The 131,468-nt window shown below is 41.4% G+C and overlaps 10 protein-coding genes across 13 annotated transcripts in view; 5 read left to right on the forward strand and 5 right to left on the reverse strand.

Annotated features, from left to right (window-relative positions):
* Positions 1–1,351: 1,351 nt before the first annotated feature.
* LOC308286706 (lysozyme C II-like) lies at positions 1,352–5,068 on the forward strand. The gene is made up of 5 exons (XM_080727803.1): positions 1,352–1,458; positions 1,845–1,947; positions 3,127–3,282; positions 3,972–4,050; positions 4,613–5,068. Exons 1-5 carry the CDS (start codon positions 1,429–1,431, stop codon positions 4,755–4,757), a joined length of 513 nt encoding a protein of 170 aa, XP_080583929.1. The 5' UTR covers positions 1,352–1,428; the 3' UTR covers positions 4,758–5,068.
* A 3,463-nt stretch (positions 5,069–8,531) lies between these two features.
* Positions 8,532–24,801, forward strand: p4htmb (prolyl 4-hydroxylase, transmembrane b; the record flags this gene model as incomplete). The annotated part of the gene is made up of 9 exons (XM_080728127.1): positions 8,532–9,017; positions 15,381–15,462; positions 17,269–17,459; positions 17,555–17,651; positions 19,128–19,290; positions 20,200–20,385; positions 21,700–21,790; positions 22,869–22,992; positions 24,566–24,801. 9 exons carry the CDS (start codon positions 8,532–8,534, stop codon positions 24,799–24,801), a joined length of 1,656 nt encoding a protein of 551 aa, XP_080584253.1.
* A 1,088-nt stretch (positions 24,802–25,889) lies between these two features.
* Positions 25,890–38,920, reverse strand: slc26a6l1 (solute carrier family 26 member 6, like 1; the record flags this gene model as incomplete). The annotated part of the gene is made up of 20 exons (XM_080728128.1): positions 25,890–25,898; positions 27,251–27,393; positions 27,499–27,553; positions 28,667–28,988; positions 29,534–29,649; positions 30,155–30,265; positions 30,490–30,582; positions 30,909–30,978; positions 31,121–31,227; positions 31,646–31,741; positions 31,909–31,986; positions 32,534–32,647; positions 33,515–33,662; positions 34,048–34,130; positions 34,629–34,781; positions 35,545–35,709; positions 37,482–37,660; positions 37,735–37,845; positions 38,131–38,270; positions 38,781–38,920. 20 exons carry the CDS (start codon positions 38,918–38,920, stop codon positions 25,890–25,892), a joined length of 2,433 nt encoding a protein of 810 aa, XP_080584254.1.
* Positions 38,921–40,684: 1,764 nt separating this feature from the next.
* Positions 40,685–44,543, forward strand: kbtbd12 (kelch repeat and BTB (POZ) domain containing 12; the record flags this gene model as incomplete). The annotated part of the gene is made up of 5 exons (XM_080728425.1): positions 40,685–41,766; positions 42,318–42,588; positions 43,024–43,174; positions 43,647–43,844; positions 44,374–44,543. The coding sequence occupies 5 exons, from the start codon at positions 40,685–40,687 to the stop codon at positions 44,541–44,543; spliced, it is 1,872 nt and encodes a 623-aa protein (XP_080584551.1).
* An 11,916-nt stretch (positions 44,544–56,459) lies between these two features.
* On the forward strand, positions 56,460–67,043 carry cUnh1orf159 (chromosome Un C1orf159 homolog). Its single transcript, XM_080727729.1, has 6 exons — positions 56,460–56,552; positions 56,674–56,730; positions 62,129–62,263; positions 63,488–63,513; positions 63,672–63,696; positions 65,653–67,043. The coding sequence occupies exons 1-6, from the start codon at positions 56,525–56,527 to the stop codon at positions 65,748–65,750; spliced, it is 369 nt and encodes a 122-aa protein (XP_080583855.1). The 5' UTR covers positions 56,460–56,524; the 3' UTR covers positions 65,751–67,043.
* A 10,656-nt stretch (positions 67,044–77,699) lies between these two features.
* Positions 77,700–101,112, reverse strand: rereb (arginine-glutamic acid dipeptide (RE) repeats b). 4 transcript variants are annotated; one of them, XM_080727500.1, is made up of 19 exons: positions 100,887–101,112; positions 97,620–97,668; positions 96,666–96,790; positions 96,042–96,141; positions 95,252–95,350; positions 94,718–94,798; positions 94,139–94,289; positions 93,650–93,742; positions 92,817–93,013; positions 91,837–91,998; positions 89,380–89,496; positions 87,825–89,050; positions 86,413–86,629; positions 85,136–85,492; positions 83,735–84,131; positions 81,889–82,023; positions 81,301–81,484; positions 79,492–79,540; positions 77,700–78,774 (listed from the first exon to the last, which is right to left on the reverse strand). In XM_080727500.1, the coding sequence occupies exons 1-19, from the start codon at positions 100,910–100,912 to the stop codon at positions 78,754–78,756; spliced, it is 3,786 nt and encodes a 1,261-aa protein (XP_080583626.1). In that variant the 5' UTR covers positions 100,913–101,112; the 3' UTR covers positions 77,700–78,753. The 4 variants fall into 4 exon arrangements, with proteins under 4 accessions (XP_080583626.1, XP_080583625.1, XP_080583628.1 ...); XM_080727499.1 differs by having other exon boundaries at positions 81,889–82,026; XM_080727502.1 differs by lacking the exon at positions 79,492–79,540.
* A 2,118-nt stretch (positions 101,113–103,230) lies between these two features.
* eno1b (enolase 1b, (alpha)) lies at positions 103,231–112,337 on the reverse strand. Its single transcript, XM_080727811.1, has 12 exons — positions 112,240–112,337; positions 109,548–109,643; positions 109,210–109,305; positions 108,249–108,307; positions 108,050–108,119; positions 107,539–107,672; positions 106,699–106,921; positions 105,860–106,057; positions 104,896–105,097; positions 104,368–104,476; positions 103,909–103,967; positions 103,231–103,590 (listed from the first exon to the last, which is right to left on the reverse strand). Exons 2-12 carry the CDS (start codon positions 109,630–109,632, stop codon positions 103,524–103,526), a joined length of 1,302 nt encoding a protein of 433 aa, XP_080583937.1. The 5' UTR covers positions 109,633–109,643; positions 112,240–112,337; the 3' UTR covers positions 103,231–103,523.
* A 2,500-nt stretch (positions 112,338–114,837) lies between these two features.
* On the forward strand, positions 114,838–117,383 carry ppil1 (peptidylprolyl isomerase (cyclophilin)-like 1). Its single transcript, XM_080727471.1, has 4 exons — positions 114,838–114,945; positions 115,364–115,518; positions 116,725–116,793; positions 116,965–117,383. The coding sequence occupies exons 1-4, from the start codon at positions 114,890–114,892 to the stop codon at positions 117,183–117,185; spliced, it is 501 nt and encodes a 166-aa protein (XP_080583597.1). The 5' UTR covers positions 114,838–114,889; the 3' UTR covers positions 117,186–117,383.
* Positions 117,384–120,739: 3,356 nt separating this feature from the next.
* Positions 120,740–121,570, reverse strand: LOC308287008 (potassium channel subfamily K member 3-like; the record flags this gene model as incomplete). Its single annotated transcript, XM_080728129.1, has 1 exon — positions 120,740–121,570. One exon carries the CDS (start codon positions 121,568–121,570, stop codon positions 120,740–120,742), a length of 831 nt encoding a protein of 276 aa, XP_080584255.1.
* A 3,859-nt stretch (positions 121,571–125,429) lies between these two features.
* Positions 125,430–131,468, reverse strand: part of slc6a11a (solute carrier family 6 member 11a) — a 27,365-nt gene continuing 21,326 nt past the window's right edge. The window contains exons 11-15 of the mRNA XM_080728666.1: positions 131,384–131,468; positions 131,186–131,288; positions 127,435–127,535; positions 126,951–127,121; positions 125,430–125,839 (exon numbers count right to left, since the gene is read on the reverse strand). The exon at positions 131,384–131,468 is cut by the window's right edge and continues 53 nt beyond it. Coding sequence (XP_080584792.1) covers positions 125,687–125,839; positions 126,951–127,121; positions 127,435–127,535; positions 131,186–131,288; positions 131,384–131,468 — 613 coding nt within the window. The 3' untranslated portion in view covers positions 125,430–125,686. The remainder of the gene's footprint in view (positions 125,840–126,950; positions 127,122–127,434; positions 127,536–131,185; positions 131,289–131,383) is intronic.

The following is a 131,468-nucleotide window of genomic DNA, read 5'->3' on the forward strand; positions in this document are numbered from 1 at the left end:
CGCACCATTGGAATGTTGCTTGCTGGAGTGTATGATGCTGATATGCACAAATATACAAGCAATACAAATGTCCATTCCTCAACCAAAGAAGGTAAAATCTCTCTTATAAACATTATGTTATTTTGTATACTATAGCCTACCGGTATGTCAGGTCTTTCTGCAACCATTCTTGTTCTTCTGTATCCTGAGAGATGAAGTGCACTTTTATTCTACCTACAGTATGAGGGCGGATTCTGTGAATGCATTTCAATGGGAATGGAACTTTTGTTTGTTTTTTGCAGAAATCTGCAAATGGCAGCAAACTCCATTCCCATTGAAATGCATTGGCAGAATCCTCCCTCATAGATAGAATAAAAGTGCAGTGTGACCGTGCCCTTAGGTTGGTTGATTTTATTCTTCCCTAAAATACAATTGCTGTCACAAAAAAAAGTTTCTGTTCTGGCTTCCCCCTCCGCTCGCCTCTTTGTTACATCTTGTATGGGTGTAGGAAGTATTTAATTCCATGGTTCTGGTGGGAATTCTATGTTTTTATTTGGGTTTCTGTTATTTGTTTTACAGTACAAGCATGCGGTGCAGATGTTTTCAGATAACAGTTGTTACTTTTCTATGGAACAGGAGTTACAAGGTCCTATAAAGTCATTGATATAAAGATTAAGACATTTACTTCTACTTTTACTTGTACTTTAAGTATTTTTCAAAGCATGTACTTTGAATACTTCAGTATATTTAAAAGCAATAACTTTTTTACTCTTACTTGAGTAACATTTTGACTGAGCTACTTTTACTTGTAGTGGGGTAAATTTGACCAGGAGTATCTGTATGCTACTTACTCAAGTACTGGGGTCAAGTACTTTGTCCACCTCTGCAAATAGCCAACGTTTAAATAGGGCTGAAATGGTTAATGTGTGTTTTTAACAATAATTAAAATGTACAAAAAGTAACTAGTAACTAAAGTTTTTCAAATACTTGTAGACAGTAGAGTAAAAAGTACAATTCATATTTGCCTCTGAGATGTAGTGGAGCAGTTGGAAGTACAAATTGGAAATACTCCAGTAACAAAATAAATAAAACAAAAAACAAAACAAAACAAAACAAAACAAAAAACTCAAAATGTATTAAGTACAGTACTTCAGTAAATGTACTTAGTTACTCTACACCACTGGTGGCAGCACTGACAGCAAGAGGAAGTACAATGCATCATGTGAGCTTACTGTAAGAAGACCGTCAGCTGCTCTTCACGTCACATACACAATAACAGAAACAGAAACTGCACATGTGTGTCAACCTCTGGAGTAGATCTGCCTCAACTAGTCTTGCTGGGCAGGCTACGCAGCATTTCAGCATCGCACAGCACACAGAGACAGAGTACAGTACAGTACTGTATATAAACGGACAGATTTTGCTGTGGAAGTTCAGAAGCTCGCCAGAATGAAGGTGTTGCTGTTCTTTTTGCTAGTGGTGAGTTCATTCAATTCAATTCAATTCAATTCAATTCAATTCAATTCAATTAATTTAAATTCAATTCAATTCAATTCACGTTTGTTTGTCAACTAGAATGAATAAAGATCAAATTTATTTCATTGTAATGTATTATTCTTTGTTATGCTAAAGAACACAACAAGGGCGACCTGATATATAATGCTGGTGTAATTTCTAGTTTTAGTATTTTAAGATGGAGGTCCGCAGTCAAATGCATATAATTATGGGGATCCTTGTATGAAAAAGTTTGAGAGCCACTGATATAGAAACATAAGTTGTTCAGAAAAATGTTAATTGCAATTATTTGTAATGACAATTACAGTAATCATCAACTAATATTTCATGATGTTGACACAATCCCATAGCTGGTGGGGGCATCCAGCGCCAAGGTGTTCACACGATGTGAGTGGGCCAGGGTCCTCAAGAGCTATGGGATGGATGGTTACCACGGTTACAGCCTGCCTAACTGTAAGTACAAGAAGCTATAGTTTATTGTTTAGTCCACCGGTTCTCAAGGTGTTGTCCGGGGACCCCCGAGGGGTCCCTTGAGGGTAAACAGGGGGTCTCCAGTTAAATAGTTATAGGAACCAAATTGACCCTTACAGTTCTGTAACTCTGAGAGTGTACAAATGGAACCAAAAGGACCTATCAGGTCTGTAGCTCTGAGAGTGTACAAAGGGAACCAAATGGACCCTTGTCCCTTACAGGTCAAATACATATTAATCTGGAGGTCCTTGGCATTAAAATGTTTGTGAGCCACTGGCTTAAACTCTGGGCTGTGTTCTGAGTCCACTGCTGTTCACCCTCATGACCCCCTGACTGCTGTGCCAGCTGTGCCAGCTTCAGTACCAACCACACATGGTGAAATATGACTGCTGTGCCAACTTCAGAACCAACCACATGGTGAAATACGCGAACAACATATACACTAATACACGACAGTTGTGGGCATCATGGAGGACGACAAGGAGTACGCCTACAGGGAGGAAGTGAGACAGTTGTTGGGCTGGTGCAACACACACAACCTGGTCCTGAATGTCAACAAGACAAAGGACATCATTGTTGACTTCAGACCAGTGTTGTATTGGTCCGCAGTGTCACACGTCGGCCTCTCACGCGCATGGCATTGGCCATGCACCGATGTAAAACAACCTTTAAGTTCACACCTCGACAACGTTTACAAACGCTGTAGTATCGTGCAGGGTGATTTAACAAAGATCGAATGAGCCTGTTTGCTGACCCTACCCTCCCACATCATGGACTGTTCAATGTGCTGCCTTCTGAGGTACCGCAGCATCGGGAGCAGAACGGAGAGATTTTGCAAGAGATTTTGTCCCCGAAGCCATTAGACTTGTGAATTATAAAAAGGGGAAATAGTCCAGTACAAGTGCAATATCCCTTAACCTTTCTCCTATATGCTGCTGAAGAATCTTGTTGTGCAATATTGTTGTCTCTCATGAACTGACTGTTTTTATGGTGTTTTTAGGTTTTCATTTTTAGTATTGTAGTACTGTATATGATTTTGTAGTAGGAAGGAAGAGGGAAATATGTCCAAATAATCAACTACACTTTACATTAACAACGCGCAACTACCAAAGTAATAATCAGACGTTGCAACCCTGATGATTGTAGTTTTTTCATCTTTAGGGGTGTGTCTGTCTAAGTGGGAGTCGGATTACAACACGCAGGAGACCAATCACAACACAGACGGCTCCACGGACTATGGGATCTTCCAGCTCAACAGTCGCTTCTGGTGTGAGGACACCCCCGGAGCGATCAACGCGTGTGGGCTGCAATGCAGCGGTCAGTGCATGTGTGTGTGTGTGTGTGTGTGTGTGTGTGTGTGTGTGTGTGTGTGCAGCGATATCAAACACCGTAAAACTGCAGATCAACAAGCTCATAAAGCGCAGCAGCGCAGAGCAAATAATTAGTCTAAGAATCCATGTTGTATACTCCACATCTTTAGTAGCTAAAGAGTGTGTGTTCGTGGCCACGAAAATAGCAGATCTACAAGCTCACAGAGAGCTTGTAGAACTGCTAATTTTGTATTCTTTTTTTGCCAAAAGTGCCCTTTTAGCTAATTTCAGACCTTGCCTTTCTAACGTTCTCTGCACGTCCCTGGTCTAACAGGTGTACGTTGGACAGCACAAACGTAACATCGGATCATTGGAGGCAATGTCGCTCGATCCGACACCAAACATACAGATCAGGGATTCAGGGATCTGCCATGGCAGAAAAATAAATGAATAAATTGCACAAAATGTAAATGTACTGTTACTGTCAGTAGTGCTGCAGAATGAAGTGTTATTTCATGGTTTGCATTTGTAGTCCTAAACGGCCATGTTGAGGACCAACACAGGTGTTTCAATGTGTCTGATTGGCATAGAACTAATGTCCTACGCCAATCAGAACACCTGTGTTGGTCCTCAACGTGGCTGGTGTAGGACTTGAATAGAGTACAGATGCAACATGTCTTTTTTTTTTTATCTTAGAGCTACTGACAGATGACGTCAGCGTAGCGATCCGCTGTGCTAAACGTGTTGTCCAGGATCCCCACGGCATCGCAGCATGGTGATTATCATCCTTATTAGTATTATTATTATACTTTTAATCACAATGGCTATACAATCCACAGATACTTTTTACACACTTGTTTTGCAAAAGTAGCAAAGAGCGCAAGTCTACAAGATCTCAACATTTTGCTTTGCAACGCGTTGTAACCTTGTAGATCTGCTATCAGCTGTGACTGTGACGCAGTATAGACGGGTTTCTGGTCCACGTCACGTTTGATTCGGTACCAAAATTTGCCAATGAAACCAGGCTTAACCAGCGCTCCCCAAAACAACAGGTTTGGGGATTGGACGGACTGATTACATGATACAGTCACCTGTGCATTTAGTCTCAATGTTTGTAAACAAGAAACCCGTCTATAGGCCCGGGGCATTGATTTACACTCCAACTTTGTGGTTCAGCAACAAGTAAAACTGAAATTAAAACGTTTGAGAACCGCTGGCGTTGTAATCTTATAGCTGTTTATGGTTGTTTGTTTATGGTAATTTGTTTATGGTTGTTTGTTTATGGTATATTTTTTTATGGTTATTTGTTAATGGTTGTTTGTTTATGGTGGTTTCAGGGTGGCCTGGCGTCGTCATTGTCAGTACCAGGATCTGAGCTCCTACGTGGCTGGATGTGGACTAGCCTGGAATCAGACCAAACCGGTGCAAAGAAAAATGGCCTTCGGCGGATTTGGGTCTGACCCCCACCCTGCCCAATTGTGAACCCATTTCCTCATCACAAAGAGTTGGGTGACCAATCAGGGCCCAGTATTCAAATATGGGCTTGTCATTATATATGTTGCTGTATTGGTCTGGTCTAACCAATTGCGTCCAGAGACGTTTTTAAAACCCCCACCCTTGGAAAAAGATAACTTCCATCCCTCCCTCCCTCCCTCGTTCCCTCCCTCCTTCCCTCCATCCATCTATCGTCCATCTCTCTCCCTCCCTCCATTCATCCATCCATCCATCCATTAATAATCTATTCTAGGGCAAGGATGCAGAAGGAAAAGCAAATCCATATGATTGATATTGCAACAAGGATCATACAATATGAATGTCTTGTTACATGTTAATGTGAAAACTGAGGTCAATAAAAGTAGATTCACTGCATCTCGTGTCTGTGTCATGTACATCAGTGGTTTTCAAACCCTTTCACATAAAGGTCCATTATTTATTTGGCAGTTGAGACCTCCATTCGATGAGATTTAGCCTCTCACTCAGACCCAAAACGTAGAATATTTTGTTGTCCTCATTTACGATTTTGTTCACAATTCCATGCTGTATATTGATGTGGTACCATAGGAGATATCAGGCAGGTTGATAAAAAACAAAAAACAAAACAAAAAAACAATTCTTCTAATTCTCTAATTTGTGTAGACTTCTGGTAAATGAAGTAGGCCTAATGCAGATGTATAACAATGATTTAACTCTTGAGAGCGTAAAATGAAACCAAATGGGTTCACACCAAAACAAATGGCATGATTAGGCTATAATGTCCCTGTGGAAAGATAGCTTTTTTGGAAAAAATGGCTGACACACAAAATGCCCAGAAGTAAATGAAACAGCTGGCACTGGCAGACGTTACCTCGCTTTAGCCTCAGGCTCAGTCACAGGGGAAAGGAGCCAGCTCAGATTGTTCGGGGCGGGCGTCTAGTGCGGATGGCCGAGTGTCTTCCTAGGGAGGTCCTCACTGCACGTCCCACTGGGAGGAGGGAGCAGGGGCGTCACACCAAATTCTGGGCCCTGGGTACAAGGATTCACTGTGGGCCCCCCATGAATGTTAACTATTGAAAAATAGCAGATATACAAGCTCACAGCGCGGCACCGAGTGCCGCGCTGCAAGCTTGTAGATCTGCTATTTTTGAAAAATCGTGAAAATGTGTGCCAAGAAACCTTTGTTTCCATGTCAGTGATGCTCAAACTCTTTCATGTGAAGGACCCCCCCCATCTCAAAATATTTAGTTCCAGGGACCCCCCAGAAGCAAAATTTGAGTTACAAATGTTCACTTAAAAAATACATTCAAAGATTTGCGCACATTTTCACGACTTTTCAAAAATAGCAGGTCTACAAGCTCGCAGCGCGGCACTCGGTGCCGCGCTGTGAGCTTGTATATCTGCTATTTTTCAATAGCTAAAGTTACTAGGGCCCCTCCACCTTGGGCCCTGGTAACTCAGTCCCACTTTCCTACCCCTTGTGACGCCCCTGGGAGGGAGACCCCCTGGAAGACCAAGGACCAGATGGGGGATTACATCTCCACACTGGCCTGGGAACGCCTGGGGATCCCCAGGAGGAAGTTTCTAAATATTGCTCAGGAAAGAGAAGTCTGAAGCTCTCTGCTGAAACTGTTCCCCCCATAGAGTTAATATACAGATCGGACGGCCCCGCCGCCCCCAGCTATTCATAGGCCAATTTTGCGGCCTGCGAGGCCCCGAGCAGGCACACATAGGGCAGGGGTTTTCAAAGTGGGTGACGGGGCACCCTGGGGTGCCGTGACGGCAGTCCAGGGGTGCCGCAAGATCATTTGATAATATTTGGAATTTATTTGGACAATTGAAAAAAATATTTAGTATCATTTTAAACTTGAAGTAGGCTACAAAGTTATTTTCAGTTCAATAACCAAAATGGCTATTATCTCAACGTTTTCCTCGCAACATAATCACTAAAATATCTTCATCACTGAAATATCTTCACTGTCGGGCAGAAACCTCGTATCTCCAAGTTTCAAATGTGTACATCTTTTGGTAAAGCAAAGCCCTGCTTCATCATACAAGACTGTCACACAAAACTAGTGAAAACAGCAGATCTACAAGCACACAACTACAGGCGTACATTTTATAGATGATAAATACAAAACGAACGGTTTTGGACATACAAGGTTTCCACCCGACAACGACGATATGCTATAAAATTTATAGCATATCGTCGTTGCACCTTATATTTATGTGCTGGGAGTGAAAATTGTAATGTAGGGGTGCCTCGGATTAAAACAAATATTTATGGGGTGCCCTGAGACAAAAAAGTTTGGGAACCCCTGCACTATAGGGTACGCTGTAGTATTAACGTTTAACTGCACTCCCAGGTTTGACCACCATGCTATGGCTGCTTCAATGCTCTACCGTGGTTCTGGGGGTTTTGGTTGCACCCCCGACCCGACTCCGGATAAGCGGTTGAAGATGGATGGATGGAGACACAAGAGAATCACTTGAACTTGATGTATAGGCCCACATCTGAAAGCATGATTACAACAACTGCAGGAAAGCTCTGTCTAGCATACCAGTGGTTCTCAAAGTGAGATCTACATACAAGCTCACAAACTGTAAGAAAGCTATGTCTATAGCCTACCAGTTGTTCTCAAAGTGAGATCTACAAGCTCACAATGCAATCCTGCGATTTTCAAATGGCCGAATAGGGCTGAAGTGGTTAATTAATGTATGTTAATGTATGTATTAATGTATGTATTAATGTATGTAATCAAAATCTACAAAGTAACTAGCAACTCAAGTTTTCAAATAATTGTAGTGGAGTAAAAGTACAATATTTGCCTCTGAGATGTAGTGGAGTAGAAGTAAAAGTAGTAGCCTACTGAAAATTGGAAATACTCCAATAAAGTAAAAGTACCAAAACATTGTACTTTAAAGTACAGTAGTACTTGGTAGAGTCTATAAATATAGTTACTTTACAACACGGCCGGGTTCCTTGGGTGGATTATAGGCCTATAGGGTCCATTTTGGTTCCATATTGTACAGTAGGACTACTGTCAGAGTTCATTTAAAAGTTTGAGAAACACTGGTCTTTAGTGTTTCACGCCACTAGAGGTCAGCGTTTCTCTGTCCGCGTAGCCTACTGTAAGTTACGTCGTGGTGCTGATGGGGCAGAGAGAGCAGACTGAGGGGGCAATGGCGTGTAAACAGTGGAACACTGCAGATGATGATGTCGGATGAGGATTTCTTCACATTCTTCTTGCTGTGTGCAATTCAACCTGGTTTCTTTCAAGGGATGACTATTATTGCACACATTCTACACTAAACTACCGGATCATTCAAGGTTCTGAAATGGGTTCGGATAGAGTTTATAATCTGGCTACGCAGTGCGCATCATTACTGCTGGATGGAAGAACTGCTGCATTGTAAACAAGGCTACAACAACGCTACTGGAAGAAGTGGGAGATGAAGAAGTTCTCAATAATATGCGTGACCAGTGACCACTAAATCTTTATAACTATTTTGTATTTGTTGATTCTATTTGCTTCTGCTATGGAGACAGACCGCTAGCCTTTCTTTAAAATACGGTAGAGATTATTAAATAAATTGTCGTCCTGGGGCAGCTGTCAGTCAACTTATTAACGTTACCCCACGTTTTTTTACGGAATTATTATTAATGTTTAAATGCACCTGTCCGGCCGACATTTTTGTGTGACCTGGGCTGAAATGTGAAGGCTAATATTCGTTGGAATTATTTTGTAGGCTAAAAAATATCGACTGCTTTCCGTGGTGAAAATGATTGACCCCCATGATGATGATGATGATGACTCTGAGCACGCAGAGGACACGACTGGTGCGACCCCCTCATCATCGAGGTCGCACCAGTCAACGGTCGCACCCGTTGATGATGATGATGATGATGATGATGGAGGAGGTGGGGCATCATCATCATCATCAACATCATCCTCATCCTGGCCAAAGAGGAATAATATCTGCTCGCGGTCCTACTTCATGTTGGCGGTGGCCGTGTTTTTCCCAGTGTACGTGGTCAATGTCATAGCGCTGCTGCTGTACGTGCACTACAGCAACAGCACTCTGAGCGGAGGAGAGCTAGTTAATGTCGTGGTACCGCCGAGCAGCGGTGATGATGAGGCTGCAGCGACCAGAAGTAAACATCAGCAGCACGTTGTCGCCAAGTCTGAGTCCCACCACGGACTGACGTCATCCTCCAAGTCGGAGTTTGTGCGCGACGTGTTCCTTCCACGAATAGATGGTGTCAGAGTGAGTATGGCCTATATTTCTTTATCGCTCAATGTTTTTGAGCGGTGGTTACAGTTACACCGTCTCCTATACGTGGCCGTGTGTGTATGCGTGCGTGTGTGCGTGTCTGTATGTAGCCTGAAGTACCTTTTTTGACCACACATGTTAAGGGAGGGGCGCTGTTGTTCAGGCCAGGCCAGACACACACACACACACACACACACACACACACACACACACACACACACACACACACCCCACACACACATACACCCCCCCCCCCCCCCCCCCCACACACAGGTGTGATTTTTTATTATATTTTTCAAAAAAGACAAATAGTAAAGTAGCTACACTCTGTCGAGGTGCCAAATTGTTTCTTTTGCACTCGTGGCCATGCCTACTTGTGCGCCAGCAGAGCGAGCAAGTACTGCAATCGGTGCTGTTCGATGCTGTCTGTATGTGGGTGGGTGGGCAATTTGGCACTCTGCCGAGGTGCCAACTTGCGCCTTGTTATTTATATCAGGTGCACTTGTTGATGGTAACATCACCAAGAATGCTGGTCCCTCATTGGCTATGGCTTGGGAGATCATGTCATCCTCTTTGGAGGAAACAATGAAGATGACACACCTGCGGTTGACCTGTTCATCTTAACTAGTTCACAGCCAAATCGCCTTCCATCGCCATTTTGAGGAGGGTGAGGCAGCCAGATCGCCAAACGTCGCCTTGGGGATAATTTTCTGATCATTTTGGTATTTTTTTAACATTTTTTGAGCTATAAATGACCTTTCTAGCTTAATTTTAGTCTAAAGTTACATATTCGAAGGAAGTGACATCATCGATGACGTAACCCGGAAGTCGTTCGGCCATAACATAGAATGGGCCTTTTTACAGCATTGAATGTTGACGTTTTTCTTATCAAACTTTACCATATGTAGACCGATTTTCATTCGGAAAAAAATGGCTGGACTGACAGATTGGTCACTCAAGAGCAAAAACGAGTGTAAATGGCGTGCGCACGACGTTCGGATCGTGTTTTATAGCTCCCGTTCGGCGGACCGGGAGACATAATGGCCGCCAATGGGCGCCGCCATTATGGGTCTACTGCTGTCCACTCGCTAGTCCAGACTCTAGGAGATTATCGTTGGGCACACTCTAGTGGATAGTACTAGTACTACATTCTACAACAATAGGCCCCTTTCTGGGCCCGCCCCTTCCGCTTCCGCCACGTGACCGGCAGACATGATGGAGTCACTCAGAATGTAAACAAACGGGCCACCCACCCTGCTAACAATGGACGCGCTGAGCCATCTCACGCTCCCCGAGAGGCAACGATATGACGATAAAATCAAATTAATCGGCGTCGATCCATACAAAATTAGCAAGAGCGAGTCTAGTGCGAACAAGGGAGGGGCGGGCGCGCAGAGGCGTTCTGTGTACTTCTATTCCGGTTCGTCCACAGAGTCAGACACAGTGTTGTGTTGACATTTTCTCCGTTAGATAACAATGCTTTCTTTTCACTTTTTTCTACTTTTATCACTTGTCAAAAGACGTTTTATTTGGATGCTTCATCTTTTTACTGTTCATTTTTTTTGTTAGTGTTGTCATCGGTTTTTATTTATAAAGGGAAACAAGATATGTATGCTACAGTCTTCACACAGCAGAGCAGACAGGGAGAGGTAAGATAACGCTATTATTATCATAAAATACAGCAATCTATCTAATAAAACGTTTGTTAAATGTGCTTAGCAGTAGTGTCTTTTAGGGTTTGGGCCGGGGTCTTTGTTTAATATTAACGCTAGCCTCATTAGCATCTTAGCTCCGTCTATAATAGGTTACATCATTAAGTGGGGTCCGGGGACCCCCAGGGAGTTCCAGGGGGTCCCCAGCTGAATTATAGTTAGGAACCAAATGGACCCTAATGCCTCGTGCACACTACAGATATATAGTTGAACGTTTAGCTTGGTAATTCAATGTTATCTCTATGGAGCATCTGAGCATCTCCTGCATCTTAAAGCTGGTTTCCATTGAGATTACATTGAATTACCAAGCAAAACGTTCAACTATGCACGAGGCATTAGGGGTATGTAACTGTACAACTATATATCTGTAGTGTGCACGAGGCATTAGGGGTATAACTGTACAACTATATATCTGTAGAGTGCACGAGGCATTGGGGGTATGTAACTGTACAAAGCATTTGGTTCCATATGTGTACACTCTACTAACGTATGATTTTACAATATAAATTGGGGTCTCAGAGATACAAATGCTATTAAATGGGGGTCAGTAATGGATGTCAAACTGGGGGTCCTTGAAATTAATTTGTCATCATCATGTTTGTTCCCCCCTATAGACTCGTTTATAGAACTTTAATTTTGAACTAAAATATGAACAACCTCGTTTCCTGACAACCATAGGCTGCTAAAGACCCATTTAAGTCATATTTCACAACAAAGTATAAAGTTAAATAACTAAATTGTTCACAGTGGAAAAAAATAACACTTTCTTTCTTACCCTTTCAGGTCATCACAGTCTGCAATCAAGGTCTGCAATAATGTCCATCAATAAGAAGAATTGTAATTCATTATGCTGCTATATATGTTTTCAGCTTTAATGTATTCCCATAGAAGTATAATATTCTGTACTACTAACCATGTTCATCATTTTCGATTAAAACACATGAATCATGACATGTTTACGTCTTGTGAATTATATCAGCTTTATTCAAATGCATTCAGACAATACAGGCAATATCATTTCACAGGCAATTAGCCTTTTATTTAGGAAAACAATAGAATGTAGTCTTGTATCAGCTTTATTCAAATGTATTCAGACAATACAAGCAATATCATTTCACATGCAATTGGCCTTTTATTTAGGAAAACAATAGAATGTAGAGTATTGTATTTTGGGGGGATTTTGTTTGCATATTGTAAATCAAATTGAATAAGGTTCTGAATAATGTAGGCATAGCTATAGAATAGGCAAAGACAAATGTGTGTTGTGAATAGAATCAATAGTTTCCTTCCCAATAAAGTACAGGGGTGTGAGTTTTCCTGAACCAAACAGTCGTCAACCTCCCTCACCACGAAGGACCACAGAAAGTTTGTTGTTCCTTCTTGGAGCTCTTTCAAGAGGTTGAATTCTCAAATCTGATTGCTGCTACATCCTGCCATCGGAAACCCTGATCGGCTGATGTGGTCCATGTCATCGCAGTTCCTGAAAGAAAAATAATTGTACCCAAGACTATGTATATTATTAAATGTATTTTTATGTATGGTAAGAACAGATATTTACTGTTATTATAGCTATCATTTTACAATGTTAATGAAACTGGACTTAGTCAAAAGTAAAGTTGTTTATAACATGTACTGTAGACTATTTTTACTTAGTAAAATCTTCCATTTTAATTTAATTAAAGAATACATTTAACCAAATGGACCTGTACAGGTCTACACTCAGATTGAAATTAACATTGAGGATTTTTACTCTACTTGTACAGATTGTTTGGTCCCCATATACTCGTTTGATAATCACCAAATTAATAAGAGTTAATAAGAATTGACTTGTATTATCCCACATTCCCACTGGACCCCATTTAGGCCAGTGACCCCATAAGAGAAATGTTATACGGCTCTAGCAGTGATTCCCAACCATTTTAATTTCAAGGACCCCCAGTTTGACATCCATTAGGCTACTGACCCCCATTTAATAGCATTTGTATCTCTGAGACCCCAATTTATATTGTAAAATCATACGTTAGCATAACTCAGAGTGTACACATGGAACCAAATGATTTGTACAGTTACATACCCCCAATGCCTCGTGCACACTACAGATATATAGTTGTACAGTTACATACCCCTAATGCCTCGTGCACACTACAGATATATAGTTGTACAGTTACATACCCCTAATGCCTCGTGCACACTGACACTACAGATATATAGTTGAACGTTTTGCTTGGTAATTCAATGTAATCTCAATGGAAACCAGCTTTAAGATGCAGGAGATGCTCAGATGCTCCATAGAGATAACATTGAATTACCAAGCTAAACGTTCAACTATATATCTGTAGTGTGCACGAGGCATTAGGGTCCATTTGGTTCCTAACTATAATTCAGCTGGGGACCCCCTGGAACTCCCTGGGGGTCCCCGGACCCCACTTAGAGAACCAGCAGTCTGATGATGTAACCTATTATAGACGGAGCTAAGATGCTAATGAGGCTAGCGTTAATATTAAACAAAGACCCCGGCCCAAACCCTAAAAGACACTACTGCTAAGCACATTTAACAAACGTTTTATTAGATAGATTGCTGTATTTTATGATAATAATAGCGTTATCTTACCTCTCTCTGTCTGTCTGCTCTGCTGTGTGAAGACTGTAGCATACATATCTTGTTTCCCTTTATAAATAAAAACCGATGACAACACTAACAAAAAAAATGAACAGTAAAAAGATGAAGCATCCAAATAAAACGTCTTTTGACAAGTGATAAAAGTAGAAAAAAGTGAAAAGAAAGCATTGTTATCTAACGGAGAAAATGTCAACACAACACTGTGTCTGACTCTGTGGACGAACCGGAATAGAAGTACACAGAACGCCTCTGCGCGCCCGCCCCTCCCTTGTTCGCACTAGACTCGCTCTTGCTAATTTTGTATGGATCGACGCCGATTAATTTGATTTTATCGTCATATCGTTGCCTCTCGGGGAGCGTGAGATGGCTCAGCGCGTCCATTGTTAGCAGGGTGGGTGGCCCGTTTGTTTACATTCTGAGTGACTCCATCATGTCTGCCGGTCACGTGGCGGAAGCGGAAGGGGCGGGCCCAGAAAGGGGCCTATATGATCCCTGTTGGGTTAGATTAAAGCTAACTTGGAAATTAATAAAATTCCTGGCAGTATAGGCGCACAAGCCTATTGTAAATGGCTGGGAGAGAGTTAAGGAGAACTGAACACACACCGGACGCGGAGGTGTCAAAACATACGGCCCCATTATTTTCAATGAACTAACCCACAACTGCCGCCTCACCTGCCGCACCGATACGCCGCTGTTCTATTTTTCCAGCATTGCTGCACGGTGAACATGTTCTCCCATGGTTCTCCCCACCGGGGGAAATGGATGTGCTGTGTGGCAGCGCGCCGCATCCAGTTGGGGTTACCACGCGGCACTTTACGTGCGTCGGTATCGCGACTCGACGCTGCGCATCCGCCCGCGTCCAGTGTGTACTCCCCTTTAGACACCAGTAAAGCCGACATCATAGTCGCCTGGGCGGTGGAAGGCTTTACACCGCGGTGTAGTCTTTTTGAGTCATGAAACTACAACGTTACGTCATTCTTCGCGGTGGAGAGCTTTACACCGCAAGTCCCAACACATCTCTCTGTTTTTACTATCAGACAGACAGGCTCTACACCCCGTTCACTGATTGGTCAATCTAGACTAGTCAGTCACGGTGAATAGGTCTCCACCGTGGCGTACTATGATGTCCTGCACTTATTTTCTGACTTGAGGTGGAAAGCTTTCCACCTCAGATTTGGGCTTAAGACTCCCTAATCGGGAGATAAGCGACCGTCAGGTCACATTATACACAAAGAGGCCTGTAAGTGGCATTGGTTCCAGCCACAAGTTTGCATGACAAACGGTTGATGAGTAAAGCCAAATAAAGTTTCGGCCAATCAGAGGAGGGGGCGGGGCAAAGTTAAACCAATTAAGGTGAAGGACTCTTAATTAAGTTTTTGACACCACACACGATGAGCTATTTTATATACTCTATGCATGAGTCCTAGTCTTAAAGAGTAGTTCACCCCAAAATGATTTTTTTCCTATTGATTACTCACGCCATGGAGACTTGAGTTCAATAATGTTTTTATTTTTTTGTCGCTTTCCTAAGACAAAAAATATATTACAATAATTGTAGCCCCATTGATTCCAGATGGGGACCAAATTGCATGTGGGTAAATGTACTAATATCAATTTTTTGTCTTAGGAATGCGATAAAAAAAAATATATATTATTGAACTGAAGTCTCCATGGCATGAGTAATCAAAAGACAAAAAGTAATTTTGGGGGTGAACTACTCCTTTAAGACGCTGTGTAAGCTAGCAGTTATTCAGTATGATCTGGAGCAGTCTCAACTCCCGCACAACATCAGGTGGGAACTGGCAGCCATACTTACACACTCTGCTGGCGCAAGTAATGAAGACAGACACGCAAATTAAAAACAAAAACAAAGAAAACAAGTAATAAGACAAAACTGGAAAGATGCAGTTTAAATTGCAAGTGTGGTTGGCGTGTTTCTACATTGCGTACAAAACATACATTAACCACTAAAAATGTGAGTACTTTTCAGTACAGAGCTAACTTCAACCTTCCATTTCCTTTCAGGTGGGTCATGTACAGAAGGTCTCTCTAGTGCCAGGCAAACTTCATGAGATGAGGACACTAAGTCTGAGACCTCTGCTCTTTGGTAGGAGCACACGCACGCACGCACGCACACACGTGTGTGTGACCAAACCAATCCACTGAACATATCGTAGCAGGCTGGTACCCAGGCTAGATATGTCGGTCATTAGTTTACTTTTTTGGTCGGTATCGCTATTGGTCGGTATCAACGTTTCTGTCCATATATTTTGGGCATGTAACTTGTGAAAATGTTCAAAATATTCAAAAATAAATCAGGGGCGCCCGCTGGCCTAGCGTCAAGGCGCATACCACATAGGCTCTAATCTCTAATATCTGACAGCGTGTTGTGGGTTCGAATCCCGATCCCGACGACCTTTGCTGCATGTCACTCCCCGTCTCTCTCCCTGTTTCCTGTCTACCTACTGTACTATCAATACATAAATCAAATATATCAGATCTACAAGCTCACAATGTGCCGCATTGCAATGCATTATGAGCTCGGTAAATCGAGATTGATATCGGAGTAATCATTATCAGACGTTCGGGCTCTACTCATAGCAGTTTACTATGAAAACCTCCACCGTCCGTCCGTCCGTCCGTCCGTCCGTCCGTCACACCTTTGTGACCATCAACAAACGTCACACCTTTGTTGATGTTTAAATCGAAGAGTCTTGGTCAAATACTTCTGTTGGTTTCTGCACTGATCATTTATACAATTCAGCTGTGTTTGCTCGTGTCATCATGATGAGGTCATAAATCAGCCATGCCCAAATATAGATTTTACGGGTTTACATGCTTACTCAGTTATTCGTTATGTGAAAGTCCTATGACGTCTATGATATCTGACATCATCATACATACATTCCCTTTTATGCCCATAAATGGAGATCCCCTCTGTAGAACCAGCCACTGACATCACTGTAATGTCAGGGGAACCAAATCCCTTTTATGCCCATATGGAGATCCCTGTGATGCCAGGGGAACCAAATCCCTTTTATGCCCATATATGGAGATATGGAGATCCCCGTGTTGCCAGGGTAACCAAATCCATTTTATGCCCATATATGGAGATCCCTGTGATGCCAGGGGAACCAAATCCCTTTTACGCCCATATATGGAGATCCCTTATGTCATCAATATTAAGCCCATATCTGTGAATATCTTTGGGTACCAGATGTCTCCATATATGGTTAAATGGTCCGATATACATCACTGGCCAGAAGACCAAGAAATGGTGCAACCTCGCCCTTTGCTTTTCTCCCTATAGGCATCTTACTGGTAGGTAGTTTAATGAGGAATGCAGTATGGTGGTAGGTAGGTAGTTATGGCCTTTGATGTAAGATTTTCACTTTCTAGGATAACTATATTTGCTATTCCCAGATGATGCCCTTTTAGGGTACCCCTCATGCCCATATATGGAGATCCCCAGGCTTTACTAATTAACATAAGTTTTATGCCCATATATGGAGATCAGTGTCCCAATGTCATCAGATATATGGGCATAAATGGACACAGGCAAACTAGATGGGCTGTATGGATATCCAGATGTGTGATGTAAGTGTTTTATTCCAAATGTGGCACCCCACAGACATATTTCCAGAAACAAAATCCCTTTCATGCCCATATATGGAGATTTCTGATGTCATCAATCCCAGGCCCTGTAAAAAACATGGTTGCTATGGTATGAGCAACTTATGTCTCCATATATGGAGATTCAACTTCAATGAGTAACCATGGCAAACTGTCAACTGCCCGTATGTCTTGATAATTGGTAAAACAAACTTTTGGCCTATTTGTGGAGATAAGCGACCAACGGTCGCTTATCTCCCGATTAGGGAGTCTTACTGGTATATATTATATATGTACACAGAGATTCCTGGATTCTTGTCAGAGGAGGAGTGTCGGGTGGTTATGCAGCTCGCACAACTAAAGGGTCTGATGGAAAGCCAGCTCATGGTGCAGGAGGGGCAGGAGGACCTGGCAGAAGAGTTGAACCTCAGTCCAGAGGAGATCTTCAACCTGCTGGACATCAACCATGATGGCCAGTTGCAGCTCCACGAGGTACACAGTACATGTCAGTCTGTGAATTGTGAGCACATCTTTTAAATTGTATGTAACCAAATTTCATATGGTGGGCCTCTGGGCCTTTTTCACAGATACTCACTCATTCTCGGGTGAGAGATGGCATCTGGCTCACGCCAGAGAATCTGCGAGAGATCTATGCAGGGCTCAAAGCTGACGACGACGGAAATGGTGAGAAATCATCATTCGCTTTCTGTTTCTGTAAAGATTCACAGATTCCGAAGGGAATAGTTTACACACAATAAATAAAGTATACAAGACAGAGGATCAGTACAAATAGTAAATGTGGGGAAATCTCGCTTTTGCGAACGCCCATCATTTCAACCGGAGGGTTAGCGACTCACTTCACGGACGTTAAGTTTAGGGTGAGGGTTAGAGTCGGGTGTCGAAAAGATGACATGTAGTAACAGCGACACGCTCCCGTAAATGTATGCTCTGTTGCTCTCTAACCCTCGTGTCACCAGACTTCCCACCTTAGAGGAAAGCCTGGAATTCGTTCTAAAACTAGCTGTGTGATCCGGTTTAGAAAAAAACTAAAACAAACCGGTGATTCCGGTGGTTGGTTCTGGCTGCCTGTTGACTACAACTAACTACAACATGGCATAACGTTATTTCCGTAATAATGTGAATCAATTTGTTTATTCTCGCTAGTCGTGCTTCGAGTTAAAATAAAAGATGAACATAGCAACGATAGGTTGCAGTTTATTATCAGAACCGTCACATCTTGACCGTATCTGTCTGTCTGTATGGGTAATGCTTGTCTTTTTTGTTGGTTGACTCTCACGCTCTGACATCACCCTCTGACATCACTGTGATGTCATGGGAACCCTTTTATTTCCATATATGGAGATCCCTGTGATGCCAGGGGAACCAAATCCCTTTTATGCCCATATATGGAGATCCCTGATGTTATCAATATCAGGGATATATATATATATATATATATCACTGTGATGTCAGGGGAACCAAATCCCTTTTATTGCCATATATGGAGATCCCTGTGATGCCAGGGGAACCAAATCCCTTGGGCCAAATGGCCAAGAGCGATGTCCCTTTTCGCCCTTAGGAATCGTACTGGTTTTGGAGGTGCACTGCACGGCACCGGTGGTTCTGGCCGCCTGTAGTCCGCTTGATGACTACAACATGACGCAGTTATTTCCTGCGTCATCAGAAACAAAAAAAATGGTATTGATCCCAGGCTAGTTGCTCTCACTTCTCACTGCTGTTGCTGCTACTGTATAAAGCCCTTTGCACACAGGACAGTTGCGTTTCTTTCGTTTGCTGCATGAATAAAACGCATTGGATTTGGTGTGCAAGGCTGTGCGGAATCGGCGCTGCGGATCCAAAAAGGAGTCATAAAAGGAGTGATGAGTTTTTTACCGCATGCGACAAGACGCACGAATCGAACTGGATTCGATTGAAAAAAAAAACGCACGGCCGCAGCCACTCGTCGCACGGCTAATTCGGAGCCGGTGTGCATGAGGTCGTAGAGAATCATTGTTTTCTTTAAAAAAAATGAAATTGTCCGTTTTATCCGTGCGGTTAAACGCGCCTGTGTGCAAAGGGCTTAACACATGACTTTTCAATTAACGTTTATCTAATCTTATTTTATTTTATTTTATTTTTATTTTATGTTGTTTGGGGCAGACCTGCTGAGTCTGGAGGAGTTCAGGCGTCTCAGCAGCGATGCATTCCAGCGCTTTCTGCTGCAGCGCGGCGTGAAGAGGAGCCAGCTGGTACGGAACAGCAGACACACCTGGCTGTACCAGGGTCAAGGGTCACACCAGGTCCTGCAAGACATCCAAGAGAGGTGGGCTTTCATTTTACTGTGATAGAAGTAGTCCTCTTGCTATACGTTGTCTATCCATAAAAAAACATATTTGAACTGGGGACCCCTCCCCACCCTGACAAGCACTTGGAATTGTTGAGGCATTACAGTACATGATGACTCAGTTCCACAGATGAATATTGTGAAAATAGAAGATCTACAAGCTCACAACGCCTCGCTTTGCGAGTTGGGCCGGCGTGCATTACCAACTTGCATTGTTCCAGAGTAAGATAAAATAAAATAAATAATTACGTACTGTATATATATACAAATAATATGTAACATATACTGTAGTGTACACATACATAATTTTTAAATATAGTAAGTATACAATGGATAGTAAACCGATTAATATGTAATTCAGCATTAGTAATGCAAATTAAATTAGAGCGAACATTGGCTTAAAGGTGATACACCATGCATTTAAAAAGTATTTATGTCATATTATTTATGTCCCAAAAACGTTTTTCAAAAGGTTTGAGGCTAAATTACCACTCCTGAATAGAGAGCCTCTCTCATTTTTGAATGGCTCTCAGAGCAATTCAGCTGCAGTACCACCTTTGGCCTGAACTGCGCCACCCCCCCCAAAATCTTTTTGAAAAAAAAATTTTTTTGAAAAAGATTTTTTTTTAATTTCTTTTTCTTTATGATGACGTCACAATCGGCAGCAAATCTGGATAGCCTGTTTTGAGAACCCGTGGGATACTTTTAACCTTCGCCTTCTCAAAACCAGAGAAAGACACAACGGTCAGAAATGGGACTTTGTGAGGATAGAAGGTGCTAGTGGGACCCCAAAAAAAGGTTTTAAAATAGGAAAAGTGAAATTTCATGGTGTATCACCTTTAACCATATGATTTATTTCGTTTTTTTCTTTTAATCTGCTCTCCAAAGGGTGACTCATCTGACTCAGCTGCCCTCTATGCTGGTGGATCTCAGTGAGCCCCTGCAGGTGGTCCGCTATGAGGAGGGGGGCCACTACCACGCCCACCACGACAGCGGCCCTTTCTACCCCGAGACCGGCTGCACGCACACCCGCCTCGCTGCAAACACCTCCACTGCTTTCGAGACGTCCTGCAGGTGAGATGAGCCAGGTCCACGCTGTCGTTGACTGGGTTGAGCTAGCTCTGGTCCATCGCGTCACCTCCAGTGACGCTCTGACAGACCCGTCGGCAAATGAATAGACCGCGTTTTCTTAGCCCCTACCAGTGCTCAACTTGAGTCAAAATAAACAAAACTACTTCACTACTCACCCAAACCCAAGGTAGTTTTGCGTTGTTGAAAGTCTATTCTCCACGGTGGTGAGCCCCTCAGCACCCCACCTACTCTGTAAAATACATTATTTTTGTCATGAAATAAAACACACCCACCTCCAGCCACCCAGCGGCCACCGCAGATACAATGGTTCACAACCCGGAAATAAGCGGCGGTCGAGTTGGATGCACTTTATTTCATGCCAAAAATAGTGCATTTTGCAGATTGGGTGGGGTGCTGAGGGGCTCACTACCGTGGAGAATAGACTTTCAACAACCAAAACTACCTTTGGTTTGGTGAGTAGTGAAGTAGTTTTGTTTATTTTGACTGAAGTTGAGCGCTCGTAGGGGCTGAGAAAATGCGGTCTATTCATTTGCCGACGGGTCTGTCAGAGCGTCACTGGAGGTGACGCGATGGACCAGAGCTAGGGTTGAGCCAGTCTCAGATCTGTGAATGTGCTACAGAGAGATTTGTATTCATTTGTCCAACATGATTGACCGATTGTTTGTGTGTTTGTGTTGTTTCATTGACATGCATTGAAGTTCTACTGTGATTAATTTGGGGCATGTTACTGTATGTGTTTCTGTGTTGAACTTCGTTGCCATTTAAGTACTGTATGTGTTAGTGTGTGTGCCGACTGCGGAGATATGTGTAGGGCTGTCACCATCATGCCACAAATTATTGAGATTAATGATTCATTTATTTTTTGGGCGTGTAAACAAAAATTGTACAGGACAGATATGACTTACAGTAAATATAGAAAGGAATGACTGGCAATGTCCGCTTGCCCGCTTCTAATTATCAAAATGAACATTCTACTATGGCAAAAATAGTCCATATTTAATCGTTTTACCCGTTTTTTATACAAAAAGAAAGAAAGTAGAAATAGACAATCTACAGTATAAGCTTCACAGCTCGTAGATCTGCTATTTCAGCTATTTTTGGAAATGCATGACAGAACATTTCCCAACAGATTAATTTATACAGATGAACGGACATGATTATGCAATTACCGCAAATAACTGCAGTGCTATTACTAGGCGATTATGTAATAATGTCTGTGACAGGCCTGGATATGTGCAGGCACGCATGTGCACCCACGGGTGTCAATTTAAATATGTTACGGTATTGCACATCCAGGTACATCACGGTTCTCTTCTACCTGAACTCTGTTGAGGGAGGCGGGGAGACCGCGTTCCCTGTGGCAGACAACATGACCTATGATGAAGTGGTGCGTAGTTGTGTGTGGGTCTCTGTTTATGTGGCCTCTTGTGGCCCGTGTAATATTGTGTAAATAACTCTACCGTATCTGTGTTATATCACTTGTTGTGTATCATCAGTGCATGTTTGCACATGTCTTTAGGTTAATAATGTGTGGCTTAGGTTTGATGATGTGTTTAGTCTCCAGTGGTGGAAAGCAACTAATTACATGATTTACACAATTACTGTACAGCAGGGGTCTTCAACGTTTTCAGGCCAAGGACCCCTTAGTTGAGAGAGAGATGAAGCAGGGACCCCCACAACCTGTTCACAGATTCCATATAGTTTCATCGTTTGACAGCACAATCATCAGTGTATTTTGGATTCATGTCAATTTGTGTTTTCAGATATTTAACCACTTGAACCGTCAATACTTAATAAACTTGACCTTTCACTCTGTACTTAGTCTGCTCTTTTTCCCCTCTACACCAAACCTCTTTGCCAAAAATAGCCGATCTACAAGCTCACAACGCCTCGCAGTTCTCTGAAATATGGACACTAGGTTTCAAGTGGTTAATATAAAAAAGTTTCTAACACAGATTTGGAGGACCCCCTGTAGTAACTCTGAGGACCCCCTGTTGAAGACCCCTGCTGTACAGTACTTACAATAAGCACAATTTTTAGGTACTTTTGCTTTACTGGAGTATTTTAAATTTGCAATACCTTTACAACTACTCCACTACATCTCAGAGTCAAATATTGTACTTTTACTCCACTAAAAAAACTAAAAGAAACTTTACTAGTTAATTTGTAGATTGTTATTACAAAACATACATTAACCACCTATTTAAACTTGGGCTATTTTCAAAAGATTTTAATACATTTTATACATGTGATACCTTGTGAAACGGGACATTCCGCATAATGAGAACTTTTACTTTTGGCACTTTAAGTATACTTTGATGCCAATACCTGTATTTTTACCCAAGTAAAAGTACACTACTTACAATACATACAATAAGTATGAAAACACTTACTTGTAACATTATTTCTGCATTGCAGTATTGATATACTTTTACTTAAGTCAACTTTTTCCACCTCTGCTATAGTCTCTCATACAGAATGACGTGGATCTTTTGGACACCAGAAAGAATTGTGACAAGGGTAACCTGAGGGTGAAGCCGACCAAAGGGACGGCCGTGTTCTGGTACAACTACCTGTCAGATGGGAGAGGTACGAATCACAGCACAGTACACAACATTCAATAAAAGCTCAAAACTACAATTAAAAAGACATGGCATTAACATATGGCGTTAAAGATTATATGGCTATGGATAACAAATATATGGTAGTGACATTTGAAACTGAATGATTTTCATACGGATGCAGCAATTTATTTTAGATCCCGAATTCAGATTTCTTTATAAGCAAAGTAGGAGAACAACCACTAAGGATGTCTTTCCAGGACAGACTTGACCTAGACGTTGCTTGTTTGCTGTAATCACTCTGATCACATGCCCAATGCTGTCAGTGAAATTTTACAGAGAGATTAAGCATAGTTACAGTACAGCCCCGCATCAAGTCACATTAACAAGATGTTAATGTGACTTGATGTTTATGGGTTGCAGACTTGCAGCAAGTCAACGTGCTGGCTTGAATCCCCTATGTATGTAAAGGCCTACATCTCAAAAATGTCTTTAGTCTTGCTGTAGAGGGAGAATTGCTTTCATTCATCCTTATCATTGAATCACCAATGATGTGCTAATGAGTTATCATGAGCTTTGTGTTATAATGTTGATGATGATGCTTACGGAGCTTGGCCTTGTGTTTGGCTGTATTAAGGCCATGGCTACACGGAGCTGGATATTTCATATATCCATGTTTTTCAGATATCCACATAGAAAAATATCTAGGTCCACGCGGAGCTGGATATTTCATATATCCCGGTTTTTCAGATATCCACATAGAAAAATATCTAGGTCCACACAACAAAGATATCTAGGTCTAACAAGCACGCACACAGTATAGTCTTCAGAGATATCCGGGTTCCCGGTCTACACGGATCCAGTGAATCGGATATTTTTCAATCTCTCCACTTATTTATCCGGTTTCAAAAATATCCAGCTTCGCAGCCGAAATATCCAGCTTCATGTGGCTGCAAGCCCCAACAGCACAAAAAAATGTCTAGCTTCAGAAATATCCAGCTCTGTGTAGCCATGGCCTAGGCCCTAAAGCAAGTAGCAGCTTGAGGTAAGCTGTGATTTGACTGCTTTTGAGAGGACAGAGATAGATACAGAGACACAAACAGACCCTTTTTGAGACAGTTACTGTAGTCCCCTTTGGCACCACACCATAAAAGGCAGTGGTTTAAAGTTGAGTTATTTGTACTAAACTGTATACAAGTTCATAGCATGGCAAAGAGTGGCGCTATGAACTTGTAGATTTGCTATTTTTGAAAGATTGTGAAAATTCATGCAAGTCTTTGCATATAGAATTTTACATGTAGATATTTTTATAATATAAGCACATTTTTGTAACTCAAATTATTGCTTCTGGCGGTCCCTGGAACAACATATTTTGGGGGTCCTTTGACACAAACATTTTGGAAAACTTTTTTTTTGAAAAAAATATATATATATTTTTTTCTTCAAAAACGGCCCAAACTCGGGAAACTCGGGGTTGGCACAGGAAGTGTTAAGAATCGGCCTCAGGTCGGGAACGCATCTGTGTCACATAACCACTTTAACCATTATGTTTTATACTTTGGCTGGGTTAATAATTAATATAAATGTTTCTCCCCTTACAGGATGGGTAGGAGAGCAGGATGAATACTCTCTGCATGGAGGCTGTGTTGTCACCCATGGCACCAAGTGGGTGGCCAACAAATGGATCAACATCGACCCGGACTACCAGCGCCAGGCTCGTTACCAGCAGCTGGTGGCGTCTCAGCAGCAGCAGCAGGAGGAAGATGAGGAGGGAGACGAAGAAAGGCTGAAGCCAAGACTTGAACTGCACAATTCTGACATCCATCGAGACTTGTAGCTCAGAACCAACACTGATTCTCAACGACAAGGGATCCAGGGACCACCAGGGAGGGTCCAAATGCACACTTACGGACGGGTCTGTAACTCTGAGAGTGTTTCAAATCTTTTTTTCAAGATTTTGACAGGACGTTTTGATTAAGCTTTAGTCATATTCTAGTTGACTAAATCTACAGTTGATTTAGCCGACTAAAATGTATTTTGTCGGGCCTTGATGGCGTCGCAAGGGCTGATTTTACACTTGGTTGCATGCTGAAAATAGCCGATTGACAAGCTCACATCGGCTGTTTTCAGAGCGCAACACCCGAGCGCAACCAAACATAACATGACTTGTCTTTCAGTTCTACTGGATCTCTTCTCCACTAGTCCCTCCGTAGCATTTTAATCTAGTTTTTATTTGTTGACAAAATTGTCAATATATTTAGTCTTAGTTTTAGTCATCAGCTTATTTTGATTTAGTTCTTGTTTAGATTTTGCCTGTGAAAAAAGGTAGTCGACGAACATTTGTATTCATAGTTTTAGTCAACGAAATCAACACTGTTTCAAATGGAACCACAATGGACCCAAAATGGTCCATTTTGGTTCCATTTGTACACTCTCATAAATTAAATAAGTTAAATTAGCAGTGAGGAGTTTACGGTGTAGATTGGGGGTCCTTGAGATGGAAAAAAGGTTGAGAATCAAAGGCTTAGAAACCAAAAAGAAAAATAACTAAATCTACTACCTAACCTTGCTTTGTCCTGTGCACAAATTCCTTTCATTACATCCCACTGTAGCCAGTATAGAGAGATATTATATTCAGGGACAGTGGCCACAGTGGGTTTATGCAACTATGAAGTGAGATGTTTATATTAAGAATTGCTTGTTGTTTAAGCCCATGCTATTTTTATTAAATCACTTGTCTTGTCGCACACTCAATCTGAGGAATGTTGCATTGTAATGCGACTCATAAACGTAACTCGTGGAGTGAGTTGAGGCGAGAGAGAGACTTTTGCATGTATAGTTGCACATTGCTGTAGGTTTTTGTCATGAACCAAATTAATTGCACTTGAAAATGAAATGGCATACTACTGTAAACATTCCGATGTTCTACCCTGTCTGTATTGTGGAATTACAAGAGAAAAAACAAGCACCCACACTTCCAGGGTGATGCATGTTTATTTATGTATTGAATACAGGTATATTTTCTTTTTTAAGTGTTACTTTCTCCTTCAGATATGGTCAGTATCTCCAGCATCAGATATTCCATCGGTTTGTTTGTTCCTGTTTTCTTTTTTTTATATTTCCAAATGCACTGAATCACTTTCCCACATTAAGTATATAGAGACAATTAAAGTGTCTGTTACTTCTCATCAGAGTTGAAATTGTCTTCATCCTTTTTATGACTTTAGCAAGACATTTTGTGCTCTGTTGTAGACAATTTATACTTCATCATACAATGTGTCGCATGCTGAATATTCTAGCATATCTTACATACATTACAGTATACCAGCTCACATTGCATCCGCAATAACGCACCGTGAGCTTGTAGATCTGCTAATTTTGGCATGTAACACCATTGTCCGATGAAAGTATAAATTGGCTACAATGAGTCTCAACAGTCAAATGAAAGAGACAGCCACAAACACTTAACAATATTAGCCTAATCACAATCTATGCAGAGAGAGAACCACGATACAGTTTATTATCAATACGTCACGTGACAAGCTTTTCCATTTCCAGCCATACTGTGCTCTCCAGTAATCTTGAAGAAGAATCCTTATGATGGCAAAATCCTTACAGTTTTGTCTCATACTGCATGCCCTGCAATGAGATTGTAATTATTATTTATTATGATTATTTTATACATTTGGTATCTTTTCATGTATTCATTGCAAAAAAATAAAATAAATCCATGTGTAGTTGAACAGTGGTGGAAAGTAACTAAATACATTTACATAAGTACTGTAATAACTTATATATATATATATTTTCTTTATTATCATTTTGAGGTATTTGTACTTTACTTGAGTAGTTCCAATTTTTACTTCTGCTCCACTACATCTCAGATCTAAATATTGTACTTTTACTTCCACTACGTTTATTTCAAACTTTAGTTACTTGGTTAATTTGTAGATTGATTATTATTAGCCTACAAAACATAGCCACTTCAGCCCTACAGTACAGCACTGTATATACATTCTGGCCGATGCGACGCATTGTGAGCTTGTAGATCTGCTATTTTCAAAATATTTGAATACATTTGAAAACTTTAAACAGGACATAATGAGTACGTTTACTTTTGGTACTTAACGTACAAGATCCCAATACCTTGGTGCTTTTGCTCAGGTACATTTTGAATTCCGGACTTTTACTTGTAACAAAGTATTTCTGTTTTGCATTATTGATACTTTTGAGTAGTTACTTTTCCCACCACTGTAGTTGAATATGGATGTCAAGTGCAGACGCACCACTGAATTCTCATATCTGGGAAACGATGACGCCTGATGGTCCAAACAGTGCAGCACTGCATCGTGGACAGTGGCAAAGAGACGTCCCTTTGTAATGGACTCTGTGAAGAAGTCTCCGCGCTCTAGCTGCTCCACCACAGAGGCTGAATGGAGCACATAACATAAGTTAGTGGCTACCAAGGTCAGAGCTATCATGAAATGCTTCTTTATACTCAGAAGCTATTATAGGGAGGGTATTATTCACCTACCCTGACATCCAGCCATGTAGACACTAACATCAATCTCACTGAAGTCCTGGAATATCTGTTAGGATAGTATCACACACACACACACACGCACACGCGCACACACACACACACACACACACACACACACACACACACACACACACACACACACACACACACACACCAACACACAGGTTATTGAATGTAGGAGCCTCAGAAGTACAGGTGGATGCTGGGGTGGTGCTTGGTGGCACACAACTTGGTGTGCCACACAACTTGGTGCACACCAAGTTGCGTTGCAAGGCGTTGTGAGCATGTAGCTATTTTCACAATTTCTGCATCTGATATTTGACAATTTGGCCAATGTCTAATTTGTCATTAGACTAAGTTAAAAAGTCCTTAAATTGTCACTTGAAATGTGCAGATACTCTCTATACACTTAAACTTCATGTTGGTTTGTTTACTGTTGAGCGAGAAAACAATGTTGCACATTAAGTTAATCATGTGGGCTGGGGACCCCCAAAAAATAATTTAAACAGGTTGAGAACCACTGGTCTAACTCATATATGGGCAACTGGCGGCCCGGGGGCCACATGCGGCCCCCACCTTCACTTAATGCAGCACGCAGGTTACTACCGGAATACTGATATATTATTGATTTCAGCTGTTACAATTCCAAACATGCTTTAATTCCGTCAGTCTATATTAGTAGCTTAATGACTAGTATAGTAGTATTCACATTTTTTTTTTTATGTCCAATGTAGGTATTCGTATTTAGGTTCATAGAGTCAACATGAATATATAACTAAATGTGTTTGAAATTAAATCAAAATGTTACATTTCAGGATTCCAATTAAAAAATAACAAAAAATAATTCAGGATTCCAATTCAAAAGAAGCAAAAATAGTCGATCTACAAGCTCAAAACGCATCGCAGCGCGATGCGTTTTGAGCTTGCAGATCTGTATGAGATACTAGAATGAGATACTAGCGAGATACTAGCGTTTTGAGCTTGCAGATCTGTATGAGATACTAGAATGAGATACAGATCTGTATGAGATACTAGAATGACAAAGTAGGAAGTAGCAATATGCAATGTGGCCCTCTGGAGTGAAAGTGTGGCCCTCACCATCATCAAAGTTGCCCACCTCTGGTCTAACTGATGACTCCTCCAAGATGGAGTGACTTACATTTTTCACCATCTTGATAGCCACAGTGTCAATGAAGTTGGCCGTGTTGAGGTCCAGGATGATGGAGTGGATGTCCCAGGTCCACTTCCCCAGGGAGCCCAGAGAGACTCGCTCCAGGTCTCTGCTCAGGGTGTCCTCGTTGCTGGAGCCCAGGGTGGTGGTGTCCCCGTCCCCCAGGGTGGTGGTGTCCCCGTCCCCAAGCTCAGACATGGACCCCAAGCTGCCGCTGTCGTCTGGGGCTCCTCCTCCTTTCAGGTACTCCCATCTATGACCCTCCGGCGTCCGAGGCGTGTCCGGCATGACAAAGACCGTTCCGTTCTCCCTGCCACAACCAGTGTTGATTTTGACAAGCAAAATTTGGATTTAAGTTTTAGTCATAGTCTTTTGAATACATTACAGATTTGTTTTTTGTTTTTTTGGGTCACATTTTTGTCATCTGAAATGTTTTAGTGTTAGTCTAGTTTTAGTCAACTAAATATTGTATGGTTTCATTCACCTAAATCTACAGTTCATTTTAGATACTAAAATGTATCTAGCAGGCCGTGATGGCGTCATAATGCCTGATTTAGCTTAGCTGCATGCCGAAAATAGCAGATCTACAAGCTCACAATGCGTCACAGCTTGTAGATCTGCAATTTTCTTAGCCTACGACTTGTCTTCGTTATACTGCATCACTTCAACAAGTAGTCCCTCTTTAACATTTTACGTCTAGTTTTTATTTCTTGACGAAATTGTCAATATGTTTAGTCATAGTTTTAGTCATCATAGCTTAGTTTTCATTTGGATTTTATTTATTTTTCGTCAGTGAAAAAAGGTAGTCGACTAACATATTATTGTCATAGTTTTAGGCGACGAAATCAACGCTACCTGCCACTCCAGTCATGGTTGTCTTCTTCCTGTGTAAAGTCGTTCCCATCCCTCCAGCGCTCAGCCTCGTCTTCTACAGAGAACACAGGCTGGCCGGCTGCCCTCTGCGCTCGTCTCTGTGTGGCGTTGGATAGAGAATTGATTGATTGATTGAATACTTCATTAGCCGTTTGCAGAGAAAAGCACAGGAAAGTACAGTTCAATAGCGATTCAGGATAGAATGAAAAATCTGAAAAACCCGTTTCATTTAATGACTATGTTTGGACAAAATCAGTAAATCGGCCTCCTGGTGGCGCTATAATAGGCCCGATCTGAAAAATGTGGGGCAGAGGTTCTGCTCTGGCATCCAGGGAGTGTGCTAGCACAGTCTCGCTGCGAAAGGCACAAGGTTGCCGGAGATTAGTTGTTCACAGACGGACACGTGGATGGACGGACGGGCGGACAGGGTGCAAAACATTAGCCTGATTTCAGACTCTGCGCTGGAGCTTGTCCAGTCAGAGAGTGGGCGGGTCTATTGGCTGGAGCCAGGCAAGCAAAACATAGTCTCAGCCCTGCCTTTTGGCCTGGTGGAGACAATAATGGTTAGAGTGGTTCGGTTTTAATGAGTTACCACAACATTACCTCTCTCCTAGCTTGCCTCCTTGCTCTTCTCTCTGCTCGTCTCTCCCTGCGTCTTTGTTTCGCCTCCTGCCTCCTCTTATAGATAATCATTTTGCTGATGTCAAGCCCACTCTAAAAGAAATCAATGTTTTAAAACTTAATCAACAAATTATGATTATAATAATTCACACACCATAGAGAATAATGGCCACTATTAGAGAGGAGAATGGCCAACCACTTCAAATATGTACTACTGCCACAAATAGCTAAAATAGCTGGTCTTAGTTAATTAGTTAAAACTAAAAATGGACAGTATTAATGATTATTAATTATTATTAGCCAAAATAACAATAAACCTTTTCTTTTAGGGCCTCAAGGTAGAGATCAGCATTGGCGAAGTACACTGTGGCGGAAGAACGGAATATAGTAATGCCTGGTACCTCTCTCACCTGTCAAATGAAATGAGAGTAGCATCATTGGCCATTAGAGGTATTTATTTGTCATCAATAAGCAGTTTTCTGCTGACATAAGCAGATTTTTTGGCGATTGCCTATTTTTATTTTACATTTTGACAGACACCCATGAACAGAGCTTCTCACAGATAAAGGAATAGTGTCACATAGACTAGTTTTATTTAGGGAGCATTGTTAGCCGTCTGAATATAATAAAATACATTTTAAAAATACAAATAAGCAATTGCCAAAGAATCTGCTTAGGCCTATGTCAGAAGAAAACTACTTAGAATATATCAGCTTTAACTGTTCATATATTTTACCTCTTTGTGATTCTCTACATCCAAATAGAGTTCTGTACCTGGAAGATGTCCCAAAACAGAATATGTTGGCCTAAAAGAGGAAAATAACAAATACATAAAAGCTTTATGAGCATTGGAACAAGACATGGTTTGGTTTGTTGAATTGTTGGGCCATCAGTAAGGTAAAGTAGTAGTAAGTAAGTATAGCAGAGCTGCATTGATACTGAGCTTACAACTGAGTCCTAAAGATGACAGTTAGTAGAGCAAAGAGCATGGATGCTGCCAGGCCCATGTCTAGATTAAACAGTAGAGTTGACACCCAGGTGACCAACCACACCACCTAGGGACAGGATAAGAGTATGACATGAATGTGTTCAGCAGTCAGCATGATTACGAATAATGTTTACACATACAGTACTACAGTATATACATATATATCGTATCTCCAAAACCGTTAATTTTGTATTTATCATTTTGAAAACGATTTAAACTAGTGAAAACAGCCGATCTGCAAGCACACAACGCCTCGCATCGCGAGGCGTTGTGTGCTTGTAGATCTGCTGTTTTCACTACTTTTGTGCGACAGCCTTGTATGATGAAGCAGGGCTTTACTTTGAGAAAGAACGTACAAATTTGAAACTTGGAGATACGAGGTTTCCACCCGACAGTGACGATATGCTATATTCATGTTATATATTCATATTTGACATGAATACATGTTCAGTCATTCATCCATACACATTATGTTATTCCCTCACCAAATCAACCTTGCTGCTCCTCCACAGTCTAACAATGTCAGCATACTGCTTGAACATTCCCTTCAGATTTACAAAGACAATAACCGCGAGCACTGCCTGAAAGAAGAGCACACTATTGTGATTATCGCCAATATCGGCCATGTATGACATGTCCAAAAACTATAGCTTAAAGAAGCCATCTCATAACAAAACACAGTCATTGCTTAAGCTAATTTAAAATGTAAACGTGTACAATCTATTGGTTCAGTGTGGTATAGCAATACCTTAGGCAGCTCCTGGAACAGGGGCCCGAGCTTCAGTATAGTTACCAACACTATTACAGCTGAGGCCATTCCAGCCATCTGCAACAAAAAGATGCTAACGTTACCTAAAACACAAAGGTATTGGACTGATGTAAACATTTTGTTGAAAAAACTATTTGTGTCTGCAATTTTACAATAAAGCCATGCCTGCTGTGTGAAGTACATTTTCAAAGTAGGCTTTTCAATACCGATGCTTAGTCCTAGAAATAAAAGTTAATTCATGTGGAATCACGTTAAGAGCATGGCTACATTAAAGCAGCACTATGTACCTTTTTTTAGATTAGTTTTTGGGCTTTTATGCCTTTATTGATAGGACAGTAGACTGATAGGAAATGGGGGGAGAGATGGGGAGTGACATGTGGCAAAGATAGTCCAGATCGGGAGTCGAACCCGCGACGCCGCCAGGCATCCATGCCTATGTGGTAATGTATGCGCCTGGACCAGTAGGCCAACCAAAAGTCCAAACAAAGTGGGCACTGATACCCCCCCCCCAAACCACACAGTGTTGCCTTAACTCCATTAAAGCAGCATCTTTTAAATGGACATTTTGCAGTGTCGTATATGTGTTGGTACCATCCTGTGTCACCTGTGTTTTCCCTCCGGTGCTCTCCTGGATGAGACTGCGAGACATGGAGGCACAGACAGAGTAGCACTGGAAGAAGCCTCCTGCTGCATTGCTGAGACCCAGCGCTATGAGCTCCTGCAACCGCATCATCACAGAGAAGGAATGCATTAGATCAGTGGTTTTCAACCACTGATATTATCAAGGTCCATTATTTATTCTGCATTTGAGCCACACGGACCACCATTTGATCAGATTTAGCCTCTCGGACCCAAGACTTTTTTTTAAATATATTTGTTATCGTTGGATACAATTCCATGCTGTATTGATGTGGTACCATAGGAGAGATAAGAGGCAAACATTGATCAAACAACACTCCTTTAAGTAATGTAGATGTTTAACAATAATTTAACTCTTGAAAGCGCAAAATTAAACCAAATGGACCCATTTGTTTAAGTTTTACGCTCTCAAGAGTTAAAGATCTATAATAAGGGTCCATTTGGTTACCAACGCTCCATCATTTACCTGGGGACCACCTGGAACCCCCTCAAGGACCACTGTTGGTTCCCGGACCACTGGTTGAGAACCACTGACTGCATTAATGCATTTTCTTTTCTTTTTTTTTAATTGGGCGGGGGTTTCTTGTTAGCAGTAGCCTACAGATCCATCTAAAAGAAATATATTGTGTAAAAAAGCATTGCAGATGCCATAGCAGCCCAACTCATAACTGACGAGGAAACTTCTCACTGGACTTCAAGCAACTCTGACTTCAGAAGGTTGACATTTCTCTATTATAAATCCTTGTTTTGAGTGGTCTCGTGTAATATTGTAATATATTGAATTATGGACTTTTGATATTCATGAGCTGTATAAAATATGAAAGTTTCAAGAAATATATGAAAGTTTCAAGATTATTTACTTTTACACAATATTCAAATGTATTTTATATGGATCTGTATATACTGTAACAATGAGATATTGTGATGAATAAGTGTTCTGGTTTACCTGGTTACTGTCCACCTTGTAGCCGTGCTTTAGTGCAAAGGTTTTTCCCAGTGAAATGGATATTGCATATCCCACAATGGCCAAGGCAAAAGCATCGCTGATAACTTCTCCAAAAAGGCTCACGTCCGGTGTGCTAGGTGGACGTAGACTGGAAGACAGGTAGAAGAGGGAACGTATTCAGCAATAAGAAACACTTAATAAACAATGCTTTATTGTTATATGCGTGATGACAGAAATATTGTAGGTAGAAGAATTTGAGAACTCCATCATAGAGTAAAAGTAATAAAATAATATATATATATTTTTTTCCATTGCCTAATTAGCATAGATTTTAGGCCCAGCCCGGACTGAAAACGTCAGGTCGGTTACTGTTGGGTTCGGGAAGAATTTGAGGACTCTAATTGTAGGCAATGTACTCCAAGTGTACCTCAACATGGTGGAAAAGAATGTGTATATGCAGGCAAATAAGTAAATGGCATAGAATTAAAGTGAATTAAATATAAATAGTTACCGGTAAGTCATATAATGCTTACCCACTAGGAATCTGTCCTACTACTGAGATAGAGTAGTTGCTGTTCAAGTGAGTGTAGGATGATATCAACGTGGCTGTCACAATCTAATCACAAAAAGAGACAATAAGACAACAATAATGTATGCACCGGCACGCACGCACGCACGCACACACACATCAGCACTTTACAACACTAATCATTAAGCAAGTAAAACGTGGTCAATCATTTGCCACTTGTGGTTCAAATTATTAGTCTGTTCTTGCTGAATCAAGCTACCGACACTGAGTCAGCTATTTTGATTCCACAAGTCTGTTTTCCAGTGGTGTAAAGTAACACATTTACTAGGATATTTTTACTTTACTGGGGTATTTCCAATTTTATGTACTTTTACTTCTACTCCACTACATCTCAGAGGCAAACATTGTACTTTTACTCCACTACAATGCTTAGAAAACATTAGTTACTAATTACTTTGTATATATTTGGATTATTATTACAATATCTTAACCATTTCAGCTCTATATACATTTCAGCCATTTGAAAATAGCCGATCTACAAGCTCACAATGCGTTGCAACTCAGAGAGACAGACAGATAACTGACTGTGATGAGTTCCACTGGGATGGGCACTGGTAGCTTTGGGCTGAGAAAAGAGTTGAGCTCCTTGGCTGCGATGAGAACAACCATGGACACAGCACTGACCACCAGCGTGGGAAGATGTGTCTTGGGTAGCAAGGAGCAAACGTCCACTAAGGTCTATAAGAGCAAATAAATGTAGTTGTGACATCATGCAACATGTTGTTAATTGTAAGTACAATGACTGCCACACACACACACACACACACACACACACACACACACACACACACACACACACACACACACACACACACACACACACACACACACACACACGTATACATGTATGCAAACACACTCACTCACTCACTCACTCACACACACACACACACACACACACACACACACACACACACACACACACACACACACACACACACACACACACACACACACAGGCCTAGGACATCGATCCATGCACACAAACAATCATGCTAAACCACCAGTGGTCCTTGAGGGGGTTCCAGGTGGTCCCTAGCTAAATGATGGAGAGTTACCAAATGGGCCCTTATAGATCTTTAACTCTTGAGAGTAAAATAATTTGGTTTCATTTTACACTCTCAAGACGAGAGTGACATTATTGCTAAACATATGCAATACTTAGTTACAATTAGAGAATGTAGAAGAATTGTTATTTTGTTCAACATTTGCCTGTTAACTCTCCTACTGGTATCACATCAATTCAATACAGCATGGAATTCTGTAAAAATCCAATCCTACGAGCAAAATATTTGTTTTGGTCTATGAGGCTAAATCTCATCAAATGGTGGTCTGTGGCTCAAATTCAGAATCAATAATGCTGAATAAATAATTGATATGAAAAAGTTTGAAACCCACTGATTTAAACCATTGCAGGTAGAATAGTATGGACCATACTCACATATACCAGTGACAGAGGCCCAGCGAACCGAGTGGGTGACACTCCAAAGACGTATTTGAGCTGTGCCACAACAGCATGGGCAGCAGCAGCCGTGGTGTAGGCACGTACCAGAGGCTCAGACAAATAGGTTCCCACAAATCCAAACTTCACCAGACCCAGTACCACCTGTATGCACAAGGATGATCCATGAACACATCACCACCACCTTGGGTGAGACGTAACCATGATTTTAGAGCAATGTCTGTCGTTTGTACAAGGATATGTATGTCAAAAGTTGGGCCACCTTAGAAAGAATGGAAGTCCCACCGCAATGCCCTCCTCCTGAAATCACTACCACTCCACACCATGCTTAAACTTAACTATAATAATTAATAACTGTGTTCAAAACATTGAATAAAAATGTATCAATTAAAGCTGAAATGTGTAACTCTCTTAATACTACCAGGCAGGGCCGGACTGGGACATAAATGCGGCCCTGGCATCTTGGCCCAGACCGGCCCACCAGAACCGGCGCGAAACAAACATAGAAGATCTACAAACTCACAACGCGTCGAGGCAGTGATGCGTTGTGGGCTTGTATCAGCTGTTAAATGTTTGGGTGGGACTCCTGGGCCACAGTATAGCCTGTGATTGGGCTACTAGGCCAGTATTCAGATGATAGACAAGCCAGTGGGCCAATCATGTGATGTCTGTGGCCCGGTGCTGCTGAGGGATTGGCCCTCTCCACTTAGTGGCCGCCCAGCCCAAAGATTACTGTAACTATCCTAAAATGGTAGGGCCCACTTGTATAGTCGGCCCACCAGGCATATTCCCAGTGTGCCAGATGCCCAGTCCACCCCTGCTACCATAACAAACCCAGCCAGGTCCCCCGAGGCATGTGAGTGCTGGATTTTCTACTGTTGAACAATAACTGTCGGGAAGGCCAGGTATTCCCCTTTGAATTTTCATGCAATACCTCTATAGAGACTGGGAGACCACTGCAATTGCTTTATTATGTTATTAACTTACCTAAAGGACCAGTTCACCTCTGGGACAACCAGATCTTATTTTATTGTTGTTTGGGGCACGATCAACAAAATCCTGAGTAATTTTTTGTGTTCAATCTGTGTTTTTAGATATTTTAGTATTTCAGCATGCTACAACTGTTCATATGATGCATTAGATGATACAATATCATGCTACAAAGCATCATATGACCAGTTGTAGCATGCTGAAATACTAAAATATCTAAAAACACAGATTGAACCCAAAAATAACTCAGGATTGTGTTGATCGTGTCAAAAAACAACAATAAAATAAGATCTGGTTGTCCCAGAGGTGAACCGGACCTTTAAGGATTGCAGTAAACTTGATTGAACCGCATCCCTAAACTTAACTACACAGTGCCTCAGCTTAACTAATTCTACTTATTAACTACATTTGACTAATTCAACCCATGTCCTTACAGCAGGACTTCCTTTCTAGCAGGGACGTGCTGGGCGCCTGATTCAGCCTGGGAAAAAGAGTTGTAGAGGCCCTCATTGCGCGCTATAGAGAGAGATATCTCTCTATAGCACTGCTGCTACTCAAAGATTTGCCATTTCAGATCATGACAAGTGACAAGCCAGTGGGCCAATTACTGTACATGAGTTATATTTCGTCGTTGTCGGGTGGAAACCTTGTATGTCCAAACCTGTTTGTTTTGTATTTAAAAATGATTTAAACTAGTGAAAACAGCCGATCTACAAGCACACAACGTCTCGCACCACTACTTTTGTGCAACGGCCTTGTATGATAAAAAAAATTATACATTTGAAATGTGAAACTTTTTTTCCCTAATGGCCGGCCTGGAGCGGCCAGGAATGAACCGGCCGTTCGGGAGTTGTCCCGCTTTTCCCAATGGCCAGCACGTCCCTGCTTTCTAGGGTGGCCACCATGGTGACAGCCTTTTTGCAGACCTGGATGAGCCCTCCCAGGAGCGTGGTGGCAGCAGCCACCTGAACCCTGTAGGAGTCCCTGGCAGCGATGTCCACCTCTGAGGTCAGGTTGGTCCCGTTGTTCACTCTGAGGAAAGCCATGTCAGGAGCCAGTCTCTCTGTCACGCTGCCCACCATGATACTGAGCACAGCAAATGTACCTGAACCAACATATTGATTAACACAAGAAGTTGTTTGGAACTTTCCAGCAATTTTCTTTTTTCTATGCCCTTACCTATGGAATTATGACGGGATGTCCCAAAAAAGAAGTAGATTAATGCTGGATAGAAGGATGTGTAAAGCCCAAATACAGGAGGTAAGGAGGCCAGCAACGCATATGCCATGCCTGTAAATAGCAAAAAAGATGGTGTATTTTAGTAACTTCCTCCATTCAAGGGCGGAAAAACTAAATTCTTCAAGAGAATTAAGTATGTTGACTGTTTCATATAATATGTTAAAAACAAAAGCTAATCTACAAGAACACAATGCAATGTGACGTGTTGTGAGCTTGCCTTGTAGATCCACTATTTTTGATAGTTTTTATAGGACTTAGTTCGGATCCATGCTTGCAGCAGTATTGATCTTTTACAAATCATTCTAGACTTTGTCATACTCTGTCATAACACAGTACCTTGTGGCAGATGCATAATGCCCACACTGATGCCAGCGATGAGGTCGGGCATGCCATAGTCCCAGATAGAGTACTTGGGCAGCCAGTATAACACAGGGAAGCTGCCCACCACAGTTTGCTTCAGTTTGGGTATTGTACATCTGGGAGAGAATACATGAAAGGCACAAAAAAGAAGTGAAGTAGAAAGAGGACACACAATTATTTATTTTGAGTGGTGTTTTCAAAGTATTCATATAATAATTATATTGGTCCCTATTCGCTCTTTCTGCCCTGATCATTGATGATTGAATCAGACTGAAATCATTTTATACTTAATAGATTCATCAGCCTAGCTCTAGAGATTGTCAATTCAGGGGTGTAATTTCAGAGAGAAAGGGGGTGGCAAAATATGTGGTTCCTAAATAAAAGGCTTATCTAAATTAGAACCTGTGTCACATGTAGATGGACGATTGCGATGAAATCAGATTAATCTGCAAAATCTATTGGGGTAAATTATCCTATATGCATAAAATAACTGAATTTTAGATTAAATGTGAACACTAGGTCGTGGCCATTGCCATCCCCTAATGCCCCAAATGACACCCCTGTGTCAATTACATAGAAACTCTAATTGATCTCAAACAATTCAATACCATATGCTTTTGCCTTACCTGAGGGAATCTTTTAGACGTTCAGTCAGAGAAGGGCGAGCGTCAGAGTAGCTGATCCTCTGTGCTACCTCTTCCAGCCTCTTCTCATCCAGCACATCCCTTTCCACTCGGTATCTTCCAGACCGGCCAGAAGATCCCATGATGGCACTGAATCCGTCTACAAAGTGTAATTTCTGCTTTCTCTAAAAATGGAGATTGTAGATGCTCTTACTCCATTTAAGTTTGATGAAACATTCATATAGCTATAGGCCTACAACTTTCACCAAAGACACGTATGTATTGTGTCGCCTAATGTTTAACTGTGCATAAGGGATGTAGAAATAACGATTAGGCATTTTCTGCAATGGTGATTGGCGAAACCTCGCATTAATACGCATAACTTTGTGTTAATGATAGTCTTTTTAATGGAAAAACATTAACCTTCTGGTCCACAGAGGAAATGTGTCTCCACATTAGCGCTTATGCTGGCAGAAAAAAAGATTCCAATGAGTCATGAAGTTCAAACTACAGGGGTTGTCTTCTATTTCCAAAAAAAAAAAACTAATCCTTGTCTACTGTGTACTCATAAAGATATTTATAGGCACAGGTCAATTAATGTACAGTAGCATGTTTAAAATAAATAATCAAAAAAGAAATCTGAATATAGAAAAAAGAAAATCGGATCAACTTTATCAAACATACTGTAGGGGTCAAATATATAGAATGTATCAGCAAATGTATCACTTCGATTTTGATATTATTTGTTTAATCAGTGTTCATATTGCTTACTGGGCCTTTAAGAGGGAAATCTGAATCCACCCTCGGTGCAATGTTTCGTTTCAATCATTCCAGAGCTGCTTGCACGTGACATGTGAGGTAGTCAAACCCGAAACTATCAATGTCAGGATAGAGACTTGGACAGACATATTTGTCTCAAAGTGAACTAGACAAGAGACACAAGACAAGAAAGCATAATGTGTTCGTTACTGTTATTCTTTCTCATGTTCTCATGTTCTCATGTTCACCCGTTTCTCTGACCCACTTCATTGGTGTGTGTGTGTGTGTGTGTGTGTGTGTGTGTGGTCTATTTTTGGGTCACTTGCTCAGAGGGGCTGGGCTGTTAGGGGAGGGCAAACAGCTCTCTATGTTCGTCTGACCCCTCTCTTCTCAACCTCCCTCACCAGTAGCCTACTTTGACCAACATAAACAACATGTACCGTGTGGTGAAAGAGCACGAGAGTATAGGCCTACTCGTCTTTTTAACCTAAAAATATTAGTAGGATTACTTAAACACCACTGGGAGTTGATGAGTTTGGTAAGATTAGTGTGTTACTGCATGGCCCAACTAACAATACATGATTAGGACTGCATGCTAAACTTAACTGTGCAACCCTCTTTGACAATGGTCATATTTTCCTGTCTGGTGTTGTTGTATTCTCCCTTGAATACAATAAAAATAGTTACTGTAGAGAGATATGCATCCTTTATAGGCTGTTAGCCCTGTGGATACATTATGGTTATGGTGGCTTTCATTTAAGGATTAGGATGTCAAATTCTTTTGTAGTATAATTTTGGAATGACACAGCAATTATTGAATTATTTTTGTGGGAATTAAAATAATAGCCAAAGTAGTGAAGAGTAACAGCACTGCATCAAAGTTTGTCATCTTGATTTGAGTTCTCAGTAATACAATTGCCATTGCTGTTTGATAAGATATTTATATATGATTGAACAGATTATGACATAGATTATAACAGATTATAAGCAACCTTGTGTTTCTGTTTCCTTATTATAGAAAATCCTTTCAGAAAGAAACAACCCCTTCAAGTAGTTGACCGTGTGACTGTGAACATCATCTTTTAAAGATAAATATACAGTTTATTGACATTTCTATATTATTGCTGCTGACAACAGAATCACTTAGTATGGATCCCAGGGCCAAACATGGGCTAACGTTGCTGGACCAGCTGAGGAAGATGAGGGAGACTGAGAACATGACGGACGTGGTGCTGGTCGCAGAGGACATCAGTTTCCCCTGCCACCGCGTGGTACTGTCCGCCTTCAGTCCCTACTTCCGCGTGATGTTCACCTGTGGCCTGCGCGAGAGCAACAACAGGGACATATTCCTCCGGGACACCCCGGCAGACAGCCTGGCCCTGCTCTTAAACTACATGTACACCTCGGACCTCCCGCTCACCAACGACAACGTGCAGGGCATCTCCATCGCGGCCTTCCTCCTGCAGATGGACGACGTCTTCTACCGCTGCAAGGTGCACATGACGGAGAACATGGACGCCTCCAACTGCCTCGGGGTCTATTACTACGCGCGTGAGCTGGGCGCCGAGGAGCTGGCCGACAAGGCCAAGCGTTTCCTGCGGCAGCACTTCGTCCAGGTGTGCCAGTGTGACGAGGTGCTGGAGCTGGAGGCCCACCAGCTGGGGAAGTGGCTGAGCTCCGATGACCTCAACGTCTCACGAGAGGAGACCATCCTGGACGTGGTCCTGCGCTGGGTCAAGCACGACAACACCCTGGGGTGCGGAGGAGAGGGGCGCTGCCAACATCTCCCGGAGCTCCTCAGGAAGGTCCGCCTGCCTCTGGTGAACCCTGACTACTTGAGGGAGACCATGAAGAGGAACACGGACGTGCTGGCCGACGCCGATTGCCTCGAGATACTGAACGAAGGCCTGCAGGCCACAGCGATGCATCCGGCGGCCGCACCGCGCAAGCTGAAGCTGCGGTACGGCATGGAGACCACGGATCTGCTGCTTTGCATCGGTAACGACGGCGGGGGAATCCGCTCACGATATGGCAGCTATGTTGAGAGCAGCTTTTGCTATGCCCCGTCCACAGGGCGGACTTACTATATCACGTCACCTCGCTATGGAATGGCCGGGCTGGGCTATGTGGGCGCGGGAGTTGTGACCGAAGGAAATGACATTATAGTGTCAGGAGAAGCAAGTGTGCGCAGGATAGGCCGACAGAAGGACGTAAAGGTGGACATTTTCAGGTAAGAAGAATTTAGGCACATATAGCCTTTAACTGATTAGACAAATCATATGCATTCAGGGGTTGACACTAAGCCTTAGTGAGTGAGCTTTTATGCCGGCAACTGGTGGCGGCCCAGCTCAAGTCACCTTTTGACCAATGTGGCCCACAACCCAAAATGACTTTGACACCCCTGCACTAAGGTCTCAGAGGTCATGTTCTACTTGCCCTAAGGCCATTTCTACTTGCCTGAAAAGTTAGAAGGTAGAATTTGAATTACAAACAATCTGGGGATGTGTGATATGGACCTACCTCAATATTCATGCCAAATCTCAAGAGCTATACAACTTACTCATTTTAAATACAACAGACATCTTGTGTTGTGTTTAGCTAACTAAAGGCACTAAGCTAAGGCAATTGCATCCCAACTCAAACTCCACTTGCCCGAACGTTTAAATTTACTTGCCACAGGCAGTCGGGCAATCGTTAGTGTCAACCCCTGAATATTATGAACTACACATTTGTTTTACCTGCACATATTTTTGGATGAATCTCATGGTTATCTGGTACCAGATGCAAAGTGGATGCCCAGGGCTGCTGGGAGCACCTGAGCTCAGCAGAGTACCGCGACTCCTACGCTCTGGGATCACTGGGCGACACTCTGTACCTGCTGGGCGGGCTGATGAGGCTGAAGAAGGAGTGCCTCATCACCAACAGCGTGGAGCGCTGGTCTCTGCAGGGAGGGCCGTGGCGCAGCGCCGCCCCACTGCCCATGCCTCTGGCCTACCACAGCGCGGTCAGGTTGAATGACCGCCTCTACGTCATCGGTGGTCGAACTCCACAGGTAATGTGATGTCAATGTATGGTTGCTAATTCAGTGGTTCTCAAACCTTTTCATGTCAAGGACCCCCAAATTGACACTTATTAGCCTGCGGACCCCCATTTGAAAAGATATGCCAGGGACCCCCATAAGAGAAGATTTTTACAGCTCTGGCAGTGATTCCCAAGCATTTTAATGTCAAGGTTTGACATTTGGCATTTGGCTACGGACCCCCATTTAATGGTATTTCTATCTCGGAGACCCCAATTCATATTGTAAAATCCTTGTTAATTTAACTCTGAGGGATCTCATTCTCATTCACTTTGAGAATCAATGTTGTAATTGACTCAAATGATCTGTTATCAAAACCACCCTGTTTGTTAGTAATTGTGTGTAAATAATGTGGACACTGTATTTAGCCATCATTGTGTCAATGGGTGAATGCTTTGACACCCCCAGACCTCCCGCTTGGATGATGAGCCTGATCGCCTTAGTAACCGCCTTCTAGAGTATGATCCAGACAAAAACAAATGGACGGAGCTGGGTCCCATGAAGTTCTCCAAATACCGCTGCGGTGCTGTAGCGCTCAATGGTGAAATCTATGTCATAGGTAAGTCTAGTTTAATCAGTAACATCATTCATTGAATTGAATTTGATAAATTTCCAATGTGTTTTTCATGCAGAATCTCTGTAAAGCGCCTTGGATGAAGGCGCTACGGTATATAAATGCACCATTTACCAAAAGCACAAACAGTATACTGTAGTACTGTTCAGATACAAGGTCTACTAATAGGATTTAAACCCAGAAAGCACAATGGCTTGTTTACATTGGGGTGTGACTGAATGGTAACTAGAAAGGTGCAATTCTGGGAAATTGCAAGTGTGGCTGCACTGACGCGAGTCACGAGGAATCCACTGGGAACTGAATTCCGTCTTACCATTTATATATTGTGAAGTCATGCGAAGCATGAAAACAGTGTGTGAAGCAAGACCAAAAGCGTAACTTTCTTGTTGTACAATATAATTAGTTACCGAGAATTGAGGTCTTCTTTGACGTTAATTAACTTAATTTCAATTCACAGGAGGCATTGGCTGTGAGGGTGTAGACTGTGGGCAGTCACGTCGATGCCTGAACGTTGTGGAGATCTACAACCCTGATGGAGATTACTGGAGAGAAGGACCCTCTCTCCCATCTCCACAGCTGGCTCTGCGCACCAACGCCTCAAACGCAGGCGTGGTGGGTGGCAAGATTTACGTGTGTGGATACTACAAAGGAGCAGGTATGGTAGTAATGCATGGGTATCGGTGTTGATACTCATTTGCATCAACATGTTGCAAAGGCCCGCAATGTGCCTGATTTTACACTTGTTTGCATGCTGAAAATAGCAGATCTACAAGCTCACAACGCCTCACACTGCGACTCGTTGTGAGCTTGTAGATTTTCAGAGTGAGATCTGCAATTTTCAGAGTGCAACCAACCATTTTTTAGTTCTACTGGATCTCATTTCCACTAGTCGCCCTCGCTGCATAACATTTTAGTCTAGTTTTTATTTGCTGACGAAATTGTCAGTATATTTTTTGTATTAGTATATTAGTATATTTAGTATTAGTTTTGGTCACCATAGTTTTTATTCAGTTATTATTTAGTTTTCATCAGTGAAAAAAGGTAAAAAAAATGTATGGTGACAAACATTTTTCATCATAGTTTTAGTCAACGAAATCAACACTGATGAGTAGGCCTACATATCTTTACGTGTACTTGTTACTTTGACTTTATACATACCATTTCTGTTCCTCAATAACTCTTAGACCGTCATGATGACATGACAAAGGACCTTTTGGAACTGGACCCGTGGGAGAACCGATGGACCGTGGTCGCCCGGCAGGCTCTGATGCACGATAATTACGATGTTTGCCTGGTGGCCAGTGTCAACCCCCGAGGACTCAAGGCCCCACCTGCGGACTTAGTGAGACAGTGACACCTTTGTCAAAGAAGATAAAAGTAGCCTATAATAGAATTAAGTTATATATATCATGTAAATTAGGTGAAGCATTTAGTAAAACTTAATTCATACTTTGTCATATGAATAGGCATCATAAGTCTGTACTGTGTGTACAGTACAACCAATTTGATTCAGTGCATTCATTTTGTTGTTTTTCGGTGAGTGATACAGTCACAGTCGTACAAGCCACATTTTGCCATAGTAGTTTGTCACACACTAAAAGGCAATTATTTTTCAAACACAAAGGTGACTGAGGCTGCTGCACAATATAGGCCTATATATATATATCTGCATTTCAGCACTTTTTAAATAGATGCAATACTGTAGGACTTTGTAAATATGTGTTGCTTTTTTATCTTCTTATTTAATGCCCATAGAAACGTTTGATTGCTTAAAAATATACTGCTTTGTTGAGTGGAAATGAATGTTGACTTGGATACAGAATGTTCAGATCAAGAGTGATCTGTTTTCAGAACATATTTTTAGAACTTAAAAACAAACACGTGGTTTGTTCCAACTATCTATCATGAAATAAAAAGGTGTAAGTGGTGCTAACCGCTTCTACATCTGGCTTTGTCTGTATGTCGGTATGTCCGTAAAAGAAACACAAGGTAAAGCCTGCTCTGCTATTCAGACATTTAAGCCCTTTGCACACAGGACAGTTGCGTTTTTTTCGTTAGCTGCATGAATAAAACGCATTGGATTTGGTGTGCAATGCTGTGCGGAATCGGCGCTGCGGATCCCAAAAGGAGTCATAAAAGGAGTGATGAGTTTTTTACCGCATGCGTCAAGACGCACGAATCGAACTGGGTTCGATCGAGAAAAAGACGCACGGCCGCAGCCACTCGTCGCACGGCCAATTCGGATCCGGTGTGCATGAGGTCGTAGAGAATCATTGTTTTCTTTTTAAAAAGAGAAATTGTCCGTTTTATCCGTACGGATAAACGCGCCTGTGTGCAAAGGGCTTTAGATTGTGATGTCAAAGGTCATGTCTCACCTATACACAAGATTTGACACAAATTTTTACCTGATGGTCAAGATTCAATGTATCTTGAGCAAGCAGCCAGGCTCTATCCACAAGTTTCCTGTGTTCCATCAAGGAACGTCTACCAGGAAAAGACATCAAGTGACCACGGCAATACGCCATGGCGCTTTCTGTGACAAAACTCGCACCGGAAGTTGGATGAAATACATGGCAGTGAATGGAGCCAGCTCATGAACAAACACTATTTATGAACAACCTTTGCCATATAATCGGTTCAGGAATATAAAAGAAGACATATCACAAATAGTTTTACAATCACTTGCTTTTTGATGTGCACAGTACATCATTTTATTGAGTGATCTAAACAGCGGCAGGGATCGTTTTTGTCTCAGAGGTATCGCGAGATTTTGTTTCCAGACAGGAAATGGTGGACAGTCTCGCTATACTAGCTAGTTCACATACGTACATTGTGCTCTTTAGATACCTCTATAACATTATACATTGTACACACCGAAAAGCAACACAGCAGAAAACCAGTAAGACTCACTCCCTAATCGGGAGATAAGCGACGAGCCGAATATTTTATAAAGGTCTCTATCGTTCAGAAATACACGTGTTTGTTCATTAAGTAATGATTATCTTCTAACCCAATAATCAATCCACAAGATTTACCAAGTATTCATAACCCTCTGTGAATGGAAGCGATTTGCTTTATTATCAATCAATATCACAACATATCACACAATTAACAATAAATGTTGTAAATAAATCACTTTTCATCCATGGATATACAATGTCATCCCATTCATTAAATTACATCAACTGAACCATTTTACTTTTTTTGTAAAGAATATAGGTAACGCCCAGTTCAGCACAGGGTCCCAGAACATCACTGGCCGTTTGTACACAGTGGATTGATGGATATGCTTGTTTCAACAATGGAGACTGTCAGCTAAGACATTGACTATTCTAGGCCAGCACCAGAGTCCAATAAAGAAAAAGAAAACAATCCAATATTGCAAAAAGGCAATTTTTAAACAGATGACATGGGAATGGTCACACATACAGTGCACTATTTCTTTGAACGGTCAGAACAGCGCTGCAGCTCTCTGCTTTCTTTCTTTCACATTCAGACTTTTTGTCTGCAAGGTCTTAAGACTTGACTGGGATTGATCCAATCAGTCCAATCCATTGGGGTCAATTAACCTTTTAAAGGTTGAAAGGTGAAAGTTATTAACAATTAGACTAAACATATTGCAGATCAGGTTAGCAGTCTAAATATGGAGTAAATTTAATTAAGATAAATGTATCAGCACACCGCTTATGTTACAAGTTTTGGGAAAAAGAAAAAGTTGAAAGTCAGATTATGGTATTGATATATGTCAATTCAATGTTGCACATCTCCGCAGTTTTTTCCATTTTAACCATACCACTAAACATAGCAGTATTACAATCAGCCAAAGATAATCTGTACAAAATCAGACATAAAAGTATACATCTGAAGTTTTTTTTTAACAATTTACTCCTCATCTACACTGAATGGGTCAGAGTGACATAAGTCAAACAACTGCCACAACCCTTTGGGTTTCTCTGAGATCCCTGCCTTGGCCTCGGCTGGCCTCGGCTGGTAACGATCGATGTATAAGACATCAACCGCTGCTGGACTGCTGGTACTCTCCTGAGACCAAAAGTTGAACTGTGTCACGAAACCTCCTTTGCCTATGTTGGATCTGGTTTCGTCGCTCTGCTGGTGTGACTTTAGCTGAGGGGCTGGTTTGACTAAACTGTTCAACTGACCGCCTGGCGCGACGTTAACTAAACTCTTTGGGTGAGGTCCTGCCTTGAGACCCACTACACTCTTTGACTGAGGGTCTGGTTTGACACTGACTAAAGTCTTTGGATCGTGAGGCGATCCAAAGACGTCAATCGCCAATCCACCTCTTGGATTTTCGTCGACGGCAGTCTGGCTGTTTTCGTACCAGATGGTCCCCTTCTTCCTTTGCGGTGGCAGCAGCGGCCTTCTCTTGTTTGCCTTACGGCGCCCAGCAGTGGGTCTGCTGCTCTTTACTTTGATGCTGCTGCCCCGACTCTGGGATGGAACTTCACTTCCTGGGCTGTTTTCAATCTGGCAGAGTGGAAGCCGCTTGTTGTTCTCGGGTTGGCGGCGCTTCTGCTCTTGATTGAAGAGAGTTTGTGACAGCCCTGATGCTGTCTGGTTGATGCTGTCTGTCAGCCCTGGTGCTGTCTGGTTGATGCTGTCTGACAGCCCTGGTGCTGTGTTTAAGGTGTCTGTCACTGTCAGCCCGGGTGATGTCTGGGTAGTGCTGACCTTCAGCCCTGGGGACAGTGTTGATTTTGACAGGAAGTTTTAATTTAGTTTTAGTCATAGTCTTTTGAATACAACTTTATTTAGCTTTAGTAACATTTTAGTCATCTGAAATGTTTTAGTCGACTAAATATCATACTATTTTAGTTGAGGCCTACAGATGATTTTGTCGACTAAAAAATATTTTGGCAGGCCTTGATTTTACACTTGGTTGCATGCTGAAAATAGCAGATCTACAAGCTTGCAACATGCCGCAACTTATCCACTAGTCCCTCCCTAACATTTTAACATTTTTAGTCTAGTTTTTATTTGTTGACATCATAGTTTTAGTTGATGAAATCAACACTACCTGGTGATGTCTGGATTGTGCAGCCTATCAGCCCTGGAGATGTCTGTATGGCGCTGTCTGTCAGCGCTGGAGATGTCTGTATGGCGTGGTCAGTCACTCTCACAGGGACAGGCTTTGTGGAATGCTTTGAGACCAAGGTGTTGAGGAGGGTCACTGCCTCTTCAAGCATTTTCTGTTCTCTTCTGTGCTCGTCTGTCAGGACTTCCATGTTCTTCTCCAAGCCTTTCACACAGGAGCCAAGTTCTGTGGAGGCCACTCCAGTCTAAAGCAAAGCATAAGAAATAATCATTAGTCATTAATCAGAAAGGTTTTTTTTTTTGGGGCCACCAAACCACAAATCAGTGTTGACATCCTTTCATAAGCTACATACTAATTACCTTGAGCACCTTTTCCTCTATTTCTGTCAGGAGCTGTTTTTGTGAACTCAGTTGACTCAGCATTTTCTCAAACTGCTGCGTAATGCCATTGTGAAGGCTGGAGAGATTCTTCTGCACTGTGATAAAATGAATGAAAGAATCAATAGAAAAACAGATACATTTATTTACACACAATGCAGGATCCCTGTGGCATTTCTTTCAACCCGCATCTCCGAAGTCAACAGTTAAAGTGTTAAAATAAATAGCCCATAATAAGAAAGTATATGACAACATAACAACATAGTTTACAAAGTTAAATAATGTTTACATTGCATAACAGGTAGATAGCTCCATCTACTGGTCCTGGGAAGCCAAATGTATTTAGTCATTGTATACAAGTATTGCAATCAAACATGATAGGACTCAGATGAAAACGTACATGCTGTTGCAAAGCTGTCAAATCCCTCTAAGATTGTTTTGCATGCGGCAGTGTTCTTCTCTGTGTCATTGACTGAATGTTGCATCTGAAAATAAACAAGCAACTTCCCTTTACATCTGAATTATAAAAACAAATATTATGAGCTGTGTAAAATGCATTATTTTCATGACTCACGTGATAGAGTGTTTCACGTAAATGAAGACGTTCCTGGGCTATAAGGTCACTGATAAAACAAGAATAAAATCAGACTTTCTACAAACAGAATTTCAAACCAAACTGAAAGAAATCAATAAAATAAATAAATAAATAAATAAAACTATTATGAAATGGTAAAAAAAACAAAACAAAAAACAAGTACCTTTCTCTTTTTTCTTTTGCCCTTCTCTTGTCTTCTTCAAACTTGTCCAGGGCACCAATAGCCCTTTTCACGTCTTTACCATCAACTCCGAACAGGAGTGGTTTAGTGTGGTAATTATTATAGAATTTAGGGTCACTTCCCTAAACAACAACACATGTGCAATTGACACAAGTTTATTTGGGGAGCACAGGTACAACTTTGTACCATGACAATGATACTACTAAAAGGTATGTGATGATGGCTATTGTATGTGTGTTGTTACTTATCCTTGTTTTAAAAATAAGGATACATATTGTTTTATCATTTATTCAGTGTTTGTCACCAATTGTTAATTGAACACTGTATTTATATGAAAATGTTTGATTGAAACATTTGGTCTCTGTAAATGGACCAAAGGCCACCTGAATGAATTTGTATACTTTTGGCTGTTCTCACAGTTCTGTCCCCATAGTCTGGTAGCCTAGTCCCTACAATTTACATGATAACAAAAAACATATTTTATGTATATATTAGGTCCTCTTTCACAAGTAATCGCATCAATCCAAGGGGCTAACAGCTCCAAATACTGTATAGGTACACCATATAGCTAATGATCAGGGGTCATCAATATATCCATACACGGACATGTGACCGTGGCAAAGACTTGGTCTTGTCCATGGCAAATATTCTGTTTTTTATTTTGATCATAAGATCCAATAACTGAATGTCAAGTCTTCAGGTTTCCAGACCATCAGAATATGTATGAGTATGACACTTATTTACTACGACACTATGGCATATTACGTAATAGTCCACTGTGTTATTTTCAAGGACCCCCATAACTCTGAGACTGTACAAATGGACAGAATTACAGACCTATTATGGTCATTCGGGGCTATCTCTTTATGTGTTTCTGGTAATATTATTGTCTGCTCATTTTGTTTGTCCATGGCAAAAATTGAATTTTGACAGAAATGTCCACCACAAGCTAGCATGGCGATGACCCCTGCTAATGATTAATAGTGTTTGAGCTATAACTCCTGACAGTAGTACCTCTGAGCTTTGCTGGGAGAGATTGGAGTTCCTTGCTGAAAAGATCTCCTGAGATTGAGAGTTCAACTGGGACCCCGACATGCGCTGTGAGTCTGTTGAACTGGAATAGCCACTGGTGGATGCATTCCTGTTGATGGGGTTTAGTCCCAGTATATTTGGTAAATACAGTGTTGGGAAACACTGTAGTACTCAAATTCTTTACTTGAGTAAAAGTGTCAATACTGCAATGTAGAAATACTCTGTTACAAGTAAAAGTACCAAAAGTAGAAAGTAGTCTACTCATTATGCACAATGTCCCATTTCACAAAACTTTTAAATGTATAAAATGTACAAAAAGAAAATAGCAGATCTACAAGCTCACAATGCATCGCATCGTGGTGCATTGTGAGCTTGTAGATCTGCTATTTTCAAAAGGTCAAAATGTATAGATCTGAAGTGGTTAATGTATGTTTTGTTATAATCAAATAATCAAAAACTACAAAGTAACTAGTAACTAAGGTTATCAAATAATTGTAGTGGAGTAGATGGTCCGATCAGGTTTTTTGGAACCGATCACCGAGCACCGATGACAAAAGTTTGATCACCCGATACCGATCAATCACCGATCCGATCAAGTTATTATTTATATATTATTTATATTTTCTAAATGTTAATGTTTTAACTTTAATTAATTAATTCTCTCATGAATTCATTTATATATTTGCCTTACAGTTATTTACCAGCATTACTATGTATTTATTATCATAGCAGTAACTAATTATTCCTTCAGCACTGTGGAAATCAATACCCCAAAATGGCCTCAAGTGGGCATACTGAACGGCTGGTTGATCGGATGCACCGATCGGATTGGATCGGTGAATTTACCTTTTGATCTAAACCACCGATTATCGCCGATCACGCTTTGATCGGCCCGATCCGATCCATTGCCGATTGATCGGTAACATCTCTAAAAAGTACCATATTTGCCTCAGAGATGTAGAGGTAAAAGTACTGAAAATTGGAAATATGCCTACTCCAGTAAAGTAAAAAAAAAAAAAAAGCCTCAAAATTGTAATTTTTTTCCATTGATTATGCCATGGAGACTTGAGTTCAATAATATTTTTTTGTATTTGCCACGATCCCCATGACCCCATCCGGAATCAATGCGGGTACATTTATTGTATAAATCAAATTATTGTCTTAGGAATGCGACAAAAAAAAATATATATATATTATTGAACTCAAAACTCTCCATGGCATGAGTAATCAATGGAAAAAAAGTCATTTTGGGGGTGAACTACTCCTTTAGGTACAGTACTTGAGTACTTTGTTACTCTACACCACTGTAAATACAGTTAATAACAACAACAACAACAATAACAATAAAAACACTCAAATGATAAGGTTATAAGAACACCTACCACCATGTATGTAACATTTATTGCTATTCTAAGACTGCTCATATATTATTGCAGTGGTTCTCAAACTTTTTCATGTCAAGGACCCCCAAATAGACACTTACTAGCCCGTGGACTAGCCCCATTTGAAAAGATATGCCAGGGACCCCCATAAGAAAAGATTTGTATGGCTCTATAGCAGTGATTCCCAACCATTTTAATGTCAAGCATTAGGGTTATGGACCCCCATTTAATGTCATTTCTATCTCTGGGACCCCAATTTATAAACTCTGAGAGTGTACAAATAGCAAGGTTCCATTTGGTTCCTAAAGTATCATTTAGCTGGGGACCCCCTGGAACTCCCTCAAGGACCCCTGGGGGTCCCCGGACCCCACTTTGAGAACCAATGCAATTAGTGAAACACACATGAAACAATGTTAACAAATATAACATGAATAATAATGTTGATAAACTGTTACCTGGCAGGGATGCTCAAGATCTCTTTGATGTTCCACACGTTGGGATTCATCATTGGCAACCAATTAATATTAATTACCTGTTCATTAAAAAGCACAAACAAAACGTAAAGTTAGCTCAATTTTAATATAGCTTTGGCTAATTTGGTTGTGTATTATTTACCCAGTTGAGTTTATCATAAACTTCGCAGCACTTTAGGTTTAGCAAGCTAGCTGTATTTCTAGCTCTGTGCTTTAAAACGACGGACAGACGACGAGAGAAAATGCTGTGTTATTAACAGAGAGAAAAATACATTAATGTCAGGCTTGAAGGATTTCAAATATCCCGCTCTAGAGCGAGACTGGTTACGTCATCGTCATCATTGGCTCGTGCTTGTAGTTCTAGAACAGATCTAGAACTACAATGAAGCTATCGCGATGCTACGTTTTCTTTTTAATTGTTATTTTTTTTCTAAGCAAAAAAAAAAACTAAACTAAACTAAACAAAAAACAATCTTAATGAATTAAAAACCAACTCAATGATTTTTCTAAATAATTAAATGTTGTTTAAAAAAAATCCAAGAAATTCCAGCGATTGGAAAACAAACGTTTAAGAAGAAGTAGTGAAAATAGCCGATCTACAAGCTCACAACGCGTCGCTTCTCCAAGCGTTGTGAGCTTGTAGATCGGCTATTTTCACTAGTTTGGATGCTACCTACTATGTACAGTAGGTGGCAGTGTGCACATAACTAACCGACGCAACCCATACAAATGGTAAAAGAAGCTGAGAGGAAACGCAACAACAAGCAGCATCATACGTCGTAGTACGACAGTGTCGCGCGCCCGGAAATGGCAGACATGCAAGCCCACAACGCGTCGATCCTCGACGCGTTGTGGGCTTGCATGTCTGCTATTTCGACACCGTTGTGCCACGAAGCATAAAGCAGGCTTCTCAAGCAAGCAGTGCTCACTGCTCAAGCATTCAGTCAAGTCAGTGCTGCAGTGTTGACACACAGACAGATAGAAAGATTACAGTCTGACATCACACACAACCACACCTCTCAGGTATTGTTTGAGCTGTCGAGACAAAGTTTGGTGAATTACTGCTGGTAAGTAAGTTACATTTATGTGTTTTACGCCTTGCATATATTATCACTTATCAAGAAGATTGATAGCCAGTTCTTGTGAATGACAACGTGAATGCTATGTTGTTGTTACTTAACACATGTGCATTCCAGCTTTTTTGATAGAGCTATGAAGTTATGTCCTCATTACAGTATCTTTGCAACATAATATCCTACCCACATTATTAGACCCACTGAGAATTGTAGAAAATCTAAAACAGAACTATTACCATTAAACACTTTTGAATAATAATTTGTAAAAACATAATACAAAATGACTTTAAACACTGTAAACTGTAGGAACACTGTACATACAAACAGAGCAATTACCTTTAAACAACCCCTATTTATGCTCAGCCTTTCCTATGTGGATGTATAGGTCAACTTTCATGACTGCAAATGCACAATTCTTATGGTTTTGTTAGTTGGATTCAAGATTTGCCTCTGAGAACACATTTCTATTCCATTCAGCAGTTGTGCATGCATATATTATTTTGTTTTGATATTGTTCCACTTTAGCTTTGGCAATGTTAACATATGTTTTCTCATACCAATAAAGCCCACTGAATTGAACTGAATTAAATTGTATCAACTGAGATAGTAAATGCAGCCTCTCTTATGTATAGTAGTAGGTAACTTGTTGTGAGAGTATACAGTCATTCTGATGTCTTTGATTTCCTAAGGTTCCATTATGGCTCTGTCATTCCTCATGATCTTGGCAGCAACTGTGATTCTTATCAGACCTGAGACACCTGTAACTAAGGTATGGATGGAATTAATGTCACCCTCTGTAAAGAACCATTAGAACTAGATGTTTTTTAATATTGTTCACTGTTCTGCACATTATTTAAAATGGCAAAATAAGGCAAAAACAAGAAGCATACAGAGCAACGGTATAGGGAAGTAAAAACAATTAAAGTGTCCATGACTTGACTGACTGCCAACAGTCAAGTTTAGGCAGTCAACTAATACTTGACTGCCAAAGGTGTCTAACCGGAAGTTCTGGGCTACAGGAAGTTCCAGCTGGGCAACATTTCGCCTTATTACTTCTAGTTAGACACTTTTGGCAGTTATTTTTCGGGCTTACGAATGGAGATCAAACTGGCACACATCCCAGACTCTTCTCCCTTCTGGCTCCCAAACTGTGGAACAAACAAACTCCCCATTGCCTTGAAAAATCTGGGAACTCGGATCACTGCAGACTCACTTCCAATCTTCTGCCTCTTCATTTCAGACTCCACTTTAGCCCATAGCACTTAACGTAGCACTTGCCCTAGCCTCGACGACCTTGCAGGCTAATGGAAAACCGCAAAGGCTAAAATGGAATTTAGATTCAATCTACAGATTATAGATTGTTTTGTTATTCTACTGTTAAACTGACAGATTGATTGACTGAATACTTTATTAGAAGTTTGCATAGGAAAATGTATAGGACAGGACAGTACAGGTCACTGATAGAAGGTCAACTAAAAGGATAAAGACCACAAGAAAGCTTTTGGGCTTGTTGTACTCCATTCATACAAATGATGATAGGTTCTTGGTTTACCTACAATCCTAGATGACCATGCATTTGTTGTATTACTTTGTGATGTCCTCCTAGCTCTGGTCCATCGCGTCTCCTCCCGGAGACGCTCTGACAGACCCGTCGGGAAATGGCTAGACTCGAGATTGTCGGCCCCTCCGAGCGCTCAACATCATTCAAAATAAACAAAACTGTTTCACTACTCACCAAACCAAAGGTAGTTTTGCGCTGTTGAAAGTCTATTCTCCGCGGTGGTGAACCCCTCAGCACCCCACCTACTCTGTAAAATACATTATTTTTGTCATGAAATAAAACGCACCCACCTCGAGCCACCTAGCGGCCACCGCAGATACAATGGTTCACAACCCGGAAATATGCGGCGGTCGAGTTGGATGCACTTTATTTCATGCCAAAAATAGTGTATTTTGCAGAGTGGGTGGGGTGCTGAGAGGTTCACCACCGCGGAGAATAGACTTTCAACAGCGCAAAACTACCTTTGGTTTGGTGAGTAGTGAAACAGTTTTGTTTATTTTGACTGATGTTGAGCGCTCGGAGGGGCCGACAATCTCGAGTCTAGCCATTTGCAGACGGGTCTGTCAGAGCGTCTCCGGGAGGAGACGCGATGGACCAGAGCTAGTGATGTCCTTGCTTATTGTAAATCACGCTGGATTAAGAGCGTCTGCTAAATGCCTAAATTGTAATTGTAAATTGTGGATCATCTTCTGTCCATAGGCTCTTCATCAAAACTCTATAGAATGCTGTGGCGAGAGACAGAGGGTGAACAGTTCATGTTCAAATGTCACTCACTGTGAACCAGGTAATTTGCCCTCAGTTAAATTAAAAGGTTGGACAGGCATGGATCCAGGGGTCATCAATATGTCTGTACATGGACTAATGTGTCTGTGGTAAAGAGTTGGGCTTTTCTGTGCCAAATTTCAGATGTTCTAACAGTATCTAACAGTATAAGGATCATTTTTGATCATCATAAGCCCCAATTACTGAATGTCAAGTCTCCAGGCATTCCTCAGAATATGTATGACACTGATTTACTAAGACAATATGGCACATTAGGAGTCCACTAGTACTAGTGGTTCTCAAATGTTTTGTTTGCAAGGACCCCCTAGTTGTGAGAGTGTACAAATGGTAATTCAGGCCTTGCTCTTTATGTGTTTTTGGTATTATTATTGTCTGCCCATTTTGTATGTCTGTGGTAAAAAATGTCCAACACAAGCCAGCATGGAGATAACCCCCTTTATGGATCACTAAACTGTTGATGATAACTGATACATACGAACTTGAACATATAAGTTAAAGTTCTGAGTCGTGTGAACAAGTTAGTTGAGTTATATGCACCCTGGCCACAATAAGACTTCTGGTTGGTTCTAGCGGAAGTGGCGGAAGTGCTGTGTTAAACAGAAGTTACGTCATGCGTTGTAGTCTGCCGGTGAAATTCTCGCGGCGGAAGTTGAACAGTCTCTGCCTGATATTGTCACCAGGCTTTTCTCTTCGCAGATGAGTAAGCCTGGCTACGCAAGGCTAAGTTATATGCTTGTTTTCATTTATTCAGGTTGCTATTGGCGTGTCCTAGAGAACAGCAACACCATATGCATACATTGTGATTCAGCTGTTCTGGACATGGAGAATTTAACGGCCTGCAGCTACAGTAAGCATTTGGGGTTGATTTTGGTAACCCGTAATTTGTCATTGGTTGATTCATACGATGCTTGCATATTACATTACGGTACTTACAGGTTTTTGATTTGTCACCTTTGTCTGTTCACTAGATTACACTGTGGAGAGAAAGAATCATACAACTGTAACAACTGTCCTTCCTAAAATTGGTAAGTAACCACATTTTTATAACTGAATTATATTCATTTACCTTTTTAATGTCATACAGCAGTGGTTCTCAAAGTGGGGTCCGGGGACCCCCAAGGGTCCTTGAGGTAGTTCCAGGAGGTCCCCAGCTAAATGATAGATAGTTAGGAACCAAATTGACCCTATGGGTCTGTTGATTCCATTTGGTTCCATTTGTAATTTCAGAGTTAAAGCAACGTTGATTTTACAAAATAAACTGGGGTCCCAGAGATAGAAATACCATTAAATGTGGGTCCGTGGCCTAATGTAAGTCAAACTGAGGGTCCTTGAAATTAAAATGGTTGAAAATCCCTGCTAGAGCCGTAAAAATCTTCTCTTATATAGGGTCCCACTGCCTGGCATATCTTTTCACATGGGGGGTCTGCAGGCTAATAAGTGTCAATATTCTTTTTGCGACTTATGTCCTTCCCCGCCACGCTTTCAGATTTTTCACTAACCTATGAAAAATCATACGATGATCCACTCAAAAAGATATACGCTTCCGCGTCAAGCTTGCGCTTAGCCCCTTTCCTCATACACATTCATTATGGCTTTTGTTTCCTAAAAAAGGGGTGTCCCTCCAGTTTACCCGGAAATAATGGTGATCCATAAGCTAGCGAACAGCACCATCCAGCGTCAAAATAAGAAACTCGTCACATGGCGGCCTGGACCATCTAACTATTAATTTAGTGAATGTCTGTCCGTCCGGCGCCTTTATCCACGGTGCTTTACAGAGATTGTGTATTACATTCACCCATTCACACATATGTGTCCCAATCTCCCCAGGAGCCAGTCATTGCAATTTTTTTCATTTTCATTTTTTCATTTCATTTGAAAGCTGGGGATCATAGCTACAAAATGATATATTGGTTGTGGAGATTGACCCAACAGTTTTGAAGATATGGCTTATAGAATGATGCCATGCTGAAATAGTACTTTTGAGATATTCAAGTTTTAAATAAATTTCTAACCTGCAATGACCTGACTCCGCCACATGGGGAGCAATCTTCAATTCAATCTTCAATTCAAAGAAGCTTTATTGGCATGAGAACACAAACGTTTACACAGTGGTGGAAAAAGTACCAACATTTTATAATAAAGTAAAGTATCAATTCTGCAATGTAGAATCACTCTGTTACAAGTAAAAGTCCAGAATAAAAAATGTACTTGAGTAAAAGTACAAAAGTATTGGTATCCAAATGTACTTAAAGTACCAAAAGTAAAAGTACAAAATGTTTGAAAATAGCAGATCTACAAGCTCACAACGCGTCGCACCGCAATGCGTTGTGAGCTTGTAGATCGTCTATTTTCAAATAGCCTTGGTATAACATAGGGCTAAAGTGGTTTATGTATGTTTTAAACTTTAGTTATTGCTCTCTAAAAAGATAATGCCACAACAGCATCTCACTCAAGCATTATTGGGCTAAATGTAAAGACGCTACAGTGCGCCAACCGTGAAGCAGTTTAACCAATTTGCTACATACGTCTACACAAACGGTCAGATTACAAAGATAAATTGCTTAGTGAAGGCTCACAGATGTCACCATAGGGTACGCTCCAGCAGAATGTCCCGTAATGATCGTATTATTTAATGAGGAGCATTTTAATCCGATCGGTCGTCGTTTCCTTAAAAAGGTATTAATGTATCTAAGTGCAGTACACCTCGCAACCGATGGGGTCGCATGGCTGAAAAACAACAGAAAATGGCATCTGATCGGATTAAAATGCAGTTTATTAAACAATACGAAAGATACGGGTAATTCTGCTTGAGCGTACCATACTGTGACATCTGTGAGACTTCAGTAAGCACGTTATCTTTGAAATATGAAGGTTTTTGTAGACGTACGTAGCAAATAGGATTAACTGCTCAACACGAGGTTGAAGTGAACCTATTACGTGTGCAACAGGGCTAACTGTGCTAAATGTAGCATAATCAGTGATTGTGTAACTTCAGCCAGAAGGATTATTTGACCTGATAATAAAACACAATCTACAGGCTTAACCGCCTCGCGTTGTGAGCTTGTAGAAGAGAGCAACAATAGAGTTGGGTCACGTTTTATTTGTTTATAGCCTGCAGCTAGCGCTGCAGCTAGCGCTAGCTAACGCTAGCTAGCGTTAGCCGTTAGCCACTCATAGCCAGTCAACCAGAATAGTCTACTCTAAAGTCAACTTTCCGACGGCGAGTGAACGATTGCATTCCATCCATGTTTTCTTGGCTGTCAATTTATTGTCCAAAAAAACAAACACCCTGAACGTTAGAATTAGATAGTTTAGGACGACACTGATCTATTCAATGCTAAGCTAACTCAGTGACAAAGGAAGCTTCCGCACCGGAGCATACGTCACAGACGTCTCCAGGCCGCTCCAGGATCATTTCACCAGCGTAGAAGAAGAAACAGCGGAAGTCAAGAACGGCGGAAGAATAATAAATAATAATACACAAAATCATACATTACGTGGTTAATAATTGTTCATTTGGAACACACGTGGCATTAAATTAATGGGATAAATACTGTGGGTTGCTTCGCTAAGTAATGGAGTCCCGATATTACCGCATTTGGCTACAAACGGCTAACAAAGGCTGGCTAGTTAGCATTTTAGCTAATATAAACTGGGAGGACTAACAGAATTATGTACCGATCTCTCACATTAATTAAAAAAAGTCTTATTTACATGCAGAGTTAAGCTCTGGCGTTTAAGTGAAATGTAGCCTAGATATTATGAGATGCTGTTGTGGCATAAAAAAAAAAAGAGCAAAAAAAAAAAAAAAATCATTTTGGCTACAGGGAATAATGACAGTCCCCGAGATGACTAGCTGCTGGGGGTGCTGGGACACATATATTATACACCGATGGCGGAGGAAACCATGCAAGGCACCAACCTGCACATCGGGAGCAATCAGGTTAGGGGTTCGGCGTCTTGCTCAGGGACACTTCGACACTAACTCTGGTGGAGCCTCGGGGTCTCAAACAGCCTAATCTCTCAAAATTCCCAGATTTCAAACAGCTTAACATCTTAACTTTAAGATGAGGGCAAACTAAAGCCAGGAGCCAGTTTACTTAACTATCACATTTGTTGGAAATGGGGGAAAACAATTAGCCTGACTCTGTACAAACCAAGCTAACAAAAGGTCATGAAATGAACACATCTCCGTTTTGTAGCTAATCCGCACAAAACCTGAAGTGTAAAAAGATTTATTAACCCATTTAGAACAGGTACACATTATTGCGTATCATTATTTTATGCTTTAACGAGCTTGTAGATCTGCTATTTTAGAAAAATCGTGAAAATTAGAATTTTGACCCGATTCTATAAGTGTCTTTTGAATCTTTTTGAAGACTTTTTGAAAAACCTATGTTTCTATGTCAGAAATCTGGCTAGCCATTGTCAAAGAAAAGGTCCTTTTCACTTAAATGGAGCTCAGTTAGTCTGTTCTTGAGAGACTAATGTGTCAGTGGTTCTCAAACCTTTTCATGTGAAGGACCCCCAAAATGATATGTATTTGGCCACGGACCCCTATCTCAAAATATTTAGTTCCAGGGTTTGATTTGGGGGTTTGAGTTACAAACGTTCGCGTTGAAAATACATATAGTCAAAGATCTGCACACATTTTCACAACTTTTTCAAAAATAGCAGATCTACAAGCTCGCAGCGCGGCACTCGGTGCCGCGCTGTGAGCTTGTATATCTGCTATTTTCCACTGGCATTCAATAACCCTAGGCCTAAATGGGTATGGGGAGCGAACTTTTACAATGCTTGCTGAGTGTCTGTCTCAAGTTGTTTGCAATGCAGTCTGCAAGATTAATGAGGTGGGAGGGCACTTGACTGCATTAGGTGAAAAGTGAAACTAAAACTGACTGATAGCAGCCAGCTCATTTTGATTATAATATAATCATGAATAATAATTATGATGAAATTAAAGGCCAACTTTAGTTTTTTACAACAAGGGTTCATACTCCCATCAAAATCGTTAAAATCACTAAAACGATAGAAAGAAAAACATTTTAACACTAATTTTTTTATTTTCTCTAATGATCTAAAATATAAACCCTTGTTGTAAAAAAACAAAGTTGTCATTTAAGTGAAATTATTATTTGTCAAATGTTCTTCTTGACAAGGGTCATGGCCACGAGTGTTGGGCAGGCCATTAGAAAGAAATCTTAGGCAGGTGCTTAAGCACCCAAAGAATGTGCCTGTACTAGTTGTTGAAACCCTTGTGGTTGAGACCTTTTACACGGTATAACTTGGAAACGTCATATCAGTGAATGCGCATATTGTGTTATTCCATTTGGCTGTTTAAACAACTTTTTCCTCACCAGGCCCATGGACTCAGGAAGGATCCGGCCGTGTGTGTGTGTGTGTGTGTGTGTGTGTGTGTGTGTGTGTGTGTGTGTGTGTGTGTGTGTGTGTGTGTGTGTGTGTGTGTGTGTGTGTGTGTGTGTGTGTGTGTGTGTGTGTGTGTGTGTGTGTGTGTGTGTGTGTGTGTGTGTGTGTGTGTGTGTGTGTGTGTGTCTCAGCCATATTCTGCTCACAATGTGCAGTTGACCAATGATGGCCATCTCGAACTACATTCCTCTTCTTCCCCTTTATTTGGTGGACTCAAGTGGATAGTGTATATACACTAGGCCAAAAATATATTGTTAATATAAAATGCAACAAAAGAGAGTTGTAGTTTGTTCCCTTTCATGAGGCTCATGTTTTTGAGTGGTGCTACTGCTCCTACGTCTGGCTTTGTGTGTATGTGCATGCATATGTGTGTGTGTATGTATGTATGAGTGTCAGTATAAGTATAAGCACAAGATAACATCATAGAAAATTGACCCTTTTTTGGTTTCATTTGTACACTCAAGGTGTACAAATGACACATGTGTACAACTTGTGGTGGTCATTGAAATGTAAAAGTTTGAGAACCACCGTTATTGTAATTGTATAGCGAACGTGAAGTCCACATAACCAGCTCTGATGGTGCTGTAGAAAATTCGGGAAGTGGTTCCATGTGATGGAATCGATTCCGATTCAGGATCCCAACCCTTATCTGGGGGCAGTGGTGGAAAAAGTACTCAAATGTTTTACTTAAGTAGAAGTATCAATACTGCAATATAAAATACTCTGTTACAAGTAAAAGTCAGTAAAATTCAAAGTGTACTTGAGGAAAAGTATGAAAGTGTTGGCATCAAAATGTACTTAAAAGTACCAAAAGTAAAAGTACAAAATGTTTGAAAATACCCAAGGTATAAAATAGCCCAAATAGGGCTAAATGGTTTATGTATGTTTTATAATATTCTAATTTATATCTGCAAAGTAACTACACACCCTACTCACTGTCTGGGAGATACCCGCCACCGTTGTCTCATGTTCTATCATGATTGTGTCTTGGAGCAGGAGGACCAGGTGTGGCGGCTTCTCTCCTCCTCGGTACTCTGATGATTAGCCTCTTCCTGATTCTGTCCGTCGCCTCCTTTTTCTACCTCAAACGCTCAAACCGACTCCCGGGCATCTTCTACCGCCGTAACAAGGGTGAGTGATACACTTTTTTAAATGGAAGGAACCTCTTCCTCCCACTTACTCGCATTGGGTTAGAGAGGTTATGCATTATATTAATCAGAACGGGTACACATTATTGTGTATTATTATTTTATGCTTATTAAAAAATAGCAGATATACAAGCTCACAGCGCGGCACCGAGTGCCACGATGCGAGCTTGTAGATCTGCTATTTTTGAAAAATCGTGAAAATTAGAATTTTGACCCGATTCTATAAGTGTCTTTTGAATCCTTCTAAGATTTTTTGAAAAACCTATGTTTCTATGTCAGCAATCTGGCCAGCCATCGTCAAAGAAAAGGTCCTTTTCACTTAACTGGAGCTCAGTTTGTCTGTTCTTAAGAGACTACAATGTCAGTGGTTCTCAAACCTTTTCATGTGAAGGACCCCCATAATGATATTTATTTGGCCACGGACCCCCATCTCAAAATATTTACTTCCAGGGACCACCCAGAAGCAAATTTTTTTTTTTACAAACGTTCGCTTTGAAAATACATATATCCAAAGATTTGCACACATTTTCACGACTTTTTCAAAAATAGCAGATCTATATATCTGTATATCTGCTATTTTTCACTGGTTAAAGCATTCAATAATTCTAGGCCTAAATGGGTTAAGTTGGAGAGAATTAGGTATTCCCTTCGGGGTTCCATTTCTAAATTTGACACAGCCTGGCAACCTTCCCTGTCATTTATAGAGAGCATGGAGGCAGAAACTGTACTGCAACATAGTGCGATTTTATTTATTCTGTGTTATTTTTATTTCCCTTTTTTATTTTTTTTACTGTGTGCATGTTTTGTCTTTGTCCTGTTTTTTTACGGCTCTGAGGGTGGGTGGGCGGGCATTTGTATGTTCTTTGTATGTTAATTGTATCCACAACTTTCCAACATCCCATCGTGCATTGCGCAGAATGTGCAGGCAGCTTCCGGCGCCGCAGCCGAGAGTGATCTACAAGCTCACAACGGTTGCATCTGCGACGCGACGCGAGCTTGTATGTCTGCTGTTAACCGGAAGTTTCCCGCAAATAATGCTATAGTAAATTCTCACAGAAACAGGTGGATAAAGCAAAATAATAAAAAGAGAGAATTGCTTGAAGTAAATGGCCTATTCTCCAAGCTATGATGATCCATCTTGTTAACATTGTCTTGTTTAATGAAGTATGCCAACACTGGTTAAAACATTTTCCATGTACTTTCACAGCCTTCATATTCCAGCCAAGTGAAACGGTAAGTCATTTTTCATTTGATTTATTAATTTACTGTAATTTACTTTACTATCTTCGAGTACGTACGCATGTTATGATTTACTTCTGAAGGTTCTGTATAATGATAGAAGTGATGATTCTTGGCCTGTCTCAAGAACTATTATTTTTCTCTCTTTACAGGCTGTTATGATACCCTCATCCTCAGGTAATAACACTACACTTTTGTGTTTGGTTCAATAACAGATGCCTCCCCATCTCTCAGGCTGTTTAGCAAACAGGTGGGATGATAATTTCATCCAATCAGGAGAGAGTACCCAATTTATCAGCTTCAATATTGTAGTCAGGGTTCCCAAGGTCATGAAATTCCTGGAAATATTTTGAAATTAGAAAAATATTTTTCCAGTACTGGAAAAGTTTTGGAATTGATCAAGGGTCCTGGAAGGTCCTGGAAAAATAGCTATGCATTATCTTTGGTTATTGATTTTGTTAATACCTCTGAAATGACAAATTAAACATGGGCCAAATTGTCAAATATATAGAGGCAGAAATTGTGAAAATAGCCGATCTACATGCTCACAATGCCTCGCAACAGTGAGCATGTAGATCTGCTATTTTCACAATAGAACCGTGTTATACAAAATTCCTCAACTCTTAGTGCTCGTCAGGGGGCCGGGTCCCCAGTTAAAACATGATTATTTCGGGTGTCACGGCCTGAAAAGGTTGAGAACCACTGGCATACACTACCTGTCTTTGGGAATTGTGCATAGGAGTAAGCGACTCGTTATTGAGCTGAATTATTGTTACTGTATATAGTCCTGGAAATCGGGTTAAATATTCTGGAAAAGTTTTGGAAAAGTTTTGGAAATTAATTGGTAAAGATTGATGCCTCCCCATCTCTCCAGCTGTTTAGCAAACACAAAGTGCATTTTCAGATGGGATGATAATTTCATCCAATCAGGAGAGAGTACCCAATGTATCAGCTTCAATATTCTAGTGTTCCAGTTCCAAATGTGTCTGCTCATTTCTTTGTGTCATCACTTCCAATGTAACTTGTTTATCCTGACAGTGTATCCTGTATGAGGTCTCACTCCTGATTGGATAAAATTGGTATCCTGGCCTGAAAATATATTTAAAGGATGACATCACCCATTTCTCTAAATATAATCACTAATGATGAAATGGTAAAAAGGTTTCCCCCTACTCAGTCTGTCTCTCAAAGGAGGACTCTCGACACTTCAGAAACCCGCCTACCAGTGACATCGTTGTTAGGCAGGTTTCTTTTTTCAAACAAGATACTTCTTTTTTATTTATTTACGATTTTAATGAACGCAAGAACAATGGCTTCTATTATAACATGCTAACTTTCCAAGGTTAGAAAGCCTGCAGTTTCTATTAGCTTGGATTCCCCATCGATGATGTAAATGGTAGGCGGATTTCTGAACTGTCCAAACAGCCCTCCTCTGAGACATACTGTAGGCCAAGCAGACAAGTATGGTGCCATATTATAATGAGCATTGAGTACCAATTATATGACGATGGGTCCTTTAATGTTTACTAAAGAGCTATTGGACAAACACTATATAGAGATATTTAAAACTTATTTTAAGATCCATCAAAACATATACATATATAATTGTGTAAAAGTTCATTTTCTCCTATATTATAATTCAAACATTGAAACTTTCATGTATTCTAGATAGATTGTGCATGCAGAAATATTCAAAGATATTTAGAATCTTTATGGCATACAGCTCATGAATATAAAAAAATCCATATCTCAAATATTACATTACACAAGACCACTCAAAACAAGGATTTATAATACAGAAATGTTTACCTTCTGAAGTCAGAGTTGCTTGAAGTCCAGTGTGAAGTTTCTGCAGTCTGTGTTATGGCATCTGCATGCATTTTCTTCAGATGGATCTGTACACATGCACACACGAATATATCCAAAGACATGCTTCTTAATAACTTAAATTTGAAATGTACTGTAATTGTCTTTACATTGTCTGCAGACAAATATCAGTAAAAGTAAAGAGAAGAAGATAAATGTGATCCCTGGTGTGTTTAGAAAATCAACACTGGTTTCACAAACTGGTTTCATCATGATCCTTTCTCTCAGTTATGCCGTTTTTTGTTTTGTTTTTTTGTTACTCTTAAGTGAGGAAGCCAAGATATGTCAGAAGGGAGAGGCCTTCTACAGCCAGAACTGCCACAATACCCACCACGGCAACCACCAAAGTCTACGACAACGTGTAGTGGTGTATCGGCTCGTTGGCGCTACGAGGGAAGAAATGCCTCAGGAAAGATGTAAATTTTTTTCTTAACATGTGAAGGAACTGCCAGTGGTGCAAAGATGTGGCATTTTATTTAAATGGTGGTGGAATGTAACTGACTCAGTCATTAAGTATCTGCTCCATTGTGTGGCTGTCGCTCTTTCTGTACATTCTGTCATTTTCAATGTCCTGCTAAAAAATACCCAAGAGAAAATATTGCACTGGCCGCCTTAGATCCACCTGTATGATTAAACAGTTGGTCTGTTTGTTGCTGTAGAATGACAGATGTGTGATGATCAATTTGGCTTAAGGGCGCGATCACACCGAAGTTTAATTCTACCTATGAGGGCGGATTCTGCCTTAGTTGCCATTTGGGGATTTCTGCAAAAAAGAACGCTCTGTTCAGCATTTGCAGAATCTGCCCTCGTAGGTAGAATTAAACCTTGGAGAGACCGTGCCTTAAGTGCATTGCTCAGTGGACTGCTTTTGTCATTTAGGTTAAATCTGAAGCTTGTGGAGAACCTGCACTAGTGTAATTTTAATGTACAGTATTATGTTGAATGTTGTTTGTAATGCTAAGATGCCAGGTTAACCTCCTCGTGTGAGCTATGGTGAACGATGCCAGTGTCATCCATTTTTGAGTTTCTTTTTGAGGTTTGTGTGTAATCCACTGTGTTGCATTTGTTTGCACATTTTTTGGTATTTATTCCCATACTTGCATTTTGATCTGTGAGCTTGAGAATCGGAAACAACGGAAATGTTATTTCGAGAGCAATAGTGTGTTTCACGGTGGTGGACTTGGGGAAATGGTAGTGAGAGGAATTGTATTGGACATCACTGAGGTTGCTTTCCAGACTATTTGAAATGTGCCTCTTTAATTACCAATACATTACAGTGATATTGTTAAAGTTATCTTCCAGTTATCTTATTTTTTCCTAGCTGAATGCATAGTGACTCATTCTTTACTTGACAAAATGAACAAACACTACCATGCCATCCATCCCATTCCTCCTAAACATGTTCTTGTTTTACAGTAGCATTAACAACAAGAAAGGTTTGCTTTTTTTTCTCCTTCCTTTATCCCTCCCTTAAAAGGGCAGGCATGTTAAAATCCAATTATTTTGGGTCAATTTAGAATATCTAGATAACCAGTTGATTGTTCTGAAACATGTAATTGCCAAATGAAAATGCACTTTATTTGACTGCACTTGTCAGCTGTTGAATCGTAACCTCTAGAAACACTGAATACACTACGTTACCAAACCATTCTTTGATTTGTTTTTACAATGTGTTATTGTTTTTTCTGTTTGTTATGTAGCTGTCATTCATCACTCATATCTTTGCCAAATGTTTCTAATGTGTCTGTTCTCATGTCATTACTGGGCTTTACTGTAGCTGCAGCTAGGAAGTGTTACTATGGTGACCATTTAATGACATGTTAACTGTGATTAATTACATGTTGATTTAATTACATTATGGGGCCTTTACCAACAATCTTTAAACAAAGTTGGTTACCTGTATTTGTCTTGTTGGCTGTTGCACTTTCTTTTGTTCCTGATTGAGTTTTATATTGTCACTACATTGAGCTTTGGTAAAGGTGATTTCCACCTTCAGTTTATTACCAGAATCGGATGTTAAGAGAGTTAAGAGAGATTCCGGTTATTCCAAGCAGTAGAGTCATGTTTTTTGTTTGTTTGTTTTTACATTAGCTGTTGTACAGCCATCCATAAAACTAAACGTGTAGATATACTGTAGTTTTATACAAATAATGTATTGTATATATGTTTTAATTCTAAGATGTTATGTATTGTTTACAGAAATAAAGCACCTTTCCCTAGTCCCTGATTACCTACTTTATATACTATTTGCTTTGTTCTAACACTGCTGTACAGTGTACAATGGTTCCAAAGTATTATTTCTACCACTTTTTGTGGTCACATGTTCAGATACTGGATTTTGATTGGCTTAAAACAGTGGTAAATCAGTCAACAACCTTGAGTTGGCTCATGGTCCCCGCCCACTGTTGTGTTGCAGTTGATTGTAACTAAATAACCTTGCAAGTTACAACTGTGTTTTCTTTCATTTATATGGTAGAAGTGGTAGAAAAGCAATTTACCATTCGAGGGTCGTGGGTTGTTGGCTGCTTTACCACTGTTTCAGGGTTGTGGCACGAGGCGACACTCCCTCTCATGGTAAATGGCTTACGTTTTTGTCAGCTGCCTGTGGTTCCAGATAGAATTGCAGTGTGTGAACATTAAACACCCATGATATAAAATCACTTTTGTCACCAGGCAGGCTATTGCCACTAATCGTAAGCCCGCTCGTAACACATAACTTCAACGTATTTAATTATTCACTTCACAGGTATATCTAGAAATATGGGTAAATCATTTTGTTTTTTGTACAAACTCCCATAGTTTTCGTAGTAACTTATTGTTTACTAACTTTTTTTTTTTCTTTTTCAGTTAACTATTAAAAACGCCACATCTGTTATCAATATTAAGCCTATAGCTTGTAATACCCATATATGGACATATTGTGTGAGTCTCATGTGGTCTATAACATAGAGGTCAGTCATCCATATTTGGAAAAATATTTGTCCAACTTAAACAACCAACCGCAACTGGAATCACACTTGCAAATGAATTCCGTCCTGTGCGAATTCCGTCCTGTGCTTTTCGCCCTTAGGTGTCTTACTGGTTAAAGTATATTTCTGTAGGTGTGCATGATAACCCTTTATTCCCTCTAGTCTAGACTATACAGAATTTCACAACAATTTCTGACATGAGCAAAACACTTAGTGGCGGTGGCAGGTGGGAAAAAAAAATCACAAACAGAACCTGGCTCCCGGTGGGCGACCATCTGCCTTGACTGGTTGGGTTTAGAGGAGGAGAGAGAGGGGCACAGATAACACAGGCAACGCAAGTTACAATAACCAATAACGCCTGATTATGTCCCACAGCCGTAGTCCAAGGAAACCCTCAATCCACAGGAGAGGAGCCGGATAGTTGAAGGCTCTGCCTCCCATTCTAAATTTGGAGATTCTAGGAACCACAACTATTATGTTGCCCTATTCAGTATACTGATCTAAAATGCCTTCTGTACTAATGTAAATATTTTTGATGACATGTAATAATAATCCTATGTACAGTGAGTCATTTGTGTGTAGGCTAATGATGAACATGGTTGGCATTACTGGGCTTTATAAAATATATCTAAATATTACACAATGTCACTGCCTTTGTTTTGATGTAATAGTATAATACACTAAGCCATACCTACAGAACAACAAACGTGATAGGGCCTCTATTTTGGGAGGGAAGGAAATATTACACCTCTGGATGGGAGGCAAGGACATTTGGGCCAGCAGCGACTACATGTGACTAGACATGCTACTCTATTTATAAACTGTTGAATGGCTGGGTCCCAGTCTGACACATGCAAGGACAGCAGGGACATCGCAGCAGTATATGTACGCCCCTGTGGGAAGAATGCACTGAAAGCTTTAATCATCAGGAGGAGGCTTTGTCCTTGTGCAACAGGTAGGTCCTATTTGTAAGAATGAACAGAAAAGAGCAATACAATCCTCTTGCCCTTAATGATGTCTAGTAATGGATTTATGGTAGATTTAATAGTGTGTGGCATTTTAACAACAGCTTCCACTATCTTCAAGGTTAAAAAATAACCCTAACTACAATATCTCTCTCTCTCTCTCTCTCTCTCTCTGAAAATATATAACATAACAACAACAATAATAGTCTAATTATACAATTCATTAATCATATATAATTGTAACAAATGTAACTGTTTACTGTATCTTACATCAATAATAGTTGATGACAAATTATATAGTGGCATTGTTTGTTAAACTGATATGTCATGTGCAGTGACATAGACCGCAGAACATTTCGTATCGGCTCATATCTGTTTTCTGAGTGTGGGTCTCTATGGTGGTGTATTTTAGGGACTTAAGGAAGTTGCTGCCGCTTCCCTCTGAATTTGTTTTCCCGTGGTTTGGTTAACATTTCTAAAGCTTTGTTGAAAGGTTTATTTATTTCTGTAACAACCTTTTTGCCAAACCCAAAGAGATGCATTTCTGTAGTTGCACAGTGCCCTGAAAAGCTTTGAAAAGTTGGCAACTTAAGATATATGGACTTTGCATATTACCACGCAACTCATTTTTTAATCAGTCGACAGTTGCCGTTGGTTCACAGTGGTTCTCAAATCTTTTCATGTCAAACCCCCAAATGAATATGTATTTGTCAAAAAAAAAAAAATACATATATTCCAAGATTTAAAAGAAATGTAAAGAATGTACAAGCTCACAGCGTGGCATAAAGTAACGTGCTGTGAGCGTGTACATCTGCTATCTTTTAATACAACCTATAAAATTTGATTAAAGTGCGCAGTGGTCCAGGCACCTACAGTAGGCTCAGTGTAGCCTGACAGCCTGTCGCAGGTTCGAGTCCCGATCCCGACAACCTTTGCTGCATGTCACTCCCCATCTCTCTCCCCCAGTCAGCCAGTTGTCTATCCCTAGCAATAAAGGCATAAAAGCCAAACAATATATCTTGAGTTTTGGTTAGATGATTTATGCTGTATTAACACATTTAGCTGGGGACCCTGAAGTCTCTGATGATTTTCCCGCTTAGAAAATAAATAAATAGTGATCTTCTTTATGTTTACCTGTTTTCAGATAAAAGAGCATGTGAGGTGTCACCATGGACGACTTAGATCACAGCATATACATTGCAGAGTATGATTGGATAAGCTTCTGCGAGGAGAGTGAGGACTGCAGTGTGCTGCTGCAGCCCACGGTTGCAGACGCTGACAACTCAAGCCTAAGTGATTCAGAAGAGGAAGCGGAACAGCATGATGAGGAATGGCAGAGCACTGTTGCAACAACCGCTGCACTTGAACCCGGCGCTGTCCGGCCCACGGCGGCACAAGGGCACTGCACCGACGACAACACAGAGAAATCAGTAGAGGTCAATCAGCGTTGCACGGAAACAATACAGCGAGGTGACCTTACAGTCGACATAGAACAGGACAACGTTCCCACAAGGGGCAGCGTGGTGGTGGCCCTTGGAAAGTCACATGGTGACTCACCCATATTTGTCCACTCCCCTGGAGAAAACACCCTCACCACAGACACTAATGTAAGCGAGGCTGCTGCAGACCAGATCACAGAAGAAGTGCAAGGCTGCAGCAGCATAACGAGTGATCCTTTTCTTGCAGACCAGAGTGAGTCTACAAGCGTTCTGTGGCCAGTCACTGATACATGCCATGATGTTTCAGTGTCCTCATCAGCATCAACGGAGGTGAAGGAGGCAGATGACGAAGTGCAGAATGACATTAGGACATTCGGCCCAACATCCAACATCCAGGAACCTGAACAGCTCACCCTCCAACAAGCAGAGCTCAGCAAAGAGAAGCTGGACGGCACAGAGGGACTAGAGTGTGAGGCAGACAGAAGTGCAGGCGTTAGAGAAGAGAAAGAGCGTTGGTTTGTGACTGTGAATGTCACTCCCACGCAACAACAAAGATTTGCATTAAAAAATAAATGCAGGAAAAAAAAACTTCTTAAGTCCACTAATCCCTCTTGCCATGATGGACAGGGGCCTGCGTTTGAAGGCGACCTTGAGTTAGAGACAAACCAACCCGATGAATCTGAAGGCGTGCCGGCCATGGGAGGCTTCACACAATCATGTCAAAGCTTAGAGTCACCTGTGAACAATCACAGTGGACCCGGTTCAGAACCACCCCACATGCACGCTACCTCTTCGAGTTTGGGTGACGAAAAGGATGTCTTGGATAAACAGGAAATGTCTCATGTTGAGGAGGCAATTACCACAGAGCTGACCATGGACAATAACAAATGTGAAACATTCTTCTCACCAGTAAGTTTAGAAAACCCAGGAAACCTCCCAACGCCCACATTAAATGAGATGTTTACACTCAGAGATGATATTGCTACAGAGTCTGAGGATTGTGAAGATAGTGTAGAATTCTTCTCTACTACCAGTTACGATTCTGACAGCTATCTGTCAGCCGCTGAATCGACAGAGGAAAACCAACATCCATTTCTAGACTTCTTCACTGAAAATGAGTGTGTTAATATACATCAGCTATCACAGCAATATACCCCATCTATGACAACAGAGAATGACGTCCCCGAAGAGTTCACAGGTAATTTTAGCAGTGCACAAGCCACAGAAATGTTTTCACGTGACACGCACAATAAACATTTCAGCACGCTTTCCAGCTGTATAGCAACTAGTGTTGAGCCATTACCGGACGGAATGCCCTCACGTGGCCACCTGTCACAGCAAAGTCAAAGTTATGAAAGCACAGTCGACCAGGCTCACGTTGTCACCCCAGTGATAATCCCATGTTCCGATCACGACCCTGAAATGATGCCAGATGACAAACCGACATGTGATAATGACAAGCACAGCTCAACATCCCACATGACTTTGAAGATACCCGACCTTACAGAAATGGTGCCTTTACCATCCGGTGATCACCTTGAATGTAGCCCACTTCCTCCTCTCCCTGATCTAACAGTGACACCTTGCTCGACGGAGGAAAGCCCTGAAACATGCACCAATTCGTTGACCTCTACTCGACCTGTGTTTGCTGTGTCTGCCTTTTGGGATGAAATGGAAAAGTTGACAATCAAAGACATTTTACAGCTCAGGAACGGGAGCCCATCTCCCTGGGAAACACAAACTATTCAAGAAACAGATTCTACAGATGCTCAAACACATAATATGGCTGGTGACGCACAATATCTTCTACCTGATGGGTCTCTAATGGATTCATCGGATACTGCCGACTCCGGCTACTTCGCGCACCTCGACGACTCCAAACCGGATCGCTCGAGCTTTTCAGTCTCGTCGGATTTTGAGGAAGAATATTGGCAGTTTATTGGTGCCAGTAGAAACGCAAGTCCTGAGCCTCGGGAGGACCTAAAGCAAGACAGCCAGAGGACAACAGAGTCTCCATCGTTCACGAGTAACGTACAGGACGAGGACTCGGTCCCTGCTGGGAAGGGGACGTCTGTTACCGTCGAGCAGCTCACAGGGCAAGGCTTCCAAGATCACACCTCCAATCACTTCCTCTCCCCTGAGCCTGCATGCACAAGAGGGATAACAAAACGCAGAAGTATGCACAACATACACGATCACCTCGACACAGAGATTCAGCTGAAAGATAACGAGGCTCCTGTACTTCACAATCCAGATAAGAACTCACTGCTCAGCACTTGCCAGCAGGCCTTGGAGGAAAACACGTTTTTCAACGTGAGTGACGGCACTATGCCAAGTACAAGAACGTCCGCACCTCTCCTCTCCAACAGTGACATACTAGACGAGAGCTACCAGATAACTTTCCCGGAGGTGTTTGAACACCTTTTCACAGATGACGACATGCCACAGAACAACCCTGCATCCGTAGCTGTCTATGATTCAAAAGGCCTGTCACTGGATAAGACGTATGACTGCTTCCTCTCTGACTACGAATCTGAAATGGCACTCCCTCCCTCCCAGGATCCCCAAAGCGGGGAGAGAAAACCCATCCCCATCTTCTCTTGCTCTCGCCCTCTTGCTGCTAGAGATCTCACATTCCCAGAATTAGACTACCTCTCATTTCCACAGGCCACGCTGTACGTCGAGTCTGAGGAAGAGGAGGACAGTTCTCCCATCAGGGTCGTGTCTCGCTACATCCAGGCTAGTGATGCTGCATCATCTGCTGCAGCAGCCACAGACGGGCTGCTTGTCAACCAGAAAAGAGGGTGTAGCACTTGGAAAGGCTTGTTCTCCATGAGAAGAAAGCGCGTCCCGGGTAGGAGCTGGTGCCGAAGGTCCGGTGCCTGGGTGTTTCCAGCTGAGGCCCAGGCGACGCCTGTCAATTCACCCAGCAACAACCAAGCCCTCGCCACGTTCAACAACAAAAGGGTCAACTCGTTTTTCAGAGTGCCACTATCAGAGGAGCAGAGGATACAGACAACCGTTTCTTTATCAAGTGAGTGCAGTCATCTCTTTCTTTATGTACTGTCACTAGGTTCAAATCAAATCAAACTTTATTCATATAGGACATTTAAACAACAGAAGCTGACCAAAGGTGCAAAGGTGCAGTCCATAGTCATTGAAATTCACTCATCGTTGTGCGTTCTGCACTTTGCATATCTCCTGCAGAGCGAGGGGGCCTCTTCCCCAGCCTGAATCAGGGCGATATGTGTCTCGTGTGCATCGCCATGGCCTCTTGGGTCCTGACATCCTCTGACCCACGGTCAGCAGATGCCTGGAAAACAGGTATGTAACGTTTAGGGGTTCTCGTGCTCAGGGCACCCCTGTAAATACCCTTTTTCATCAACCAATTACCTGAATTCCTGAATTACACTGTTACTTTATACCACATTACATTTTATCTCATATTACTGTTACTGTAAATGTGTAAATATTTCTGTCTCAGATAGTATATATTTATTTACATACATGTAGTATGCCACTAGGAAAACGTAATATCCGTTTCCTTAAGGACAGATTGAAAATAATCATATACATTACAGTATTATCCACTATATAAACAGGGGGTTGACTTCTAAAGCTAATGATAACATTCACTGACATGCTGTTACAGCTCTGCTAGCAAATGTGAGCGCGATATCAGCCATCCAGTACCTGCGGCGCTACCTGAAGAAGGATCCACCGATCCAAGATGATTCTTGACATTTCCAGACATTTTCACTTAGGTCCATACTAAAAGTATATGCATACAATGGATTACTGTTGCTAATGTACAATTAGATAATCAGCCTCCAAATCATATTTATTGCAAATAGTTCAACTATATTTTAACTAAGGCTGGGACTTTAACTGATTAATTGCGATTAATTAATAACAAAAAATTAACGCGATTAAAAAAATTAACTCATTTTAATCGCACTTAGTTTTTGTACCACAGAACCTTCAATTTTGGGCATACCGATCATAGCGATGCACCAACCAAGAAGAGACAACAAACGCAAAGGGAGAAGTAGCCGATCAGCGCGCTTTGCTTAGCCCAGTGGATGCGAAATTTAGATTTAAAAAACTCACTCGTTGATTCACTCATACAACAAAATGTGTTTTACTTGAAAAAAATACTTCCCAGGTCAAATATCGATGTGCGATTAAAATGCGATTAATTGCGATTAATTAATCACAGAGCCTGTAATTAATTAGATTACAAATTTTAATCGCATCCCAGCCCTAATTTTAACCCATTAAGACCCGAGGCAGATTCTACAAATGCCTTCCAAATCAGTGGTTCTCAAATTCTTTAGTGCCAAGGAAGGACCCCCGAAATGATATGTACAGTATTGATGATATGTATGATATGATATGTACTGTATTTGGCCGCAGCCCCCCATCTGAAAATGTTTTGTGCCAGGGACCCTAAGAAGAGAAGATTTGTGTAAAAAGAATATATATATATATTTGAAATGTTTCAAGCACTTTCAAGATTTTTTCCTTTTGTTTTTTTTTAAATAGCAGATGTACAAGCTCGCAGCACGGCACCAAGTGAAACGCTGTGAACTTGTATATCTGCTATTTTTGAGAACCACTTTTCAAAATCTTAAGAATTTTCTGACTTATGTCAAAAATGACACTTCCCTAGTTTTAATGGGCTAAATGCATTTGTCTCAGTTAAACCATGTTGACGTGGACCATTACATACTGTATCACATACGTTCAAAAGCTGTTATGTTCTGTGATATTATTCTGTTTCATGACTGTTCTGATGACTTCCTTCCAGTAGTGTGTACATTTATGAGTGTGTGTGATATGAGGCATCATTTGTGTGACTACTTTGGTAGGCTTTAAAAGGGATAGTTCACCCCCACCCCCCCAAAAAAAAAACTTTTTCTATCGATTTTATCACCCCATCGAGATTCCTTCATCGACATCGTTTTGTTTTTGTCACATTCCTAAGCCAATAATTTGAGGACCAGCAGTGGTTCCCGACACAAAGAGCCTGCTTTGTTCCCTATGGAGACACAAAGAGTCTCCTTAAATTATTGGCTTAGCAATGTGACAAAAACAAAAAGTTATCGATGAATTCAAATCTCAATGGGATGAGGAATTTAAAAAAGTCATTTTGGGGTGAACTATACCTATTAAGAGTTTGAAAAATGCAAGTTATAGTAGATTTTGGGATGGTTCAAGTGTACAGGTATTTTTTATAAGAAAGGATAAAGTAAGTATATTGGTCTGCTGAGGGGGATACATCCAAAATGTAGAGAAGAACCAGACCTGATATAGTGCAATATGAGAATGTGATGAATGCCAGGTTGAGCTTAAAGAGCAGTATAGCTTCCACTGCCTGTTCAAAATATTTGTAACAAAGCTGAGGTGTTGTTGAACTTGAAAGATTGTTGTTAAAATAAAAGAAGAAACACCCCTATTAGTCCAGGCGTTTCGGGCAGTATTTTGATGGAATCGTGTGCACTTTATGAAAGAAGCATGAAATGTGGGTCACAGTTGGAACATGCCATATGGAACATTTTTGGCTATAGGGGCATCGCAGATTTGTCTTGGGAAACTTGTGGGGGCCAATCAAAGTTGGGCTCTCATAGACTTTACTATACAGTAAAATAATACAAAAAATAAATATGCAATACAAAAAATAAATATGCTTTAGGTAGCATGTGAGGGGTCAAACTATTCTGAATCCAATGCAAACATTTGTTTTGCAGGAAAAACATTCCTTGGGCTAAAAACGGACCCCATAAAACTATGGTTTAGTGAGGAGTCATCACTTTTCACAGTTTTGTGGCGGCCATTTCTCGGAAAGGAATGTTTTTCGTCTTTTCCTCTATAGTAAAGTCTATGAGAGCCCAACTTTGATTGGCTCCCACAAGTTTCCCAAGACAAATCTGTGATGCCCCTATAGCCAAAAATGTTCCATATGGCATGTTCTGTGTGCCAAATTTAATGCTTCTTTCATAAAGTGCACATTTTGCCTGAAAGGCTCAGACTATATAAGGATTTGCCTATGATAAATATAAACACACCTTAGCATTAAAGATGCTATGTGTGTCACCATCAGACATCATAACATCTAGGCTAGGGTGATTATGCCAACATGTAAAGCAGATTTTTTAAAGTAAAGATGCAACTGCTAGGCCAAATGATTGCTGCAACATGCTGACAAATCAGACTAAGTAGCTAGTGGAGGCCTACATGTACTGTATTTCATGTAATTTCTTTCCAATACAACTTTGTGCAATAAATTAAAGAGTGAACATACTCTCTTCTCATCTCTGACTTCTCCTCCATCAAGTTGAGTGGTTGGATGTGTGAACAAAACACCAATGTGAGAAAGAAGGATCTCCAGGAAGAGAAATGTCAGGCAGTGTTTGATAAATACTGTAATGTACCTGTACTGTCTCTAACTCGGTCCAGTCCTGCTGAAACCCCCCTCGGTTGGTCCGTATCCATCAATGGTTTGTCGAGCTAAGAATGTAAGCTTTTGGCATGTCTATGAGGATCATTCTGAAGTCTGAACCTCTGAACATGGTCTATCGTTACAGCGGGAATAAATGGCAACTAGCCAGTAGCATTTCACAGAGACGTCCATGGAAAACTTCATGTTGACAGAGCACTACAATGAACTCGATTCGTGTCGCTTGTTCGAGTCCCGTTCCCAACGACCTTGCTGCATCTTTCCTGTTCACCTACACTTGAACTGTCAATAAAGACGGAAAAAAAAGAAGAAAAAATATACTGTATACTCGATTGAGGCTGTGGCAAGATGGAGCAACTCAAACCTTCATACAAGCTTAAGATGAAGGCCAGGTTTTGATAATTGGAAAAACAATATGCCCTTTGGCAGGGACTAGCATATAAAGAATTATATTCAGGTTCATGTTTGTGTTATTGCAGAAGTATTTATTGAAATAAATATGCAATGTATACACTTTTTACCATATTATTTCACATAAATATTAAGTTTTGAAACAGTTTTAATTGGGTTAGGACTAGGAGGATAACAGGTGTTAATTTCATACTAATTCTTTGTTTCTGATCATTAAAACACTGGGGAAACATCGTTGTAATACAACTTTCTGTTAGGGGTGACACAGGTGATAGTCCAATTTACAATTCTTTCACTTAGTAACACAATATACTGTATTTGTCTAAATGGGTTACTTTTACTGTGCCAAGCTGAAAGTCGAGGTCACATCTACTGTAATATCAATAATATAGAAGGCTGAACATGTATTTACATTTACAATCTCAAAAATGAGTAAAAGCTTAGGTTACACTGTGAAAAGATAATCTTGAAATATAAAACTTTAGGATTTAGACAAATATTTAGCAGATTTCGGATAAAATTGATCTCTACTATGCTTTTCCAATTCTATGCACACACCAATGCAACTTGCTACTCAAGTTTGGTGAAAACTGGGAAAAGAAAAATCATGCTAGGTTTGTTAAAAGTCAGTCATTCAAACACGGATTAAAATGCAATTCTGTACAAGGGGATCAGGTAGAAATAAAAGCAACAGCTAAACTGAAAATCAAAAGTCTATTAGATGATTTCATATCCTTTAAGAGAGACATATCTTGGCATACCTTACTGCATATGAAACGGCTTCAATGGGTTTTAAGAAAACTCCCTACCTGCGCATATCCCTCATTAACACGTGCGATTGGAATCATTTTGACAATGAAGACAGTATAAATCTTTAAAACTAGACTATCAATATGAAAATTGCAGAGAAACTTGGACAATCTCTTTAAGTGCTGAACAAGGAATGAGCATACAGTTTCACAAAGGTCATCTTTTCTTTCATTTTTTTAAATATATTAAAACAAAACAAAGGACACACATATTCTCTTATCTTATACAGTTTTCAAAGTACACAGTATTCTATTCATTATTAGGTATAATATAGGTTTTTATGGCATGCACCATCTGGGGCTCATGATGGCTTGTCACCTTCTTTCTTCAAACGGCTTTAGATAAAAACACACACACACACACACACACACACACACACACACACACACACACACACACACACACACACACACACACACACACACACACACACACACACACACACACACACACACACACACACACACACACACACACACACACACACACACACACACACAGTTAATGGTTGTTTTAATACAAGTGAAAAGATACTAATGTTGAACACATTTAGTGCCTGCAATTAAACAATTATTTAATCGCCAGTGCCAGGTTTTTTATAGTTTTTTTTTCCTCATTTCCGAGCCTCCTTGTAAATGTAATCAGAGTATTTCGAATTCCTCGTTGTGATTGTATTTTCTTTCACCCAGAACAGAAAAATGACAACCACGGCCATCCATTGCTTTTGTTATGGTCGGTAGAGAAAGGCTTGTTTTAAACAAGAATGTGATCTGGAGTTATATAAATATTTTTTTGTGAATTTCACAACATTGGCCTGTATGCAAAACCGGATTTGAGTTGAGTTATCCCCCATTGCATTATGGGATTTTTAGTTTTTTCTTCAGTCACGGGTGCCACAAGCCATGTTTCCATAAACGTATTCGAATTAGGGAAGCGAATTATCAGAAATACGCATTAAGATAAAGCGAATTTAGCATGTTTCCATTTGCGGGTGTCATTCGAATTAGCGACGGTCGCAAGAGTTGATCGGGCTGATTTTTTTCAGAACGAACCTGAGCACTGCACCGTCTGCACGTCTGACTGCTGTGACTCGGTCGCTGTCTAGTAGTGGGAAGAAGGGGTTATCAGTCATCATCATGGCCCCAAATAACTTTTAAAATTTATTACAATTGGCGACGAGTCTCTTACGAAATTGGCAAGAGTTCCTCTCAATACATAAAGCTACCGGTTCACCGGGAAAACCGCGGTCGCGTCGCTGCACAGTGCTCATCCTGCAAGTTTCAGCGTCCTCTGGAAGGTCAGGTGGCCGATCTGCAAGCTCACAACGTGGCGCGGAGACGTGGATGCGAGCTGGAGCTGCTGTGAGCTTGTAGATTGGGCACTTAATTTCAGGCACGCAACACCGTGGGATGAGGAAGGGTTCGCCACCGATGGCTTGAGGTGAAAACGGGAGGAATTTACACACGGTCCGTGTCACTCCGTGTGTAACAAACTACCGGTTTGTTTTGTGGGCTAACGCTATACCACCATGGACGTAAAGCGGCAGGGGAAATGGACCCAGAACGTCATAATCTATTCGCCTTTATTGTCTGACCCGTTTCCATTCACTTATGCGCATTTAGTTTATTCGATAAAGGCTCAAAATCCTCCTCCTCCAAGCGGATAACTTTTTTTGCGGATAATGAAAGTTTATTCGCATTTTGAAGTGTTTCCATAAAAACATTTTGCGAATATACCGTTAATGCGCAAAAAGTGGCTTTATGGAAACGCCACTACAGACCGCAAGAGACGGTTTAATATAAAACCTTTATCAAACTATGAATCTCGTCTCACAAATGCTCCTGACAAAATGGTAACAGAAAAGTCTGCTCGGTCTGTGTCTTATAGGAGGACTGTGGAAACTTCAGAAAACCCGCCTACCAGTGACATCATTGTTAGGCAGGTTTCTTTTTTCAAACAATGTTTTATGAACGCAATAACTATGGCTTCCATTGTAGCATGCTAACTTCCCAAGAATAGAAAGCCTGCAGCCTGCAGAAGCTTTTGAACTGTCTACAGCAGAGGTCTTCAACAGGGAGTCCGGGACCCCTAGGGGGTCCTCAGAGTTACTACAGGGGGGCCGCCAAATCTTTGTGTGATAGGATCATGTATTTTACATTAACCACTTGAACCCTAGCATCCCTATTCTGAGTGGAACATTAGCCAAAAATAGCAGATCTACAAGCGTACAACGCCTCAAAGCGGTTTGTAGAGGGAAAAGAAGAGCAGACTAAAGTATTTGACGGTTCAAGTGGTTAAATGTCTGAAAATACACATTACTCCAACACGATGACAGTGCTGTCAAACAAGCTGTCTAAGAAATCTGCAACACCATTTTATACGTATACGTTTTATACACATTATATTATATATAATATGTAGTGGGGTCCCTGCTTCATCTATCTCTCAGCTAAGGGGTCCCCGGCCTGAAAACGTTGAAGACCCCTGGTCTACAGCCCTCTTCTGAGACACAGACCAAGTAGACAGAAATGGTACCATTTTACCACGAGGAGCAAGCAGTGAGGACCAATTATACTGTATGAAGATAGGTTGAAAATCGGTTAAGTCGTCCTTAACCAGGAAGCAAAATGTACTACAAATATGATTATTTATTAAAGTACGACGATCACTGAGCAGACTTCCCGCTAAGTTCCTCGTTCTAGTTATCGACTTGGTTCAAGATTTAGATTACAGGGTTACTGAGCAGACTTCCCGCTAAGTTCCTCGTTCTAGTTATCGACTCGGTTCAAGATTTAGATTACAGGATTACAGGGTCAGGTTAAATAAAACAACACGAATGAGGTTTCACACACATCCATTACCTGTAGTAATCCTCCTGCCCGGGCAGAGGGCCTCCGTGCAGGTGATGGTGCCCTTGCAGCCACTGCTGCTCCATGGCCATCCTCTGCAGCTCCGCAGACTGCGCATGCATGGCCTGCAGCTGGTGAGCAGCAGACATCTGGGGCATGTGGCCCTGCAGCTGCAGCTCGCGCTGGTACGCAGCTCCTAGAAAACACCATGCAACAAGCTTGAATGAAATAGGTGGGACTCAGGTGAGTATTTAAACCAGGGGTTCTCAAACTTTTTACCACGACCCCATATTATTAAGGGAAATATATTTTGTACCACCCGCTCATATCGAACATAATTCCCAAGTAAATTGTTTATGAACAGCTAAAATCTGTTTGTTTCTTCTGATGCGCGACTCCATCAGAAGGGTGCCAATGCATGACCCCAACAGGACCTTCCCGCGACCCCTCTTTGGGGTCGTGACCCATAGGTTGAGAACCGCTGATTTAAACACACCATACCAGCCATTCCCAACCTGGGAGTATGCTATGTTGGTTAAAGTTGATCCAAGCCAGAACGCAATCGATTCATTGATCATTAAATGACTGAGGTTTACTAACCGAACAAGGGATGGCGAAGCATCTCGTGATCGTGCTCATTGAGTAGATGGTTGGGGATGGGGCCCGTGTGGAAGGGGAACCTGGCAAAGCGTGGTCCTCCTTGTCCCAACTGGTCCAGAGGATGAGGGCTGTTACCTGCTGGTGATCCAACATGTATTAGATTAGATTATGTAGGGCCCAGGTCCAATACCTGGAGCACTACTGGTTGCTGAAAGCTGGGTAAGTTTGACGTGTGCTCTCAATAACTGAAGTCGCTCCAAATGGCTCTTACAGATTAGATGTCTTTATTATCCACAAGGGTAGAGGAGAAGGCCTTTTGCACACCTACAAGGACAGGTGCGTTGCACAGTCTTCACTCACAATACATTTATTACAACGTTTCAGTCGTTAAGACCTTCATCAGGCATCGATGCCTGATGAAGGTCTGAACGATCGAAACGTGTACTGTGAGTGAAGACAGTGTGTGGGACTCTCTTTCTAAGATTATCCACAAGGGGAAATTGTTTTGCTCAGGTCAATGCATACATTTAAGACAATACATAAATGTACAAACAAAATACCCAACAAAGTACTGTTCCTTGAAAGACCACACGGTCCCTGTCATAGTCACCTTAACATCTAGGGCCCTTTATTTGTCAATGCCTTACGTCTTGTCCCTGAACTTATTTTTTTTTATAATTTGAAAAACATTTTTAAATAGTTCGCATAGCTGATCTACAAGCTCACAACGTATCGATGTAGAAGGGCTATCTGAAGTATTTTCTAATGTTTTTCAAAATAGTAAAAAAGGGCTAAGAAGTTTAGGGATAAGAGGTAAGGCATGGACGAAAATAGAGCTGAAGATCTGCTACCCGAGGGCAGGACCTTGAATTAGTGTGAAGCCAGGTGGCTTTACCGGATATGCATATACATTTAACACCTGCATGACACAGAGTGCCAGCTTGTAGATCTGCTATTTTAGAAAATGTGTGAACATTTGTGCAAGTCTTTGAATTTTTGACCCGATTCTATACATGTCTTCTAAATCCTTCTAAGGTTTAAGAAAAATGCATGTTTCTACTTCAGTGGTTCTCAAACCTTTTCATGTCAAGGACCCCTAGAATTATATGTATTTGGCCGCTGATCCCCATCTCAAAATAATATGTATCAGGGACCCCCCAGAAGCAAATATTTGAGTTACAAATGTTCACTTTAAAAAAAGATATATTCAAAGATTTGCACAAATGTTCATGATTTTTCAAAAGAAATGCAGATCTACAAGCTCACAGCGTGGCTTCTATATCTGCTTTTTTAATAGTTAAAGCATAAAATGGTTAATGGGTTAAAGTGGTTCCAGGTCACAACACCAAAACACAGGGTTCCTACACATTTTTACCAATTAATTTCCAAAACCTTTCCAGAATATTTAACCGAATTTCCAGGACTATATAACAATAATTCAGCTCAATAACAAGTTGCTTACTCCTATGCGCAATGCCCAAAGACAGGTAGTGTACGCCAGTGGTTCTCAACCTTTTCAGGCTGTGACCCCCGAAATAATCATATTTTAACTGGGGACCCTGGCACCCTGACGAGCACTATGAGTTGAGGAATTTTGTATAACACGTTTCTATTGTGAAAATAGCAGATCTACATGAGGCGTTGTGAGCATGTAGATCGGCTATTTTCAGAGGTATTAACAAAATCAATAACCAAAGACAATGCATAACTGTTTTTTCCAGGACCTTCCAGGACCCTTGATCAATTCCCAAACTTTTCCAGTACTGGAAAAATATTTTTCTAATTTAAAAATATTTCCAGGAATTTCATGACCCTTGGGAACCCTGAAAACAAAGGGCGTCCTAACCTTGATTGAGCGGGTCCTGCTGGTGCAGGTGCAGGTGAGAGTGGATGTGTGAGTGCTGGTGGTGGTGCGGCGTCACGTTGAGCATCTGCAGCCTGGCGGCCGGGTCGCTGGCCACCGACGCCATCCTCTCGGCGTGGAGCCTCTCGGCGGTCAGCCGCTCGGCGTAGCTCATCTCCGGCCGCTGCATCTGCTGCTGCATCTGCTGCTGCATCTGCATCTGCTGCTGCATCTGCTGCACCATGCGCTCCCGCTCGAGGTGGTTGAGGCCCGGGTGGAAGGCGAAGTGGTGGCCGTGGGGCTGCCCGGCGATGTGCGGGAGAGCCAGCGCCCCGTGGCGGGCAAAGTGCTCCATGGGGTTGGCCGACGGGTGCATGTTCTCCATCTCTGGCGGCTTGACCTTTTGGTTTAGTTTATTAGCACATGGTTATAAAAAAAGAACAGAACAATACATATCAAAGAAACAAGCTAATGTGCAAGGAAAGGAAGAAGCCGGCAGGCTTATTTGGAACCCTTTCCTTAATGGAAGAGGTGATTAAATAACAGATTAAAAGTTCAATAAGAACAATAAAGAATACAAGTTAACAAAGGGAGCAGCTGTGAAATAAACACATAAAAACACTGCACAAAAGAAAAAGAAAAACACATTTCGAAAGATAACACAATAAACACATCAGTAAACTAAATCATGTGGACTACAGTGAGGAAGAATTAGCCAGTAGCTATGCCCCTCCCAAAAAGCTTTTGTCCAATGCTAGCTTAGAATAACTTCCTGCTTGCCAAGGTTTGCCTTGGCAACCACAGGTATAAAAAGCTAGATATCTCGTCCACCCGCTGCAGTTGATTGGAGCGACCCGTCCAACTTGGTGGGCACAAAAGAGGAAGTGTCGAGGGCAGGCTGCCACTCAAAAAAACTACTGGCCAATCACAACGCGTCTTTTCCGGGACTTTTCCATTCAAACCTGCCTCTGATTTGCCTACCGGCCTTGTTGTCTGTTACGACACAGAAGAATTCCAAGCCTGTCAATCAAAAATGCCCACCAAGGCGAGACGGGTACCAGAGAGCCGGAAGAGGCGTCTACCTTTTTATGTCTGTGTTGGCAACAGCCTTGGCAAGCTGCTGGTTGCTAAGCTAGCATTGGACAAAACATTTCAGGGGAGGGGCATAGCTACTGGCTAATTAAGATTGTCACAGTAATTCATATGGGGGAATGATTATTCACCCCATGGAGACTTGAGTTCAATAATATTTTTTGTTTTTTGTTCTGCTGGAATCAATGGGGGTAAATTGACTATAATACATTTTTTGTCTTGCGACGAAACCCCCCAAAAAAACTCAAGTCTCCAAGGGGTGAGTAATCAACAGAAAAAGCTTATTTTGGGGGTGAACTACTCTTAAAGCACCTCAAAGCCAGGCTTCATCCTCTCGCGGAGCTCCCTCTCCCGGAGGTTCCGGAGCTCCCGCTCCCGCAGGCTGGGCTCGGCGCTGTAGAGCCCCGGCATGTGGTAGGCCAGCAGGGGGTCCCCGGGGTTCAGCGACACGAAGAACGGGTGGTTGCGGTTGGTGGGCGACATGACGTGGGGCCGGGCGTACTCGCTCAGGGTGCGCAGGGCGGGCGTGTCCGGTCCGATGTAGGGGGGCACGGCGGCCACCGAGGTGGGGGGCTGCTCGAAGGGGGAGCGCAGGTTGTGGTGGCCCCCCTGCTGGCCCGACATCGTCATGGGGCTCATGCGACTGTCATGGGACGAGCTGGAGGCTCTCTGTGGACGCAACACACATCATAGGAAACATCAGTGTTGATTTTGACAGAAGAATTTGATTTAGTTTTAGTAGGGCTGTCACGTAATGACATTTTACATGACGATCAATTGTCACTCAAATAAATGCGATTAACGATTTAATTGTGTTTTTGTCGTTGATAATTACATTTCTGTTTGGCTTTTAGGCTTTGAAGATGCACATGGCAGATATGACACATAACCTAAATACACAAAGAAATTACTGACATATTTGACAACTTACTACTTAAAAAATAACATAGTGATAGTGGAAATGGCTGATCTACATGCTCACAACGCGTCACATCTGAAAATGTATGAACATTTTTCAACATTCACGATTATGACAAAATAATTGTTATTACCTGTATGTCAAATAATTGCGATTAGACGATTATGTAATAATTGTGACAGCCCTAAGTTTTAGTCATAGTAATAGTATTTTGAATAAAATGCCATTTAGTTTTAGCCATATTTTAGACATCTGAAATGGTTTAGTTTTAGTCGACTAAATTTAAGATTTTAGTTTACTAAATCTACAGTTGATTTTGTCGACGAAAATGTATTTCGTAATGGCTGATTATACACTTTGGTTGCATGCTGAAGATAGCCGATTTACAAGCTCACAATACGTCACACTGCGACACGCTGTGAGCTTGTAGTGCAACCAAACATAAAATGACTTGTCTTTTAGTTCTACCAAATCTCTTCTCCACTAACTAGTCCCTCCCTAACATTTTAGTCTAGTTTTTATTTGTTGACGAAATTGTAAATACATTTAGTGCTAGTCATCATAGACATAGATTTCTCATCATAGTTTTAGTCTGCAAAATCGGCCCCGGTAAACATGAGGCATTAGAAGCAGAGGCAGAATAAAGAGACGTAAGGAGCGGTGTACTCACAGCATTCTTGTCTGCCTCCCTCTCTCGCTCTCGCTCTCTGTCTCTCTCCTTCTCCCGCTCTCTCTCGCGTTCCTGCCGCGCGTTGAGCTCAGCCTCCCTCCTGGATTTTTCCACTGCGTCCTCTCTCTTCCTGGCCAGCTTGGACGCTGCGAGCGGAGTGAAGAACAGGTCCGTTCTGGAGCAGGAGTTGTAGCCTCGGTCCAAGTGTTTGATAAACCTAGAGAGAATTTACAAAAATGTGTGAATGTATGAAAATCATGTCCCAGGACCGAAACGTTTGCTTTTTTTAATTTTTGCACTGAGCACCTGACACTATGGGCTAAAAATAAAAGAAATTATATTTAAGTCTCAGTCTAAGGAGTATTCCTTAATACCAGCCTTTCTTCATTTCCTCCAGACCTCCGCACCTGCAGTTAAACCAAGACAAAGGACAAACAAGGGCGCAGCAGTTTTCCCCAAAGTTCATTGTTACAGACAGAAAATCAAAAATGATTCTGCTTGTCCTATATTAAGCAATGTAAATGATATACACACACGATTATATGTGGGCCTCTGGTGGAGAAGAGTCAGTTTGCTGACTGTGTTCAGAAATGCTATGCTTGGCCAACTAGTCTCAAGTGAATTCCCTGTTTGGCCACTGGAGGGCACAAGTACTCAGTGATTAACGTGGCCATTGTAGAAACAACCTTCTAAAAGGGCTAGTTCCATTCCTTGATTCTGATTGGCTGGTTTCCCTTTAATTGCTGTGGTATATGAGACTATAATCCACATCTTGAATAGGTTATATCAAACCCAGGTGCGTTATTTCTTTCCACAGTGTTCCACAGTGCACCAATTATCTGCACCTGTGTTGTTGGCAAAAAAGCTGGGAACTACTTTCTTGTAGCTGGGAACAACTTTCTTGCAGACCAGACCAGACACCAGACCTTGTAGTGAATTATTAGTGAAATAGAACAGTTTTAATTGGTACATGTCTATGATTTTTCATGTTGCCATATTGTAACCGTTACTTGTATTTTATAACGGCTGAGAGGGGTTGGAGACACTCACCATTCCTTTCAGCCGTTATAAAATACCAGGTAAACCACATGCCTCTTGTGGTGTACCCCCTTTGTGGTACATCACTGTATGTTACACATTTTGACTCTAGTTCAACTATGCATTTGTGTAATTATTTAGCATATACTGTATGGTTACCAATATTGTATAATTCTAGTTTTCAAATGGCTTTAACAACTGAAAAGTGCAAAGATTTAAGTAAAAAATGTTCGCTTGTGCCGCGCTATGAGCTTGTATATCTGCTATTTTTAAATAGCTAAAGTATAAAAATAACGGTTAAAGTGGTTAAAATCTAAAGTGACACAGTTGCTTTCCAGGTCTAAATAGGACAGGTCAAAGGTCTTCCAACATACCGTGCGGACTGGCTTGCGTGGCTGGCGATGTTCACGACGGAGGGCTCTGGAGAGGGGCTCCGGGGCGGAGGCGGAGGGCTCTCTGCCTCCTCAGAGTCATCCAGCGGCTCCTCCTTGATCTGAATGTGTGCTCCTCCCACCACCGCTGGGGCGCCGGGCGGCGGCCTCAGAGGGAGAGAGGGGAAGGAGGGCTGGAGACCAGGGACGGGACCCATAGCGGACGACGACGGCGCAACGGAGGAGGGGATCGGGTGTGAGACTGAGGACGCACTGGACGGGTGAGAGGAATGGCTGCTTCTGCCCGGGTGGCTCTGCAGCTGAGAGAGAACCGGAGGTTGGGCGGGGAGCGGCTGTACGGGCAGGGACTGAGGCATGGGCAGGGACTGAGGCATGGGCAGGGACTGAGGCATGAGCTGGAGAGGCGGCGGAGGGGCGCCCGGGGCGTGCTGGTTGGGCAGAGAATTGAGGGGCTTCAAAGCGGGAGGGGGAGGGAGATTGGAGGGCATCTGGGGGAACTGTGTGGCAGGTAGGTGGTGCGGCAGCTGCTTGTGCGAAGGCGGGATAGGGGTGGTGGGGGGCGGCTTGATTTGGGGGCCGGAAGACGTGCTCTGGGGGAGCTGGGACTCCCGGGAGAAGTGAGGGGGGCGTTGCTGCGTGACCTGAGACGGGGGGCCGTGCGGCGGCAGAGGTTGGGCGGGGAGAGGAGGAGGAGGAACAACAGACGGGGGAACCTGAAATGCCGCTGAAAGAGGGAAACCCTGCGCTGCAGGCAGAGGGAGAGGGAGAGGCGGCTGGCCCGGGGCAGGGTGAGAGGTGGGCTGCGGACGGCCATGCAGGGCCGGGGGGCCGGCGGGCTGAGCGGAGGCGGGCTGAGGAGGATCTGGAGAAGGAGGAGGGGGAGGGGGACTCTGGGCAGGATCGGGGGAAGGTGCAGTCTGGGGCGGCGGGGGGTTTGTCGTCGGGGGGCCCTGAGACGCCGGGGCCTGTGGCGGCGGGGATTGCATGTCGACGGACAGGGCGGCAGGCTCTGGCGGGAGGCCGTGCTGCTGGGCCGAGGAGTCAGAGTCACTCTCGTTGCCCTGGTGAGGACTGGGGATGCTGGGGGAGGAGCTGCGGTTGTCCTGGTCAATGTCTTTGGTGTCACTGCTGACATCGCCGTTGGCGCTGCGGCTATCGGAGCTCTCCTCCGTCTCGGCTTCCCCCTCTGACCGTAATCCCTGTGGTTCCTGCAGGAGCAAAACAACACCACATCCAGTTAAGTGTGCCGGTGTGTAGCGGACGATTTACATTTCAGGAGCGAGCAATTGACCGTGGGTGAATATGGTCGATTTGCCAGTCAAAGTACAGAAACCCACATCTTTTCGTCTCAATAAGCTTGTCAACTGCCAAGGAAGGATATATATATATATATATAAAAATAAGCAGCAATTCCTATTAATTGTAGAAACATGTTTTTTCCTGTGTTAAATATTCAGTTACATAACAAGAGGGCGCTCAAATAACATTTTTGAAGGCTTGTTTAAGTTTCATAACATGCCAGCTGCTGTTGTCCCACCTGGGTCTTGGGTCTTTTAGGTGTAACTTTATCTGTGTCGTCAGGTTCCTGAGCAGGACTCTCCCTCTCCCTCGTACGTTTTGTTGTCTTTGGTAACGGTGCTTCCTCCTTAATCTTCTGTTGATGCAACATGTCATTTATGGCATTAATAGTTGTTAACATGACACACAAGACAGGATAAGTAACACTGAAAGGTATCACTCAAAAAAGTATTATATTTTCAGCTATACTTTAATAATAATAATAATAACTTTATAATAGCATTTATATAGCGTCTTTCATAAACCCAAGGCGTTTTACATAATACAAACAACCAAACAAAATACTAAGTGCCATAATAAGTCTGAGTGAATAGGTGTCTTTTCAAGGGAGGCTTAAAAGAGTCCAGTGTTGGAGCATGACGAATCTCCAGTGGGAGAGAGTTCCACAGAGTGGGGGCTGCAACACTAAAGGCTCTGTTGCCGAAGGTTAATTAACAATTAGTTGTGAATGTTATATGCTACTGTACTCTATATACTAAACAATCCTGAGATCCAACTGCAGCATGTGGGACAGGTTCAACATAGTAAAATGTGCTGCATTTCTTATATTTGTTTCTTTTTTCTCCCTAATTTAGTCATTATGACAACTACTTCCTCCCCACACACATTTCTGCGGTGGTTTCCTCCGCCATCGGTGTATGTACACTACAGTATGTGTGTGTGAATGGGTGAATGTAATTCACGATCTGATCAACCCCTACACCCCCACCCGTTCACTTAGATCAGCCAACACAGGGATGCTGACAGAACCATCGCTTAAAGCCCCAGGACAAAAATCCACTCGTCCGAGACAGTTTGCCCTCCTGGCCCCCAAGCTGTGGAATAAACCCCCTGTCGCACTTATAACTACGGATTCACTCGCCAGCTTTCGCCGTGGACTGAAGACTCACCTTTTCAGAATCCACCTAAACCCATAGCATTACTGAAACACTCAATGACCATACATGTAGCTAGTTAGCATTTGTTTTTAGGTTTTTTAGAATCCTTTTTTCTTTACTGATTATATTGTTGTTTTTTTTAAAGATTGATATTTGTTGCATTTGTTATATTGTTGTTGATGTTCTGACATGTTGTTGCGACCGTAAGGTCGCAGTTTAGTATCAAAACCTCCACCGGCCGTCCGTCGGTCGGTCGGTCGTTCGGTCACACGTCACACGTCACACCTTTGCCCTGCTCATATCTGGGCTCGTTTGTGTATTGTATGACATCACGCCACATCATCGGCTGAGGACTGTGTGATGTCATCATATCTCCATATATGGAGACATAAGTTGCTCATGCCCAAATATGGGCTGGTGAGGTCAGACTTAGTGTGATGCGTAGGTTATCTCCATATATGGAGATTCAACTTCAATGAGTAACCATGGCAAATCACACCGTACACAAATGACCCTTATATAAGACCGGCATTATCTACCGACAGCTGCTATAAGCCAACCCTGGCGATAAGGTCTGAGTCGAAGAAATGCTTCTTTCCTGGTATAAGACCGGCATTGTCTGTCGTACATTTCGGTCAATTCCAGTGGGGATGCCATTGAAAAGTTAATCTAGTTGTACAAAGTAATCAAAGAATGGGTTGACTGGTAGGCTGGTTGACTGCTTTATCTGTGGAGAGTGTATGTCACTGAGAGTCCTTTTATAGCGATTGAAATCATGATGAGGTCACGATGAGTCATCTATGCCCAAATATAGATTTCTAGGTCAGATGGCCCATGGAGTTTGTGATGTCAAACCTAGCAACCCAATATAAACAAACCTGATGTCAGACCTGAAGTATCCTTTTATACCCATATATGGAGATACAGAGATCTCCATATATGGGCATATCAGAAAGCCCATATATGTTCATATACTGATGACATCAGGAATATCCATATATGGGCATAAAAGGGACAAGGACTTACAGTTAAGAGATCTCCGGGCATAAAGGGACAAGGACTGTTACAGTAGATATAGAGATGTCCATATATGGGCATAAATGAACAAGGACTGACAAACACTGAGATCTCCATATAACCTATGGGAATATAAGGGACGAGGACAATGCGTAGCATTGTGAGCTTGTAGACCTATTTTCTAAATATTGTTGTACATTGAAAACTTGAAATGGGTCGTTCTGCATAGTACTTGGGATTTGTTGATGTAAATGTTCACATAGAGTGTAATAATTGGTAAAACAAACTTTTGGCCTATTTGTGGAGATAAGCGACCAACGGTCGCTTATCTCCCGATTAGGGAGTCTTACTGGTATATTATAGTGATGTATTATCTGCTTATTAAGTCGCTTTGGATTAAAAGCGTCTGCTAAATGCCTAAACTGTAAACTGATCTGTAAAGCACCATGGATAAAGGAGCTACAGTATATACAGTAAATGCACCATTTACCGTTTATTATGTGTAGAAAGTAAGTAAGTACCTTGTTTGGCTTCTTTGCGGAGTCATTCTTACTTTCCGAAGAGCTTCTAGAAGCATTAGACACAGAACTGGCTCCACTCGGGGAGGTCTGGCTGCTGGACTGCTGGTCCTCACTGGTGGGAGAGCCTGTAAGCCTCTTGTGGCCACTTCTCAAAGACGACAGCTGGATAAAAAAAAAAACAACAACAAAAACATTGCCATGTTATTCATGAATATACTGTACTTATTCTCAACAAAGATGTGTTCTCTTTATATATGACAGAATAAAGGATAAAGCAACATTAATGGAAAAAGATAAATAAGACTTGTAAATGACATTAGAGGTCTAGTGTAAATTAGTACAGATTTTGTTTTATAGCACACAGTCGTGTTTAAAATTCAATGCATTCTTGTTCCAGGGACCCCCGGAAGCAAAGAGTAGAGTTAAAAATGTTCGCTATAAAATATGTGTATATATTCAAAGATTTCACAAATGTTCTTGATTTTTCAAAAATAGCAGATCTACTGTATTTCACTTGGTGCCGCGCTTGTTATACTGTATCTGCTAGTTTTGAATATCCAAAGTATAAAATAATGGGTTAAAATCTAAAACGACACGGATACTTTCCCTATTTTAATGGTTTGAAGTGGTTGAAGAGCATAATGTCGTTGTCGGGTGGAAAACTCGCATCTCCAAGTTTCAAATTTGTACGTTCTTTCACAAAGTAAAGCCCTGCTTCAACATATAAGGCCGTCGCACAAAAGTAGTGAAAAGAGCAGATCTACAAGGACACAACGCCTCGCACCGCGAGGCGTTGTGTCCTTGTAGATCGGCTGTTTTCACTAGTTTAAATCATTTTTAAAATGATAAATGCAAAACGAACGGTTTTGGACATGCAAGGTTTTCACCCGACAACGACGATAAATACGTGCCCATATGATACGTGACAATGAAGTGCACCCTGCGTGTAACAAAGTGATGTGGTTTGGGGCTCATCTTACGGGTGCTCTGCTCCGTCTCGTCCTCATGCCATGCTTCCCAGCGTGCCCCTCGTCTTCTTCCTTAACGGGTTTGAACATGAACGAAGGGTCCGCGGGTTTCTGAGCAGGCGGCAGGCGGCCATGCTTGTTGTAGTACGTGCGGCATGTCGTGCAAAGTAAGATGTTGTCCCTGCCGCCAGGCTGCCAATCCTTAGAAGCTGTTAAAAAGGGTTTTATGAGTTAGGCTTTGTACCGATCATTTGGGGAAGACAATCGTACAAGTTTTTTAACAGGGATGTTAATATTTTGTAGGATGTTCATATAAATAGGAACAACAGAAAACAAATAACCGGTTTGTCCAAATTGACTGTATGATATACATTTGCATATAAAAAAAATCACACCCAATGTGAAGTGAGCGGTGGTCGTGCTTGCATAACGTCTTCAGACTAGGATTTGAGTCTAGGATGTACAGGCTATGCTACACACACACACGTTTTGCTATGGCAAGACGCTGAGGACAAAGGCTACAGACATACGACATATGACATCACTAGACAAACATGGTGCTACGACTACGTACACACATTTTGCTATGGCAAAACGCGGAGGAAAAAGGCTACAGACACACGCACAGCCACGTATAGGAGCGGTCTACCACCACTCAAAAATAACAAAGAACAGAAGTTGTTACGATCCTCAAATAAGGCACGTTTTGCCTCATTACCAATATAATTTTGCACGAGCAGATAAAAACACTCACAAGCACTTTCTAGGGTTTCAAACCATCACACAAATCCTGCGTGACCAATTGCTACTGAACTCTGCCCCAAATCACTAAGAGTAACATTTACTTGTTGTGGAACAGTGACCGCACGTGTAGCTCTTCATTTCCTGTTCACTGTCTTCACTGTCAAGATCATCCTCGCTGGCCGAGCTCAGGTCCACTGCAAAAGGAACAGACAAGCTATTAGATGAAGACCTCAACCTAGATAAGGTTATTATGACTGTCACACTACATTACCCTACAAAGATCCAATAAAGCAATGGGATGCTGCCAGGCACTACATCTTGTATGGGATATTCAAGAGGAGTGCTCACTAGGGCTGTTACAATTATGACATTTTACTTGACTATTAATTGTAATGATTGCGATTAATAATTGAATTGCATTTTTGTCGTTGAACATATGAATAAGAATTACACTTCTGTTTGGCTTTTAGGCTTAAACATAAATAGTGGAAATAGACGTTTCTAACATGAAATTATTATGACGATTTTTGACGATTATCTCTAATAATTGCGATTAGACGATTATGTAACAACTGTGACAGGCCACTCACTGGAGTGCGAGAGGGACGTGTTCACAGTGGCCGTAACCGAGCGGGTCTTAGCTTTGCGTGAAGACGGCTGTCGCCGATGCTGCCGATAGGCCCTCGTCCCTGCCGCCTCGGGTGTTTTCTTCCAGTGGTAATAGAACGTGATCAGTTCACCCTGATAAGGAAACACAGCATTTAAGATGATAACATCATTTACTAGGATCAGTTTCTAAATAAATAGAAAATACTGCATATGGAAGTAAAACCTAAAATAAATACAAAAATCAAACCTCGGTTCGAAGTGGAGCGGTGAATTTGAGCAGCTGTACCCTATGTGAGTGAGTGAGTGAGTGAGTGTAAACTGTGCCTGTGAGTGAGTGGTGAGTGTGCCTGGCCTGCACAAAACAGCGCCCCTCCTTTAACTAGTGTTTTGTGTGTGGCCACTCAAGGTATTGCCAGGCTACGGACACGGCCAGCCAGCCACCCAGCCAGCCACCCAGCCAGCCACGGACATACCCACGGACATACCTGTTCATTGGGAGCGCTTTCACCGCTCCAAAAACAACATTGGATGAAAATATTGTATTAATAATTTTCAATTACTGTTTTTTTGCTGGGCAACAATTCTTTCCGAATGCGGAAGAAATTCTTGCCATATTGTCTCAGGCCTTTGATGAATCGCTTCTGTTGTGGGAAGAACAGGAAAAAAAAGGAAGTTAACAAGACAACAGATGAATTGTTCCATAATTCCATGTTACACTACTTGTCAGGATGGTACTTGATATTACGGGAGTATTCAGCACTTGGAAGCAAATGGAATGGGACAGAGATGCTTGACATTTTCATTCTATGATTGATTACTGTTTTAACTACGTAGCACTCTGAGTCTGAGATTCCATGTGTATGAAAAAGTGCAATACAAATAAAATGTATTATTATTATTATGACTTAAGTCTGTCCTATTTACGGTTACATAAATAAAGTAGAATTGACATTGATAGCTAAAACAAATCACTTTCAAAATATAATTAAAGTACTAATATAGTAATAGTATAGTAGTAAATTAACACAATACTAATTTATGCCATTTCTGCAGCTAACAAACACTAATTATTAACCGAGATCCAGCAGTATTACCACATCGTCCTCTGACCAGCATTTTTCAATGAGCTTTGGTACTGGCTTTTTAACCAGGCGCTGGAGTGCTTTTGCAGCATCATAATGGCTTGCGTGTAACTGAAATGAGAAGAAAAAAAAAAGAAATGAATTAGCACACTGATAAGCGTTTGGTTGCAATGTTTAACCCATTTAGAACAGGTACAAATTATTTTGTATCATTATTTTATGCTTTAACTATTAAAAAATAGCAGATATACAAGCTCACAGCGCGGCACTGAGTGCCGCGCTGCGAGCTTGTAGATCTGCTATTTTTGAAAAATCGTGAAAATTAGAATTTTGACCCGATTCCATAGGTGTCTTTTGAATCCTTCTAAGGTTTTTTGAAAAACCTATGTTTCTATGTCAGCAATCTGGCCAGCCATCGTCAAAGAAAAGATCCTTTTCACTTAACTGCTCAGTTAGTCTGTTCTTGAGAGACTACTATGTCAGTGGTTCTCAAACCTTTTCATGTGAAGGACCCCCAAACTGATATTTATTTGGCCACGGACCCCCATCTCAAAATATCTAGTTCCAGGGACGCCCCAGAAGCAAAATTTGAGTTACAAACATTCGCTTTAAAAATAAATATATTAAAAAATGTGCACACATTTTCACGACTTTTTTAAAAATAGCAGATCTACAAGCTTGCAGCGCGGCACTCGGTGCCGCGCTGTGAGCTTGTATATCTGCTATTTTTCAATAGTTAAAGCATTCAATAATGCTAGGCCTAAATGGGTCAAATAAGCTCTGCGTTCCTTCTACTTCTCACCATGTTAAGTGCATTGAGCGTGGTGTCATCGCGAGAGGCTGCTAAGCACCCATCCTCCGTAGATCCACCATCACACATCCCTGCAAATGCTGCCATGCTCCTTTAGAAATGATGGAAAATTCAAATAAAATAACATGTATTACACTTAAAATATACCAGTAAGACACCCTAAGGGCGAGGTCACGCACATGGGTGCGTGCACATGGGCGTGCGTGCACATGGGCGTGTGCAAACAGCCATCACACACGCACAAATGCACACACAGGAGCTGCAGGTTTTTATAGTAAATGCGACCTATGGTCGCAATAAGGTGTCGGGCAAGTACTGGTCATGTTCTACTTGAACACTTACCTGAAATAGTCCATTATAAAAGATTATAGGTAAAATGTGCGATTGTAGAACTAATTGTTAAATCCAATCGATAACTGCCGAGTGGCGACTGTCACTTTCAAAAGACGGAATCAGTCCAACTGCTAAATTTATAATACACTTGCCCGTCGGGAATCCTGAAAGCAAACTCACTTGGCTGAATGTTTTATTTACTTGCCACAGTGTCAACCCACCGAAGAATATAATATATAACAGAATGACTGGATAAATGCACAATTAAGGCCAAACACCGACCTGGCTGCTCTGAGGTACATGAGAAGGTCACAGTCATTGACGCCAGGTGTCCATACCAACTCCTCGCCCTCTATTGGAGTGTGTAAACTGGGGGCTGGTCGTGCCTGCAGCTCTGGAAGCTTAGCCTTCACGAAAAAACAAGAGGGAGACAAACTAGAAAGATGCAATTTTAAATTGCAAGTGTGGTTGCCTACTATATATAACCAGATGGCCAAATTGTCGTGTGAAGCTCGACCAATCCTCGAGCTAGTACCACTCCCCCATTAATCTCAATGGATTTGACATTCACAAATAAAGTTTATCTAGAATAAATAAAGTTTATCTAGAATAAATAAAGTTTCCCCAGGACCACAGTGTGTTGCCCTGTTGGGCAACCACACTAATAAATACTATAGTAGTACCTTGAACCTAATATGAGCACAAAAAGAACAGGCTAGCAATAATGTAAAAAAAAAAATAGCACTTAAAGGAGCTCTAGTCAACTTTTTCTTGAAGAACGGATACAAACTATGTTTCGAAAATATTTTATAAAAAGAATAAGCTTCATATATGTGTTTCTATTCAAAAATGACCACAAAAAGTGTAAAATAATGATAAAATAATCATTTTGGCCATTGTCAGACCGACACTTTGTTTACATTCTAGTCTATAGACTAGGATGTAAACAAAGTGTCGGCCCTACAATGAAAAAGTTGACTATAGCTCCTTTAAAGATAGGTTGTGAATAAATATAGCCTGATATAATTTATTACTACTTAATATTGAATATATAAAATGGTCACATAATAACCATCTGACTAGGTTTTGGAAGATTCAGAATGATACACCCATGCATAAGCAGCAAACATATCACAACATCAGGCATGCGTGTTGTAGTATATGTGTGTTTCAGTTAACTGTGTTGTCGGGCTGGCAGAAGAAACAGTTTTGTCTAAAATGATTCCCTGTGCCTACCTGATGACTTGGTCCCACACGGATTTCTCCCTGCGTGCTGTTCAGGCTCCTGCAAACACAATATATTCAATTTAATTCAATTCAAAGGAGCTCTATTGGCATGAGAAAACATATGTTTACTTTGCCAAAGCAAGTGTTAAAATATAATAAAGACAGCTGAAAAAGGGGAACGTATACAGTTGGAGGGGGTACAGCATTGTGTAAACCAGTGGTTTTCAACCTTTTCAGGCCGCGACCCATTAATAATCATATTTAAACTGGGGACCCCCCACCTTGACGAGCACTAAGAGTTGAGGCATTACATTTTGTATAACACGGTTCTATTGTGAAAATAGCAGATTGGTTATTTTCACAATTTCTGCCTCTAATATTTGACAATTGGGCTAATGTTTAATTTATCATTTTAGAGGTATTAAAACGTCCTGGTTTGTTTACTGTTGAGTGAGAAAACAATGTTGCACATTAAGTTAATCATCTGGAGACCCCTCAAAATAACCCACAGGTTGAGAACCGCTGGTGTAAACAGTGCTATGTCACATTTTGTCATTATATATGTACAGGGTATAAAGCTACTCAATGAGCTCAATCCAGCACAAGATTGAACATCATTCGACTGCTTAACATATCAATGTAGGCTGATGAGATGATTGAGATCTATTCATTGGAGGGACTCGGGACATAACCTGAGACACCACAAACCAGAGAGCATCTTCACCCACACCACACGCTTTTTAACAGTTCCTTTCCTGCCACTGTGCATTTAGTAGCAGAGAATATTAAGGATGGTAGCCAACATTACAATTTAAGCCTTTAGCAGACGCTCTTAATCCAGAGCGATTTACAATAAGCTTACAACAAGCAAGGTAATACATACATCAGTACATCAACATCAATAATACACCAGTAAGACTCCCTAAATCGGGAGATAAGCGACCGTCAGGTCGCATAAACAAACTTTAGAAGGCAATGGTAGCCAATCAGGAGGGAATATTGGAAATGGGACAGATCCATGTTGATGACATGACTTGACTTTAGAGATACTGTGTACCGCTTTGTGTGATTTTAGGGCAAAATCTGTAGGAGCAGTATCCAAAAATGTGTTTTTAAAAAATCGTCCAGATGGTGGCGCTAGATGGGACAGGTGCATTTTGATGACATGACTGTAGAGATACTGTGTACCGCTTTGCATGATTTTAGGGCAAATCTGTAGGAGCAGTATCCAAAAATGAGTTTTTAAAAAATCATCCAGATGGTGGCGCTAGATGGGACAGAAGCATTTTGATGACATGACTGTAGAGATACTGTGTACCGCTTTGTGTGATTTTAGGGCCAAATCTGTAGGAGCAGTGATCAAAAATGTGTTTTTAAAAGAATCGTCCAGATGGTGGCGCTAGATGGGACAGAAGCATTTTGATGACATGACTGTAGAGATACTGTGTACCGCTTTGCGCTAGAAGATGGCCATGTGAGAAATGAGGGGTAAAAATGTGTTTTTAAAAGAATCGTCCAGATGGTGGCGCTAGATGGGACAGAAGCATTTTAATGACATGACTGTAGAGATACTGTGTACCGCTTTGCGCTAGAAGAGGGCCATGTGAGAAATGAGGGGTGGAGGTTGTGGTTTGGCAGCCAAGGAGTGTGTGTGCAAAGTTTGGCATGGATCAGGGCAACGGTGGTGGAAATATGAGTAGGGCTATCTAAATTACATGTATGGTCAATGAGGGTAGGCAAGTGCTACAGTAAGTGCTATGGGCTGCAATATGCCAGATGAACTCTATGCATTATTTTTGCACTGTTTTTTAGTCTCGACTGTGAAGTACATTTTTATTATTAAGCATGGTAGGATATATGGATGGATGTTTTTCTCTGTTTTGTCTCGTTTGTATTTTGTTCTGTCTTTTTAAATGCTGATCGACCCCTGCATGGGAGCTATACTCCAAGAATTCCTATGCACAGTGCACTTGTGCAATGGCAATATAGTCTGTTATTCCATGCAGGGGTAGACAACCTTAGGCACGGGTGCCAACATTGCACAGGGGAGGGTGATCACACTGGCAGAAGTGTGAGAGACAGGATTTATATTTTAAAAATAAAATTTGTTTTATTTGTCAATTAGATTATAAAGTCACCCAATTTGCAGCAAATTACATCCTGCACATAATTCTACATTCATTACAATTCTTATTTGACTGGTAGGGAGTCGGGTAGATAGGTGGGTTATTGTTTTTATTGAGTCTAATGATTGTTAACTTCTTATTACACTGTCTGACAATCAAAATATGTCGGGTTTTTAATGGTCATTCAAATGAATGTTGACCTGGCACACTGACTATCTAGACTTCTAGAGGTAGAAAATAAAAACATTGCACATCATTTCAAAAATGTTGCTGACCCCCTGGTCTATTCTATAGAGATCAATACATAAGAGTATTATTTCCTTCAATTAGACATCAATCTCTCTCCAGTAGCTACGTCTGCGTCTAGCCCACATCCCGCCCCTTCATTACTAGGAGCCAATCTCAGTTAACAGCTCACTACTAACGTATTACATAAACGACGAAACCCGATGCTCTCGCAAAGATCTGTCACTCAGTCAATCACACATACATGAACTTTACAATCACGTTTACTGTGTGCCTGCCAAGTAACACATCTATAATAGTTTGACAGTTAGCCAGCCCAGCTGGCTCCCTCGTCCTAAGCTTTAGCTCGAGTGCCAGGGATAAATGTCAACGTTAGCCATCATCACAAGATGGTTGTTGACATAACCTACATAGCGACCAATGCAAATACAACACTTAAAGCACACGTCAAAAAATCTAGGCAGTCGAACACCTGATTATAACACACTTAAATCAGATTCGAACCCGGTCTACGACGCGCACACCGCTACGTATGGCTGTTACACGATGACTAAAGCTTCCAAATGAACACAAAAATAAATGCAAATAAACAAGACAAGTGCTATGGTGGCCATCGTATTAATGGGGGAATTGTTGCTAGTAGTAGTAGTAGTAGTAGTCGTCAGGTCTGGCTAGGATAGCATTACAGCTAACGAGAGTATGCTATTATTTGGCTAGCTTGTTAGCAAAGCAAGCAAGACAACTTCGTGACCATTGACATCTCGGGGAGGTTTATAATTTCCAACACAACAAAAACGCTCCGCTATTATAAGTTAAAGTATCCAGAACCTTTCTGCAGGCAACAAACGCAAACACAGTGCAAAGTGTGTGCGGTTGTAGAGACTATTAGTGGGTTCATGTTTACCTCCTGGGGCTGAACAGGTCGTCCATGATGATGGCAGCAGCAGGGTGTTTGGATGTGTCTTGTTGACACTCTACGCAGCAGCTCTATGGCTCAACACACTGGTCGATACAAACTATGCGATGATCCCCCCCTCTCTGTGTTACATAGACATTCAAAATGGAGGCAGTGAGCAGCTACGCTGCTGCCGCTGGCCCGCTTTGCTGTGCTGCTACGCTTCTGTGTGGCTCTGCTGTGCGTGCCGTGCCGTGCAATGACCTCAGTCCTCAAAGTTTGTCCGTCTCTCGCTCTCGCTCGCTCGTTCTCACACACACACACACACACGCAGTCACGCACGCGCGCGCACATACACAGAGTCACAGACACGTACACAAGTGATCTCACACACACACACGACATGAGCGACACATTGATTGATTGGAGATTTTATCAGAAGGTTGCATAGGAAAAAGTACAGTTTCATGACAGTACAAATCACTGGTACAGGGTCAACTAAAAGAGATCCTAGGAAGCTTGAAAGACAGACGGATAGAATACAAACTTACATGTATATATGATTCCCTACCCCCTGTTTTGCATAGGCTAATAAATGCAACACTGTAACATAATAACAACAATCAACGTAATAATGCATATTATTTATAGGCTATAGGCTATACCGTTACCGTAATATAATATATAATTGTATCATATTAACATGATTAATATACTATAAATAATATATTATTAATAATTCAGTAGACTAATTTGTATTTATATAGCACCTCTCGCAGAGAGATTTCACCAAAGTGCTATATATACAGTGAAAAAAAGCAAAACAAAGTAATTAAAAAATAGTTTTTAGATTTTTGAAAGGTTTTTAAAAATGTCAACAGAGGCTGCATCTCTCAAGGCTTTTGGAAGAGCAATCCAAAGTTTAGGGGCTACAGCTTCCCCTTTAGTTTTTAAAATGGTGTTGGGTACCTTTAACATACCCTGTTTGGAATACCTTTTCTGGGATTAACAGTATTTATATTCTAATAATAATTGTGTAATCCAACCACAGTAGCCTGCTGGTAGCCTACTCTTTATACACATATAAACGTGATCTATAAATTATTCATGCGTGTTTTAGGTGTGACAATTGGAAACAGTGTTATTATTGGCTTATTACATGTGACAGCAAGGTGTTGTTGGCTGGGAGGGACATTTGCATTTACACTTACTGTGCGCAGTCCAACCCATGCAGCCCCTATTCCAAACCAAATGCCGAAGCTTAATAGCCTATTTAGGCTAGTACACGAGGAATGAGGATAGGCGGTCACGGTAATGTCTCTTTTGCCACTCCTTGCCATGCATTTCCATGTTTCTCAATGAATTGTAGCCTAGCTACAAAAGTAGTCAATAAATCAATCTTACAGTGACATGCATAGTACATTAAACCACAATCATATGCTACAGTGGGTTATGTCCCAGCTATAGAGTATCTTGAATGAATGAAAATAAAACGTCAATAATAAAATGTATTTGTATTGCACGTTTCATTCACAGGGAATCCCAGTGCTACATGGTTAAAACCCATAATCTATCATAGGAGCTTAAAAGCAGGATTAAATATTGGCTTGCCCAGTCTGACTGAGTGGAGGCATATCAATTGAAATAATCAATATGTTGCTGTTCACAGAGAGAGGGTGCCAGCCAAGAGATCTTGAAAAAACCTGTAATAGATTACTGAATGTAAAATAACTGAACCACCTCTTTCATACTTTGTCAAAAGGTCTTGCACTTGACATCACTTTTAGTTTTTATTAGTAAAATGTATAATTAATATAATTCAATAACTAAAAGGGGGTCCAGGGACACTGAGGGTTACTTGAGGGGGTTCACAGACCCTAAAGCCCGTATCATAGTCGGGTCAGCGGTGGAAGGCTTTACACCGCGGTGTAGTCTTTTCGAGTCTTTTTGAGTCATGAAACTAAGTTACATCATTCCTCGCGGTGGAGAGCTTTCCACCGTGAGTCCCGACACATCTCTCTGTTTTTACTATCAGACAGGCAGGCTCTACACCCCGTTCACTGATTGGTCGACCTGAACCGGTCTAGACGGGGTAAAGGACTTCACTGTGGGCCGTGACTATGATGGCCTGCACTTATTTTCTGACTTGCGGTGGATAGGTCTCCACCGTAGACTCTGATACAGGCTTTACAGGTCTGTAAATCTGAGTGTACAAATGGAACCAAAATTAACTGTAAAGGTCCATTTGTCCTCTGTGTCTCTCACACTCTCACACACACACACACACACACACACACACACACACACACACACACACACACACACAGAGTTAATACAAAATAATTACACTGCATTTTGTTGCTAAGCAAAATAGTTTATTTACTAAGCCCAGCTTCTGTGATCACAATTAGTACATACAGTATACCTAGAAATGTATCCCATTTGATGAAACACAATTAACAGGAACTTGACAGCAAACTAACTGTCAACACTTCAGTGGCAACACTCTTTTTACATTCGTTAATATGGATTTAGTTTAGGAATAGCCGTTAACATTTTTACTGTGCAATGGCATGTATTTTTTACTGTGCAATAGCATGCATTTGCTTTGGGAATCTATGTGCTGGTATACACACAGTTAATTCACTATACCAACGGGTTTCTGAAATTCTTCCCAGCGAAACGAGCCGCGTCTCCAAGCTCCTCTTCAATTCTAAAAGATGCAAGAATAGCACAATTAAAATGTATCCTTAGATTTTCCCTTTGCCCCATCTTAATTTTAATGCACTTCATAAATATTAAGACATGTTGATTGTAATACGAGTTCACAATATAGCATGTACAGTATAATGCCAAAAAACTGCCAGAAATCGTGTACAAGTCTTAGTTCTGGCTCTGTATTTTGGCTCCTAATTTAGGGGGGGAACAATTAACCCCTTGCTAGTTTCACATAAATTAATACTTTCCTAAACAATGATTCCTTGACAATGACAATCTGTTGAATCAGAAATAAATCGATAATTCAATTTACCTGAGAATCTGGTTGTACTTGGCCAAACGTTCAGAGCGACATGGTGCACCAGTCTTGATCTGTAGGGGTTAAAGGTTAATTAATCTCTCGAAATATAATAAATATCATAACATATACATTAAAGCAACATTTTAAATACATCTTTTCAGTCTTTGTGAAAATTAAATTTTAATTAATTATGGCACGGCATCTTTGTAGATCTGAATATATATATAAAAGAAGATAATTTCTCCTATATGAAAATGGAAACCCCTTTCCAAATATTTATTTATTTACCCGACATGATTATTAATGTTGGCTTGACACCGAAAGGTATTTTTTTTTATGTGCCTCCATGCAACAGCATTAAATATACTTCCATCCTTTAGTGTGTGAGAGAGAGCCCCCGTGATCTCCGTTCTATTCAGAAAACACACACTCATAATACAAGGCGTAATACAAGTGTTATATGAAACTCACCTGTCCAGTGCATAAGCCGACCACCAAGTCAGCAATGAAGGTATCCTCGGTTTCTCCAGACCGATGGCTGACCATCACCCCCCAGCCACTGGACTGAGCCATCTTACACCTGCATTACAAGACGATGGAGAATTACATTTACATTAAGTGAACATTTGTAACTCAAATATTTGCTTCTGGGGGGTCCCTGATACAATATTTTGAGATGGGGGTCCGTGGCCAAATACATGTAGTTTTGGGGGTCCTTGGCATGAAACATTTTGAGAACAACTGACAGAAACATAGTTTAAAATAATAATAATAAATAAATCAAAGATTTGCCCAAATTTCAAGATTTTTCAAAAATAGCAGATCTACAAGCTGGCAGTGCGGCACTGTGAGCTTGTATATCTGCTATTTTTTTAATATTTAAAGCATAAAATATTGCGTAATAATGTGTTCAGGCCTAAATGGGTTAAGTAGTGCAGGATTCATATATTGTAATAAAACCTGTAATACATAATAGGTTTCAATGAAGTGTTGACTTACGCTTTCAGGGACTCTGTGACGGAGCCAATCTGATTGACTTTCAGGAGGAGGCAGTTGCAGGCCTTCTCGTCCACCGCCTTAGTGATGCGCGTGGGATTGGTCACTGTAAGGTCATCTCCCACGATCTGGATCTCTGTGCTTGCCGTGAAGTTGGTCCAGGCAGCCCAGTCATCCTGGTCAAAGGGGTCCTCGATGGACACCACTGTGGACGAGAGATTATGGTTCTAAAACAGGGGTCTTCAACGTTTTCAGGCCAGGGACCCCTTAGTTGAGAGAGAGATGAAGCAGGGACCCCCACAACCTTGTCATAGATTCTATATACCGCAATTGCTGGATTATAAGCCGCACCTGAATATAAGCCGCACCAGCTAAATTTAGAACAAAAAACAAATGTTTACATATATAAGCCGCACCTGACTATAAGCCGCAGGTGTCCTTCCTGCTTCCCGCTAGAGCGCCCCTGGTGGCCATTAGCTGTAAAGATCTATAAATAAATCCTTGTTAAAGACCATTGTAAAACTAACTAACAGGCCGTTAGCTGTAAAAATTTGGAGCACCCTCTGTAGTAACTCTGAGGACCCCCTGTTGAAGACCCCCGTTCTAAAATACAGAATCAGTTTATAGGACCACAATGAAAACAAGTCCCCAGGACTTTGTGTGTTACTTTTACTCACTGAGCAAGTGTGTTTGTGTCTCACCGCGGCGCGAACGCCGCTGATCCTAGCGGGAGCCCCTGCGGCAACCGCTGCTCATCTGGAGGGTCCTTTACTGTGCCGTTTACATTTCTGACTAATGAAGTATTCAATTAATTAAATGTGTAAAGGTTCAGCATTTGCTCAACACTTGCCACTTACCCTTGCCCTGTTATAAACTACAATTTGGCATTTTCTTTTCGTAAAAAAGAAGAAAAACAGATTGCATAGTATACACATATCTCTTCCAGCATCGATTACTATTAGGTTACCTGGATAATCCTTAACAAAGCTCTTGTAGAGGTCAGCCAGCTCATCAGGTGAGATGTAGCGGCTTGGGTCATCGGGCGACTTGAAGTCCAGGTCATATTTCCCATCCCTGTAAAATTCAGACGCTGCCACGTCCATTCCGATCACAATCTGATCCATGTATCCTGCTTTGGTAACTGCCTCCTTTATCAGCTCCAGAGCTACAAGAAACGTCCAGAAAGAAGAGGCATGAAGTATACATATATCAATGTGAAGGTGAAGTGAAACTTAAATCTGTAGTGTTTCCTCTACATATTCTAGTTCTGAGCAGTTTCTTGGTGTCGTTTTTGTTTGTAGGGGTAGAATTCTTGCTGAATGCCCGTTTATGGAAAAGACACTGATCTTAGCAATTTTACCAAACAGTGGGTCAGGACCCATTTGTGGGTAGTGGAAAACTTTTTAGGGGTCCCTTAATTTTTGGTTTCCTACATTTCGTTTTTTAATTATACATTATCAAAAAGGCAGTTTTTTTCCATGAACGAAAAACAAATTCAATGATTTTTCTGTAACTTCATGAAGACAGACATTTTTAAGAAATTACATAAATTAGAAAACAAATGTTTAAGTAGTGAAAACAGCCAATAAGCTCACAATGGGGCGCGAAGCAACGCGCTGCGAGCTTGTAGATCTGCAGTTTTCATTATCTGAATATCTGCAGTTTCACTAGTTTGGGTCCCAGGGCAAACGTCTAAGCTCTCTTTTTGGTCACGAGCTAAAAGGTTTGGGAATCACTGTTTTAGAGTAGACTAAACAGGTTTGATTGAACACTGGTAATCAAGCTGGTGATTCTTCCTTACTGTACCTTCCTTGTTCTCAAGGATGTTCGGGGCAAAGCCACCTTCGTCACCCACGTTGGTGGCATCCTGGCCATACTTCTTCTTGATGACACTCTTGAGGTTGTGGTAGACCTCGGCTCCCATGCGCATGGCCTCCTTGAAGGAACTGGCACCGACGGGCAGGATCATGAACTCCTGCATGGCAAGTTTGTTGCCTGCATGAGAACCACCATTGATCACATTGAAGGCCTGCAAGGAGAACAAGAATGGTGAACCCGCCTGATTAATTGCAGGGGTTTATAAAATGTATAAAGAACGCAAAATATGAGGAAGCTTCCCTAGTGCTGTTGTGTTTTAAACCACATTAACCCTGGAAACCCTTTCAGTTTTCAAAAATGTGTCTTTGAATATATCTTTTTGAAAGCGAACATTTGTAACTCAAATATTTGCTTCCGGGGGGTCCCTGATACAATATTTTGAGATGGGGGGAGGGGGGGGGGGGGGGGGGGGGGGTCCCTGGAACAACATATTTTGAGATGGGGGTCCGTGGTCAAATACATGTAGTTTTGGGGGTCCTTGGCATGAAACATTTTGAGAACCACTGACAGAAACATAGTTAAAAAAAAAAAAAACTTAGAAGACACTTATAGAATTGGGTCAAAATTTTCAAGATTTTTCAAAAATAGCAGATCTACAAGCTCGCAGCGCGGCACTCGGTGCTGCACTGTGAGCTTGTATATCTGCTATTTTTTTTTATATTTAAAGCATAAAATATTGCGTAATAATGTGTCCAGGCCTAAATGGTTAAAGTAGTTACGTGACACAGATGCGTTCCCGGTATTAATTGGGTTAAACAGAACTCTCACCGGCACAGGCAAGATGACCTCTGGGTTGCCTGCAAGGTCAGCAATGTGACGATAAAGGGGGACTCCTTTCTCTGCAGCACCGGCTTTGCAAACAGCCAGTGACACGCCCAGAATGGCATTTGCTCCAAATTTGGCTGTGTCATGAAAGAAATGGAGGGGAAAAAAGCTGGTTGTGAACATATCCAAACCGCATGCTTTAACTGGCATTCATTTATTTGGTAAACAGTTTGTTTCTCTTGTGAAGTGCCAGAACTATAAAAAGGAAACAGGAAAGGTACACAATTTTTTTTTTTGCTTTGAACGGTTTATTTCTGCTTGTATTGTTTGTGTTTTTACCTGTACAGCACTTTGGTTCGGCTCGACTGTTTGTAAACGTGCTATATAAATAAAGTTTGATTTGATTTGATCTAAACAAAATGCTATGTTCTAGTCCTAGTGAGATGAACCTGTGTCTGTACTTGGACCTGCTTAGCAAAAGGCCAGTTAGCAAAGTGTTATTATCATAACTTACACTTGTTCTCCGTGCCATCCATGTCCAGCATTATCTGGTCAATTTTCTCTTGCTCAATTACAGATACATCCTGATTATTGGGAGGTAAATAGCATGAAAACAGTTATTTTAGCTTTATTTAAATCAAGTTAAACCAATAACAGTTAATATTATCCATTATTGATATCTGCCCAAACACAAAGCATTGCAGATTCCTTACTTGGCCAACAAGAGCAGGTGCAATCGTTGAATTGATGTTATCCACAGCCTTCGAGACCCCTGTGAGGCGAGGAGATTTAACATGTTACTGTTGTTTCAAACAAAGTATACAGTTTAGAGTAGAAGAAGTGCAAACCTCAAAAATAATAAACGACCTTATACATACGTTTGTGGAACCATGCACGCAACATTTGTTACGAATGTTTGAAAAAGACATGCGGATTATTGAGGTAACTAAAACAGCCCTTCAAATAATTATTATCATTCCTAAGCCAAGACCCTTTGTGTCTCCATAGGGAACCACTGCTAGTCAAATTATTGGTTTGGAATGCAACAAAAACTAAAAAATATCCATTCATTAAAAATATGAAATTACAACAATCAACATTCACATATCATAGTAAATCAATCACACTAGACTAAATTGTGCAAACCACATGCTGAAATGGCAGAATTCATGAGCCATATCAGATTTGTCAGACAGCATTCACAAACAAACTTAGATGTTATGATCACTAAAGACTGCTAGACTGAATGTTGGTTAATCTCAAGCAGAGTGATGAAAACGCACTAACTTACTTAAAATCTTTCACATCTGGAAAAAGATAGTGGAAAGTTATCCCTGATTAATGCTTAGTCGTAACGACAAGTCTCCTGTGCTGAAAATAACAGATCCACAAGCTCACAATGCATCACATTGTGACACCTGAGCTTGTAGACCTGCTATTTTCAGTGTAGACACCATCATACGACCAAGTATTAATCAGGCGTTAGGATAGAATGGAATAATAGTATACAAATGCACCTTGCCTAAAAACAAAAGTTGAAATTAAGAGGAGGCAAATTATCATGGACAATTATAATAATAAAGGACAACGGATTTCACAAACACACAGTACATTTAAATCGTCGTCATGCTAATTCACCAAAGAGACAACAAAGCCCACATATACTGTACAAACCTTTCCCAAGGTAGCGTGACTTGTCATTATCCCTAAGCTCCAGGGCTTCATAGATTCCGGTGGATGCACCACTTGGTACAGCTGCCCTGAACAGACCTGCAGGGTAGAACAACATTAAAATATTTCACTTTTTACAACAATTACAATCACCATGCAACTCTGGAGTACAGTACTATTCCTGTTCCTAGCTTGTCAAATAATAATATAACGTTTGAACTTGCAACATGAGGGGGGGGGGGGGAAGGAAGTTGCAACACATGGGCGCTTTAGTCAGTACTGTGCAAATAATCTGATTCGATGCACACATTTTATTATGTTGTAGGGAAACTTAAATGGACCTTTTTCGGTGTAAAGATCAACTTCTACAGTGGGGTTTCCACGGGAATCGAAGATCTCTCTGGCGTGGATCTTGAGGATAGACATGGTGCAGAATCCTGATGAGAGAAAAAAAAATACATTTGGTTATTTTACCACTACCTTGAAAAACCCCTTTAAACAAGAAACCAAGATGCATCTACCCACTCTGAATCGGATCATGTAAAGTTATCAAAACCCCTTTACCTTTGGCTTCGGTGTAAATAACGGTATGCCTACCTTGTTTACACCGCCTCCTCCTTGTGGCTTACTCACTTGAAATGTCCTGACCTAGATGTAAGCTTAGCAGTGCTAACATGTTAGCTAGCAGCAGCCTAATTGGATTAGAACTTCCTCATCTGATTAATCACATGACAATTGAGTTGCAAGATTTGCAACATTTACTAACTGTCAAAAGAAGATTACATTTCCCATTGCAGGATGCTCCGGTCTGTGCTACTCAATATTCAAATGAAAACTGAAGCCTCTGTATCGATTCAAGCATATATAATATACATGTACACTGCTCTCACATGAGCCACTTGATATTTCCACATTTGGAAATACTTGTAGCCCTTGACCATTAACCTTGGTGTCTCTATTTTGGGGGCATGTCATTAAACAAAAATAAATTGGTTTAATTGAGAGCTCACAACGTGTCGCATTGTGACGTGTTGCGTTGTGTTGCTAAAGCTTAGTTTTACCACTTAACAAGCCCTATTAAAAAAGAATGAAATATTGCACCCCTTGTTTATGCCGATAATGACAATGCTCAAACCAGGGACATGAGTGGTAAAACTAAATCTTTGTATGTTTTATTTCCTATATTTGTATTAATTTCTTCTCTGATCAACGTTTTGGTGAAAATATATTTTTCAGATATCCTTTCAAACCCATCTCCAATTACAAAAAACAAACAAAAAAAACACACATTTGGAATGGTGTGGTGCCTCGCCTTGGAGATGCTAACAGTCAGAGGTAAATAAAAGAAATGCATCTATCTTCAATGTAAAGATCGAGGTCCATTCAATGGATCTAGGATGGGTATTGTATTAAGCGTTTGTTCCATTTGTGTTGTCTGCATACCAGCACTGCTGACATCTCCTGACAAAGTGCAGGCAACTGAATTAATGTTCTGAGCCATTTATCTACATTTTAGTGTATCTGAATTCCCAATCATCTTTGTATTCTGTGTAGCACCATTGGCTGCGGTTACATGGACAATATGTATTCATTCAGAATGAACTCATTTCCGAACAGAGATTCATACCCAACTGTTTACATAGAACCTGAATAAAATTATATTCCGATTCAAACTGCATATAGTACTACCCCTCCAAACCCGAATAAAAATTCATTCAGAATGGAATGGAATATTTGATCCCATTCTGAGGTGTTCACTTGAGAATTTTTATTCTGAATGAGCAGTCATTCTGAATACAAGTGGATTATACAAGCCCATGTGAACGGAGCCAATGTGAAATCTGAGATGTGTGCTGCTGTGTCATTGCCAAATGCAATTTTGCTGAGTCATATAACTCAGACACTGCAGTAATTGTCTAGACTCTAGAGGAACATGCTACCCATATGCATCCTTCACGGTTAAATATGTGTTGTTTTACAATATTTGTGATACACTTCAAGTTCAAAATTGTCGACTGATCCCCTCTTTTATTTTAAACACACATAATGTTAGTAAGGCAGGCTATGTGTTTGTTAGGTGTTACCTGGATAACAATGAATAATAATAACGTCAACTCGTTTTGGGATTGATTGATACACTTTTATTAACTTCTAATCATTTTGAAAATATAAATGACTGGGATGTTATAGTAAACATACTAGACATATTTGACAGTAGGCTACTCTGTGACTGTCATGCGTTTTAAACAGTAGGCCTATAATATAGCTAATGCCAGTGGTGGAAAAAGTACTCACACTTGACACTTTTCAATCAAGTAACAGTAATACTGCAATATAGAAATAGGCTACTGTGTTACAATTTTGTCCGGAATTAAAAATGTATTTGAGTAAAAGTACGAAAGTATTGGCATCAAAATATACTTAAAGTACCATAAGTACAACAAATGAAGAAAATAGAAAATAGCAGATCTACAAGCTCGCATGGCTATTTTCAAATAGCCTTGGTATAAAATAGGGCTAAAGTGGATCCATGTATATTTTATAATATAATCATTTATATATAAATGACTTTGCAGATTTATCTGCAAAGTAACTAGTAACTGAAGTTTTCAAATAAATAAAGTGGAGCATAAGATCGGAGACGTATGGAGTTATTGGAGTAGAAGTAAAAGTAGCCTATATTGGAAATTGGAAATACTCAGGTAAATTACAAACACCTCAAAATTGTACTTCAGTACAGTACTTGAGTAAATCTACTTAGCTACTTTACACGGTTACACCACTGGCTAATGCAACTACATGAACTTCTCTGACCTCTATATGTTCAGACAGAACCTCTCCTTCACCCCACCGTCAGGTGAGCATTTACACACTAATAACTAGCATCCGGGCTTTCGCTTGTAATCTTGAATGACATCTAGAAGTCAAAAGTAACGTTATACACACATTCAATCAACACCGAACTAATTCATTGCAAACACGCGGAAGAGTCGGTACTTCATCGCTCAATCAATAACCACACACTTAACTTACCAGATGTGTTGTTGCTGCTGTACTGTTTGCAAAGTGAGAGGAGGAACTGCGGAGATGTTCTTCTGAAGCACTGAGCCACTGTCAATCCTAACGCTGGAAAGATCATTACTGGGAAGAGATGGGACGGTCGCGCTGTGATTGGCTAGTTGGTTGCTATGGGGATATAATAACCGGTGGAAAAAGTACAGTAGGCTACTCAAATGTTTACTTTATACGTAAAAGTATACACTCGGTTTACAAGTAAAAGTCAGGAATTCTAAATTGAATTGAGTAAAAGTACAAAATTATTGGTATCAAAATGTACTCTTGCTTAAAGTACCAAAAGTGCAGAATTTCAAGTGTGTGTGTGTGTGTGTGTGTGTGTGTGTGTGTGTGTGTGTGTGTGTGTGTGTGTGTGTGTGTGTGTGTGTGTCCCAGACAATAATATGTTTTCCCTCTGTGAGATAATTGGAGTGGAAATTATTTAATGGAAAATTAACTGTAGTTATGATGGTCTTATTTTACACACTACAGCAGCAGTTGCCTGACAACCAAATAAGCCAATTACAGCGCGACCATCCCTCCGGGTTATGGGATATATAGCGTTGGCTCGGTGCAATGGTTGGGTGTGGCCTGAGAGTGGGCGTAAAGAAGAAGGATTTCTCTGTCTTTCTCGCGACAGGAGTGGATCAGATCGCGAGATTAGCTGCCTGAATCTCTTGAGGGTAACAAACAGGAGGTCAGGTCTATCAGGTTGGTCAGGTGGGCACCAAATAAACCATACAAGATGCACCCATAGAGTATGGATGCACCACAGCAAAATACCCATGTTCCTGACAAAATACTTCCTAAACGTCAAGGATGTCCACCAGACAGACCAGAGGCAGCTCCACAAATCACGTTCAACCCAGATTTGACTCTAAAAAGTGTTCAAATTCTTTCTCCTGCTATACCACTAACATGTGGAACGCCCTACCGAACGCCCTACGCCTTAAAAGGATAGTAAATCCCTAACTTCCTTTAAAATCAGTCTGAAGGTCACATGCGGCTGCTACTCGAGACTTGTAATAGACTAAGCCCATGGGGCTGTTAAGTCTGACATCATTTTGTAGGCAGAGGAGAACTTTTCCAAAAGGCCCCAGCGCCCGTGAATCTTTTTACTATTTTTACTACTAATTTTTCTTCTCTTTGTTGTTGAAAGGAAAGTGGTAGAATTATACTTTAGTCGTTATTTTTGTCTCGGATCTGTTGAAATAGCGAGGGACAGATATTGATAATAAATCTGCTTGGAGGTCTGACTACAAAATGATGTCACGGCTTAAAAGCCCCATACTTCCCCTAATTTCCACTGTAAATATATTTTATTTTTATTTGTTATGATAGTAAAGTAATACTGTGTTCTATCTGTCATTCAATGTTATATGAGATACATAAAGGTTATAACTTATAAGCAGAAAAGCTTATACTAGGAACTACTTTTAGTTGAACTGTAGGCTACCGTCATGAAACTGTACCTTTTCCTATAACTTCTAATAAAGTCTTCAATCAATCAATCAATCAATCAATCAATCAATCAATCAATCAATCAAAAGGAACAACTTTCTACAACATGAGAATCTGGAATCCTGATTCAGATTTCTATTGAGCATATTCTGTTGACACTTGACTGATTGAGACTTGTGTGAGGAAAAATTAACAAAGACACCACTGAGGCCTACTTCCTTGATCTCTGTCTGCTTTCTCTTTATGCTTCAGAAACAGATCTGCATCGCAGAATGATGCATCATGCATGCTATACCTTTCAATGGTGGAACTGGAGCGTGATGTACAAGGACCATTGTTCCAGGGTGTGCTGGCTGTGCAAAAACGGCCCGGTCACCTTTAGTTTTAAGGCTTGTTGGGGGAACTGCAAGGAGCATTTGGGAAGAAGACCGATATTGATTGATTTATTGATTGATTTAATACTTTATTATCAGTTTGTATATAGTGAAAGCACAGTAGGCTATACAGTCAGATACAAGTTCTACACATGGGATTTAAACCCAAGAAAGCACAATGGCTTGTTTACATTGGGGTCCTTTTGTAGGCCTACTCAATAGAGACATGGCGTTACCCCACATGCTACTTCCCACATACTTCTAATTGTACTACTGAGTAATACTTCAGCAATTTGAAGTAGGCCTATATATTTGACGGAGCAACTTTCACTTGTAGTCATAAATAGTTCAAATCAAATCAAACGTTATTTATAGCACATTTCCAACGACCAAGGTCGAACCAATGTGCTGCGCAGAGCATAAAGACAGGCAAGAAAAGAGAAAATAAATAAAAGTTCACAGAGGGGAAAAATAAGCATAATAATGTCATGACACAAAAATAAAATGAAACAACATATCAATATATAACTTAACTTTGTGGTTTGACTACTTTGTGGTCCTGGAATGGATAGAGTGAGAAAGGGAGAGGAGCATTTTCCATAGTGCAAGGGTGGCATGACGTTATACTTTATTGGTCCAGTAGGCGGCAGTAAAAGTTGGAGCGTGAGTGCATCGTGTGGTTCCGGTGTGTTGTGCCGTCGGCTGCTTCAATGCTTCCGCTTCGCTACTTCATTTGTTAATAACGCGCTTAGCTTTTTATTTGCCTGTTGTGAGACTATTATAGTCTAGTAATAATGTCAGGGATACCCCAAGATTCATGGCAGCCACCCACAGTTGCTTTGGAGACAACGTAAGTATCAATTGAGCTAATAATGCAGCTATAATTCTATTTATGTACCTAAGTTCAATGAATGAATTTAAGGTAGCTTAGCTTAGCTTGACTTGGAACCATGACCCAAACTATGTAAAAGAAACACAAACACATGGGCCAACAACAGACAAGTTTTGGTGATTTGTGTCTGGGAGGACCATTAGGTCGAAATGCGTCTAAATCTTAAAATATTCCGTGAGTGTGTGTGTGTGTGTGTGTGTGTGTGTGTGTGTGTGTGTGTGTGTGTGTGTGTGTGTGTGTGTGTGTGTGTGTGTTAATGCTATGGAGGAGGATAACATTGCACCTACATTACAAATTCCAATCCAGACAAACAGACAAGAGTAACAGTAACAAAGTGGGAAACAGTGTGAGGAACATTGTTCATAATGTTTTACAGTATGGGGACGATTGTGCTGGAACTGTACTGGAGACACGCCCCTAGGACCTGCAAGAACTTTGCAGAGTTGTCCAGAAGGGGATACTACAACAACACCAAGTTCCATCGGATCATAAAGGACTTCATGGTGCAAGGTGGAGACCCTACAGGAACAGGTGCGTTGATCACACAAGCGAAGTCGCAGACGGTGCCCCCATCTGGGTTATGCTGCTGTGTTGAAGCTGCTGTACTGAAGTACTGCTCAGAATTAGCTTTACTGACAAGCAGCGGTGGAAAAGTACTCAAATGTTTTACTTAAAGGAGTAGTTCACCCCCACAATGACTTTTTTCTATTGATTACACACGCCATGGAGACTTGAGTTCACTAATATTTTTGTTTTTTGTCACATTCCTAAGACAATAATTTCATTACAATGAATTTACCCCCATTGATTCTGCATGCCAGAAACAATGGGGTTAAATTTACTACGATCAATGTTTTGTCTTAGGAATGCGACAAACGCAAAACAATATTAGTGAACTCAAGTCTCCATGGAGTGAGTAATCAATAGAAAAAAGTCATTGTGGGGGTGAACTACTCCTTTAAAGTGGGCGTGTCACAAAAAAACAAGGAAAATTGTTGGCAATTTTTGGCTAAAATTGTTGAATAGCGTAGTAATGTACTGTACCTACAATGTACATTCTCTTCCCATCGCCCGAAGGGTCACACTCACACTCACAGCCCACAGAAAGCAACCTCCTCTCCTCCCACTGGGCTAGCACTAAAGCTGAAGCTAAAGACACGAACATCTATATAAATCTGTGCATATAAAATTATATTTCCACACAAATCTGGTTGTTACATTCCCATTGTTCATGAGAATATGTTTGTTTATGTTTATTTGTTGAAATGGCGGATTCGCTAAAATTCACCGCAAGGTGATGTTGCCTCTCACCGGGCAGCGGGGCTCTGAAAGAAGTAAAAGTTATTGGTATCAAATAAAATGTACTTACTGTAGATTATACATTACATTATGCAGGGGTTACATTTTAAGTTTTAAGTTACGTTTTCAAATGTATAAAATGTATTAAAATCTTTTGAAAATAGATATATGATGAGACACATTGTGAGATTTACAAGAAAATGTATGTCACAAATCACAATACGACATCGTCAAAATATCCATTGAGGTATTTGGTAAAAAACACTGTCAAATTTGATTTTGTCCATATCGGCCAGACCTGGGAAGGCATATAGTCCACAACACCAGTAAGACTCCCTAAACAAAGGCATCTTTGTGTAATATTAAAACTGTATATTGTTGGTTTGAAGTTTTATTTTAGAATTCAGTATTTGCTTGTTTTTCTGTCTCATCCTACAGGTCGAGGTGGAGCTTCCATATATGGTAAACAGTTTGAAGACGAGTTGCATCATGAACTAAAATTCACAGGTAACTGAAAATAAATCAAAGACACATGGCTTGACATTTTAAATTGTGGCAGCTCTTGTCTCTTTACCATGAAATTAATTTAGGTAAAAACAAAAATAATAATACCTACTTTAGCTTGTAGAATTGTGCTTTTGCATCTAAATGGTCTTTGTTTCACTTGTGTGCCTAAAGGTGCAGGTATTCTGGCGATGGCCAATTCAGGAACAGACACAAACGGAAGCCAGTTCTTCCTCAGCCTGGGAGCTACTCAGTGGTTGGATGGAAAGCACAGTATTTTTGGAAGAGTGTGCCAAGGAATGTCGGTGTTGAATCGCATCGGAATGGTGGAGACCAACACCCAAGATCGGCCAGCCGATGATATAAAGATTCTTAGGACACATGTGGCCAGTTAACCCACTAATAGACCTGAGAAAGATTCTAAAAATGCCTTTTGAAATCCCAAAAGCTTTTGAAAAAATATTTCTATATCAGTGGTGCTCAAACATTTTCAGGACAAGGAACTGCAAAAATGATATGTATTTGGCCACGACCATCTCTAAGTATGTTGTTCCAGGGACCCCCAGAAGCTAAAGTGACACAGATGCGTTCCAGTCTTAAAGGGTTAAACAAATCTTGATACTTTTTTTTTTACTTTCTTTTTTAATAATAAATAAAAAGGCTTTTGTTTCAAGTCTGCTTAATGAGTTGAAGTTTACTTTCTTTCATTGTATTAAAAATGGTCAGGAATTAATTTATGATCTATCCAAAATGGTGAAACAGACATGGAAAATTCTAATCAGAGAATAGAATAGATCCAAATTCAGTCATGCACAAATTAATAAACTGTACGGATGACTTGAGCTAAACAGCTGATATAATGAGTCAAGATAACATGTATGTCCTGGAGCAAGGTTTAAGCCACTAGACCTATACCAGTTCCAGTGACACACAATAATACTTAACTAGAAATACTGTTCCTACGAAACAGTGTGGGCTCGCATGGAACACCATGTATGGGCACAAAGATCTACCCAACGGGCACTCCAACATATATGGGCATAAAGATCTTCCCAACAGGCACTCCAACATTACTTCTCCTACATTCAATCCCTCAGATCCCCTATATAAAGATTTGGGAGAACATACTACAAAAGATTTCATGTGGGAGGTGTTATTTATATCAGCTCACAGTTGTTGGTGATGTCAGCAAGAACGCTGCTCTCTCATTGGCAAAAGGCCCTGCCTTTGTACTGTCGGTAATGTTTTTGAGGAGAATGAACTTGGTCTATCCACCTGTTTCCGAAAGACTTTTACTGTAGCATTATCTGCAGGACACTTCCGGTTAACAGCAGACATACAAGCTCACGTCGCGTCGCAGATGCAACCGTTGTGAGCTTGTAGATCACACTCGGCTGCGACGCCGGAAATGCCGCTTGCCTTCAGCGCAATGCGCGATGGGATGTTGGAAAGTTGTGTATAAAGATTTGGGAGAACATACTGGTCTTGCCTTTCAGCGAGCCCAAAGGTAAACTTTCAGGGGTCCTTGCTAACACCCCCCCCTGCAGGGCCCATGTTTTTGTTGGCGCAGTGGGCTAGGGCCAGCTCTCACCAAACCTAAACAGGCCCAGGCAGTGTGGGCTTGCCCAGGCAAGACCCACAGCTTGGGTCTCACCGCGGGCTTCTCTGTTGGAAATTGGCAGCATGGTTTTTGCTAATAGTCTGAATGAGCTAAAACCATTCTTGAATACAATCCCAGCACTATACTACTATGACGAATAGCCTAAAGTTCATGATAAAACATTACAACTAAAACTCACTTCAGTCTTCATGTCTCACATGTCTAGTGATACACAATGTTCTTCGGAGAACAAATTGCTCTATTGCTCCTACATCAAACACAACGCGAGGTAGACTCGGGAAAATTCTGCGGCATGGTCATGCTCCTCCAAAAGGCATTTGACACTGTCAATCATTCAATTCTACTGAATAACCTGAAGTCCATTGGTTTTGATTAGGGTTAAAAAAAAGAAACCCACTGCTACGTTTCACTTTGTGTGTCAGCCAAAAAAAAAAGACGGCTCATACAAGGAGATACTGTATGCACATGTTCCTACAAAACAGTGTGGGCTTGCATGGAACACCATGTATGGGTATAAGATCTACCCAACGGGCACTCCAACATGGAACACCATATATGGGCATAAAGATCTGCCCGTTGGGCAGATCTTTATGCCCATATATGGTTGGGTCGCACATGTTGGTGGTGATGTCACCAAGAACGTTGCTCCCTCATTGGCTAAAGCCTTTGTACTGTCGGCCAGTTGAGGAGAATGGGTTCTCCAACATTACTGTGCACACCCCATAACCCAAACTGCACATAATTCGGAGCACATATGTTCGAACTAGTTTAGACTAGACTAGTTTATATGAAAATACTTATAGCACCGTTCACTTCACACTGGGTGTGATTTTTATTTATTTTATTTTATTCTAGCACTGAAAATGTCTACTTGGTTTCATGTTTCTGCACTGTGGATTTTCTGATTGTGTACAGTCCACTAGGAAACAAAGAATATATTGTATTGTATTCGTACCTGAAGGCTAGACAGAGTTATGTCTCGTGAACTCTGAACAGAGACAGACACACACCCTTGGCATGTGCTGTACGCCCACCCTGTAGCCCAAGGTTCAATGTGCTGTGGTGGAGACATGCTGCTCTGCCGTGGGCAAAGCATCAGCGAACCACAGCTTCTGGAGAACCATCACTGTGGGATGCATCTTCTCTCTGCTCTGGTATCACAGGCAAGAGCAGATCGAACTTTGGAACTCTTTACCTATGGCATCTTCCACATGCATGAGGGACGTGGTGGTAGAAGCTTAAACTGGGAGCAAGTGTGCTGCCACCACAGCCAACGTAACTTCTTTCCTGGCCTGTGTTGCTTGCACCTGATATAGTTGTTGAGGTACTTACCTGATTGTTGTTTATTTTAGCTCCCTTTCCCTTCTCCCTCAAGAGGCCTTGCCTTTTAGAAATTTGTTCTTAAACATGAGGTGCCACGATTTCTTTCCCCCCTAAAACATGATGATCAGGTATTATGATTATACTAGGAGGAATATTATTTCCAAAAAAGTATCCACGAGTTTCCAACGCCCCATAGTGCATTGCGCAGACGCTGTACCGAGCTTCCGGCGCCGCAGCCGAGTGTGATTTACAAGCTCACAACAGGCTGCATCTGCGACGCGACGTGAGCTTGTATGTCTGCTGTTAAACCGGAAGTGTGGTCCAAATAATCTCCAGTCGCCTCCAGCAAACTCCTGCGGAAAGAGGTGGATACAGAAAGTGTTAAAATTATGTTTTTATGTGGCCACACCCACCAGTTCATTAAGTATGCCTGGTTGTCAGGTGTGTGGTGACCCAGCTGAAGTTAGACACACCCACAGTGTTGGGTGTATGGTAAAAGGGGAGGGTTGAGTTTATGATGTCATTAACTTAGTGTTTTTCAGTTGGGCCTTTTGACTCAGAGGCTTTCAGCTTTCAGGAAGTAACCAAAAATACACCAGGAAGACATTTGCACATTATAACCACACCTGGGGGTCTATTAGAGTGATGTTAACTCCATAGACACATACAAAACAGAAAAAGTAAATAACTATGGCACCACCTCTTTAACTTGCTTTGCCTAGTTAAATAATAAAAAAGATTCATCACACACAATACGTCTTTCACCTTTTGAACGGTGCCCCTGGCTTTGTCCGGTCAAAAACCGAGGGGGAAAAATGTGTTAAAAAATGGGCTTAAGTAAACTGAAGTGTGGCATATATCTGGCACAAACGGTTTACATTTTTTTGTGTAAAATGTCTGGGGCTTAAGTAAACTGAAGCGTGGCCTACATCTGGCCTACATCTTGACACAAATAACTCAAAGTCTGCCTGACTCTGCATAGGGTTGCATCCCTTACCCCTTAGTCTAGACCTGTTCGGGAATAAAGTAAATGCTTGATGCCTTGTTCTTGCCATCCATCCTCTCATCCTTGGCGTCCTTGGCGTTCATGATCAGGAAGCGCAGAACGACCAGGTTGAGGCAGGCCGAGATCACCATCAGTCCTATGAAGATGTAGAGGAAGCAGAAGGCTATGTAATACGGGTCCTTCTGCAGAGCATCGTTCCTCTGCATGGCGACAAAGTCACCGAATCCGATGGTGGTGAGCGTGATGAAGCAATAGTAGAAGGCGTGGAAGAAGTTCCATCCCTCATAGTGGGAGAACGCCAGCCCACCCAAACACAATATGCCGCTGCAGGCGAGGACGCCCACACACACCATGCTGGCTACAGAGACCTCAGGCCTGCGCATTCCCAGTAACCTGTTGGTTCGATACAGAAGGCGCTTGACATATGTGCTGATCCTTTCTCCTATGCTCTCGAACATGATGAGAGTCAGAGGGATACCCAGGAGGGCATAGAACATGCAGAACACTTTACCCGAGTCTGTGCTGGGGGCTGCATGTCCATAGCCTATTGTCGTTATCACGGTAATCGCAAAATATAACGATCCGGAGAATCCCCACTGTACCCCGTTGTTGTGTGGATTCTGTTGCAAAATGACCTGCTCCAGCTCGGCAAAGGCCACTTTGGTGAAGTTATATTCACGCATCAGTTCGTTTTTTCTCGCCTCGAGCTCCTTCGAAAGAACTGCTTCCGGTTCCGATTCCAACGCGTTGAATATGGCAGCGCCGACCGCAAGGTAGATTAAAATGGAGATAAAGAGAACAACAGTCCAAGCGTTCTTCTGCCTCTTCATGATGAAGAGGCTCTAACATTACTTAACCTTGTCCTTTGGGATCGAAAACCTTGCCAGCACCGACTTCAATTGAATACGGATACATTCGGTGTATTAGCACGGGTAACGTGCACATTCCTTTGGAGCTACTGCTCTGGCAAACTTTGGTACACCTTGGCACACTCTGGCACGATACTGTCCACGTTGAAACAATGACCTCCAGTCAAGTTATAATATCAATCTCCTCCAGCAGCAGCCTTTATATTGGCATAATTGATGATGTCACAAATATTTCCGACCATTGTGATTGGCTGTATCCTAGCAACGGCTGTTCTATGTGTACAGCCATCAGAAGGAGGCAGGTCACTAGACTAGAGCAGAGTTTCTCAAACCTTTGAGCGGTGTTCCTGGAAGGAGCTAAGCTCCAACATCTGGCTTTGTCCTGGACAAAGCGTCCCGAAGCGTGGCCTACATCTTGGCACAAAGCGCTCAGAGTTTGTTGTACGCCCAGCGATGCTTAATGAAATCAACTTAGCACCACTCACTTCACACTGGATGTGATTTTTTTTCAAGGACCCCCAGATTGCTATGTATTAGGCCACAGGCCACAGACCTTATAGACGTTTAACTCACTCACTACCAATGACAAGATATGACAAGCTATTTTAAAAAGCCTTCTGTACCAATGGCGAGTCTTGACAGATTATTTTTTTTTATTGAATTTAATCCAACATTGCGCTGTCGTTAATGCGCTCAAAAAGCGGATATGAAAGAAAAGGATCTGCAGTGGCTCAAATGTAGGCTAAAATGTTGCAGGAAAACGCCCATTTCTCTGTTTCCTGATCCTGCCACGTCCTGCAGCAACTTTCTTTATTTTTAAATGTTTTGCGCGGCCGCGCGCTCTGCTGCGTAAAGGCAAAGTTTCATTTATGGCTCGTTAGAATTTATGGAATTTCTTTCATTTTTGGTATTTATTTATGAAATTATTTAGGAAACAAAACTAATTCGATTTTTGTGTGTGTGTGTGTGGGGGGGGGGATCTTTTGAAATGATTAAAAACAAATCTAAGGAAATTAAAAAAATAAAAATAAAGGGGATATTTACTTGTGACCCATAAAAAATTACCTGTGAGGCTGTGACCCACAAGTGAATGGTAATGATTTGTCATAGTTGCTTGCCTTACACAAGGTTGCCTGCAGAGGTCACCACCAGCAGCTGTAACAATATGAGCATTATCTTTGCCAGGCCTAACAGTCATCGTCATGCCAGTCATAGTCATGCCATGCAGACAAGCTGGAAATTTTGTAAACATTCAATTTTTGCCATGGACAGAAACAGACACTGGACTCCTAATGTGCCATTGTGTCATATGGTAAATCAGTGTCATACATATTCTGAAATTTTTGAATTTGTATTTTTACATGTGTAAAGGCCGGTATAGGTGGATGCTTACACACTTTATAGAGAATACATTATTGTATATAAACATACAGTTAGGATAATAATAGCTAATTTTGGAGGGAACCAGGGAGATTAAAGAATTATACATTGATTAGAAAGGAGGGATGGTTAGTTTTACAATAATAAACTTGCTGACTGGTGTGTTATGCATGCATGCTTTCCTTTTTTTAAGAAAGCAACGTCTTCCATAATATGAGATATAATAATAATTTAAAAAAAGATATAGGCCTAATCATAATTAAATGCAAGAACTGAAAAAGAACAACTGAATTATTGGTATAAAACAAAATATATTGAATAAATACAACATATCTTAAACACTTTATTAATTTTTGACATGTAGAAATAAGAGGCAGTTACCACAATACAGACTCATACAACAAAGTATAATAACGGCACAATACAAAAGACCAAAATCAAAGTAATGGGGGAATTAAATAAAAGCACAACAATAATCTTTCTCTTCTTGCTGTTATTTGAATCCCACAGTCCATCTTTTATCATGTCAGGGCTTTATAAATGGCTAATAAAGGGATCGCATATTTTCTTTTCTCTTGATTGTGATGTTTTCTGACACAAACGGCCGTTTTAAAAGGGGGTATGATGTGTTTTGGTTTTCCTAATACAATCCATTGGAATACCAATATATTGATCTTTTCTGGGGTTATGTGTAGCTCTAGCGTATTGTAAGTTGAATAAAAAGGAAGATCCCTCTCTCTCACACGTTCATCTTTATTTCTGGAGAATCTAAGCTCATTCTCCTACTTATATTGACCCCAAATGACCGTCCATTGGGGTCTATTAGGCAGAAAATGCCCCTGTTGCCCAGTTTCCCCAGCAGAACCCAGCAGCCCTCATAACATAGAGTGGAGCCTATTGATACTAAACGTGTTTTTATTTTTCATGAATGTGTTACTAGTTGTCATTACAAACACATCCATGCCTTGGTTGTCCCGCACGAGCCGCCACAGTCTCATGTTTTGGGGTGAGCATTCGACACAACAGCCAATCAAAGTGACTGCACTGGCCAATCACAGCGCGTCTTTTCCGGGACTTACCAGCATAACATCTGTTCAGCAGACTACGGCGGCTCGTGTGGGACAACCAAGGCATGGATGTGAGTACAATGACAACTAATAACAGGATCATGAAAATAATAAAAACATCAAATTGCTTTAGTAGCAATAGGCTTCCTGTAAATCCTCTGATGTTAAACAAAAACATAACGTGTCAGTCGACAGTAACAACAACTAACGGTAAAGAAGACTGACATGAGCCAGAAGGCTGTCAAAAAGCAGGTCAACAAAACAAGCATTCTGGTAAAATGATCCGTTAACCCTACATTTCACTTTGCACTCAAATTTCCCCCTGTTCCTATCATTTCCGTGTAGAGTGATACATGTTCTTATGCTCTGTTCAGATTCTCTTTTTTAAACTGTACTTGATCGGCCCTTGGTGTCCGACACAACAGCATGCTGTACGTTTAATCACCTAATCATCATACTACATCATACTTTAATCATAATGATTAAGGGTGATTTGAAATGCTACTGTGTTCCTGTTCTCTCTTACTTGATCCTCGCATGCTTGTAATAATGGTAGGTAGAACCAGTTCGTGAGGAAGATAGATGTGTTGTTGCCTTTGGTGAATTCCTTTGGAATCACAATTCCTTTAGAACTGGCCCCTTAATTATAACAATTTACAATTTAGGCATTGAGGCATTTAGCTGACGTCCAGAACGACTTACAGTAAGCAGGGAAATATGAGGTAATACATCAAGGCCTAGTGTAGTAATTACAACTATTTATGTTCTATCTTCTCTGTTCCAGGAAAACCCAGTGCTATTAATGAACTGATTATATATCATGAGGTTACTTGAGAGAAGACAGCTGGGTCTAATTACATACTGTACATTAGTTGTTGTTCTAATTAGTTTGAAAACGTAAACAAATAAAGCACATTTGATCTTTGCCATTTAATCTGAACGGCTACATTAAAACAGATATATAAAACAACGTGTTTAATTGAAATAAAAACAAATAGGCTAATAAATAACATCTGAATTTTCATATAAACAATATTGTATAAACGTCTGTATAAAAAATACAGTCATCTCAGGCATCTCATTAATGCGTACCACTCTGAGGTTTGTCTTCTATATAAAACGTCAACGGGACAACACTCTTTTTGTTGTGAAATGCTCACCAAAACAATACATGCATTTCATTATGACCAGTAAGACGCCCTAATCGGGGGATAAGCGACCGTCAGGTTGCATGTAAAAATCGGCCTGATGGTGGCGCTAAATGGGACAGTTCCATGTTGATGACATGACTGTAGACATACTGTGTGTGCACCGCTTTGCGTGATTTTAGGGCAAAATCTGTAGGAGCAGTGTCCAAAAATGTGTTTGAAAAAAATCGGTCTGAAGGTGGCACTAAATGGGACAGAACCATGTCGATGACATGGCTGTAGACATACTGTGCACCGCTTTGCGTGATTTTAGGGCAAAATCTGTGGGAGCAGTGTCCAAAAATGTGTTTGAAAAAATCGGCCTGATGGAGGAGCTATATGGGACAGATCCATGTTGATGACATACAGTGAGCAGTGTCCAAAAATGTGTTTGGCAAGGATCGGCCTCATGGTGGCGACCTGACGGTAATTGGTACAATTTCTCACACTTGTATCTCCACATCAACACCACCGCTTTCCTTGCAGTCGTTGTTGGCAGGAACAAGAGAGCCGTTCAGGTTCAAAGGACATTGTTCCCATGTTTGCTTTGGACTCTCAGGCATCAGGTTTCCAGGGCGACACAGGTGTTGGAGCCTCTGTGGGAATACATCGATGTCAAAACAATCACGTCAACATTGGTTAACAACTTGACTAGAATATGTGATAATGACATGCATTATTAAATTATGTTTCTTCATTCAAGAGAGAATAACCGTATTGTATACTGTACAGTTGTATAGCATAGGCCTTAAATCAAGGTAAATCAAATAAGTGTGTCCATATACGATTCAACCCTGGCAGAAATTTGATTTACAAATGAGTACCAAACAGGTCAATTAGAAACAGTTGCATAACAACAGTACAGTCAGTGTATTAGTTCCCAACAAAACAAGAATCATAGGGGCCTGAATCAATAAAGTATTGCAGCCATCAACTGAGCAAAAACAAATCCCCTATGTAATTATATTTCCAAATCTTGCTTCACTTTTGTCATTATGAATTTATCTTTATCCGTGTGTAACAGAGTGACTCACTGCCTCAGCCTGATGGCGGCAAAAGTCTAATATCTCCCCCGGCCCATAGGGATATCCCTTTGGTGTAGTGGTTAAGATGTTAGATGTTCACGTGGGAGACCCGGGTTCGAATCCCAGGCGTTACAATGGTGCAGTGACCTGGATCGGGCTCCCCATGGGAGGAGGTCAACAGGTGGGTCAGTATAGCAGAATGACTCACTGCCTCAGCCTGATGGCTTCAAAAGTCTAATATCTCCCCCAGTCCATATGGATATGCCTTTGGTCTAGACTCTAGTGGCTAAGATGGGAGACCATGGGTTCAAGTCCCAGGCGTTACACGTATAGGATGTGTACATAAGTAGACATAGTATTGTTACATTGTGTAAATGGTAAATGGTAAATGGTGCATTTATATAGCGCTTTTAATCCAAAGCGCTTTACATAGATTGTGCATTACATTCACCCATTCACACACACATTCATACACCGGTGGCGGAGGAAGCCATGCAAGGCACCAACCTACTCACCGGAGGCAATTAGGGGTTCAGAGTCTTGCCCAAGGACCCTTCGACATTAACTCAGGGGGAGCCCGGATTCGAACTGGGAACCCTTCGGGATTTATACCCTTCGTGCTCTAATACCAGTTTCTCTACCCCTGAGCTATGCCGCCCCTGTGTAGAACATTTTGTAATACCTGCCATACAGTCCCTTTCATCTGAGACACCTTGTAGACGATCCATAGAGGTACCAAGAAAACGCAGAAGAGGCCAAGGCACCAGCCTAGAGCATAAGCCCAGTTTGGGTACACATAGGTGTTGTTGAACTTCAGAGGCTTGTAATTCGCCACTGAGAAGATGAAGGTGCCCTGATGGGAGAAAATAAAACAGTATGTTTTCACACAAGTTCCGAAAAGTAATCAATTGTCTTTTTTTCTCTTGTAATTAAGCAGTTGTTATAGATTTTTATCCAGAAAGATCAGTTTTTCATTGTTGTTTAAAAGTAATTGGGTCACATCTGTCAAAAAAGAGAAGCTAAAACAAATAGTAAAATATACATCTACTGTAAGTCCTTCGTTTAAAATTAATTAATTTTGGCCAATGTTGGCCAACCATCTCTTAATGCAAATTTTTAAATAACTAGCTTATTTATCCTTAAAGGGATCCAATACGTTGACTCACCATACAAACGAGAGGAGTAATATATTGCCAGCAATACTTCATCAGCGGCCAGGGCCGATAGCCAATCATATCTTCAATGTTGTCATAGAGGCGATCTGCACCTGCAAATACATTGCTTTTTTTTAATGTTTTGCCTGATAATCTGGTATAGCCTTGCAAGTTTGATCTTTTGTCCCTGTGTTCAAACTTTGCCAATAATGTCACTGCACTGTGAACCTTACTGGGATACCACTTCCCACCTTCACTTAGTTACACTTCTTGTACAAATGGGTCATGCTAGATAGACACAAACCTCCCCCTCCTATCATGACATGCTCCACCCCTCACCTGCTCCAATTCACCACACCTGTCCCCACTCACCTCATTAGAGGGCAGGTACATATGTACTGCCTGAGAGAACTCAGTAGCAGTTTGGCAGCAGCGCAGAAGCACCTGAGAGCCCTGTCTGGGACTTTCAGCCCACCAAACCTGAGCATGAGTGTGCGTCAATGAAGTGAGTTTATATTGTATGATTCGGATGTTTTCTATTTATGGTGATTGCTACCTGTTACCTAGAGATTATGTGAATGTTTCCTCCAAATGCAGTAATCCCTTCACTTGAGTGTTAAATGTTTGGTCGATGGTTTCTTGGACTGAAATGTATTTGCTATATTAGCTATACCCACCCCTAGCTCTCCTTTGAGTGATATTTTGCCTTAATTGTTATATTCATGTGTAGTGTTTGTATTGTATTTGCTTGCATTGTATTTGATTATTGATTTATGTATTGTATTCTCTGTATTTTATAGAAATAAAACCACACTACTTCTCAACATCAGACCATGGGACTCCTCTTCTACATTCTAACAGATGTAGCTATGGCGATTTTAACCCACCTTTAAACCAGCCCCTGAAACCTTAAATCTATTAAACATGGTCCTTCGAGCCGGAATGAGCAAAATTGCCATGGCCAAACCAAAAACGGATCAGGAGTGGTCAGACTGGCTGCAGGAGAGCAATCAAGTAATCCTGCTGATAATGAAACACAAGACCTCGCTTCCTCCTGCAGCCAGTCCGCCTCCTAGTCTCCGCCTCCTGCAGCCCGGCACCCTCCTAGTCTCCGCCTCCTGCAGCCCGGCACCCTCCTAGTCTCCGCCTCCTGCAGCCCGGCACCCTCCTAGTCTCCGCCTCCTGCAGCCCGGCACCCTCCTAGTCTCCGCCTCCTGCAGCCCGCCACCCTCCTAGTCTCCGCCTCCTGCAGCCCGGCACCCTCCTAGTCTCCGCCTCCTGCAGCCCGGCTCCCTCCTAGTCTCCGCCTCCTGCAGCCCGGCTCCCTCCTAGTCTCCGCCTCCTGCAGCCCGGCACCCTCCTAGTATCCGCCTCCTGCAGCCCGGCTCCCTCCTAGTCTCCGCCTCCTGCAGCCCGGCACCCTCCTAGTATCCGCCTCCTGCAGCCCGGCTCCCTCCTAGTCTCCGCCTCCTGCAGCCCGGCACCCTTCTAGTCTCCGCCTCCTGCAGCCCGGCACCCTTCTAGTCTCCGCCTCCTGCAGCCCGGCTCCCTCCTAGTCTCCGCCTCCTGCAGTCCGGCACCCTCCAAGTCTCCTCGCCTCCAGTGCCCAGGGCTCCTCCTCAAGTCTCCTCGTCGGTGGCAGCCAGAGCTCAGCCTCCACCTTCACCACCTCGTCCTCCTGCAGCCAGAGCTCCACCTTCACCACCTCGTCCTCCTGCAGCTAGGGCTCCTCGGTCTCCATCTTTCCCTGCATGTGGGCCCCCACAGCCACCACCTGAGCCTCCCCCGGCACCCATCTGTTGTTCATGGGGCGGCCCTATAGCCAGTGTGACTTTTTTTTAGTTTAAATCTTCGCAGATTTGGGGCGGCTGTACAAAAGTTCACACTGGACAGTCCCTCCCCCTGGCCTGTGTCATGATTGACTCCACCCCTCACTCACCTGCTCCATTCCACACCTGTGCTCACTCACCCCCTAACTAATCAGTGACTATAAATACTGCCTGAATGCTGGTTCCTTTAGTTCTTGTTTGGCGTCGGCAGTGTCAACACCTCCCTCAGAGCCCTGGCCTGGAGTGCCATACATTTGTTATGCGTCACTGACAAATAAACCATGACATAAAAATGGCAACCCTCCTCTTCATTGGCATTCTTATCGGTGCCCCATGGCAGTATTAAAACCCTTACCAGCCCTGAACCCTAGTCTTCATCAACCCCTACTTTACACTTCTCTAAACAGCTGGCATTCCCTCTTGAAATCTGGAACTTTGTGGAATACTTTTCTGGAACTTTGTAAAATACTTTTCTTTGTAAAGCAGATGGGAATGGAGTGGTTTGCTGCCATTTGCGGATTTCTACACAAAAAACAACAACCAAAAAGCTCCATTCCCATTGAAATGCATAGGCAGAATCCGCCCTCATAGATAGAATAAAAGTGCGGTGTGACTGTGCCCTAACAGGACAAAAACAGCTAAAAAATAACTGAGCCACAAATTTTGGCATACGTATATCACATATAGGCCTATATATTTCTGCTTTTACTAAATACTTTTTCTCACCAACTGCATTTTCTTAATCCTTGAAGATGTGTAATTTTATGATTCTGCCAAGTACCAGACTGAAATATTGTCCCATGGGGTTCATTTTTAAACTTATGTTACACATATCGTACCCAAACCCCAAAATGGAAACTATAGCAAATCTTTGGAAGTAAATAAAACATACACATTTTTCAGATTCAAGCATATCTTGACTCTATTTCAGGACATAATTATGGGAAAAAAGAAACTGCCTAAATTGTTCACATCTATATTTTTTCTTTTTACTAGTAAATATTTGTTTTTTTATTTTTGAAATAACCGTTTCAGATCAATATAAATAACAGTGAAGATAGCAGCTCTACAAGCTTAACTGTGATGCGTTGTGAGCTTATTTTATAAATAGGGCTTAAGTGTCGAAATGTCCCTGAGCAAGACCCTTAACCCCTAAGTGCTTCCCCCTCTGCACTCCCCTGTGGGCAGCACTCAGCTGGGTGAAGCTGAATACTGAAGTTCCCCCGGAAAGGTCAAAAACAAAAAGGTATGGAATGCCCTTCAACCCGTCTAGAGAGCTGCAGCCTCACTGGACATTTTTAAGAACCACTTAAAAACACTACTGTTTAAACAAGAATTTCTGGAATGTCTTGTCTGTGTTATAGTTGTTTTTAATCATTTGAATGCATCGTTCTGTGTAAAGCACTTTGTGAGTTCTCTCTGTGAGAAGTGCCATACAAATAACCTTTACATACTTACTTCACCACACTACACATTCATAAGAGTTGTTGAACATGTTTCACCAGGAAGGTTGTGTCATTTGTTAATGTAGTAATCAATCGTGAATCAGGCTTTGACCACATCAGAGACTATGGATGTTGATGGTGCTGTTGTTTCCCAAATGGAATGAAAGTTTTAACCCTGCTCTTAAACTTAAGGAGTCTGCCTCCTGGACCAAACCTCAAAAATGGTTCCACAGGAGAGGAGCCTGATTGTTGAAAGTTGGAGATTTACCCATAAAGTAAGCCTACTGGAAATGCAGTGCTCTAGCATGCACGCACACACGCACACATGCACGCAGTTACATGTTTAACCTTTGTTCTTAAACAATTCACAAACCACAGAATCCTAATCCTAACCGTCCTAATGCATTGCAATACAAAAGTCATCATAGATTGTCATCATAATTTAATATAGGATTATTAACAGAATGGTTGATAATTGTGAAGACTTACCATATATCCAACCGATGGCAAGTGACTGGCAAACCGAGAGCAGCAGTAGGTTATTGCCACTGCAAACGTAATAGTCAAAAAGTTGGAGAAAATACAAGCCCCCCTGCAAGAAATGACATGGTGTGATACAGATTACGAACAGCAAAATTACTTCAAATTGTAAATCATAGTTACTTTACGCCACTGTCTGCGTCTCACCTCTGTGACGAGCAGCAGACCAAGAAGAAAGCAAACCAAGCAGATACACAGTAACAGCATCTCTCTGCGATATCCTTTACGGAAG

This window comes from Nannobrachium achirus (assembly GCF_963921795.1).
Source record: "Nannobrachium achirus genome assembly, chromosome: 6".
Taxonomy (NCBI): domain Eukaryota; kingdom Metazoa; phylum Chordata; class Actinopteri; order Myctophiformes; family Myctophidae; genus Nannobrachium; species Nannobrachium achirus.

Coding starts and splice junctions, on each gene's coding strand:
- LOC308286706 (XM_080727803.1), top strand. CDS start 1,429: ATGAAGGTGTTGCTGTTCTTTTTGCTAGTG. Junction 1,459..1,844: donor TGCTGTTCTTTTTGCTAGTG/GTGAGTTCATTC, acceptor ACAATCCCATAG/CTGGTGGGGGCATCCAGCGC. Junction 1,948..3,126: donor CGGTTACAGCCTGCCTAACT/GTAAGTACAAGA, acceptor TTTCATCTTTAG/GGGTGTGTCTGTCTAAGTGG.
- cUnh1orf159 (XM_080727729.1), top strand. CDS start 56,525: ATGGAGAATTTAACGGCCTGCAGCTACA. Junction 56,553..56,673: donor TTTAACGGCCTGCAGCTACA/GTAAGCATTTGG, acceptor TCTGTTCACTAG/ATTACACTGTGGAGAGAAAG. Junction 63,514..63,671: donor TATTCCAGCCAAGTGAAACG/GTAAGTCATTTT, acceptor CTCTCTTTACAG/GCTGTTATGATACCCTCATC.
- rereb (XM_080727499.1), bottom strand. CDS start 100,912: ATGGACGACCTGTTCAGCCCCAGGAG. Junction 96,142..96,665: donor ATGTACCTCAGAGCAGCCAG/GTCGGTGTTTGG, acceptor TCATTTCTAAAG/GAGCATGGCAGCATTTGCAG. Junction 93,743..94,138: donor CACGTCCCTCTCGCACTCCA/GTGAGTGGCCTG, acceptor TTCCTTTTGCAG/TGGACCTGAGCTCGGCCAGC.
- ppil1 (XM_080727471.1), top strand. CDS start 114,890: ATGTCAGGGATACCCCAAGATTCATGGCAGCCACCCACAGTTGCTTTG. Junction 114,946..115,363: donor ACAGTTGCTTTGGAGACAAC/GTAAGTATCAAT, acceptor AATGTTTTACAG/TATGGGGACGATTGTGCTGG. Junction 116,794..116,964: donor TCATGAACTAAAATTCACAG/GTAACTGAAAAT, acceptor GTGTGCCTAAAG/GTGCAGGTATTCTGGCGATG.
- eno1b (XM_080727811.1), bottom strand. CDS start 109,632: ATGTCTATCCTCAAGATCCACGCCAGAGAGATCTTCGATTCCCGTGGA. Junction 108,120..108,248: donor CACCTGCTCTTGTTGGCCAA/GTAAGGAATCTG, acceptor CCCAATAATCAG/GATGTATCTGTAATTGAGCA. Junction 103,591..103,908: donor AAGTACAACCAGATTCTCAG/GTAAATTGAATT, acceptor TGCATCTTTTAG/AATTGAAGAGGAGCTTGGAG.